The sequence below is a fragment of the Thamnophis elegans genome, chromosome Z (genome assembly GCF_009769535.1).
Source record: "Thamnophis elegans isolate rThaEle1 chromosome Z, rThaEle1.pri, whole genome shotgun sequence".
NCBI lineage: Eukaryota > Metazoa > Chordata > Lepidosauria > Squamata > Colubridae > Thamnophis > Thamnophis elegans.
Genome location: NC_045558.1, coordinates 121,868,695 through 121,990,427, shown reverse-complemented (window position 1 = coordinate 121,990,427; position 121,733 = coordinate 121,868,695). Strand labels below are relative to the sequence as shown.

Here is a 121,733-nt window from a genome sequence, read left to right as displayed (position 1 = left end):
GAGTTGGCACGGGGCGGACAGATACAGTTGAGTATCGTCCGCATATTGATGGTATCTGATCCCGTGCCTGCGGATGATCTCTCCCAGCGGTTTCATGTAGATGTTGAATAGTAGGGGGGATAAGACCAAGCCCTGAGGCACCCCATAAGTTAGGGGCCTAGGGGACGATCTCTGCCCCCCCACTAACACCGACTGCGACCTGTCCGAGAGGTAGGAGGAGAACCACCGCAACACGGTGCCTCCCACTCCCACCTCCCGCAGTCGTCGCAGAAGGATACCATGGTCGATGGTATCGAAAGCCGCTGAGAGGTCAAGGAGGACCAGGATGGAGGAATGTCCTCCATCTCTGGCCCTCCAGAGATCATCGGTCAATGCGACCAAAGCGGTTTCAGTGCTGTAACCGGCGCTTTACCTCCCGGAGCTCCTCAGTAAACCAAGGAGGCCTCCGGGGGCCGCTGACCCGGAGGGGCCGTAGCGGCGCAATCCGGTCTAGAGACTCCGAAGCTGCCGAGTGCCAGGCAGCGACGAGGGTCTCCGCCGAACTGTGGGCGAGGGTATCAGGAATAACCCCAAGCTCCGTCTGGAACCTAACAGGATCCATCAGTCGCTTGGGGCGGAACCAGCTGGTCGGTTCCTCCTCCCTACGGTGGGGGTTTAGCCTCCGGAAGTCTAGCCTCAGTAGGTAGTGGTCTGACCACGACAGGGGTATGATCTCATTACCCCTCAGACCAAGATCGTAACTCCACTGCTCCGAGAGGAATACGAGGTCAAGCGTGTGACCCGCTGAGTGAGTTGGGCCTCGAATTACTTGAGTCAAGCCCATGGCTGTCATGGAAGCCATGAACTCCTGCGCTCCATCAGAGTGTTCACCGAGCGAAGGCAAGTTAAAGTCCCCCAGAACTATAAGTCTAGGGAACTCAACCGCTAGCTCGGCTACTGACTCGAGGAGCGAGGGGAGGGCTGCTGCAACGTAGTTGGGAGGCAGGTACGTAAGCAGCAAACCCACTTGACCCTTGAGGTCCAGCTTCACTAGCAGGGACTCACACCCGACAAGCTCCGGAGCAGGGATCCTACGAGGTACTAAAGACTCCCGGACTACAATAGCCACACCGCCACCCCTTCCCTGGGCTCTCGGCTGGTGTAGCACCTGAAATCCGGCTGGGCACATCTCGACGAGGGGGACTCCTCCCTCAGGGCCCAGCCATGTTTCAGTAATACATGCCAGGTCTGCGCCCTCATCAGTTATCAAGTCCCGGATGAGGGGGGCCTTATGAACAACAGACCTGGCATTTAGCGACAGCAGCCTGAGACCAGGGTCCTGAACACCCGCGCCATCTGACCTTGGAGTGGGACTCCTAGGGCCGGAAGGAGGGATCTCTATGACACAGCGAGCCCTCCTTCCCCGATGATGGCCTGCCCTAAAGTCCCCGCCATATCTGCCTCTCCCTGTCATGACCGCAATGCTCCAACCCTCACCCGTGGTTGTGGTCCCCCCAACCACCCCGATGACCCCCGCATACCCCGGCAGGTCCTCCGAATCAGTCATACCCAAACTCTCACTCAAACAATCCTCACGAATCCTCACGATTTGTTGTTACAAATCCGCAGCTACTCCATTCTTTCCGATAAGGAACTGCATGTCCCAAGATGCCTTAAGTCCTCAAAGCGCTGAACGCGGTTTTGCAATTGACTCCAACGAGGCCCGGTAGCCGCTGGCTGGGGTGGCTGTCAGGGCTCTGCGGAGCGGACGCGCCGTTTGTTACTGCTTCCAGCAATCGAGATGGACAAGGGAAGCGACTGAAACGGACACCGGCCGCAGGAGAGCGAGGCGGCTGCCGGCCGTTTCACCTCGTGCAGAGAACTTCCACTCGGTCCCAGGGCTTCTGCCGGGCGGCAGCAGCCCCGGAAGCGAGTGGAAGTTCTCTGCGCGACTGAAACAGATGCCATGGCAGGAGAGCGAGGCGGCTGCCAACTGTTTCACCTCACGCAGAGAACTTCCACTCGTTCCCGGGGCTTCTGCCGGGCGGCACAAGCCCCGGAAGCGAGTGGAAATTCTCTGCGCGACTGAAACGGACGCTGCGGCAGGAGAGCGGGGCAGCGGTGTGCCATTTCACCTCATGCAGAGAACTTCCACTCGGTCCTGGGGCTTCTGCCGGGCAGCACAAGCCCCGGAAGCGAGTGGAAGTTCTCTGCGCGACTGAAACGGACGCCGCGGCAGGAGAGCCGCAGGGGAGGGCGGCGGGACGCGACCACGCCTCGCGGACTCGCAGTGTGGTCACTGGGAACCGCGCAGCACAGGCACCGCCACGCCGGCAGAAGCTCCGTGAGTCCGTGACCGAGTGGAAGTTCTCTGTGCGAGCGGCGGCGGCTGTTTCACTCGCACAGAGAACTTCCACTCGGTTCCGGAGCTTCTGCTGCCCGTGGTGGCGCAGCACAGGGGCTGGCTGTGACGCGAGGAGGTGCAATGAACTCCGCAAAGGGGGAGGCTGTCTCCTCCCCCCAGCACCTCCCGATTCCCACTAGTACCAATTCATAACATGATTACTCACCAGTGAGTAAGCGCAGCTGCAACCCCAAAAGACGAAATGAAATGGAGACTCGCGCAGGCGTGTTCAGCTAAGCGGTGTCCAGCCAATCAGTGAGCTGGTTGGGATGGAAAATTTTCAGCACATGGCATGCTGAAAATTTCCCATCCCAGCCAGCTCACTGATTGGCTGGAGTCCAGGCCAATCCAATCAGTGAGCGGCAGGCTGGGCTGGCTTAAATTTGTAGGATAGAACGGAACGATGAGCCAGCCCAGCGAGCTAGCAGCTGATGGGTGGGGGAGCGAGGGAGCTGCGAGCGCCAAAAAAAGCGTGTTTTTTAAAGAACCGTGTGGGACGCGGGAAAATTTATGAAAAAGCGTGGCTGTCCCGCCAAATATGGGACGTCTGGTCACCCTAGTTTAGATATAGACAAATATTTAGATAAAGAGAAAATACCTTCAGTTAGAGAAGAGCACAGGCAAAAATTGAATCAACCAATAACCTCGGGGGAAATCTTGCAGGTAATTAAGCAATTAAAGTTAGGGAAAGCACCAGGTACAGATGGTTTGACAGCGGTTTACTATAAAAACTTACAGTTAGAAATGGTAGAACCTCTTAGAGAATTATTTAATATGATTCAAATGGAAGGTAAAGTGCCTCCATCTTGGAAGACAGTGTTTATATCTTTGATACCCAAAGAAGATCAAGATACTACCCAACCCAAAATTATAAACCTATTTCATTACTGAATGTAGATTATAAAATTTTTACTAAAATATTAGCAAATAGGTTAATGTTGGTTATTCAACAATTGATACATACGGACCAAACAGGTTTTATACAGGGGAGACAGATGAAAAGTAATGTCAGATTAATTATTAATGCATTAGAATATTTGGGAAAAAACAACCAGATCCCTGCTGCGTTTATATTTTTGGATGCTGAGAAGGCCTTTGATCGAGTTAACTGGCAATTTCTGTTGAAGATATTGCAAAAAATGCAGATAGGAGATAATTTTTTACAGTCAATTAAAGCAATATACCGACAGCAAACAGCACAAATCATAGTCAATGGAAATTTAACAGACTCTTTTCAAATTGGAAAAGGTACAAGACAGGGCTGTCCTTTGTCCCTATTATTGTTTATTATAACTTTGGAAGTATTGTTGAATAAAATACGGGGCTTGGATGGTTTAAAAGGGATCAAGATTAGGCAGCAAGAATATAGAGTCCGCGCTTTTGCAGATGATTTGGTCATAATATTGGAACAACCGCAGGAATCCAGTATGGTCTTAATGAATACGATTAATCAATATGGTCAAGTGTCTGGTTTTAAAATAAATTTAGGAAAAACAAAAATATTAGCTATAAATATGAATACTAAACAAAAGGAAGAATTAGGAGTGATGCTAGGATGTGAGGTAGTTAAAAAAGTCAAATATCTTGGAGTTAACATTTTAACTTCAAATGGGAAATTATATAAGCATAATTATGAACCACTTTGGCATAGTATACAGACGGAAATGAAAAAATGGGAGAAATTGCACTTATCTTTGCTGGGTAGGATAGCGGCAGTGAAAATGAACATCTTACCAAAAATTTTATTTCTTTTCCAAATGTTACCTATACTTAAAAAAGATGTGAATCTTTTAGAATGGCAGAAGGGTATCAACAAATTTGTATGGGCAGGAAAGAAGCTGAGGGTAAAGATGAAAATAATGCAAGATGTACGTGAGAGAGGAGGATTGAAACTACCTAATTTAAAACTATATTATGATGCAGTAGCATTATCTGTAATTAGTGATTGGACTCATTTAACCAATGATAGAATATTGAATATTGAGAGACATGATCTGGTATATGGTTGGCATGCTTACCTGTTATTCAACAAAAAATTGGATAAGAATTTTAAAAGTCATATTTTAAGAAATGCTTTACTGCGGGTCTGGAAAAAATACCAATATAAATTAAATGACAAGATAAGATACCCATGTGGGCAATTCCTAGACACGCAATTGAAAATATGAATACAGCACAAAAACAGGACAGAATTACTTACAGACAGCTTCTTATCTCGCAAAGGGGGGTATTACAATTAAATCTTTAGAGGTATTAAAAGAGGAGAAGGTAGTTCAAACATGGTTCCAGTATGGGCAATTACAGGCTAGGTGGAAAATAGATCAAAAAATTGGTTTTATCCAAGTTGAGGATAATTTGTTTAAAGAAATAAGAGATCAAAGCTTAATGCATATAAAGAGGATATATAATGTATTAATACAGATGGATTCGGAAACAGAATTAGTTAAAGATTGTATGATAAATGGGCTCAAAATGAGCTTCCGGGGAGTGGCCTGTCGCCGTCGGCAGCTTAACAGAGCTGCCCCCAGAATTCAGGTTCGTTATCTACTCAATATCAAGAAGATAACTCTTCTTTCAGACAAGAAAAAAGCAGTGAGGAATCTCAGCTGGTAAGAATCTTCTTTGAAGTTCACAGTTTGTTTTTTTGTGAGCTGTGGACGGAGGGGGAGGATCAACCCAAAGCTGAGTCATTCAACTCCGACCTGAACTTCGCAGCTGTTATTCACAGCACTAGACAGGACCCCTCCCCCTCAGGACAATCTTTAGAAAAGAGACTATTAAAAATCAATACGAGCAAAGACCAAACTTGTGAATTTTGAAAACCTTTCTCTATCTGAAATACCAGCTTCAATGTTATAAAAACCTCTTTTGTTTAATTGTCTTCAAAATGGCGTTTACAGCTTCTGCATTGTTATCTCCGGCTTCCTGCTACAGAATTAAAGAAACAATCTCTTATAATTTAATTAGAGCTACTCCCTTAAAGCTTTCAAGACTCTTTGTTGTTGATACAGGGACATTCCAAACATTCCAAACGGACTTTCTCTTTTGAAATCCTCCGTAAAACCCCTTGAAAAAAAAAAAAAAAAAGAAGGAAAAAAAGGGGGGGGAGGAATTTCTTTTTCTCCACATAGCACAGTGGATTAGTAATTTAGAATAAATAATTAAAACTAAAATATAATGGCATCTAAATCAACCTCTGTCAAATTACCTCCGAAAACGTCTCCCATACCTGGTACAAAGTTGCAGCCCCCACCATCTATGCCCCCTAGTGGAGATGTACTAACAAAAGAATTTTTTCTGGAAATGTTCAAAGAATCCAGAGAACAGAACTTAGAAATGTTTAAAGAATTCAGAGAACAGAATCTAGAAATGCTTAAAGAATTCAAAGATGAAATAAGGAATGAGATGGAAGTTCTATATGACAAATTCGATACCAGGGTCACCAAAATGAACGATAATATGATGGGAATTGTAAATGTGATAACAGAATATATTTCTGGAATGGAAGATAATTTAGAAACTCTCAATGAAGCTAAAACTAACCTGATATCCAAAACTGAAGTGGTGGAACAAAAAATTGACAATGCTGAAAAACAAATTATTATGATACAGTATAAGCAGATGGAGCTTGCATTAAGAGTGAGGGGGCTGCGTGAAGAAAAGCAGGAGAACTTAAAGCAAATGTTTTCTGAAGCTTTTGACCGTCTGGTGGGAAAACCGGGATCCAATTTTGATTGGCAGATTGACAGGATTTTTCGTGTTAACTCATGGGCGGCAAACAAAGGCAACTTCCCCGAGACGTGGTAATATACTTTGTTACAAGAGAATCTAGAAATATGATACTACAAGAGTCTTACAATACTAAGCTTCAAATTGGTGGACAGGACCTGATTGTTTTGAAAGAAATACCACCTCAGATGCTAAGAGCCAGAAGAGATTATGCTTTTCTGGTGGAAGAGCTCAGAAAGCGTCAGATACAGTACAGATGGGATGCCCCATTCGGTATTATAGTTACAATGGACAAACAAAGATATCGTCTCAGCTCTGTATGGAAAGCTCGTGATTTCTATCATAAGATTCTGAAGATGGGATACCCTGAACCTTCGGGATATGGTGAAAAACCACGAGACGAACAAGATAAACAGCAAACCACACAACCATCAGATAAAATGTATCATCTCCCTCTTCCGGAAGGGCAAGGAGTCAAGGAAAAAAGATCCAACCGTAAGACCACCAGACAAACGGATAAACAAGCTACTATGCAACAATCTCAACAATCGTTGGCCACTGATCAAGGAGCTACTGCAACAAGCTCAGAAGCTGTGGGAGGAGCTAAACCAAAGGTGAGACAGGCCTTGCGGGAGGCTCTAAAAAGCTTCAGGCAACCAAAAATGACAACTAAGATTTTGACATGGAATGTTAATGGACTGAACTCTCCACAGAAAAGAAAGAAAATATTTCATTATCTCAAACAGTTTAAGAATGACATAATTTGTTTGCAAGAAACTCATATCAAATCAACCGATCAAAAATATTTGTTTAACCCCAAACTGGGCCAACACTTTGCGACCTCAGCCATGGAAAAGAAAATGGCATAGTAGTATATTTAAGAAAAGATATTAAAGCTGAGCTAATTGAAGCAGATCCCTTTGGAAGATATATTGCATTAGATTTAATCTTAGAAGGGAAAAAGACGTTACTTTTGGGAATTTATGCTCCTAATCAACAACAAGATGGATTTTATAGAAATCTCCACGCTAAATTAGTACAGTGGGACTTTGAGTCTTGTATATTATTGGGTGACTGGAATGGCGTGATCGACACCAAAAGAGATAAGACAGCTCGCCCGAACACCAAATTTCGAGCTAAGTTACCCAAAGCCTTTTTTGACATGCTGGACGACTTTGAATTGCGAGACGCTTGGCGCGAGAGGCATGCAGAAGAATATGACTTTACCTTTTTTTCCAATAGACATCAATCTTTTTCAAGGATTGATTTTATACTAATTACAAATGATTTACTTTGTAGGGTGAAGAAGACAAAGATTATGGCGAGAGTTCTTTCAGACCATAATCCAGTCTGGATGGAATTGGGAAGGGTAGCCCAGCCAAGAAGGTCCTGGAGGTTGAATGAAAACTTATTTAGATATGAAAAGTATGTTAATGATTGTAAAAAATTGTTATCGGAATCTTTTGTTCTCAATATGAACAAGGGTACATCTTTGGAATATGTATGGGATGCAAGCAAAGCGTATATGAGAGGAGTATTAATGAATATAACAAAATACATAGACACAAGCAAGGGCAAAAAACGAAAAGAATTGGAAGAGGAAATTAAAGGGAAAGAGTCAGAATTAACATTGAATCCAGGAGATACAAAGATTAGGGAAACAATTGCTATATTAAAATCTCAGTTTGATATGCTGATCTCTGACCAGGTAGCTACTAGTTTATTATATGCTAAACATAATACTTTCTGCAATGCAAATAAACCCGGTAGGTGGTTGGCTTATCAGATTAGAAAAAAAAGGAAAGCTCGAAATGTATCCAAATTGTGTTACAGAGGGAAGGAAGTGTTTCAACAGGAAGAGATTCAAAAGGTATTTCGGGAATTTTTTACAGAGTTGTATAAAGGGGATAAAATTAAGGACGGAGATATAGACAAATACCTAGATAAAGAGAAAATCCCCCTAGTTAGAGAAGAACATAGGCATAAGCTGAATCAACCTATAACCTCTGGGGAAATTTTGCAGGCAATTAAACAATTAAAGTTAGGGAAAGCACCAGGCACAGATGGTTTAACAGCTGTTTATTATAAAATCTACAGTTAGAAATGGTTAGAACCCCTCAGAGAACTATTCAATAAAATTCAATCGGGAGGGAAAGTGCCTCCTTCGTGGAAGACTGCGTTCATATCGTTGATACCCAAAGAAGACCAAGACCTTACCCAACCAAAAAATTACAGACCTATTTCATTACTCAATGTAGATTATAAAATTTTTACTAAAATATTAGCAAATAGGCTAATGGGGGTAATTCAGCAACTGATACATACCGATCAAACTGGTTTTATACAGGGCAGACAGATGAAGGACAACGTTAGATTAATTATCAACGCTTTAGAATACCTGGGAAAGAACAATCAAATCCCGGCCGCATTCATATTTTTGGATGCGGAGAAAGCCTTTGATCGAGTTAATTGGCAATTCCTGCTGAAGACATTGCAAAAAATGCAGATAGGAGATGGCTTTTTACGGTCAATTGGTGCAATATATCAGCAGCAAACAGCCCAGATCATTGTCAATGGAAGTCTGACAGACTCCTTTCAAATTGAAAAAGGTACAAGACAGGGCTGTCCTCTGTCCCCATTATTGTTTATTATAACTTTGGAAATACTGTTGAATAAGATACGGGGCCTGGGCGGTCTAAAAGGGATTAAAATTAGACAGCAAGAATATAAAGTCCGTGCATTTGCGGATGATCTGGTTATAATATTGGAACAACCGCAGGAAACTAGTAGGGTATTATTGAATACGATCAATCAATATGGTCAAGTCTCAGGATTAAATAAATCTAGGGAAAACCAAAATAATAGCTATAAATATGACTATCAAACAGAAGGAAGAACTGGGGGCGATGCTAAGATGCGAGGTAGTTAAAAAAGTTAAATATCTTGGAGTTAATATTTTAATCTCAAATGGGAAATTATACAAGTATAATTATGAATCACTTTGGCATAGTACACAGTTGGAGTTGAAAGGTGGGAAAAACTGCATTTGTCCTTGCTGGGTAGAATAGCGGCAGTAAAAATGAATATTTTACCAAAATTTTTATTTCTTTTTCAATGTTACCAATACTTAAAAGAGATGCGAATCTTTTAGAATGGCAGAAGGGTATCAACAAATTTGTTGGGGCAGGAAAGAAGCCGAGGGTAAAGATGAAAATAATGCAAGATGCACGTGAAAGAGGAGGATTGAAATTACCTAATTTAAATTATACTATGACGCAGTGGCATTATCTGCAATTAGTGATTGGATTCATCTAACTAATGACAGAATTTTGAATATCGAGGGATATGACTTGTTATATGGTTGGCATGCTTACCTGTTATTTAACAAAAAAACGGATAAGAAATTTAAAAATCACATCTTAAGAAATGCTTTATTGCGGGTTTGGAAAAAATATCAACATAAATTAAATGATAAAGTGCCCATGTGGGCAATTCCTAGACATGCAATTGAAAATATGAATGTAGAACAAAAACACGATAGAACCACCTATAGACAACTTCTTATCTCAGAAAGAGGGGTGATGGAACTAAAATCTTTAGAGGTACTTAAAGAAGAGAAGGTAGTTCAAACGTGGTTTCAGTATGGTCAACTACAGGCTAGGTGGAAAACAGATCAAAAATTGGCTTTGTAAAAGTTGAGGATAATTTGTTTAAACAAATAAGAGATCAAAGCTCAATGCATATAAAGAGGATATATAATGTATTAGTACAGATGGATTCTGAAACGGAACTGATTAAGGATTGTATGATAAAATGGGCTCAGAATATCGAGGAACCAATAATGCTTGAAACATGGGAAAGAATCTGGGTAAGAAATGTGAAATTTACACAAGCACAAAACTTGAGAGAAAATTTTTATAAGATGTTTTATAGATGGCACCTAGATCCTAAAAAGCTTGCCTCTATGTATCCAATGTTCAACCTAAATGTTGGAGATGTGGTTCTTGTGATGCTACATATTTTCATATATGGTGGACATGTCGTAACGTCAAGGCATTTTGGATAAAAATATGGTGGATCCTGCAAAACATCTTTAAAAGAAGGATAAAATTTACCCCCCAGTTGTTTTTACTGGGTATATGTATTGATTTTACAGCAGCAGAGACTAATTTGATTCTGTATTTAATAACGGCAGCAAGACTCTTGGTGGCGCAGTATTGGAAGAAGAAAGATTTACCTACAATTCAAGAATGGACTTTGAAAGTTATGAACTTAGCCGAAATGGCCAAAATCTCAGCATATCTCAAAGAACATTCAAACGAGAGATATAAACGAGACTGGAAAAAGTGGATTGATTACATAAAAAGTAAATATGGGACTAAGAAACTCCAGATAGCTTATGCTTAGTATCAGTAATAATTTAAATTGTTTAAAATTTGGGTAACAGTAAGAAGCTGAGTTCAATGTAGAGATATTTTAGACTGTGATTGTTCAAAAATTATACCACGTATGGTCTTTGGGAAGTCGGGGGGAGGGAAGGGAGGTGGGGATTCAGGGGGAGGGGGGAGGGGGGAAATACAATATGTGTTAAATTCCATGATTGTATTTGTATACTGTGGCTTTTCAATGTTAGTGCGAAAATAGAACAAACCGAATATACTGGAAGGTAATAGATACCGAAGGAAAGAGTCGAGTGAAAGAAGAAGGAGGGTGGAGAGGGTGAGAGAGAGGAGGAGGAGAAGGGAGGGAGGGAATGGAGAGGGAGTGATAGGGTTAAGGTTAGAAAGAAGGGGAGGGGAAGTAGGCGTAGAGGGGTGTGTGAGAAGGAAGAATGAAAGTTGGAGGGGGTTGAAAGAGGGTGTATGGTAGGCCAAGGTGGTATACTGGGTTTGTATTGTAGAGGGCATTTTCTATATAAGTGAGGGCCGTGTTTATTATTCAATGTTATATGCCCTGATTAAGCACAGTGAATATGTGATTGTATAGAATGAAAACATAATAAAATATATATTTAAAAAAATGGGCTCAAAATATTGAAGAACCAATAATGTTGGATACATGGGAAAGAATCTGGGTAAGAAATGTGAAATTTACACAAGCTCAAAATCTGAGAGAAATTTTTTACAAGATGTTCTATAGATGGCATTTAGATCCTAAAAAGTTGGCTTCTATGTATCCGAATGTACAGCCTAAATGTTGGAGGTGTGGTTCTCTCAATGTTACATATTATCATATATGGTGGACCTGCCAAAAGGTTAAGGCATTCTGGATAAAAATATGGTGGATTATGCAAAATATCTTTAAAAGAAGGATAAGTTTATTCCTCAGTTATTTTTACTAGGTATATGTACTGACTTTACAGTGGTAGAGACTAATTTGATTCTGCACCTAATAATGGCAGCAAGACTGTTGGTGGCGCAATACTGGAAGAAGGAAAACTTGCCTACAACTCAAGAATGGACATTGAAAGTTACAAACTTAGCCGAGATGGCTAAAATATTGGCATATCTTAAAGATCACTCAAATGAGAGATATAAACGAGACTGGAAAAAATGGATTGACTATATACAAAATAAATACGGGACCAAGAAATTCCAGTTAGCCTATGCTTAAGATCAGAAATGATTTAAATTGTTTAAAGATAGTTCAGCAAGGAGAAGCTAAGGTCAATGTAGAATGTCATTAATTTCTTTATTTCTTTTTTTTCCAATAGATTTTAGACTGTGTTTGTTAAAAATCCATACCGTGTACGGGTTATGGGAAGTCGGGGGGGGGAGGAGGGGGGGTTGGGGGGGAGGGGAGAGGGAGGGAGGGGTATACATTAGGCTAGACAAGAATTTGGTGGCAAACTAGAATTATTTGACACGTAAAAATTGTACTTCGTTATCTTACGGATTGAGGAATGATGAAATGTTTGTTTTAAAAGAAATAAAACTTTTGAACCAAAAAAAAAAAAAGCAATTTGCTCTAACTGATCTTGCAAATATGCATATTGGCTCTCTCTCACTCGGTCATTAATACACACACAAGGCAACACTCCCCTCAACCCTCCAAAATAAGAAATTTATACTCACCTAGAGGGCACTATCTTACAGCCCTCAGTGCAAGCCTCTTTGACGGCATTCAGGTTAGGCTGGGATCGGAGTCTCCCAGCAATTACCAGGCTGAGGTCACTGGATTAAATTTTCCAGGAGCGTTCTTAACATCATCACTGTTATTTGCTGGTTTTTCCCATCTGCCAAAATGAAGGCCACTGAGCTTAAAGCAGCTCAGCTTGCTGGTTTTTCCCATCCGCCAAAATGAAGGCCACTGAGCTTAAAGCAGCTCAGCTTGTGGGGAGCTGAATGTAGCTACCTTGAAGAAACAAGGCCTCCAATCCATCACGTTGGGTGCCAGAAATGTAAGGTTCCAGCAGTTTTCCCCAAGCCACTGAGATGCCAAAGAGAGTGAGACTCAAGAAGAGGCTTGCAAAAAGTATAAGTTTTTATTTATGGCCATAGCAAAAGCTGGGTGACAAAACTATATCCAAAACATGCAAACAAAAGCCTGTAAGGAATAGCCCCACCCTGGAAGAGTGGCTCAGAGTATTATATACATTTTAGGCAGATAGAAACAAAGTTTATCCAATCAGAGATAAAGATTCGTTACCAATGTGATCTTTAAAGCGTTCTTTGGTTCAAGCTCCTGTCTCTGTCTATCTTATCTGTGGAGTATTCCTATAGCTTTGTGTAGGGGGTACCTGCCCCCCCTTCGTCAAGTTGTTTTTCCTAAGGTGACCAATCGTCCTCCCTTAGGGGGGGACAGTCCTTCTTTTGTAAGTTCTGTCCTCCCTCGAAAAGTGTCCTTCTACACGTCCTCCTTTTTGATATTTGAAAACTGATCTGTTGCGCGTTATGTGACCTATTTGTATTTGACCTGACGATTCGTCAAGGCTCTGAATAGTGCAGTATAAGATGTGATTATGAGATGCATGCGCTCCGCACGGGAGACCTTGAGAGAGAGCGCCATGCGCAAGTGGCTTTGTTTACTGAAACACGACACGGCACATACGCACGCAGTAGACTTACCGCACGTCAGCAGTTGAATGACTCACAGTAATTATTTCTTTCTCAGTGAATATTCAATTATACAGAGATAAGTACAATTCATGTTTTATTAATTCATTATCTATTTAATAATTTCCAAATATGTATAATTTTATTTACAAGTTTATACAACCCTGTTGTCAACAGAAGTGTGAAATAATTTAAATTTAAATTTTTGGTGAAGTTTATTCGCTTATGTTATTAAAGTTTCAGTTGTAATAATAAATTGTATTTATTCATAATGTGCTTGCATCGTTCATGTAGCATTATATTTATTTTAAATTTTAAATTTCATTTAAGGCATGCAAAAATCAAAAAAGAGGAAATGCCATTTCAACGTTCAATTGAAAAAGGAATTTCCATTCCTCATATCAAAGAAAGATGCCAGTTTTCTGCAAATTTTGCAGAGGATAATTTTGCATTGCAGTTGGGGCAGAGAAGCTACAACGAAACACTTGTCCACCAACAAACATAAGCATCATGCATCAGCTTCCAGTCGTAAAGTAACAGGTTTTTTAAAACTTCAAATTATTCTGAAGATGAAAAACAGTTAGCTGCAATGGAGGAAACATTTGCATTTCATACAATAATTCACAAAGTTTTCGTAGTATGGATTGTACAACTAAATTATTGAAAAGTTTCACAATGCTAAATTTTCATGCACCAGGACAAATGCAAGGCTATTATTAATCAGTATTTAAAAATTACTGTGATAAAATACTTACAGCAGACTTGAAATTGCAGCATTTGTAACAGTTTTATCTGATGAATCAAATCATAATGAAACCAAATTGTATCAATACTAGTAAGATATTTTAATGTACCAAGGGGATTCAAGTAAAAAATTTAAATTTAGGATCCATTGGGGGTGAAACTGCTGAATTTTGTCAAACCATCTATACTGCACTAATAGCTGATAATACAAACACAATTTTGGTGGGCGAAGACGAATGGGGTGAATAATGTGTATGTAAAATTACAAGATTTACTCCAAAAGAAAATACTAGGAATAGGTTGTAATGCACATATTTTGTCAAATGCAATCAACATGGCGTCATGTGCCATGCTAATTGATGTAGAAGTAATAATAACTACAATTTATTTGTATATTAGTCGTTTTACGGTTCGTGTGGCTACTTTAATACGATTTTGTGAAGAAGCGAATGTTGAATACAAAAAACTTTTAGGAGATTGAAAATTTAGATGGCTTGCTGTAACTCCTGCTGTAGAGCATGTTCTACAATTATTTGAGCCTCTCCGTTCATATTTTTTAAGTTTAGACAAATGTCCTAAAATCCTGGAATCGTTTTTCAATAATGAAATATCTGAGATGTTAATGTATTTTGTACATAATCAAACATCTATTTTTCACAAAATGATTCAAAAGATTGAAGGTGAACACATTTCAGCTACAGAAGTTAGTCTTATTTTGAATGACTTTATCCTTCAATATAAATCTCGATTTGAAGATAATTTTCTTCCTTAATTATAAAAAGAAAATTGTCAGAGGAATCAAATTCGGGCATAATGGAAAAGTTTATCAAAGAAGTGCAGAATTTTTTCCAAACATGTTTTCAATATATCGAAGAATGGTCTGAAACAAACATCACGGGAAATAAGAGTTTTCAATGGTGTTTTTTTACTTCATCACAAGTATATTGGACAGATATTGAATCTTATGTTGAGTTTTTATCTAAAGAAATGCCAGACATTAAAATAGACGACAATTGTCTCTTTGAAGAAATTAGAAGACTGAATGTATATTTAAATTCTGAAAAATTAATACAATGGGAAAATCAACACGTTGAAATTGATAAAAGATGGCTGGATATTTTCAGCCATTTCAAAATGAACATATTCCATGTGAAAATTTATTTATATTGTTCAATTTACGTTGTGCTGCCCTGGAACTAATGCAGCAGTTGAAAGAGTTTTTTCAATTGACAATGATTTTTGGACCAGTGAGAAATCGCGACTGAATTTTTATTATCAAAATTTATATGCCACCCAATCCCGAAGAACTCTGTTGATGTTGATACTCTAGCTGCAGCACTTGCCGTAAAATTCAATATGAAGGATATTTCTCATTCAGATATTTCTAATATATTGTTAGAAGATGATACATTGACAAAAAATATTAATTCAATGGAAAAGTACTCATTTAAATAATAATTAACAGGCATGTAAGCATAATTACAATATAAAATGTTACAAATGTTTTTATTATGCATGTATAATATTATAGTGTATTATTGTTGCAATGAATAAAATATTTCTTTTATTTACGATTTTTTTTTTCAATTTATTTGTCCTTTCATTGTAAAAAAGTTGGTCATCTTATTTTTCGGCAGAATGCTTTAACGATTTATGACCCAGGAAAACTCCCTAGTTTGATTCCTTTATCTATACAGTTAGATATTCCTGTGTAACAATTTCTTCTACTAGCTTTCAAGAATGTCCCAAGCTTTGAAGCCAAGAATAGAAGCGAGACACAGCAGTGAGATTTGCAGTACGGTATTAAGGTTACAATTTGCTAGGCTAGAAAACAACTAATTTCTGACAGTATACAATAATATAAGCAGAAGCCAATATTGATTCATATATTCCTTCAGCATCAATGTTCTACATAAAGAAAATGATAATATTTTCAGTGGAAAAATAAGGAAAATGATTAATTTTTAAATTTTAGACAATGCTGTCTCAGATCATTTCCTTTTTTCAGTTTCCTTGGTCTTTGTCAAAAATTCTGCTTTAGTTATTTGGAATATATTACAAAGATTGTATACATTTTTCATCCTACATTAAAATTTGGGTGTAGCCAACCTACAATGATTATTTTGAATTTTAAAAAGCATTGGCCCAGTTAAACTTTGTTTTGTAGATGATAAAAAATTGTAATATGTTCCTTCATTGCTAATGGTCAAGGATAACCGTTGCTCCTGGATTCCCTAGCTTTCCAGAATCAGAGTTGCTGTGCTGCTATGGATGTTGTGTTTTGAATTCACATAAATCAGTACAAATTGTTTTCAAACAATTTGACTAATAACTTCCATGAAGCCAAATGTCTTTGGAGATTCTCAATCATCCAGGTCACGGTTGTCCCAAAGGTGTTGTTTTCAAAGGCAACTGGACTGGAAGCCAAATATATATATAACAGTAAATTTTTATTCAAATGGTGCTTCCTCTTTAAAATCTTTGCAGAGCACACAGTCATGAAAATCAAGTGAGGCTTTATTAATCTAATTTGAAAGAATCTTGGCAAAGGTATTATGGGTAATATATGAGAACAGACACTAAACAATTGCATTCTCACCTGAAATACTTAAGCCTCTTAAAATGCACATGTAGCATTTATTGACCTGATAAAGCAGGTGTGCCAAACTCACGGCCCGTGGGCTGGATGACTCACGCTGTGGCCATGCCGACTTCTGGTTTAGTGTAGGGGAAAGTTGCGATATGTCACATGATGACATGTTGCAAGTTTGGTAACCCTAGCAAAGGAATACCAAGCGGTCTCAATGGATTTCTACCAGCCACCTTTCCAAGCTCAGCAAAGCAAGGTTGGCAGGATTATAATGAAAGAGGTAGGGAAACATTTCTGAGATTTGAATTATAGTAGCTTCTGTTCCAATATGGAATTGCCCAAAGGGAAATAGAGGGGCGTGCTATTGCTCTTGATATAAAGCATACATCTGATCCAGTAAGATGCTCTAGACTTAAATTTGGTGTCTGTGTCACATAAGCTTTTGTAGCCATCAATTTGGTACTGGGCTTTTCCCAGCCATAGCTTTCCATCTGGTCATCAGTTTCTTTAAAGTGATATTTTCCAACTAGGTTCTCTGTTTCTTCCACCAATCAAGCCCATTCAAAGGGTGTTCATCTCAAATTGTATAGCTAAAAGTCTGTACAGATTTTCAATCATGGTCATTCCAAAGGTGCTTTATAGGAGACAACTGGACTTTCTTGTTTTTTTTTCTTTTGAAGACGTTGAATGGTGTGGGGGATAGGAATGGATTTCCAGAGGGGGGGGGAATGCAAACTATAGGAACCAGGAGTACCACTCAGGTGACCCTGAGGACACAAATAACCTCCAAGTGCTTCAAGGACCCTCTAAAATGCTGCAAATGACCAGCTGTCTGCAAAGAATATAAATCCTTCCATCCCCACCATCCTGTCAGAGCTGAAGAAGCTTCTTGGATGAGAAGCGAAATGTCTTCAGAGGAAAAATAAAGTCCAGTTGCCTCTTGAAAAAGTACCTTGGGATTACTAATGGAAACTTCTCAGTTGTGGTTATATGTCAAGGGCTACCTGTGCCATGCTTTACAATCACATGTCTTGGCATCTTAAAAAGAACACACAAATATAAGTAGTTCAGAGATGTAGTGGATGACAAGTCAACAGAAGTAAACATTCATCTTTTTAAGATGCGAACATATTTTTTTAAATGGAGCACAAAATAATAAAAGATTTGGAAACGGTTTCCAAGAATATTCTGGAGTTCAGGTTTTACAGTAAACTCTTGCCCTCAGCCTAATTAAGTGGCTTCACCTCTTAAATCTTTATTAACTATGAATTAATGCAACATAGTGTACTTCAAAGCTTCTATGATCTGGATCACACAAAAGCTTCTATAATATAGATCATGTGTAGGATCCCAAAATGTAATCACCTCCTCAGATTAAATCTGTGGGACTGTGTGTCATTGAATTATGGCGTGGCCCCAGCCATAATTTACCAGCAGGAGATATCAAAAATTATGTGCGCAAGTGCAATTACTCAAATGTGATTTTTAGCTTCACACAACCTATAAAATTAGTCAAGGGTCAGAGTTAAGGCTCCCTCCACTCCCTCATGTTGTCTAATGAAAGAGACAGAGGCGGCACCGCCCACATGCGCACCCACCCCACTGATCGCGCTAATACCACGTGCAGCTGAGCGCTACCGCTTGCGCACGCGCCCCCAGCAACCTCGATTGACTTAGTCTTCCATCACTCCCTTTTCTTTGACCCTTCACTGCGGACGCGATTTTACTTTCTGCGCATGCGCAGCTTTATCGCCACCCGTGGGAGGGCGAAGAAAGTCAACCCGCCTCTCTCGTTTTAAGCAGGCGGGTACCCGGATGTACAGAGTAACTGTTCCATTAAGGGGGGGGGCGACGGGCCTTTGGGAGCATGCGCACTGTCGCCCTCCCGTCCTCTCTCTGTCTTTCAGGTCGAGGCATCCTGCGGAGCTGTTGCCCGGAGTCCAGGCGGGCATGAAGGGGAGGGGCCTGGCTTGAGCCCACCCCTGCTCCCGTGGGGGAGGTGAGTGGGTCAGAGGGTGAGGGGGCGAGGTTGGTGCTGCGGCAGAAAAAGGATGCTGTAGACCTAGCGTACAAAGCATCTATGATCTGCTGGCTGCCGAATCCAGAACTACCACAAGATGGCAGCAAAGGAGCATAAAGAACCTCAATCGTTTGCTGCCATCTAGGGATGGCCCGGGAATTGCACTCAAGATTTGAGTGGAAAGGAAGCCCCTATAGGAGAGGCAATTGGCACCCATTGTGGTGGAGTCAATGCAAGGAAAGAGGTTGGTGAAAGGAAGATTCTGGCACTCCCAGAAGTTAAATATGAGTTAGACTTGGAAAATGGACTTGTCCATAATCGAAGCTGTCACTCACTTCTGTATGTATTAATATTCTGCTTTTTCTCATATGCAGGCACACCCCAAGATCCCAGTCAAGAAAATCAATAGTAGTAATAATAATAATGCAAGAGTGAATAAAGGCAGCCTGGTGGTGGGCAGATGGAAAATGAATACAGTGACATCTGGGCAGCACAAGGGCTGAGCATAAGGGCAGCAGGGTGGAGCCAGGCAGTACAAGGAAATAATCCTACTGGGCGGGATGTTTGATGGGGCAAAGACCAGTTAGCACAAAGTTGAAGGCAAAACCATTGTTTCCTGTTAGCAGTCCCAGGTGTGGAGTGCCACACGGAAGCAGAAGGTAGGTTGGGATATGCTAGTAGACCTCTGGGTGGACCCCATCTTCTAATATCTTTCTCCCCCCCTCCCTGATTGCTGCTCTGTGAACATACTGGACCAACTCCTGTAATGTCTGACAAACAATTTAGCTGAGTGGATTGCGGCCATTCAGGGCCAGCATCTCTGAAGGCAACCGCTTGGGTGGGAAGGTGGCTCAATCAGTCTTGAAACCTATAGCCAGTTCCTTTCAGTTAAGTTCAGGAGTGGGGAGGCTTAGGGAGATCAGCATGAATGCAATTTGTGTGTGAAAAGATTGATGGGGTGGATTCTGGTACAGATCACTAGTTTCTGGTTTGAGCGTATGTCTGGCTAGTGCATTTGTGCTTTGTCTTGAATTGTATAAATATGGTGACTAAACATCACTTGGTCAGTTTTACCCAACGTCAAACAAGCAAGTCACTATATGGCTAGTAGTGTGATATGTCACCACAATCATTCTGTTTGTGAACTCTTAACGAAAGAGATTACTTCATATTTAGCTTCAGTTAGTAACCTATAAAACAGATCCCATAAGCTGGAATGTTATCCATTACTGCTATCTGCATTATGGAATGAATCCAGTTTTGATTGCAGAGGATACATACAAAGGGGGCGGGGGGTGATAAATGGCAGAGCTGCAGGGGGACATTTATCCAAGTAATACTGGAAATAAATTTGCTGGGAGAATTTCCAAGCTCGCATCTTGTTTTTTTCTTAAAAAACAAACAGAAATGGGCTGCCTTTTAGAGAAAGTCAAAAAGGGATTCCGAAACGCTTCAGCTGATGCTCCATGCAGGAAATCCGCTGTTGGAAGATCTCCTCGCTCATTTTCTCTTTTCTGTAGGTGGCTATGTCAGCTGAGGCCACCACAGATTCATCCCCATCCCTGGAGAATTGTGCTCCACTGGTCCCAACCCAGCACCGACGGGATGGCAGGGGTGGGGTAACTGAGGTGACTTTGGACCTTAAGCCCCTGAACCCCAGCAGCAAGTACGTCAAGCTGAATGTGGGAGGATCTCTGCATTACACCACCGTGCAGACCCTAACCAAGCAAGATACCATGCTCAAGGCCATGTTCAGTGGCCGAATGGAAGTTCTCACAGATAGCGAAGGTATGAGTTTCAGCTTGACCCATCTCTCCCACAGCTAGAAATGGGATTTTCTGCATGAGGGAGATTGCGTTGGGGATTCATCCAAGGTGGTTCCCAAGGAGCACTCGGAAAATTTCAGGGTGACTTATTTTAGAGTGGGCTTTTCTCAGCAATTGTTAAAAGGTGTGGACTTCGACTCCCAGAATTCCCAGCCAGCCACACTTTGTACTTCCTGGCGATATCTCCTCCAAGTAATAACCAGGCCAGACAAGATCAACCAAATGCTGCCACTTGCCAAGGCATAACATCCAAAGTAGATTCATTAAAAAGATTTCGTTAGGGCTAGGGTTGTTACATTTTTTTTTTGAGATATGAAGTACATTGTAAGCCCAGAATTAATTAAAAGAAGAAGTTGTTCTTCTAGCATCAAAATAATCTTGTATTAGTGCAAATAATAATAACTGTATTCCCCTCCAAGCCATTTTGGAATGGGGAGGTTCCCTAAATAGATTCTTCACTCCACAGCAGGGTTTTTTGGCCTTGACAAGCTTGAAGAACTGTAGACTTCAATTCCTAGAGTTCCCCAGCCTGCATGACTGGCTTTTGAATGCTGGGAGTTGAAGTCCATATATCTCAAAGTTGCCAAGATTGGGAAACCCTGGTCTACAGCATTTTTAACCCATTAATTTTAGGGACTAAAATTAACTGCTTTTCCAGGTTGGATCTTGATTGACCGAAGCGGCCGCCATTTTGGAACTATTTTGAATTATTTGCGAGATGGCTCAGTATCTCTTCCAGAGTCACAGCGGGAGCTGGAGGAAGTATTGTGTGAAGCCCGGTATTATCTGATCCAAGGTTTGGTTGAGGACTGCCAGCTTGCACTACAGGTGAGAGTGGCTGGCTGAGAAGGTTCAATGATTTCCTTGAGTGTCACATCCTTGGAAGAGATGACAAGAGAAGAAACCAGGATCTGTCCTATCTACCCAGAAGGAACCAATGACTGAGAGCTCTTCTGTTTTAGCAGAATGTGCTCTCCTGGTGATTATTTCACTTGAGCCCTATCCCCAGTAGTGTCTCAGTGTCTTCTAGCATCATCCAGCCATTATCGTCTCACTTGCAACAATACAGAGGGTGATGTAATGGCCGCTATTGGAGTTGGAGACCCAACTTCTAATCCATCCTTAGACCTAGAAGCTCACTGGGTGACTTTGAGCCAATCTTCTTGCAGCCTGAGAGCTGGGCTGCTATATTGAGGAAGGTTCTAGCTGAGAGGTTCCCCCTTTAGCCATAGAAGCACCCTGATTGACTTCGAGTTAATACTACTATCTCAGCTTTACCTACTTCATAGAATTGTAGTTAAAATGAAAAAAGGGTAAAGGGAGATATTTTAAGAGTCAACGTAAAGGTATACAAATTGGTTCTTTAATCATCTTTTTCTTTCCATATTATTTTTCCATTCTGTTTTGGGTCATTTAAAATGCATTACCAAAAAAAAAAGAAGAACTCACTAGATTACATGAAAAGCATGGATACTTACATTCATATTGAATATATTCTCCCATTTTTGTATATGTTTACATTGAGTATTTATGAAGGAAAACTGACTTCATATTAGAAAAGCGTATGATTTTCAATTGTTATTTCCAGTTCCCTTTTTAAACTTCTGTTAGACTCTAGGCCAGGTGTGTCCAGCCCACAAACATACCTCTTCTATGCCTTTAATTTTAATTCTAAATCTTCCTAGAGCATACAGAGACTTGGTTTACATCAGGTTTTTTTTCAAACTAGGCAATTGTATGATATCTGGATCTCAACTCCCAGAAATCCCCAGCTTGAATGCTAACGGGAATTTTGGGAGTTGAAGCTCACTCATCTTAAAGTTGCCAGGTTTGAAAAACACTGGTTTACACATTGCTCTGCACTGTGGTTCAATTTCTTTTAATTGAACCCGCTTGTGCAGAGTGGTATGTTTTCTAAGCCATTGTTTATGGCTTAAACAGAATTTTGTGGATCCAGTCAATGATGGCTTATTCACAAATCACGTTTTAGCATGATGTATGAATTTGGTTAGCACATCTGTAAATAATGAATAGTAAGTCTAGAAAAATATTTTTCTCCTTCTTAGCAAAAAAATGAAGCCTATGACTCTCTGCCATATCCCCATGGTGACATCTCCCAAGGAAGAACAGCAGATCATCTCAAGATGTTCCAAGGTAACACACAAGAAGTCACACAAGTTTTACCTTAGGAAATCATAGAGATCAGGCACACTTAAGTGTCTTGGATGTATGTCTTCATATATCATGGTATCAAGGCAAGTGGGGGTTCTTCTAAAGGCAGTCTTCTCCCATCCCCAGTATGAGGGAAGGTCTAGTTTGCTTTGCTATACACCTCTTAGCAAGAGGAGGGGTGCGATCTTAAATTCATTCATATCTCTCACCTTCCTTTTAGCCTGTGGTGAAGTTACTGCATAACAGAAGTAATAACAAGTATTCCTATACCAGGTAAGCTATGGTCCTGTTGTCAGAATAGGATGACCTTGGGGTCGTTGCTATCTCCCAGGTCCAAGTCATCCACTTGTCCCATTTCTTTAGTAGTATCTATACCACTGTTTTCTTCTCCACTCCCCTCCTGAAAGTAACTCTGATGACAACTTACTGAAGAATATCGAACTGTTTGACAAACTAGCTCTGAGGTTCAATGGACGAGTGCTTTTCATCAAAGACGTTCTTGGGGATGAGATCTGCTGCTGGTCATTCTATGGGCAGGGCCGCAAGATTGCAGAGGTTTGCTGTACTTCCATTGTCTATGCCACCGAAAAGAAGCAGACCAAGGTAAAGTGTGGCCAGTCCTCAGGCCTCCAAATATGAAGCTTTGATTTTCTAATACAGGTAGTCCTCAACATACGACCACAGTTGAGCCCCAACATTTCTGATGCTGTGAGAAATTTGTTAAGTGAATCACTGCAGTTTTGCCACGCTAAGTGAATCACTGCCGTTGTCGGAATTAGCAGAAGGGTTGTTAAGTGAATCTGGTTTTTCTCGATTTGACTTGCTTGTCAGAAGGTTGCAAAAGGCGTCAAGACATCAGGACACTGTAACCGTCATAAATGTTAGTCAATTACCAAGTGTTTGAATTTTGATCATGTGACCATGGGGAATGCTACAACGGCCATAACTGAAAAATACTCACTTTTTTCCATTCCATTGTAACTTCGAACAGTCACTAAGTGAACTGTTGTTGTTGAGCACTATCTGTATGGGTGGTCCTTGACTTGCGGTCGTTTGGTGACCATTCAGCTATGACAACCTCCTAAAAAGGTACTTATGACCCAGATTCAAAGTTTTGACAGCTGCTTTCCAACACACACACACACCCCCGGTCACATAATTGCATTTTGGGCAGCAGCAAGACATTTATGGCTGTTTGCAGCATTCTGTGGTCACATGACCACAAGTTACAACGTCTTTTGCCAAAAACCAGTGTTTGCTTCCAATGCCCACTGCAGATAATGGGTTGCTTAACAATTGTGATGATTCATTGAACAACCCCTATGGGAGGGGGGGGACCTCATAAAACAGAGTCAGTTATAGGATCCGCCTAATCAGCATGACTTACAACTGTAATTCCAGGCTCAATTACAGTTGTAAGTTGAAGACTACTTGTATGTTTTGGTGTCTTCATATGGGAATGTAAACTCTTGAAGAAAATAGCCTTTCCTAAATCCAATTAAACATGTAAGAAGACAAAACTCGAGGTCTGTCTGGTCCAGAATCCTGTCCTTGCAATAGCTAATGAGATGCTTAAGCTCACAGGAAGGACACGAGGCCGTAGTTACCTCTAGTTTGTGTTCTTCAGCAGCTGGCATTGAGCTTATTACCTGAGGTTAATTACATTGCTTCCAGTTTGAACAGGGGATCCCATAGTGAGGCTTAAGACTTGCTTCATATCTGCTTCCCTTGGGTGTACAGGTCGAGTTTCCCGAACCGGATCTTTGAAGAAACCCTGAACATCCTGATCTATGAGACACCACGGGTGCCAGACAAGGCCCTCCTGGAGGCCACCGGGGGAGTTGCGGGTGGAGGCGGAGGCCCCCTCCGTGCTGGTGATGACGAAGATGGGCGAGAGCACCGCGTCCGGCGCATTCACGTCCGCAGGCACATTATGCATGACGAACGCCCTCATGGCCACCAGGCTGTTTTCAAAGACTGATCCAGCCTTGTTTCAAGGTCCTCATCTCTCCAATTCTTCCGTGCCAAAAGAGGACCTTTTTTCTTTTAATATTTGCCCAAAAGATCCTCTATGGTGTTTGTGCTCTTTTGAGTCTTTTCTGTTCGGGGTCGTTTTTTTAAAAAAAAAATCCTATTCTTTATAACTAATTTGAGCACATCTTCCCCTTCTCAGTTATTTTTGTTGTGACAATAAAAGGCCTTGGTCGTCGTATAATTTATTGGAACGTTCTAATTATTGGTTTGAGTCTTAATATCTGGCCTTCGCTCCCAGCCAGCCCAATCGGTCTGCCTTGTAATCCTCACAGTATACACAGATTAAGATTGTGATGCTCTCTTCACAACTTCTTTCATCTGACTGCTTTTTTTAATGTTAATTAACTTGTTAATTAAGTTAAAGTTAACATTAGTTATGTAGATGATAAGATTATCACAGAGATGCCAAACTGGTGACCTGCAAGCCAGATGCATCATAACCAGGCCACGCCCACCCCAGCTCCGTGAAGGGGGGAAATATCACAAAACGTCACCTGATGGCAACATGATGCCGTGACTTTGACACTCTTGATCTAGATGATAATAATCTAATTCTCCAGACTAAATTTTAGTGGGCTCTTTCCATGCTGTCTTTGCCTTCTAATATAACTGAATCTAAATTTCATGTGAAGTCTCCACTCACTCACAATAAGATATCTTTTAAAATGCTTTAGTTTAGTAGGCATATATTGTATATATGTTCCCACGCTTCTGGCCACAATCTAATGTAAGGTTTGTTAGAAAATTCTCCATTTATTTGGAACACCACAATACTTGATCCTGTATTACCCCTGTCCAACCTACCACAATATTTGAACTTTCTCTCTATTTTCTGTTGGAATGGTACACAGTTTCACATTAGATGTAGCAAATTGCTGCAGAGCATTCCAGCAGTCCTTTAATCCAGAATTTGATGGATTCTATTTGGATATGCCTAATAATGGCAGGAGGGAGAGAGTTGAGATTGTAATGAACTAATGTGTTATCTCAAATTTTCCTGCCCCGCCCCAAATTTTCAGTATATCCTCCACTCCCAGGAGGAGGTTATCTTGAATTAATTATTTTAATTTTGTATTTGTATAATTTATTTAAACTCTGGGGGTTTTTTTCTATTAAATTATTGTAATAAAAGTTTCCTGCTTTAAAAAAATAAATATGTTGTCTATTATTCTCTCTTTCCAGAGGATGGGGAGATTCCTCAAGCAGTTACTCTATCCTAGAATTTAGCACAGCTTTCATTCATAGCATCTATCTAAGTCGGGGGTTTATCCTTTTCTTAATTTCAGATGCTACAGTGAAGGTTTCTGGGTATAGTTAAATAAGGCATAAATCTAATCCCACATTTACCTGTTTTCTGTGTAGCGTCTCATGGAGAAGGGGAAACCAAGCATATGGATAAGTTTCTCATCCAGTTCTGGATCTTTCAGAAACTACATTTGAAAAGATGATTGGCTGTTGGTATGTTTTATAGATGAATTGAGTAAATCCATTCAACACATAAGAAAGGTAGGTTACTGTACAGGATTACATTAGTCTTACACTTAGAAAACTTTGTCACTTTAAATGTACTAATCAGCATATATTAACATGAAATTTTGTTGCATACAGATCTCAAGGTGCCACCACTTCCAATATATACCACATAAACTAAATAAAAAGTATGCATATACCCACGTACCCCACATACATGACACAGAAACAACAGTCTAGTTGGGACAAGTACATGAGTAGCTTTCTTCATTTAACAAAAAAAAAAAACCCCTACTCTGATGGCTTTATATCTGTAATTTGTATATACACAAAGACTTAATTAAGAACATAGAACATAAGCTCAATTGACAGAAGTTCAAAAGTCACGTTAGAAAATTACTTCACAAAAATAGTAGTGGAAGCTTGGAAGCAATTTCCAACACAGGTAGTGGCTCAATCATTAATAACTGAGTTTGAACAGGCTTGAGATAAACAGTCAGACCGAGCACTGATGAGAGCCTATATCAGAGCCTATCTCATGGCAATACAGGCGTCAAAAAGTGCACATTTTGCCGCTCTGATTGCATCCGCTGAATCGCGCCCAGCCGCCTTGTTTAGAATAACCCGCTCCCTCTTGAGAGGGAGGGATCCGGGTGATCCCTTGCAAGGAGGAGCTGAGTTTCTAGCGGATAAAGTCGCTCGGATTCGGACAGACCTGGACTCCAATTGCTCAGAGCCAGCCAAGGTACGGGGGAGGGCCTTGAGCGGAATTTATGGATTGATTTTCAACTTGTCACGCCTGAGGTAGTGGACAAGGCCATGGGAGCAGTGAGTGCCTCCACTTGCGTACTGGACCCGTGCCCCTCCTGGCTGGTCGCGAACAGCAGGGAGGTGACACGGGGCTGGATGCAGACGATAGTGGCCACCTCTCTTCGGGAGGGAGCCTTCCCACCCCTTTTAAAGGCGGCGGTGGTGAGACCCCTCCTGAAGAAGCCATCTTTGGATCCAGCCATATTAAGTAACTATCGTCCAGTTTCCAACCTCCCCTTGTTGGGAAGGTTGTTGGAAAGTGGTGGCCTCTCAGCTCCGGCGGTCCTTGGATGAAACCGATTATCTGGACTCCTTTCAGTCTGGATTCAGGCCTGGCTACAGCACGGAAACTGCTTTGGTTGCACTGATTGATGATCTCTGGAGAGCCAGGGATGGGGGCCATGCCTCCATCCTAGTGCTCCTTGACCTCTCAGCGGCCTTCGATACCATCGACCATGGTATCCTGCAGCGGTTACGTGAGGTGGGAGTGGGAGGCACCGTTCTTCGGTGGTTCTCCTCCTACTTCTCTGGCAGGTCGCAGTCGGTGTTGGTGGGAGGGTAGAGGTCGACCCCTAGGCCCCTTAAGTATGGGGTGCCGCAGGGTTTGGTCCTGTCCCCCCTCCTGTTTAACATCTACATGAAGCCACTGGGTGAGATCATTTGTCGGCACAGGATAAAGTACCATCAATACGTGGACGATACACAGTTTTATCTGTCCGCCCCGTGCCAACTCAGTGAAGCGGTTGAAGTGATGTGTCAGTGCCTGGAGGCTGTCAGGGTCTGGATGGGTGTGAACAAGCTTGCACTCAATCCCGACAAGACCGAGTGGCTTGTGTTTTTCCCTCCCAAAGATTGGCCCTGTATTCCATCTCTCAGGCTGGGGGGTGAAATTATATGCCCCTCAGACAGGGTTCGCAATTTGGGAGTCCTCCTGGACCCACAGCTGACTTTAGAACACCATCTGTCGGCTGTGACCAGGGGGACATTTGCCCAGATTCGCCTGGTGCACCAATTGCGTCCCTACCTGAACCGGGAGGCTCTCAGAACAGTCACTCATGCCCTTGTGACCTCAAGACTGGACTACTGTAATGCGCTCTACATGGGACAGCCCTTGAAGAGCATTTGGAGACTTCGGCTTGTCCAGAATGCAGCCGCGCGAGCAATCGTGGGTGCACCTCGGTACCCACGTTACACCTATCCTCCGCGAGCTGCACTGACTGCCTGTTGGACTCCAGACGCGCTTCAAGGTGCTAATCGTTACTTTTAAAGCCCTACATGGTATCGGACCTGGGTACTTGAGAGACCGCCTCCTGCCAATTACCTCCCTATGACCAATTAGATCCCACAGATTAGGCCTCCTCCGGATACCATCAGCTAGCCAATGTCGACTGTCAACCCCCGGGGGAGGGCCTCCTTCTCTGTGGCTGCTCTGGCCCTCTGGAACAATCTCCCCGTGGTGATTCGGACCCCTCACCACCCTTCAGGCTTTCCGCAAAGCCGTCAAGACCTGGCTGTTCTGGCAGGCCTGGGGCTGATGAGTTCCCAGCCCCACTTGAATTGTTGCAATTGTTGTGTAGCTTTTAATCTGTTTCTTGTATCTTGTTTTTGTTTGTTCGTTTTTTGTATCTCCCCCTTCCCACTTGTTGTTAACCGCCCTGAGTCTCTCGGGAATAGGGCGGCATACAAGTATAATAAACATAAACATATAACATATAACATAAACAACATGTCTCATCCAAAAAAAATTAAAAATAAATTAAAAAAATAAAAATATGCAAAGGCAGACTCAATGGACCACTGGGAGGGGGGGGTTGCCATCAGTTTCCTATGTTTCTATCTGATATATATTACTTCTTTTCCTTAACCTAATGTCCTCAACATATTTTATACTTCCATTGTCACGAAGTCTTTTTTTCATAATCAATTGTCATGAAAGACTTCGAAACTGGAAACCAAGCTCTGATTAATAGACCCTTATATTAAGATGGGATACAGCATTCCAGACATACATTTGCAGGAACATTTATGAAAGTATTTCAAGATACTGTTTTAACAATGTATAGGCCGTAGTGATAGACAACAGTGATAAAGATGCAATTACCTCTAAATTTTAAGGACTTCATATCATTTATCTGCCTTTAAGTTAACCTTGACTCTTCATAACTTCCTGGACTGTTGTGCCTGCTGTTTTCTTGGCAACATTTTCAAAAGTGATTTATCACTGACCTCTTTCTATGGCTAAGAGAGTACTGGCTGCAAAGTTATTTAGCTGGTTTTGCCTAAAATGATACTAGAACTCTTGCTCTTTAGATTTCTAACCTGAGCCCTTAGCCACCGCACCAAACTGCTTCTGAGACAGTGATACTGCATTTAAAAGTATCTTTAAAAAAAAAAGTTTTATTTGTAATTTCTTTTCACACCATACATATTTTGTGGACAGTGTATTGATTGGGTCAAATCTTTTTAAATTAACGATAATAATATAAATAGGTGTGTGTAATCCTATTCTTCCAATTTCAACAATACTATTTCTTTTTATAATCTGTACCTGTCACACGTGTGACATCTATAATATATGTATATAATAACATTCGCATATTTGAATGCAACGTTTTGTCAACATTTCAAAGCAATTGGTGAAGAATTTTCGGAGATTAGCGATTTTGAACAAACAACCATTACATTTTTATTTTATAAATTTTCTCATTATCCATCATCTCTTAACCTTTTTAAAATTCCATTATTTGGTGACTTTTATCAGCATTTTCTCTCTTTCTCTTGGAGTCTTACAGCTGTTTTTAATATTTTTGTGCCTACTGAACATTCCCTTCTGAATACCCTTTGTCTCTTTCTGCTGTATTGTCTGAACACCCATCACCAGACTTTGGTTTTTTAATAAGGAATTTTTTTTTTTTTTTTTAACCTTTCCTTTTTTTGGAGAATTTTTTCTCTTTTTCTTTCTCTCTTATAAGCTTTTGAGGAGTTATCTGATTGGCTCCTACTTTAAATTCTTTCTCTTGTTTATTTTTAGCTTCTGGTATCTCATTTTGATTTTCCCTTCCACTGCTTCTTCTAATTTCTCATCTATTTCTTGGATATCATTCTTTTTACCCAAATTATTGAGTAACTTTACTATTTCTGTCTTTAAACAATCCCCCTGTCTTATTGTTCTTTAGAGATTCATGCACATTTTTAACATCATGAGTATTTCTCATTTAAAAGTATATCTCAAACTGCAATAGAAGCCTTGGCTTGCCTTTGAACAAAACTGATATTTGAGGGATCCTTGGAGCTTGCTTGTTTTCTTGCAGACATTTACGATCCAAATTAGGTAACATTGAATTGAATTGAATTTATTTGATTTCTATGCCGCCCAATCCCGAAGGACTCCGGGCGGCTTACAGAAATAAAAAGAAATTAAAGGAACTTAAAAACAATAGGATACACAAAGTTAAAAAAGGAACGCAAGAAACACCCAATCAGAAGGCCTGCCGGAAAAGCCAGGTTTTAATGGCTTTGCGAAAGGCCATGAGAGTGGGGAGGACCCGGATCTCTGGGGGCAGCTCATTCCATATGGCCGGAGCGGCAACAGAGAAGGCCCTACACCTCGGTGCCGCCAGCTGGCATTGTCCTGCTGAAGGCACCGGAGAAGGCCCATCCTGTGTGATCTTATTGGTCTAAGGGAGGTATGTGGCAGAAGACGGTCTTGTAGGTACCCAGGTCCTAGGCCATGTAGGGCTTTAAAGGTGATAACCAGCACCTTGAATCGTGTTCGGAGACCAATGGGCAGCCAGTGCAGCTCGCGGAGGATGGGTGTGATGTGGGTGTACCTTGGCACACCCAGTATCCCTTGTGCGGCTGCATTCTGGACTAGTTGCAGTCTCCGAACACTTTTCAGGGGCAGCCCCAAGTAGAGTGCATTACAGTAATCCAGTCTTGAGATGACGAGGGCATGAGTGACTGTCTGAAGTGCCTCCCGGTACAAATAGGTCCGCAATTGGTGCACCAGGCGAACCTGGGCAAAGGCCCCCTGGTCACAGCCGACAGATGGTGGTCCAAGGTCAGCTGCGGGTCCAGGAGGACCTCCAAATTGCGAACCCTCTGAGGGGGGCAGGTTTTCTCCCCCCAGGATTAAGGATGGACTAGATAGACTGTCCTTAGGGGGCAACATCCACAGCCATTCAGTCTTGTCAGGATTGAGTGCGAGTTTGTTCACTCCCATCCAGACCCTAACATCTTCCAGGCACTGGCACATCATTCCACTGCTTCACTGAATTGGCACGGGGCGGACAAATACAGCTGAGTATCGTCCGCGTACTGGTGGTATTTAATCCCGTGCCGGCGGATGATCTCGCCCAGTGGCTTCATGTAGATGTTAAATAGAAGGGGGGACAGGACCGACCCCTGCGGCAACCCATAATTGAGGGGCCTAGGAGTCGACCTCTGTCCTCCGACCAACACCGACTGCGACCTGTCGGAGAGGTAAGAGGAGAACCACCGTAAAACGGTGCCTCCCACTCCCACCTCTTCCTGCCGTCGCAGAAGGATACCTTGGTTGATGTATCGAAGGCTGCTGAGAGGTCAAGGAGCACAAGGACAGAGGAATGGCCTCTGTCCCTGGCCCACCAGAGATCATCGGTCAGTGCGACCAAAGCGGTTTCGGTGGAGTAACCAGGCCTGAAACCAGACTGAAAAGGGTCTAGATAATCTGCTTCATCCAAGGTCCGTCGGAGTTGGAGGACCACCTTCTCAACAACCTTCCCTAAAAAAGGGAGGTTGGAGACTGGACGATAGTTTTTAAGGCTTCTTGAGGAGGGGTCTCACCACTGCCTCCTTAAGAGGACGTGGAAAGGATCCCTCCATCAAGGAGGCATTCATAATTCTCTGGAGCCAGCCTCGTGTCACCTCCCTGCTGGTTGAGACCAGCCAGGAGGGACACGGATCCAGTAAACAGGTGGAGGCACTCATCGCTCCCATGGCCTTGTCCACTTCATCAGGGGTGGCAAGCTGGAACTCATTCCAGAAAGTCTGAGCAAGACCCTCCTCATCAACTCGGCTGATTCTGTCCAAATGGAGTCCAGGTCTGTCCGAATCTGAGCGATTTTGTCCGACAGAAACTGAGCAAACTCCTCAGCTCGACCCTGCAAGGCATCACCCGTTTCCCCCCCATTCAGGAGGGAACGGGTATCCTAAACAGGGCGGCTGGGCGCGATTCTGCGGACGCAATGAGAGCGGAAAAATGCGCACATTTTGTCATCCGTATCGCCACGAAATAAGTCCTAATAAAGACTCTTAGCAGTGTTCGGTCGGATTCGGAGTTACTAGCCCTCCAGCGTCGCTCTAGGCGTCTCTTTTGGCGCTTCATCTCCCAGAGTTCCTCAGTAAACCAAGGAGCCCTCCTGGATCCACTGCCACATAGGCGCAATCCGATCCAGGGCCCCAGTCGCTGCTGTATTCCAGGCGGCAACCAGGGACTCTGCCGGATTGTGGGCAAGAGAGTCAGGTATCTCCCCAAGCTCCTTCTGAAATCCCAACGGGTCCATCAAGTGTCTGGGGCGGAACCACCTAATCAGTTCCACCTCCCTGCGGTGGGGGAGTAGCTTCCAAAAATCAAGCCTCAACAGGTAGTGATCCGACCATGACAAGGGCGAGATGTCTATTGCCCTTAACTGGAGATCACGTCTCCACTGCCCCGAGAGAAACACTAGGTCAAGCGTGTGTCCCGCTCTATGAGTCGTCACCACCAAACTGAAGAGAGCACCAAAGGTTCCTCATTTCAACTCTGAGCTACAAATGTTCTTTTTTCCTGGAATTGATAATTTTATTCCACCAGATTTTGTTGTTGCACAAGGATAAAAGTTTTTTCTCTATTTTATATTTATCTCATTTAATTTCTACTTCAAATTTAAGTAGCTGCAATTACAAGTTTTTCCTAACAAGTGATGACAAAAATAGACAAATATATACTAAGGAACTAAAATGAATGAAATAGGTTGAAAAAATCATTTCTACCCAAAGAAGTTTGGTTGGTCCTTAGTGTTGTAATTAATCTGAAGCTTTGCAGGTTGTCTGCTAAGCACTGCTGCATATGGATCTTTCATAAATTTATAATTTGCAAACCTGCCGGGCTACAAAAAATGTTTTGCAAGAATGAGAGAGAGAGAGAGAAAATAACTGATAGAAGGGATCAAAGGGATTATATCAATATTTGTTTTTCATTTAGATAAATCAGGATGGCAAGAATTGGTCCATGCAGTCAGGAGTTGAACTTAACCAAACAACCTGTTCTATTTACTCAAACGTAAATCCTCGGAATGTCTTTCCTAAATAAATACCTGCAGGTAAGTGAAAGAGCCAACCCACTGAAATCAAGCTATAGAGCGCCAGAGGTATTTGCCTAGCAGCAAATATTCAGAAACTGTTATGTAGAAAAAAAAAAAAAGGATAACAGCTTTTTTAAGTTTTGAGAACAGACATCCGTAGAATTAAGAACAGACCCAGGTCAGGCTCTCCTGACTCCCTGGAAGATAAGAGAGAGAGAGGAGAAAAATGAAGTCAGATTATTGAAGCCTAACAATAGCAATAGTTCCAGTGTTCAACAGATGTTGATTGTTAGATCTGCTCCACTGGTGCGGTTGATCAACTACGGGTGGAAACTATTAGCAGCCAAATGGCGTAGGAATTCAGGTGTTCATGTTTACTCATAGGAGAATGCATGCACCATGTGAAGACGCAAATTGTAATCCCGCCCCAGCCAGAGAAGTTCACATGGCGACTTTGGGACAGCCCATTGTACTTCACTGACCACAGAGGGGGAGCAACTACGGACAAAGATAACAAAAGGCTGGGCAGGAATCTAATCGCGGTCCGTGTGAATCTGGATCACACCTTCCTACAGGAAAGGTTGACAAGCTTGAAAGAAGACGCACCAGCAGAACCAGCACGGGAACCTCCACCTCCCGCGGCCACGTGACACCAGGGGGATCACGGGACGAGGCCGGCCCACGTGCTCGGAGAGCCCACCCCGGAAGCCGCCCTGCGCTGGCGGTCACATGATCCGAGGAGGCCAAAGGGGGAAACCGGTCACGTGGCGGGGGCTGGCTGGCTGAATGTGCCGGGCGGGCTTGGGGGGAATCGCCTGGGCCTGAGGGAAGCGGCGGGCGAGAGCGGAGAGCCTAGAGCGCAGCGGGGCCCAGTGCTGAAGGTCGGGGGGGGCAGCGGGAGCCTTGGAGCAGAGCGAGGGCGCTGCTTCGCTTTGGGGCGTCTTTCGAGGGGAGCCTTTTCGGGTTTTGGGGTCGAGGTTCCAGGGAGCCCCTCTTTTTTTCCGGGGGAGCCGGAGGTCGGGCTTTTTTTTTTTCTTTTTTGGAAGGGGAGTTCATGGGCCTCCCGCGGACGAACTGGGGCGAGAGACACCCGAAAGAGCGGGCGGACCGTAACGGAAATCCGCCAGCGCCCTCCGAAAAAGCGGGGAGGCGGCTTGGATCGGGCTTTTGGGAGCCGCTCTAGAGGGCAGCAGAGCTCCGGGCAGAGGAAGGGTGGAAGTCGCATTGGGTGTGGGGCGCGAGGAAAATCCTCCGAGGGGGAAGAGGCGTTTTTCAGGCGGCCCGCTGCTGCTTTTGTTACGGTTGCGGGGAGGTAGATTCCGGGAGGACGGGGATTGGTGCTGAGTAACGCCGGAAAGGGAGAATTGAGTTTTTTGAGCTCGAGAGCAGGGAATCCAGCTCCATAGGGGTGTTTTGTAAGCTTTGTACACGAGTTTGTATGAGGTCGTTTACTAGGGGAGGAGAAAGTTTAGGGTGTTGAAGCAAAAGGCATAGTGAAGAATAACGAGCGTGGGCACCGATACCAGATAACCCATTTGCTCTCTGGAAGCATCGCAAATTTGGAGCAGGGCAGGAAATCTGGGGATTTCACTGGAGAAGCTTCTACAGTTTTGAGTGGCTTTTTGTAGTTTCAAAAAGCCACTCAAACAAGTGGCATCGTTCCCAATCTTGTTAGTTTGAGACCGGCTTAACAGTGTAGAAAGAGTCGTCACCAGGAAGCTTATATTTTCTTTAAAAAGTAGCGTGGGTTAGAGCTGGACTTCAGTCAGGTCCCTGGTGGTCAGTATCTTTTGCCTCCTCAACCTACATCCAAGCCCAGGTAGAGACCATGCAGAAAGAAGAACTGGGCATGGATGAGAATCGCAACCCAGAGGAAGAATTGTGTCTCATGGGAGGAAAGAAGGAGAAATGCCATAATCTCAACAACCGCATCCGAACAGGTAACTTAGCCACTGACCAATATTTTATGTTCTAAATTGTTTGGGTCTGTTATGGGGCTTGCAAAAATCCAGGTGCTTAGGCATGTAGGTCTTTGCAATTAAAACTATTGAAAGGTTTCTTAGTTATGCTCCCAAAGGAGCTTCTTTTTAGCTTCACTACCCATCACCAAATTTTTGCATGAGTCCTCTTAACCTGTAAGCCCAAGGAGTTACTCTGATCAATGGCTTTCCCCAGCATAAGAGAGTACTCCTACTTCAGTTGTTGTTGCCTTAACAATAAAACTTTCAGAGTGGAATCCTTCCAAGTCAGCTACCTTGCTTTTCTTTTCTTAATATTCAATATTAGTCTTAGCCTAAATCATCAATTGCCCTAAATTTCCACAGAACCATGGGCTTCTTTTATTGCTGAGAGAACTTACTTTCTCCCAGAGTTTTTTAATACATTAGTGTTTTCTATTTGAGTCATTGCCTTAAAACCTGACTGTAAAGGTTTCTTTGATGCCAGATAAAGCAAAGTTTCCTTTCCCTCATTTAGCAGGAAGACACTCTATTCTTTTGTACTGACCAGGAGTGTTCCCCCTTTTCTTTTCTTTTTATATATCTGTGTATCTTGTGACTTTACTGCAGTGGCCATGAAAATATTTCAAAAAAATCCAGTGTGTATTAGATGCGTCCTTTTTTGTCCATTGAAAAAGGTGCAGTTGTCTGCTACTTTAGTTTATGTACTGATTTGGCATATAAACATTTAAATTAACCTTCTCTTCCAACATTGGGGGCGGGAAGAGAACTGGTTTGTTTGTATTCTAAGTTTAGAATCCTTTGGACACTTTTTATTGTGTGGTTTCTCAATTTGTTGGAGAGGGTTTCACGATTGTGATGTGAAGAGATTTTTATCTTTTGAAGGGGATTGAAAGGTTTGAGTTTATATCATGTGCTTTGACATGAAAGCCTTGTGTTCATCAACTTGATCAGTTGCCACTACTGATTAGGAAAAGCATGTGAATGAACTGATAGAAGAATCACCCCTTTTCTCCTATTTTTCCGTCTTGCTTCTGTGCCATGTGTGAAGGAAGAAAAAACAGTTCCTTCCCCTCCAACCTGTTAGATGGTTTTATCAAGCCTAAAGAATTGTATTCTAAGTCCTTGTTTGGGTTGAGATATAAGATGCTTTTCTGAAAAAAATGTGCTCATTCCAAAAAAGTTAATCCAAAAAAGTTGTCTAAGTTAGAAGCTTATCATGGAGAGCTAAACAAGGAAAATAAACAGATGCTGAGTAAAATCTGTTTTAGATTTAAATATTTGATGAAATTCACATCATAGCACAGAAATTCTTCATTCTCTTTATTTTGCAACAGCGACACTATTATTTTTCTTGAAAAATGTAATATTACTTGGGAGATTTAGCAGCTTCAAGGGTAGCTTTTTAATGAATGAGAGCTCTAGTCATTGAATATTGTCCCAGTCCATCTTGAGAAATAATTATAATGGCAATAGGAAGTTAAATCTCAGCATCCTGTTTATTCATAAAACTGAAGAGGTGTTGCAGTCTAGGAACAAAATGCCTATACAAATACATTGATGAAATGACTTAGCACCTTCTATTGAACCTTCTAATGCTAATGCAGTAATCTATATGGAAGGTGGCTACAGGGGGAAAGTAGAAAAGGTGGGGTTTTCCCCCTCAAAAGACCTTCAGTGAAATATTATAAAGGGGTGAAACGTATTTGTATTCTGCAGTTAGTGATAATAGATCTCAAATTTGCTTTCCTTCCTCAGGATCATGGAATCAAATGGATATACTGCAAGTTCTGAGATAGTTGATGAGCCCAGTGTCCCCTGAGTCCTTCCAACAGCCTCAACATCCGCAATCTCCAGCTGTCTGAGCGAGACCCACCCAGCATACCGCCGTTATCCTCCTAATTTCCATCATGGCCGACCCTTCCGTCCTGCCTACCGCAAAACTTATCGAGGCAACCCCTCAGACCGCAAGGAATGGGGACCTAGCACTAATGGCCACCACTGTGCTCCAGAGGGTCTTTCCAATGGGAGATGGCAGCATCGACGCCGTGGCTATTCTGACTCACCCTCCCCATTGTCTTCCCCTGAATTGGAACGGAGTCAGCACTATCAAAGCCAGTGAGAAGCCTGCTAATGCCTCCAGTGTAACCACTGAGGAATCCGAGAAGGAAACATGGTCACTTTCGGCCCCTTCCTGCTTTCCCAGTTGATAGCAGCAGTGCCAGGATCATTCCCAAGATCTCTATGCCAGCAAGCTGAAAGAGAACTTGGATCAACCAGGCAAAGCCTGCCATGTTCCAGCCTCGGCTGTCCGCACCACTAATAGCCTCCCCAACTGTGTCTTGGCGCCACCCCCTGCAGTCACCCACCAACCGATAGCAGTCGGCGGCGCACCTGGGAGCCATCTTCCAAATGAGTGGGGTTCTCCTTATCAATGAGCCAGGAGCCGGGCATGGAGGAGGTGGTGGAATGGCACCAGTCCAGGAGACAGAAAATGCAGATGCTGATGAAGCCTGTTGGGAAAACAGGAAGCCAATGACTGGCAGGCTGCAAGAAATATCCAATTTGAAGGTAAGATAGCCTTAACAGTACAGTATGCACAGGAAAGGGGATGTCTGCATGTTTTGAGGCTGGTACTATAGGGCAGCAGAATCATTGAGCAATTTTCAATCATAAGTAACATTTTAGGTGCATAGAAACCAGCTATTGTAATTAGTGGAAGGGGGGCCATGGATAACATTTTTTGCCACAAATAACTTGAAGGGTAATAAGTAAAAATCAACTACAGTATTCCAAACTTCACTTCTAGTTATTTGGTAAGGGTACTTGGACCCTTTGAATCAGTTTGAATTAACAAATTTCAAAAGAATCATCGTTCTCGTATCTTTCTTTAAAGGCTAAGGAAAAAAGGTGTATCCTTAAATTCAATGGGGTCAGCAAGAAGCTTTTGTGTTTAATTAAGAAACCTTCAATTTGTACTTCCAATTATTAAGTATTACTATAAGTTCTAGCATTTAATTTTAACCGAGTCAGGGTTCTGAGTTTGTTGTGTAAATAATACATGGAGATGGACCATGTGGTTGCTGCACTCTTGACCAGCTTTTTTCAATGTAATTAAAATTTAGAAACTTCCTGTTGGACACATAAAGACAATCAGAGGGATTTATAGTAGGTATCTTTAGAAATAAAATCAGTAATGCTTGATAATCTTTTTTTTCTCTCTTGATACAGAGTGGAGCCATATATGGGAGCACTAGTCAAGGTAAGCAATGGAAGAACTTTCTTTTAGATTCTTAGATGAATCTACATTCTGAGATAGTGGTGCAGCTAAGCTACCCTGTTCCCTGAAAATAAGACATCCCCGAATAATCCCAATCGGGCTTTGAGCGCATGTACTAAAATAAGCCCTTCCAAAAAATATTGCAACACAGCAGCAGCCATGAGGTGACCACGCTCATCGCCTCCTGCATCTAAAAATAATAAGACCTCCCCAAAAATAAGGCCAAGCGCTTTTTCTGGGGGTCAAAAGAAAATAAGACCCTCTCTTATTTTTGGGAAAACACGGTAGTAATGACTACTCCAATTGCATAGGTAGCTATTTTAATCTTGAATGGAGATTGTATGGGACCTGTGCTGTGTTTTCATACTCCTAAAGTTGTTTGAAATGAAGGATTGTATTTAGGGATTAGTCCCTCTAGTGGCTCAAGGTTTGTAGGAGGGTACATTACATGAAGTAAAGGTTTTCAAATGAAAAGTAAATTGAAGGAGGGTGGAGGAATCATAGGAAAAGGCTGCGCTGCTCCACGGTTTGTGGGAATATTATTTTTTATCAAAAAGAGCCTTCCGCTATTGAATGCCCTTTTATGTGCTGATGACCATAGCTATGCTGGCTGGGAATCCTGGGAGTTTAAAAAGTTTCTGAAAAGTTTCTGCCCAATGGTAGATAAATTTGTACAAGCACAAAAAGAAACAAACTGGATCTCACAATCAGATGAGAGCAACAGCAGAGTAATAATATTCTAATTTTGCATCCAAGACTATTCTTACGGGATAATTGTATAGATTGCAGCAGATATGTAGAGGGCATCTTTTAAGCATCTATTTATTTTGGAAGAGGAGTATATCTTACAAAAAGCATTGAGCTGGAAATTTGTGTGCTACTCATGTAGCATCTCTCTTTAAAGATACATTTTCATCATTCTATTTTTATATTTCTTCTAGCTCCTAGCAGAGTGATGGTCTACTCGGAAACCTTGGATGGGAAGGGTTAATTCCATGAATATCCAGGGGAAGCACCGCTAAGATATGGGGGGTGTATGGGAAGAAGCAAAGCAACCCCCCAACCCTCTTGAAGATTGGAGAATCTGGGCATCTTGAAAGGGGAAGCTATGCCACCTGCCTACCTCCCTTCCCTTGCTGTTTTAGCCTAAATTGTCCTGGGTGAGAGCCTCACCCATTCCCCACCATCTCTGTCTATCTCTGATTCAATGCTCTGGTTTTTAATTTCTTCACATGGTCTTTAATTTCTCTGGATTCCCCTGAAAATAAAGGCAAAAAAAGAATATTTTTAAATTCATTTCTCTTGCCATAGCAATGTCTTACTTTTTAACACAGAACCTTCGCGTCCTGCCACTAGGACAAGGAAATGGTAGTGAGAATAACAGTGGCTGTGCTAAAAGGGACACAAATAGGATATTTTGAAAGAGATGAAAAAATTCCATGAATTCGTACAACCTCACAGAATATCATCAGAATTTTATTTGATGTGATATAGTCAGCTAAGAAATAATACCAGTGTAATTTCTTAATTTGGTTTTGCTGCCCTTCAAACTGGTACAGTACAAATACCACTTAATTGTCATTTAATTTCTAGCCCTTTTCCCTTAGGATTCTAACATGTTTAGCAAGTTGTAGTGCCAACTGAGCACCAAAGAATCTATAGTAGTTCTAAGAGGGGAAGATATAAGGTTGCATCTCAGTGATATATGAAAGCAATAATTTGCTGCTTGCCTTCATTTACTTGAATTACCAGAATAAAGTAGGAGCGTAGTGCAGCAGGTCAGATTGGTGTCTTTTTAGACTGTCTCACTGAAAGTCAACCACTTGAAACTATTGTATAAAGTAATACAATTTAATCCAATTAACTACATGATCTGAAACATTTAAATGTAAACTGGAGCCTTGTTTTTTTAAAATTGTTACTACTATGCTTATAAGAATTCGTGGTCTTGCTCTCTGCTTAAAAATGAGAATATCTTGACTCTCCCAAGTAACCAAGAGAAGTCATTGAATAAAAAGTAATTCCTTGATTTCCCAGCTTAAGAGGGAAGGGCTAGGGCTACTGGAAAGGACTACTTGTTAGAGAACAATAACACAGCGGAGGACGGACGGGTAAAATGAACGACTTCTAACGGTTAATTTAAACTATTTCCCCCCTCCCTCGTGTGCAGCCTGAATTCCCTCAAATGCGCGCGGTAACCCTCAGTCAAAATGGCTCTCGGAAGACAGTGCTCCATTGAGGGGGGGGCGGGGAAGAGCTCCATTTCTCGGAAGATATGAGCTCCCGACAACCTGTTCCGGAGTGGGGCGTGAGCATCCACGTATCTGGGAAAGGGGACAGCGTTTCCAAGGAGAAAATCGTAAGCGCAGGATGCGCCTGCGTACCAGATAACACCCTCGCGGTTGCGTCACTTGAAGGCGACCTTCACTCGGACGATGACTACGGCGTCACACCGGAAGGTGTCATTTTTGCCCATGCTCGAAAGTATCGAATGGTGTCCCGCCGCCAAAGGAAAAAGAATCGGCGGCGCTGCTTTCCTCTTAAAGGGACAGTAGCGTCCTCCGACGCTGGCGGCCTTCGTGAAGCTGCGGTTTTGGAGAGAATGAAAAGGGGACGGGAGGTAAGACGAGGCCGTTGCTCTTTCCCCTCTTCTCCGCCAGCGTTTTCTTTCTCGAAAGCAGGATTTCGTTCAGAGTTGTCGGTTACTAAGCACTAACAACTACAAGTTTTTTATGATTTTGGTTTAGCTGCCATAGACCGAGGAGACCGCCGTGGTTGAGCTCAAGAGTTTGCGTACTTTGGCCGGCAGAGGCGTTGGAGCGGAGTAGTATCGGGATAGGCTTTGAGACAGAACGGCTCCAACGGCAGGACTTCACAGCTCGTGCCTAAATCTCGCCATATGGTTAGGCGAGAGGGCTGGGAAGGCTCAGATTCCCCATGAATTTACTGGAGAGCTTTAGGTCGGGCATTTATTTCTTATCAGGTCTTCCTCGGAGGCTTATTCGTAAATAACAGTCTCATGCCCTTCACTGGGCCCCAATGAGAAAAACTTATATATAATAAGAAAAAAAAAAGATCACTAATGTAGCCAGCTTCGCATATAAGAAATAGATAACAATACAACTTGTAACCCAAGCTTTTTCTGCATCCATAATATGGTTGCATATCCTGTAGAGTTTCATGAGTCATGAAAGAAAAACTTATTTATTTTCCCCTAATTTTTAGACATGCCCTTTTTGAGGGGTCCTTCTCTGAGCTTGCTTGTTTTCTTGCAGACGTTTACTTACCCTGACTAGGTAATATCTAGGTATTAATAAGTAATAATAAGATCTAACCTAGTGAGGGTAAAGAAACGCCTTCAAGAAAACAAGCAAGCTTGGAGAAGGACGAAGGACCTTTCATTTCAATGCCGAGCTACAAATATTGTCCTTTATTGACGCTTTTTTGTTCCTTTCTTCTATCACTACACACTGACATGTAAATAGAATGTTCTAATCTGATATAAATAGGGGGGAGTGAGGGCAAAATAATGACTTTCTTCCCTTTTCTCTCACATGCACCATTTCCCTTGTTAATAATCAGCGGAATATCTGCATTTTTTGCTCAATGTTAGCCATATCTCACTACCAATTCTAGTTTCCCATCTCAGAATAAATGTTCCTGATTATTATGAGGCAGTTTTCCTCACACCAGCTATTCTTCACACCATTCCAGGCACAGAGAATTGCATATACACACACACTTCTACACATGTATTAATTTAATTATTCAAATTCACACTCTTTGTTCCAGAGAAATACCTGACTTCAGTTTTTAATAGCCTTTTGAATGGTTCGAGCAAGTTATACAAGATTGATATAAGAAAACACTTGGTCAATAAATCTTTAGAAGACCAATAACATTTTATTTAGACTAAAAAAATTGATGGGAACAATCTTCAAATTTTCAGACTGAGATAAGAGTCTAGATGTGGTGGGGAGAAAGTACACTTCATCAAGATACAGCAATGTAGCTCAGACTGTTACTCTATTAATATGGGGGAAATAATTTAACTGTGGCTCATGAATATAAGCAAATATATTAATGAAATGTATCTTTTCCACTTAATACTTCATTTGGCTTTGGTATTAAAACATTTATCTACTGCCTCTAGAGATCATTTAAACAAAACACAGGTGACTTCATCTCTTTATTATCAAAACATATTTTAATTTCTTACATGCTTCAACTTTATATAACATCTTGTTTTAATCAAACTTGATAAGAAAGGTGGGATAAAAATAAATAATGCTCCCAAAAGCTTATACAACTGCTGTGATTGTGTCTTGGTTACAAGAAATATGGCTTGACAGTTTAAAATGTAGGAAAAAATACTATTAAAAATGCTAGAAAATACTAGGTAGTCCTTGACTTATGACCACAATTGAACCCAAAATGTGTTTTGCTAAGCAAGATAGTTAAGAGAGTTTTACGATTTTTCTTAACACAGTAGTTAGGCGAATCACTAGAATAACACGGTTGTTAATCAATCTGATTTTGCTTATCAGTAAGTCACAAAAAGTGATCACATGACCTTGAGTCACTGCAACTATCATAAATATGAACTAGTTACCAAGCATCCAAATTTTGATCATGCGTCCATGGGGGTGCTGCAATGATTGTGTAAAAAATGATTGTGTCACTTTTTTTCAGTGCCATTGTAATTTTAAACAGGCACTAAATAAATGGTTATAAATTGTATAAACGCAATATGTAATCCCAATCCATATAACAGCATTTCTGCAAACCTGATAAAATGTTTCCTTTCTTCCTTTACTAATTAGAAAGCAATAGAATAGGGGTCTCAAACTCAAATGAATGCAGCCATATTACATAAAATATCCTAAAGAGAAGGCTACATTCATACACATGCAAAAATGCAACAAGTACTGAATGTTTAAAATTATTAATCCAGTTATAATGTAATAATTTAAAAAATGGTTGCTAAAAACAAAGTATGTTGCACCAAAATATTGTATCGCCATGACTACAATCTCCAATCTGTTTACTCTTTTACATCTCAGTATAGTTGTTTCTGTGTAACCTTGGTGCTAACGAGCATAGACAAACAACAGCATCATTACAATATTCCCTCCCTAAGCCTGTATGGTCATCACATGCCAGCACAGTGAGCGCACACAAAACAAAGCAGCAGGCCAGGACAATGACAATGAAGAACAACAGCCTGCTGTGGTAGGATTTGGGCTCTGGCAGCCCATTAAATTACAGAGCTGTTATGGGTTGCATGAGGAGAGAGCAGGGCAGCATAATTCCAATAATGTCATTTACTTTTGAGTAGTAACAGGCTATTTGGGGGGGGGGGGGACGACTCAGCAGCTTTCAAACCTCTGCACCAGTTATAGGGCAATGTTGGAAAAGCACATGTAATCTGCAACAAAGTGGCACAATTGATACTACCCACAATGGAGGAATGGTTGGGGAAGATGATGGAACACCTGAGATGGCTACATTGACTTCTTTGATGAGAAAAAAAAAGACAATAACTGTGTTTATTGCTGACCGAAAACCCTTTTTAGGCTTTTGGTGTGAAATAGAAAAATGAACTTAAAATTTATGACTTTGATGGTTAGACAAAATAGATTACAAAAAGAGAATCATGTTGCAACTCTGGAATGAGAGGTAAATTTCTAATTATAACTTCTGTAAAGATCAGAAGCTACTAGTTTCTTTTTTATCTTTTATTTTTTCCCTTGCCCTTTCTCCTGATTATTTCTTCTTTTTTTACTTTATATTAGTTTGTAGTGTGTAGCCTTTTATATTTAAAAAATCTTTAATAAAAGCACTCTCTAAATAAGTGGTACAGTTGATAAAACTTTCAAGCTACATGCTAATATTCATTTCTAAACAAATAGCTAACAACCTAATTTAATAGTTTCTTTAGTTATTTTTTAAGCGTTATATAACAAGACAATGTAGGGGGTTTCTAAGAGATAAACTATAAAGCAGGTTCTTGGTTCGATTTTGCCTGCAGTTAGTCCTCAACTTATAACCACAGTTGAGCCCCAAATTATGTTGCTAAGTGAAACATTTGTTAAGTGAGTTTCCCCCCATGTTACGACCTTTCTTGCCACTGTTATTAAGTGGATCACTGCAGTTGTTAAGTAAGTAACACGGTTGTTAAGTGAATCTGGCTTCTCTATTGACTTTGCTTGTCAGGTCACAATGTGAATCTGGGACACCCCAATTGTCATTAATATGAACCAGTTGCCAAGTGTATGAATTTTGATCATGCGACCATGGGGATGCTGCAGTGATCACAAGTGTGAAAAATGGTTATAAATCACTTTTTCAGTGCCATTGTTACTTCAAAGTTGCGAAATGAGCTGTTGTAAGTCAAGGACTACCTGTGCCATTGATTTACTAAATTTTTTTTGCAAGCCACTTGTTCTCAGCCTCGGTATCTTTACTAATTAGAGCATAAGCATAAAGATTCCTATAATAATAAAGCTGTTTTTTATACGCTTGAAAGGACTATGCAAGAAGGTATGTGCTGTTCAGTTCATGCAACCTGGATGTTATAGCATTCATGATGTGCATTATATGCAGCAAAGATAGGAATGTGCTAACAAGTCACATAACTAAATTAGGCATTTTTTTAAATAAAATTTTTATTTTCACACAAACACAACACAATAACATAAAAGCCTCTTCAACTACATACCGTGTGTCAATTGGTTACAAGGTCTTTCTGCGTCCTTTCCATAGTCATCACTTGAATTTTATCAAAATTCACATATTGTCAATCAAGATATCTTTGTATACATTATATATGCTTTGTTTGATTATCACGATTGTTTCTCAATTTTAGATAAGGTATGCTTGTCTAAAATTAGGCATTTGAAGAGCTAAAAGAGGGACTTTGTATTTAGAACAAGGACTGATTGATTAAAAAATGAGCTGTCCCAGGAAAACACGATTAAAATAATAAGGTATTGAACAATGCCTAGTAAGCCCTTAGCATTTAAATCAAGATTACAGCCTTTTCTGTTCAAAGCTGCATTTGCCCCATTTGCTGCATTTCTATAAAGGCTGCCATATAGCAGCAGTGGGGCATCGCTTTTCCACCCTGCTAGATGGGCTAAGAATAGTTATGTTTTAGGAGGCCTTTGAAAATTATAGCATCTAGTCTTAGAATGATAAATTCCTTACAGGTGGTCCTCAACTTACACCATTTGTTAGTGATAGTTTAAAGTTACTGAAAAAAGTAAGAATTACAACCAGTTCTTGTACTTATGACCATTACAACTCCCCTATAGTCTCATGATCAAAATTCAGGTGCTTAAGTGTCTAGCATGTATTTATAACAGTTGTAGAGTCTGGGGTGGGGGTGGGGGTTCATGTGATCACCATTTGCAACCTTTCCAGCCAGTTTCCAGCAAGCGAAGTCAATGTGGAAAAGGTAGATTCATTTATAACCATCTGATTCATGTAACAATCAGTGATTTGCTTAACAACTTCAGCAAAAAAAAGGTCATAAATCAGACATGATTCATTTAACAGGTAGTTAAGTGTACTTAACTTGACTTACAACCACAATTGGGACTAGATTTTCCACTGTTAAGCAAAGCACTTAACAATTCTGGTCCCAATTGTGGTTGTAAGTCAAGGACTACCTGTACAGTATTCATGATTTAAACTGATCTGTCCCCTTGTTTTCTATCCTTCCATCTAGAATATAGTGTTTTATATTGCTCAGTTCAGATGGGATGCACTATCGTGCCATTACCTCGCCATAACACACAATAGAGAGAGGGAGGGGGAGAGGAGAGGGAGAGAGCTGCACCTATGTAGAGTGTTTTCCCCTTATTATTGGGTTTGGCTGGCCTAGAACTTGTAGAGGCTGTATTATTGCAGTTGTTTGTTAGATGTCATGGATTCAGCCATGCTAGTTCAGTCATGGCTTAGTGTGGAGAATATAGTATGTTCGACAGAGTTTCCATCTGAAAATATTTGTAAAAAAAAAAAAGAGAAATGTTTATGGAAAAGCCATATGTGACTCTCTGAAAGTTTGAAATATTTTTAAATGGAGAATGTGTAATGGCTGAACTTGGTGAATGGCTGAACTTTTCTACTTTGTATTTTTAAAAAAGACTTTCAGAGTTGGATTATAAATATGACTTAGTGAACTAGAGCCAATTAGTTACAATGTGTTACCCTTAAATTCAACAGTGCCTATCCAAATGAAGTGCATTGGACTGCGTATGAATGATCCTTGATTGGTGATGTCATCTCTGCCTTGACAGGAGGGAAAGGTTTTCTGTCACAGCATCATCTCCTCCTGGACCTGCTGTTACTGATAAAACCAGCTGGATAAATGGAGCAAGAGTGCTTGGCTCTTCTTGCTATTGTATTCAAACTTCTCAATTGCTAGTGCAACAATGGATGCTGAACAGGCGTACTGTGATATTCGCCATAGCAAGGATTCTTCAGCGGAGGCGCTTTCGCCAGTCGGCTACAGTGCTGAGGCGCATCCTCTCAGCTAGCGTCCGTCGTAAGAGAGCCTTGCTACGGCTTCATCGCAATGCTATAGTCTCTGTGGTCACTATGGTGTACTCATCTTCACCCGCACTGCATTATGAGCACGAGCTGATGGCCCTGTCTGAGCGATCACACTGGATGCTCCCCAGATGTAGTGAATGGTGGGAGCGAATGATTTCTTCCGAACAGGATGACAAGTGTTGGATTTCTTTATTCAGAATGTCACGCTCCACACTGATGTATATTGCTGAGGAGTTGCGTCCTGCCTTACAGCGTCGAGACACTGGCATGAGGTCACACATTCCTGTGGAGAAAAGGGTGGCCATGACCATTTGGAAACTTGCGCATCACGACAGTTACAAGACTGTCTCAGAGCTCTTTGGAGTGGGAATTTCATCAGCCTGTTCAATCTTTGAAGAGGTCTGTGAGGAAATAAATAGTAGGCTCCTGGCCCAAACAATTTTCTTGGGCGATCCACAAGGTATTATGGAAGGCTTCAAGGATATGGGCTTTCCCAACTGCCTTGGTGCAGTTGATGCAATCCATATCTCCATCCTCTGCCCTCCCTTCTCTGCTGACTCCTACATTAATTGTAAAGGCTTCTATTCAATGGTGTTGCAGGCTCTAGTAGATAGTAAATCTCGCTTCACTGATATTTATGTTGGGTTTCCAGAGAGATCCCATGATTCCCGCATCTTGCATAACTCTCCTTTTTCAACAGCATGGATGAAGGCACATTTGGCCCACAAACTCCAACAGTACTAGAAGGAGTATCAATGTCTCCTGTTGTCATTGGAGATCATGCCTACCCACTTCGCCCTTGGCTAATGAAACCATATCCAGCACCAAAAACTGAGGCCCAAGAAAAGTTCACGATAGGCTTGCCAAATGCCGAATGTGTGTGGAGAGAGCTTTTGGGGTCTTGAGAGCTCGCTGGAGATGTTGCAAATGAGACTGGATGTGAGAGAGAAGCTCATTCCTGTAGTCATATCTACATGCTGCATCTTACACAATATTTGTGAGATCAAAGGAGATGAGCTGCTAGAACCATTAGAGAGTCCTACAGCTGCTGATACCCAGAATGCTTCAGCCAGGCCAAGGGTGCCACTGTCAGAAGCTGGACTTACTAAGAGAGCTTGCCAGATCAGGGCTGCATATTGTTCCTATTTTGAAAAGAACCCGCTGTAGAACAGACACTTTTGTCCAAGTAATTTCAATGTGTGAGTGGCCTGATTATATAATAATATTGCTACACCAATGTATATTAGAGTAGCTGAATTTTGGCATCAAAATAAAAAAAAGTATGAATAATCTATTGTTATTAGATATCTGCTCCATTGTCACTCATTCCTTTGCCACTTCCCAGATGAATGTTTAAAGCATGCTCTACAAGGATCTGCCCTTGAATAATACTGGAAGCTTCAACTGGTATAGATCGTAGCATCACACACAATTTTGGTGCTGTAAAATTTCATTGTATATATCATTGCAGTGAAGCTTCTAATATTTCTAGATGCAATTCAAACTGCTGGTTATCCCCTTTAAAGTTCTGCATCGCATGAGACCAGATTACTTGTGATAGCATGATTTGTGCTTGTAGAATTTGGTGTGATCGTGGGCATAAAGCAGGGTATGGTCTTAGCACCATTATGTCATAATGAAATATACAGGTTTAAAATCAAAAAGACCTTTCATTCATGACCCTTTCTAGCCAAGCTAGTCCTATCGAAGAGGCACAATATGTTAATGAGGAATTTCCTAATGCAGAGTTCTTCGGCCCGAAACAGCAGTCTGCAGAACCAGAAAAGTTGGGGACCGCTGGCCTAATGTGATTCAAAGTAATCAGGCATTAGAGCTTAATGATTCAGTGCCAAGTCAAATAGATTGGAGTGAGATGAGCCTGTGACTTTGGAAGAATCGATAAATCAATATTTGGTCTCCAAAAGACCAGAAAGTTTTCACTGCTAGGCACAGATGTTCCTATTCAGTTTCAAAGTTATAATTTAGAGTCACAACTCAAAAAATTATTGTTCAAGCTCTAGACTGGAACATGTAAACTTGCAATCTTATCTGACTCCAGTGAAAAACTGGGCCTTAAGAAATGATGTTTGCTATTTCAGTATTCTACAGGTCTTCACCATATTTATCAGGACAAAGAGCAAGGGGTGTTAGGGCAGAATGGAGTGACTAAAATCACCCATAGCTTGAACATCTTTGTTACTGTTTGGATAGCACTGGCATCAAAGGGAATATATAGAGCCAGTTATGATGCTGCCAGGGCATCATTTGCCTTTGTTCTGTGGTCTTGAAAAGAATCATCTTTATTGGTGGTTACCTGCTTTTGCAGATAGGTTGATGAAAGAGAAATCTCCACCTTCTTACAGTCTTCTAAAATCTGTAACTGCCCCATTTGTCCTGAAATATTTTGCTATTAACTGGTAGTCAGTGATACCTTTATGTACCCTGTTGATATGAATAAGCATACATTCACTTATCGATTCTTTGACTTTTTTTAAAGATTCCTTGATCTGGTTCCACCCAGATTGTTTAGACAAACACTGTTCATTACATTATGTATTTGCACCAATATTTGCTACAACTAACTTGATATAAAAGTTTTCACAGCCAGTAATATTATCCTCAACTTTACCTGTTGATAAAGAATGTCAGTTTGATGAGATTATAATTCTTGCTTCATGTTTGACTAGCTCTTTGGCCAGATTGGCTGGTATTAGCCATTAATGCAACAATTGATCTCCTTTACTTGACATCTTGTGAGGTAGGCTCCTCTGTGGAATGGCCTGAGATAGAACCAAACTCATGGCATTGAATCCAGAGCTGCAACTCTTTTCTTGCCATCAAGGGATTGGCCTCCTGGATATTAAGGCATTCATCACCAGATGTACACGAGAGGAATAGTTTCTCTCATGTTGACAGTAATTCCCTGTAGCAGAACATATTTCAAGGGTATGAGTGTGCTCTTGGTAAAATTAAAAAACTCTATTCCTATAGGCATCAAAGTGACAATATTCACTATTCTTTCCATATAAGAAAATCTAATGAGATCATCCAGATGAATGCATGTAAACAATATGAATTCTGGTGAGTTGCACAGAATTTTCTAAAAGATTGGGGCATATTCAAATTCCAAGATTCCAGATAACTTTCTCGATTTTTTTCACTGTAAACAAGAGACATGCTGGAAAAACTCAGATCTGCAATGACATGTTCTATGGAGCAAATGTCCAGCGAGTGAGTTTTCTTCATTCTAAACTGTTTCTCTTTCTTTCTGGAGACGAAGGATGAGAGGAATCTTTCTTTTTCTAGTACATAGCCCACTGAATGCAGTAGTTTGTAAAAACCATTCTGTTCCTGTATGTGGTTTCCAGGTTTGCAACATTTTTGTAGTCGACCCCCTCCTCCCCCAATAAAACTGTTCAGGTCTGCGACTAAAAAGCTGTTTGATTATTTTCATCCAATTTCCATGTATTTTGGTGTGCTGAAAACAAATAAAATATTGAAAAAACTCCTAGACATCATGATTTGCCACAACATGCAAAATTGTCTTCAAATTTATCATTTCTTTAATTGTTGGTATTTTTTTATATTATGGGTTTTTAACCAAATTTAAAGTCCAAATTACTATTAATAATTCACATAAATATATTTAAGATATAAAATGCCAAAAAACCTTAAAGGGTTTGTCAAAGTTATGTAAAAAAAATATAGCACTGTAAATCTGATGGTCAGCAATATATGCATAAGCTAAGCAAGTTTTAAGTCTGTGCTTCTAATGGTAGAAGGGTTATCTTTCCTGAAGAATCCAGTGGGAGGGAGACACAGGGCAGATAGCATAACAATGTGTGCAAACTGTGTGTTGAGGACCTCCAAAACTGGTTCAAGGATACGAAAAAATATTTCCGTTATGGGATTCCTATGGTAGGGCAAGAGCAAAATAACCATAGTGATGACTGTTATTTATTCATGCGATGTGAAAGGGTTTAATTCCAAATGGAAGCATTCCATTTCATATCCCAATCTTCACTCAGCAATTTGTCCCATCCCCCATAGCACAGATATACCAGTACCCAAGTCCCCTGCTACCTTGGAAGAGATGCTCCCATGAAGGTGAAGTCATACTGAACCAGATGACGAATCAAGTTCTGACTTTGAAGATGATACAAGATCAAAATTTGTTTTCTCAGGAGGAAATGATTTGGTAAGAGACTTGAATCTTCCCAAAGATGCCGCTGATTTACTCAGATCAAGGCTGAAAAGCAGGAATTTATTGTTGCCAGGAGTGTCATCTTCATTAGTCAGACATCGTGAAAAGGAGTTTGTTCCTTACTTTGCCCAGGAAGACAAGTTGGTTTATTGCATCGATGTTGAAGGTCTGATGGGTCAATTTAAAATCCAATATGATTCAGAGCAATGGCGTCTTTTTATAGATTCTTCAAAAAGAAGTCTCAAAGCAGTTTTACTCCACAACGGTTTTTACGCTTCCATACTGTAGGTGATTCTGTACACTTGAAGGAAACCTACAAGAACTTGGAATTGGTTCTTTGTAAACTTAAATATGGCAAGTGTGTGGGGACTTGAAGGTCTTGTGCATGCTGCTCAGGTAACAAGCTGGGTATACCAAGTACCCTTGTTTTCTGTGTCTATGGGACAGTTGAGACCGACAAAATCACTGGACCAAGAAGAGTTGGCAGCCAAGAGTGCTAACAGTCGCTGAAAAAAATGTCCTCTGAGAAACTTTGGTACCTTCCCATAAAGTTCTTCTACCACTTCTCCACATAAAATTGGGATTGATGAAGCAATTCGTAAAATCACTTCCAAGAGATAGAGAATGCTTTAAATACTTGGTCACCAAGTTTCCATGCCTGTCGGAGGCAAAATTGAAGGAAGGTGTGTTCGTCGGACCAGACATTAGAAGGCTTAGAGTTTGTCAATACCATGACGGATCCTCAAAAAGAAGGGTGGATTGAATTTAAAGAAGTCGTACAGAAATTTTTAGCCAATACAAAGATCCTCACTACAAAAAGATTGTCGGAAGAATGCTGAAAGCATTTCAAGCTTCAGGTTGCCTGATAAGTTTGCAAGTGCATTTCCTCCAGTCCCACTTTGACTAGTTTCCTGAAATTTGGAAACTGTGAGTGAGGAACAAGGTGAACGATTCCACCAAGACATTAAAGAGATGGAAAGGAGATACCAGGGAAAATGGAGCATTACAATGATGGCAGACTACTGTTGGATGCTTCAGAGAGATATTCCAGATGCTACTCACAAGCATAAATGCACCAAGCGGAGCCTCACAAGGAAGAATTGAGTTTAGTGTGTGTAGGTGAGCTCATTTCAGTTCAAAAAAGGATTTTCATGAAAATATTGTAATAAAACTTTAATTTTATAAGTCTATTTCCATTTATTTTGAGGTATTGCCTTATTTAACAGTTACCTAAATTATCAGGAAACATGATGTCCTATGACAAAATGGAGGTCATATTCGGATTCAGTGTATCAAAAAACATAAAGATTACATGGAAAACCAAAACAGCTCTCGATTATTTATTTTTTGTAGACCTGTGTTATCAATTTGAGGGGCATTTTCCTAGGTTCTTGCCTCTCTGCTTTGCCTGCTACTTGTCTGTATTGGCAGGCCTGAGAACGCTTAATATTTATTTTCCAATTTGCTTCCTGCCTCACAAAAGATTGTACAGGTATTCCACGATTTACTTCATTTAGTGATCATTCAAAGCTACAATGGCACTACAAAATGCGACATCACAATTTTTCTGTTATGACCTCTGCAGCATCCCCATAATCATATAATCAAATTCAGATGCCTGACAGTTAGTTCATATTTATGATTGTTGTTATGTCCCAAAATCATGCAGTTCACTTAACTGTGGCAAGAAATGTCATAAAATGGGGCAAAACTCACTTAACATCAGAAAATTTGGGCTTAATTGTGGTCATGTCGAGAATTACCTATAGTATAGTCTCTAGGCAAAATGGATGAATGTTTTTTTCTATACCTTCTCACTCCTTCCCTGGAAGTAACACAAGAGTTTCATTTTATTGTTTTCTACAAAGATTGAGTCAGCATGCTTCCCCAAATCCTTTAACTGCAAGGTAGGCTTTGTGCCAGCACTCCATAAACTATGCATCAGGCTGCAAACTCCTTTTATAAGTTCTGCTGTCGTGGATAATTTGTTCATGCCTTATCCTAGAGCAGCGTTGGCAAACCTTTTCGGCACTGAGTGCTGAAATAGGAACACACGCACAGGGGAGCACCAGAAACTGGAAGAGTAATTCCCCAGCACGCATGCAAATTTAAGTGCATCTGAAATTTGTTGAGTTGAGCTTCTTGTTTTCTGGCATGTGCATACCTGCCTGTCATCTGATGTTCCGGTTTCTGGCACACGCACGCACGAAGAGTAGCTGGCCGGCACGCATGCCAGAAACTCAGCTTCCAGGTGTGTGCATGTGCACTAGGGAGCTGCTCTTCTGGTTTCTCCCGCGTGCACAAAAACCAGCTAGCTGGCGCGTATGTGTACACCAGAACCAGAAAGCAACGCGTGACAGCTGGCATGTCCAGAGAGACGGCTATGGTGCCACTTAGGGCATATGTACCATAGGTTCGCAATCACGGTCCTAGAGATTATGACTTCTCTTAGCCCACATCAGAAGAAGTCATGCACCCATATTATCAAGTGATGATAGAACAGAGAGCTGCAGACTCAATTTCCAGTACATCTACTTTCCATATTCATTGCATCTGTTCTACAATCTGTTGGATCTGCGCTATTGGCTCAATAATACAAATATAATTAGCTACCCGAAAATATCCCAACGAGGGAGGTACAACCTTCTTGCAGTGTGGAAGATGGAACAGGCCTTAGACATCTCACATACTTTCTTGCTAATAGTATTTTATTTCTCTCTTTTAAGTGCAATAAACGTAGTAAAAAAACCAAACCTAATATTGCTGAACAATGAAAAGCCCAAAGGTAAAGCACTCTTACATTTCTGTTTGTCTTTCTGTCTGATATATACCCTATGTTCGTTTTCTTTCTGCTTCTCTTTTGTTCATGACTACTAAAGTATTTCTTTCTTCATTTTTTACAGTGACACAAAAACTATTCTGAGTAAGCAAAAGTTGGAAAAGAGTAGGATTTCCTAGATGAGTTTTTTTCTTATGGAATGGCCACTTTTCCTCTGAGCTGATCCAGTATTTCCTATGTTTCAGCTCTAGGGACTTATAAAGAAAAGGAAATTAAGTTACAGCATCTAAGAAAGTAAACTTGTATAACTTGATCCTTATTTATTATTGAGTATGTTGTAGTGGAGCCTTCCTATTGCCATCATTTTTTTCTGAGACTTGGTTTAATGAAGAGGGTGCTAATTGCATATTTCATACTATAAAATGTTTGTTTTTGTTCTGCAATATTTTGAAAGTATCTATTTTGATTTCCATGCTTAAAGAATTTCACCGCAGTCTAAAGTAGTGCTTCCAGTTCTATTAACATTCTAACAATAGGGAGAAGGGGATCTCCAAGATTTTTTTAGCTTCTGTAACAGTACTGTTCATTGGAAAATTACTGTCTAGTCCTGGTGTGGCTTCTGGAGTGGCGCTACTATTGGTATCACCTGGTGTTTGTTCAGGCCCCTGGAAGGTAACTGCAGCTGACAGGAGACTAGTCTAAGAAAGGCTGACAGAGGGACACCAAAAACAACTTTGGCTGCACTATAGAAGGCTCAGAGCCAGACCCGCCACTTGCCTCCTTTTCTCTGATCCAATCTTCCACTATTCCCCATTTCCTCTTGAGGAGGTTGATGGTTTCCAATTCTGAGCTATCAAAATAGTCTCTCCAGTATAGCCTGATTTTATGCACTGATCATTTTACTTGCTTGTTGGCAGCCCATAGATGGAACCAAGAGAAATAACCCTGCTTCTTCTACTGGTAATAGGCAGAGCTAAATACTGAAAGGAAGAGTTTCGTCCTTGGGACAAGGTGGTGTGGGTGGGTGGGTGTCTGTGTGTGTACAGTATAGAATTAAAAGAAAAAAGTATAAATAAGTAGCTTCTAATATTCTTAACATTGTCCTAAAATTACGTATTACTCTTCTTCTATAATCTATCCTGTCTAATAATCAAAATTATGTGACAAGTTCATTTTTGTGCAAAACGTCCATTAAGAGCTTCTAGTCAGCAATCAATGTAATGTCCTTTTGCTAATCGTTAACTTATCCATTTGAGCAAAATGTGTCAACCTCACCAACCATTCATTCAAACAGAGACAAAAAAATCTAAAGTATTCTGCTTTCCAGTCCGTTTCCTGTTAACCATGTGACAGATTTTTGAGGAGATTATGTTTACTTTCCAAACTGGTTCTACTACCAGTTCAATAGAATATCCTTTGTGAATTTTCAGATATGTATTGTATCTTCGTGTTCTAAGACATTTTGATGAAATTATAGTATAAACTAGAATATCCAGTTCTCTACCTCATAAATCCAGCTGTCTCCCCCAATTTCATATTATTGTAATCTGCTAACTTCAAATACAAGATAATCAGATGCTGTCTTGAACATGAAAGTATCATAAAATTATGTCAGGTTAAATTACAAATTCTCTTACAAACAAATTCATCCAGTTGGCATGGTGAAGAAACTAGCTATTTTTATCTTCAGTAGACATGTCTTCAAATAGAGAGAATTAGACATTTTGAAAATAAGTGGGCAGAAATATGCTACCTTTTTCTTTGATTATGTAACTGCAGAATGCAGATTAGGAATCTTTCTTTAAATATTCCCATATCTGAATGCACAGACAAAAAAATCAGCTCCCCACTTCATGGCAATCACAATGGAAGTGTAAACTTAAACAAGTAGCCTTCCTTTGAACTTTTGAGTGTATAGTCCCATGAAAGATTTTCACCAGTTTAAATTATCTAATAATGAAATTAAATCAATAGATTTATTTACATTCACATTTTGACTTTTGAAATTAGAAAGCTGAAATACAGTACCATACAAAAATGAAAGATTCATGTTATCCATTTCTTTTCCATTTTTTTTCTGGCTGTTCTAGTAATCTCTCCCAGAAATGTTTTAGGATGATACTACATCCTTCTTACCCTCACCTCTAGGGCTTACCATGGTCAGCTGCTCCTTACTGGCCTCCCTGCGTATCTGCCTGGAACGACATCCACCTCGGCTCCTCTTCTTCTGCTCCTTTCATTGGCTGTTGCCTTTGTTGGTTTTGCTGTCTACATCCAGTCACACGATATTCATAATCCTGATGTCAAAGAGGTGAGCTAGAGATAAGAAATTTAAATAAAAACTTAGATGAGAACATGGCATGAAATTAGATTTCAATTATTAAGAGAAGACAACAGAAAAAAACTTAGGAAGATAAAGGAAAAACAGTAATGGAGACATTATTTTTCCCTTGCTGTTTTCCAGGTAGAGGTTGATTCTCTCTAATGAATAAATAGTTGAAAGTTGTACTTTCAGACTGATTGGCTACAGTTCTATTTCTCTATTATTTTCTTTCAATTTATAAATTACAAGTTAAAAAATTAAAATAATTTTTCTCCAAAAAAAAGGGACCTTTAAAATTCTGAAATTTTGTTGTACCCACTTGGAGCAAAGAAAGTTTAAAAAAATTCAAAAATGCAAAATTTTAAATTCAAATTTAGCTATTGTTATCTACAATTCAAGTCCCTCATTGTATTATGTGCCTCTATTCTGAATAACAGTTAACAAAGGATTTTAAAGGTGAGGTCATATGGAGTTGGATAGATATTTTAAGGGAAAAAGCAAAAAAATGAGAATAGAAGCAGCGCTTATTCCGTTTTCCCTTATATCTAAGGATTGGGACTCTCTGCTGAAATCTCTTGCACATTTAATGTTCTGTATCACAAATAAAACTCAGCCAAATGTCATATCACTTCCTTCAACTGCTGAACCTCCTACAACTATATCTATCATGGTTGGCTTGACCTTTGATGTTCACAATGGCACAGATCTTCCCAATGATACACATTTAGGTCTGACCATCAGTGGGACAAAATTGGGTTTCAGAGGTGAGTGACCAACAATCTATTTCAGTGTTTTCAAGAATTCTGACTCCTTGCTCACCTTCTCTTGACATTTCCTTCCATTAATTCTATCCACAGGTCCAGATGCCCAGAAATCAATTCATCTCTTAACTGTTATCACAAATTCATTATCCCATGAGAATTGCCTTAGGATCACTGCACCTTCATCCCTTCTCCCCAAGACCAGGTGAGCTAACAAGAAAGGGGCATTGTTACAAACAATGTTTCTTTACCCATTAATGTAATATTTTATTTTGTTCCCAGAAAGCCACCAAAATGTGTAATAGGGAAACAAAGCATGACTTTGGAAATGCCAGGGATTTGCTATCAATCACGTTATCAAACTAACCCTGCCCTATCCAGCATGCTAGATCAGGTAGGTAGGTAGATAAGGGCAGTGGTGTTGTGGGCAATATCTGAATGCTATAACTGGTTTGCTCCACAATATATGGATGGAAGATGATTCACTATCATTTCTTCAACTCTCAGGCGGACCGCAACCTTTGCAGCCAGCGCCTCCTCATGACCAGTGCTTTCCTTCTCTGCCTCTGTGCTATGTTGTGTTGTGCAGCTGGCCTATATTATCGCCTCCCCAAAAACAAATGGGGCCAACTCTAAGTGAATCAAGCCAGTGCTATTCATTCTACATTCCAGAATACTCAGGTGTCCTCCTTTTTCTAAACAGCTATACCATGTAAAATTGATTGTTTTTGGTTGGTGTGCTGCTATTTTGGTTCACAAAATATGATAAACAACTTATTAAATACAAAAAAATGTAATTTCTTTATATTTTAAGTGACTATTCAATCAATGCAAATTGCGTAATATATTTATGATATATTACAGAACTTGAACTATATATCATCAAATAGTATAATGGAGAAAAGATAGGACTGCAAACCTGTACTTTCATTTATTTAAATAGCATTCCTATTGCTTATTTCCAGTTTTAAAAAAACATAGGATCTGGTACCAATATTAATATGTGTAATAAATATAAAGCAGACAATGAGTATAAAAATGAAAATCAGAGAATAATAATTAGAAACTTTAAATATTTGCAGCATCTTTTTTGGAAGTAGAAATTAGTCTGGTAGATTTTCCACAAGGAGGAAACACTCGCTATGGTACTATACCAAGAAAGATCTACAGGCAGTCCTTGGATTAATTTACAAACATTCATTCAGCCACTGTTCAAAATTAAGGCACAGCTGAACAAATGACACTTACACCTGATCCCCAAAGTTACAGCCGTTGCAGTACCTATGCGATGACCAAATTTGGGAGCTTGGTAGCTGATTCACACAACAGCAAGGGCACTTCAATTCCTCCCACCATCTGTATTTTTGGCTCCCTGCATAGCAGCACTCCTTAGCAGTATAGCTGAACTGAAGTGGAAGCTGGGGCCTTCAGCTGGCTGCCATTGTCCTTGAGCGTCTACTTCAGCCCCAGTGCTATTGAGAGGGGCAGCTCAAGCCGTGCTGCAATCAGCAACTGCAGCACAAAGCCTTCACCATCCTACACGCCACAGGTCTTACCACACCCATCTGATCTTAGCGGTTTTCCTCCAGATGCTAACAAGACACACCTGGTTTTATACAAGTCACACTAAGGGCCTTCAGTTAGTATGTTCTATTCCTATGATAGCTTCAGAACGCTTCAGCAGTTTTCCAAAGAACTGGAGAACAAGGTGCACTATTTGAAAAAATGGTGGGCACAGAGTTCTTACAAGGCTTCAAAAACTTTCCTTGGGAAGATGGCCTGGCACAGCCAACAGCTGCCTCACATGCTTAAGGCCCAGGTGTGGTGACTACCAGCTCTGCTTAAGACCCCAGATATCTACTTCAACCCTAGTGCAACTAGCACAGCCATCGAGGAATGCTGCTGTGCAGGTCAATCAAAAGGGCAGAAGAGGGTGAGTGGCTAGAGTTAAGAGGCAGTTCCTTACTTTACCAAGGTTCAGGGTCGGGAGAGACAAAGCCAGGAATGGCTTTCATTGGGGAGTCTTCACCTAATGACAGGTGATATTTGATTAATGATGGCAACAGAGTGCCATTACTAAATGATGCAGTCTGATGTTTTACTTAACAACTGCATTGCTTAGCAATGGAAATTTCTGTCCAATTACTACTATAATTCAAAAACTATCTGTATCTCAACTACTGCCAACTCACATTATTCAAGAACAGTACATAAGGCAAATGCTAACTTAAATAAATATAAATATTTCTATGCCACCCTTTCTATCTATACAATTTTTCCCAAAAAGCACATAAATTTCCAGTTTTAATGCATTTTTCAAGGATAGGTAAAATCATCCAGTGTAAATATTTGATACACTTGAGTAACTTCTTGCTTTCAATGAGATCAACAGGTAAATACTTGTATACTAAATTATTACCGGTAGTCCTCAATTTATAACCATTCATTTAACAATCAGTTATGAGGTCCCAATTTGGGTCATTAAGTCAAGGACCACCTGTAAAAGGATCATCCTTTATGTCTGAGTAGCTGCTTCTACATAATCCATGATGCGTTTGGCTGAATTAAAAACTTGCAGCAAAAAAACCCCTTGACTACAGGTAGTACTTGAGTTACAATAGTTTTAGTGACCATTTAAAGTTACAACACTGAAAAAAATGACATGATAAATTTCACTTATGATCATTAAAGCATCTCCAGGGTCATATGATTTATATTTGGATGCTTGGCAACTGGTTCATATTTATGACAGTTGCAGCGTCTTGGGGTCATGTGATCATCTTTTACAACCTTCTAACAAGGAAAGACTGGGGAAGCCAGATTCACTTAACAACCATGTTAGTGAGTTAACAACTGGAGTGATTCATTAACAGATGTGGCAAGGAATTTTTTAAAATGCAGCAAAATCTCACTTAACTAATTTCTCACCAACATAAATGTTGGGCTCAATTGTAGTGGTAAGTTGAGGACTACCTGTACTCATTTAATATACTAAATCTAGCTACAACTGCACATGCTTACAGCTGCCCCATGAGCATTGCTGGAATAACAGCAAAAATTGCAAAGGTTAAAAATACACCTAACTTACAGTATTAATATTGTATCTTAATTTGTCATGCTGTTGCAGTTTGTTTCCCATCTATGGTGCCCAGCCTTACTTTTCTCAGAATTGTTTCCCAGGCCCCAGTTTTAACCGGATAACAGAGACAAAAGGGATCTTGTAGGTCATCTAATCCAATTCCCAGCCCAAGCAGGAGACCCTGCCCTACACAATTTCTGACAGATGGCAGTCCAGTCTTCTTGAAATCTCATTTGTTCCTTCTTGCCTTTCTCAATTATACTACCTAGTACTTCAAGCTGCAGTATACTTCCCTAATACTTTTAAGCAATCTGTTGTAATTATTTTAACTAAGTTCTATCATTTGCTCTCCGCGTTGCTCTTCTCCTCCCACACCCTCTCAGTTTCATGTCAGAACTTGCAGCCACTTTTGACCGACATTCCGAGCTCTCTTGTTCCTTCGCCTCTTTCCCTCCGAAAGCCACGTGTAAGATCTCGGGCGCTACCTTGACATTCCCCAAGCGCAACCTAACCAAAGAACTCCCTTTTCCTCACGGAAGGCGGGCTGGACGCGAAACACTCGCAATAGCCCAGCCAATCCGGGTCAACGACGTCATCGGGATAAACAATCCCAGGTCGGCAGCTGCAGTCCGGCCTCGGCGGTGTTAGCTAGGCCAATTCATGTGATTCGGTGGGGGGGGAGGGGGAGGGTGACGCACTTCTTTCAAAACTTGTGGCTTTCCATCATCTAACCCATGTACGGTTGTTAGCATTTTCTACCGCCTTTTCGTCAGCTGCTTAGAATTTGATATTTACGCCTCAAGAAGAGCGAGTGGCCTAACTTCAGCTCCCTCGTGTTGACAAGAAAGGAAAAGGCCGTCCGGCACGGGCCTGAATCTCGCCGGCATCAAAGGTGTTAAAACTGCACATGAGGTGAGGGGAATAAGGGCACTGAGAAGACTAGAAGAAATTGCGACTGCCCTGACAGGGAGGCTCGAGCTCCGCCCTCTGCCCGACAGCTCCCAGGGTGCGCATGCACCCAAGCCCCCTGCAGTGACGGTTTAACTGTCGCCCAGCGCGCCCTTTATTTTCCCTTTTTGAACAGCTGTCATTGCCCCACCTCGCCCGGCGTCCCCGCCAATTCTCTGCGCGCGCGCCAACCAACATCTTTCTAAATCGTGCCCCAGTAACAGCTGAGCAATGGAAGCTCCGCCCTTTAACTTACCTCGCCCTACCAATCAATCCCACGCCTTCCCATACTGCTCCAATCAAAGCATATGAGGGCACGCGGGCGTCCCAATTTGACTTCTTTCATTGAAGGGCCGTTATTTCCCCCCTCCCTCCCTCCAGCCAACCAAAATGTCGATCTTGTATGCATTTGCCCTTCCTGATGTTTCTCGTCCAATCCCATTCTTAGGGCAAGTTTCAAGATCCCTCCCCTCGCTTTACATATTGTCAGTATAAGCGTGTTCCCGCCCATTAACGCTCAGACAATCCAATGAAGCCGGTTTTTTTTTCTTTTCCTCTTTTAACTACGCGTGCGTTACGTTCCATTCAGTAATGCCGTCCTACAATTGCTGACGGCACGCTCCTCCCTCCTCAGTTCGCGCTACTCACCTTTTTCTCAAGAATGACCCGAGCGGGGCGCATGCGCACAGTTGCCCCACCAAAACGTTTTACGAACAAGGCTGGTTTAAGGTTCGGCACAATGTTCTTATAGCTTATTCCCGGTTTCGGCGCATGCGAGTTTTCACGGGCTCCCGCCCCTGACGCATCGCGCCTGTGCGCTTTCTTCGGCGACCCCACCTTCCCTGGACGCATGCGCCTGACGTTTTCTCTGCCTTGGTTCCGGTCTTGCTCCTGCCTTGGGCGCCATCTTGGATTTGGGGACAACTGGAGTGAGTGAGAGGGAGGGAGCAGACGGAGGAACCCGAAGAGGCAAGAGAGAGGGGAGGGGGGCCGGATAGAGTCAGGCCCCCCACCCCCACAGCACCCTCCCCTGTAGAGACGCCCTCCCTTTCCCCGCTTCCACCCCCAATTCCCTGGATCTGAAAGGATATCTGCCTTTTACAGGGACCACTCCACCCCCGCCCACCTGACCTCTCATTCCTTTTTGTTCCCCCTCCCCCCGGCTTCCCTTCAAGACCCCCGTCAATCCCCTTTTGCAGAGTCTTGCAATCCTCCTCGCCCGTTATCTGTAGGCTCCCCTTATACCTCCTCTGTAAACATCTGTGGGCAGCCGCCAACAGCTGGAAGAGACTGCAGCATCCTATGAAGCCCATGCCGCCTTCCCCTCGCAGCCCATCCCTTGGTCTCTGGCAAAGCGAGCTGCTGGGCGATTGTCTTCTTTTTCCTCCACCCACCCACTCCCACCCCTTCCTTCCTTCTAATTTCGGATTTTTCTCCCTACCCCTGAATTGCAGCCATTTAAGAAGGGCCCTAGACTCTTGTTGCATCCTTCTACAGGGCTACTACCTCCCTCGCGTTCCCCGGTTACCCAGCCAACTTGCATGTCTTCCCTTCTGCAGGGCAATTTTTCCCTACCCAAACAAGAGGGAGGGAAGGAGAGGCTCGGAGGGGGGCTGTTGTAGGTACCCTATGTTTCCCACCCAGAGGCCTTCCTTTTCCAGGGAAGCTACTGACAGGTCCCTCTAAACCCTCTTCCTTGATTGGAGGGAGTAGGGAAAAGAGGGAGGTAGTTGGGGGTACTCTCCCCACCCCCCAATATCTTGGAGCTGGAGCCGCAAGGGGAAGAATATCTAGGCAGCTGCGGAGACTTACAGGTGAGACCTAAGCACGCAGATAAGGGAAGAGTGGGGGGGAGGGGGAGAAGGGTGTTTTTGTTAGATGGGATGGCTGGGCAATGGGAAGAGAAGGAAATATTTAGAGAACAAAAGAGATTGTATTGCACCAGTTAAGTAAAACAATCTGATTTTCTTTCTGTTGCTCTTATCTTCTTTCTCCTATCATTATCCTTCCAAATAAGTCAGAAATTGTATTGTCTTGGTTGGGAAAATATTCTGTTTCCTCTTCATGTTTTTTCCCCCTCTTCTTCGAAGGCTTTGCCTAGGCAAGAGACGAAGAGTTCTGTTTTCCAGAGCTAGAGGTTTGGGCCTAACATCTTCCTGCGGGGGAAAAAGGATCCAGTTTTTCATCCCAGGTCCTCCATGTATAGCCAGCCCTCCCTTAAAATCCCACTAGGGTTCCTCATGCTCTCAGATTTTCTTTCCTTTAGAACCTCAGGATCAGGGAAACTAAGAAATCATCTGTCTAGTCCCTTAGACTTTTTCCACCTTGGACTAGACTCAGAGGCCTTAACTCCTGTACTGGTTTTAATGTACCAGAGCTATTATATGCCCTTAGATACTCCTATAATGACAGAATTTGGGAAGCTAGTATCAGTGAGGCATGTAAGAATGGGAAGGACCCTATTGCGTTCCTTAAACCATTAAATTTTGCTCTTTCTGAATGATGATGGACATATTCATACTGCTATTTTTTTTAAAGCTAGCTTAATTATGAAGAGAAGTTGGGCTTAATGTATAAATTTACCTTTCCCAGTCCCAAATTATTTAGCAAATAGAGGTGTATTAATAATAGTAATAATATTTACAAAAGAAAGCCGGGCCCATGGGCACAGAAATCCAACTTCACATTCATTCATATAGTCATTATTTAGGTACATAGCTTTCGTTGGTTTCCATTTTAATTTTTAAAAATTGTTTAACGTTTAATTCTGTCTTCCATATATGAAGCATTAGAGCAATAAAATGCTGTTTAGAGATAGTGTAACAGGATATGAAAAAGCAATTACTTTTTCCAAAATCATCTTCACTGTCTTAGTAAGATAACTGTTGGTATCCTTTACTAACTGAAATGGGACTTGTTCAGTTATCTAGGCTTTGTGTATAATTCTACACATATTCTGACTAGCCACTATTTTATCAAGCATCATTGGTGAAAGCATTATGTTTTAGGGCTTCCTTTTATGGATATATTCCTTGACCCTGGAGAGATCTAGAGTTTTGGGGTTTTTTTTGCTCCAGAGAGTTGCATGGTGTGGGGAATGGTGCTTACATTAAAGATTGGAAAGAAAGCCAGGTATGACAGTTTTGTCTCCTGAGATAACACCCAAAAAATTCATTTTAAATGTCTTATTTTAGGGATGATTTTGTATATCATGTTCTTGTCAAAATGAGTAACTTTTTGCAAGCTATGTAAAACTTGTGCCAGTGTTGCTTACATTTATTTTAATGACAGCGTTGATTGTCTAGAAAGAAACATACAATTTATAAGTCTGCTGACTGCTGGAATCTGTTCAGATTTCTTGTCCACTCGCCTCTAACCCATGGTTAGCTATTTGTTGTGAATTTTGTGCACCTTTGAAAATAAATTCCTCAAAGTTACTGACTTACCTTGTTTTTTAATGTAATAATTTTTGTTTTATCAGCAGCCCACAACCGTTGTTTCCCTGGAGATATTTTTTATCTTATATTCCTTTAGACAGAATTTTGTCATATTGGGATCAAATAAATATATTGGTACATTTATGCCCAAGTGCGAATGATTAGTTCACCATGCTAATAGAAATGGCTAAATAACAGGAAATGGCCATGTTTTAATTAGCGTTTTGTCTCAATTAGAATTTTTAGATTATTGAGCTCTTGAGAAGCTAGAATTTTAAGTGAAGATTTATTGTTGTCTTTAAGATTCTTGCTTGTTGAAAGTATTTCAAACCAGGGATTTTGGATTCAAGGAAAGAGTAGATTACTAATATGGTTTCCTGGTTTATTTATCTCCACCCCTGGTAGGTGGATCCAAACAAAGAGATGGACAACTTATACTATCAGATTTCTGGTTAACTAGCTCGTAATTCTAATTTCTATGAATGGGATACTATTTCATAAAAAAAATAGATTGTAAAGTCTTTTTTTTTAAAATGATACCTTGTGGCAGAGAATTTCCTCTGGATTTTCACATTAAGAAAAACAAATCTAGAAAATTATTTTTGAGCCAAATGATAGTTTGTGCCTGAGAAGAAAGCTCATCACCCTTCTGGGTAGCAGAAGTTGAAATTTCAAAGAGAAGAAATGCTTGGTGTGTTGTGACTGGGTTCACCTCAGTTTTGCACAGCTTCCATGGCGCGCTGTAAGCTGACAAATACAAAACATCTTTAATAAGATGGATTTCTTTATTTAGATATTGCAAATTTTAGAATCAGATTTGACACCTGGATAAATAAATTACATGCTTTGTAATGTCTGGAAAAAACAGCTATGGAAACTTCACCCATTGACAGAGCTATTAGATCTTTCCTCCTTTATTAAGTTCCTTTTCAGATGTAAGTGAAAAGTGGAAGTGCCTTCCAGAATATCCAACGCTTCTCTTAATTTTTTACACTTTAATTCCTGTTTTGGTGAGGTTCTATATTATCCATCTCATGACTGCAGCACATTTTCCATTTCCAATTTCTCACAGTGCTACATTTAAGAAATGGAGCAGTTTATGCAAAAAGCTAGTTTCCTTGCTAATGGAATAAAACAGTAGTTAGGGCATTTATTAGAATTGGAAGAATCTCACCTATCCTTTCTTAATATACTTTTCTTATGGCTGCAGCAAAATCTCTGAAAATGACTGCAGTGTGTTCCCAAAGCATTATTTTTATCACATGCTGTTGTAGTAGAATACAACCCCTAGGGGTTGCTCCTGAGTTACCACAGGTGCCTCAGTAAGCACTTTCTTCCAATTCAGAAAGTCTTAATAATATACAGTAAGTGAAGGAGGGTGGGGGGGAGGTGGCCGTCTTTGGCATAAAAGCTCTTTAAACCTTTAACAGAAAAAAAAAACCTAGTGCGGGGTAATTGGGGGAAGGGACACCTGGGGTACAATCTTGTGTCTGCTACTGAACCTCTTGGAAATCACATTTGAATAATTATGTAGAGAATAATGTTGTAGGTGAGCAGAAGACAGGTACAGTAGTAACATCTAACACATGCTTCATTGGATTTTTCTGTCCCAAGGCACAATCTCAAGCATTTGATGCATCCTGTTTCTAAAATAGGTCTGAACCTCAGAAGCCCCTGGTGGCCCATTGCCTAAACATGCTAGATGTCTTTACCTTGAGTTCCATGATAGCAAAAAGGTAGAGTTTATATCTGAGAGCTATGAATAAAAATGTGCTTTTAAAAAAATAAGTTTGAAAGCAAGAGCTTTTTAACTTTTGTAGTTCCAATGGAAAGCTTGCAAGAAAGCACCAAAATAGGCAGGGTACCAAAACATGAAAGCAATGAATGGGCAGCCTTTTTGAAGTTCAACTGTTATTCTTCATTACCAAGAGTATTTAGAAATCTCACAATGAATACTTAAATTTTATTTAAATTTGAAAGGGTATGAAGGGTCTGGGTAAAAATGCCAGTATTTCTTTTAATTGATTCAACAGCTTAACCCTGTGTGTCACATTATAATCAGGGATAGGTGACATCTATTATAAGAAAGATCTGTCCGGTACCATTACATTGGATGAGTCTTAAGATCATTACAACCCAGGTTTTTTAATCGGTTTTTTAAACAATCATCATATTGGTGACCAGTATACAAAGAACAATACAGGTGGTCCTCGACTTGTGATCATTCATTTAGCAGCTATTTGAAGTTTATGCTGGCACTGAAAAAAAGACTTTCAACTGGTCCTCACACTTACGACCATTGCAGTGTCCTTGCAGTCATGTAACTGCAATCTGAGCAATTGGCCACACCTCACATTTACCTCCATTGCAGCGTCCTGTAATCATTCACTGGATCACCATTTTCCACCTTCCCAGCTGGTTTCTGACAAAGTCAATGGGAGAGGAGAAATTTGCTTAAAACTGCTGCAAAAAATATCATTAAATCAGGTGTGATAGCACACTGCTTAGCAACAGAAGTCCCAGTCCCAGTTGTCATAAATTGAGGACTGCTTGTAGATAACTTTTGAAGACGGCAAGCAAAGTAAGTGTTGATGGTTTTTTAGAACTCTTATTAGTTTCCTGATTTTGTCTTTAAAGAATGCAACTGCCCTGGTGCTATTGCATAGTTATATTACAGAAACCAACATCAAGCAACAGATGTTTGTGAGTCTGCTTCTTCCTTCTTTGATTTAAGTGATTCTTCATTCATTTCTCCATCTCTGACATGGTCAGCTCTAGCTTTTACACAACAGAACATGGTCACTTATTCTCCACTCAATTTCTCCTAGGATTTCCACCTATTCTCCCATTTTATCCTGTTTTAGTGACCAAAGACTAACATTTTCAAAGTGAGCAGAATAAACCTAGAACAATTAAGAGGTCTTTATGCATATGATAGTCACTGAGAGGCTACTGGTATTTCCTGTTCACAAATTGTATTACCTAGAAACAAAGAAACTCTTCTCGTGGAGTGTGGAAAGAGATGGAGCCAATACAAATGTAGATTAGTATACAGTACACTTTCGTTTTTTTGTCTTGCACAAATGGACTTCTTTATCCTATCATCATGTATGTCACAATTTCCAGCCACAAATGTTGAGATCCTCTTTACCAGTATTTCTCAACTTTACAGTATGTGTCTATGGAGATTCTCAATCATCCCGGTTATAGTTGTCCTAAAGGTGTTTTTTTCAAGAGGCCAAAGGACTTTCTGATTTTTCTTTGAAGATGTTTTGCTTCTCATGCAAGAAGCGAAACCTCTTCAAAGGAAAATCAGAAAAGTCCAGTTGCCTCTTGAAACGGGACTTACAAAATGTGGACTTCAGATCCCAGAATTCTTTAGCCAGATTGAGAAACATGCTCTTTATTACCCAGATACTTAAGGAGTGTCAGTTCCTACAGTAGGCAATTCTTTAAATTTCTGACATTGGAAAGCTTTGAGAGTCCATTTCTTTACCTAAAAGCTAATTTCGTATATAGTCTATCTACTCTGTGAGAATCTTACCCAACCATTTATTTATTCATCAGCTTTCTATTGTGCTGCAATCCTAAAAAGACTTATCAGTGGCTTACAATAACAAACACAATAATCTAAATAAAATTGTGTAAATCTTCAAACAATACAATATCTGGCCTCAAAAGCCCTCCAAGAAAAGCTCTGTTTTCAACTTTTTCCAGAGGGCAAATAATGTTGGAGATAATACATCACCAACCAAATGCCATTCCAGAAGGCCAGCCTGATAGAAAAACTGTGTTTGGGGATTATTGTTTTTTTAAATGGGGAGGGAGATGCACACAACCAAATTCTTCTCTTGACACAAAGTGACCTGGTGCAGAGAGATGGTTGTGTAGGTAAAAGTGGTGGAAAACCATTTATGGGTTTATAGATAAAACCAGTACTTAAATTGTACCTGGAATGTGGCCATACCTTGCAGTAACCTAACCAGGTGATGATGGGTTAGTAGACACACTCTAGTCAGGTCCTCCCATCCCAAGTAAGGTTGCAATAGGCTTGGAAGCCAAAGCTGGGGAAAGTCCCACTCAGCACAATTTCTGACCACTGATCCAGCAGGAGTCACAAGTCCAGGAGGCCCCCAAGTCACAAACCTGCTCCTTCATAGGAAGGTCAAACTCATCCAGAGACAAAACAAGGGGCTAGAGGGATGCAGAGAGTGAGGTGGGCAGCATGTAAATTTAATAAATAAAAATAGACAAATCCCAATGTACAAACAGTAGCTCTGTATTCCTAGAGTTCAATTTAAACCTATTCTATCCCATCTAGAGCTTCAAAACCTCCAAGATATTGGGACAAGACTACCTGGGGTCACAATGATAGCTGTGTATCATCAAAATATTGTTGATATCAGAGCCTGAAACATCAGGTGGGCTCCTGCAGCAGCTTCATGCTGCATGGATCCAGCAGGATGGCTCAGGAATGGGTATTCTCATGGCCTGATTGGTCGAGAAACTGAGTCAATAATTCAGAAGCTACGCCTATGAGTCTCCTCTTCCTTGGCCCAGGTTAACTCAGTCCAGTCTAAGAGAAGAAGTATTTTCCTTGGCTCCACTTCTGAATTAATTTCTCAATCTTTTGGTAACAACTTTAAAATTAGATTAATTGGATAACTCAAATTCTAAATTACTGGGAGTGAATAAATAGGCAGTCTATCATTGTCTCCTGTGCTGTGAGTTGGCTAACCCCACAAGGGGAAGATCGTTGCCTGACTGGCCTCAGGGAGCAGAGGAATCCTCCAGACTCAGGGAGGTTGAGAGGCTCCCTAAAATTGGCCATTTGGCTTTTCGGAGCAGCAGGACGAGCAGCAGAGGATGGGTGCCTAGTTCACCAAAATCTTTGCCTTTACTGCTACACTATAAATAGATGAAACACGTGAGCCAACATATATGCTTTAAAAACAGCATGCGTAGCTTTGTGAGTAACTTCATCTGAAGAGAAGGTTCTTCCTCTTGTCGATGTGGCTTTTAGTTCCACCCTACAGTATATGTGAAATAAAATAAATTAGACAGTATTTTTTGTTTAGTTACAGTGTGTATTATGCTTTTAAATGTAAATTGTTTTCAAGTTAAGTATATTCAATTATTCTGTCACTGAATTCTTGGAAATGTAGTATTTCAATGCAGCTGATAAAATGATTCAGTTCAAAGTGGTGTGTTTTTTAATTTAAAAAAACCATTTTTTTTTTAGGATTTATGACTTACATGCAAGCTACCTTTTATCCTCCATTTAAAATAAATGGGTGAAATGTTCTCTGTTTGTCGCCTGCCAAAAAGCAAGTTCATGTTTAAGAGATTAATCAGTTCGTGAGTTCCTTTGGTAGGACACATACACTGTGAAGTTGCTGTTCTAAAAGTGAACTCCAGATGATTTCCTATTACATGCCTCCCTCCCCTTATATCCCTAATTTGAAACTTAAATTGTGGCCTTAAATTTTGGCCACTTTGGTACATCCAGGCAGCAACCACCGCAACAGGAATCCTTCCAGATGCTTTCTTGCCAGTAGTATCACTGCCAAGGCTAGCCTTACACTTTGCCTTTTTTCTTTAGATTGTTCCCAGGGAAGCAACTGAACAATGCAAGGATTTCCTCTGACCGACATAACCCGCCTGCAAACTGTTGATTTCCTTATTTTTCATTTCAGCCCCCTGGAGTCAGTCCAACCACTGCCCATTCCAGAGAGTGAACAGGAGGGACCCTGTGTAGTTGTTTCAAAGTTTAAAGTTGCAGCAAGGCTGTGGCTCTTATTTTTCAGCTCACCTCAGTTGCAACCCAGTCAAGGGGAAGAAGGCTGGTGTGAGAAACCTCCTATCTAGGTGGCTATGCTTTCCAGCACAGTAAACCTATTTCTACAGGCCAGATCTGTCGAACATTTTATCTGCGTTGAAACCATGGTGCTTCATGCATTTGACAGTCATAGCAGGAGTGTAGGGATAGGCAACCTATAAGACAATTTATTCTGGTAATGAAAAGAGACCTTTGTTACTTGTAAAGTTTATTGGGTATTCCTGTTCTGAGGCTGCACTGTACAGTGAAGGGTGCAACAAGCTGGTTTCTGGGGAACTTTGGATCCTGAAACTTGTGCTGCAGATTAACTTCTATGGATTTTTCTGAGGAGCAAATAAGGAAGAGAGGAGCTGATATTTTCCAGAATTTATGGATTAAATGGATTAAGATTAAAATATGGGATTCTGAATTGTGATCGGACCATCCTTAATGGAGGGGGGGAATGCAGTCAAAGATACTCATGAAGATATTTTGACTGAACTAGACAGGAGAGATACCAATTCTGTGACATTCAAGGTTGCAACTGCAATCCTTGTTACTAATGTCAGCTGCTGGCAAGCAAGTTTTCTTGCTCATGAATCTCTGCCAGGCTTCGGCTGGACATTTTGGGAATCTTAAGTTCTCCACCATTGGATTGAGAACAAAAGAGATAGTCTGTTTGTGATTAGACTAAATATTCTTGTATATTTAACATTTATTCCACTTTGTTTCACAGGCTCAAAATATTCATTTTTAAATGTATATCTTTAACCTTTAAAGGGCTCACTTTAAAAATGTTGTGTAAATAGCTTTTAGTCAGAATGTGTCTACCAAAGGGATTAATCTATAAATTTCTAAATTTCACCAAGACGTTTTGGTGATGTTGGGTGGAAATTGTAGTCCAGTGCACCTGGAATCATGGCAGGAATCATGTTGGAGAAATTTTGCTATAGACGGAAGATGGGGACTGAATACAGAGAAATTACTCTTTTCAAAAGAACATTTACACAAAATGAGATTTTTTTTTATATGGGGGATATCATCTGCTAACAGCTGTGCCCAATGTTCCGAAGCATTACACATTTGCAGGATCCAATCTGGGTCCAGTCAAGGGATCAGAGATTTAGTATTCTGAGCTTACAGACTCGTGCTGGCAGTCACCCTCAGGGAACAAAATGTTAGATGAGTAATATTATAGACATTCCATTAGAGAGAAGTTCCCTGAGGATGGTCTCCAGCACGAGTCCAAAATCTCAGAAGACTAAACCTCTGATCCAGGTGATCCGACCCCAAAAGGATCCTTGCAATATCCTGGGACATGTATATCTGCTTATTCATGAGTTACATACTTTTTTCTCTGATCATTAGATTCTTGGTATCTGCTTCATAGTATGTAATATTTTATGTGCATTCATATGATGTTCATAAAAGTTAAGACCTGGGTGACATTGTGCAATAATGAAGGGATTGATGTACTTGTATTAGGGTTATACATAAATAACAAACTTCCATACTCAGTACATTCTCTGTAAAGGACTAAATTGTCTGCTTCCCAGCTAACAAATAACAAACCCAGTACCATTTTTTCAAGGATCTAGAAATCCCTGGGTCTATGTTCCTCTAATTCAGCGGTTCTCAACCTGTGGGTCGCAGCCCCTTTTGGGGTCGAACAACTGTTCATAGGGGTCGCCAAGACCAGCGGAACTCTAAACTTTAGACTCCACCTCACGTTCCTTGAAATTCCCAGCGAATGGGCTCCGGAGTCATTGCCGGCCGTGCAGCACATTGCCACAGCTCCACGCCGTAAAAAACATAGGTGCGCGTGCACACCTCATACAATTAGCCTGAGACTTCGTAATAGCGGGAAAGTGTTCCTGCGAGGGAGGAATGGGCTTCGGTCCTACTCCAGGCTGTAACTATGTGTCCGCGTGACTATGTTTTGTATGCTGCTGCCGGATACTTTTAACTATATCTAAATCCACAACCAGACCTGTCATCAAGAGCCAAGCTCAGGAGCCTGAATTGGCCCCATTCACACAATGAAACCTGCCTTACTAAAAGTACCATTAAACCTTGCACAAGGGGAAAAAATACAATGCAAGTAAACAACTTAAAAAAATGATACAAGTGGAATTATTATTAGGAATAAAATATAACAGAGAAAATGACATGTATGAAAATATAAAGTTGGGTTTCCTCAATGCCACCTGAGAACCCATCAGAGAAAGTAAATAAGCAAGGGCAATAACGGAAAGGAGGAAAGATGAGTAGGGAAAGGAAGAAGGGTAAAGCAGAGGAAGTAAGGGAGGGGAATTAAGAGTAGGAGGGAGGGGAAGAGGGAGAAGAAGAAGAGGAGGGGAGGAAAGAGAGAAGAAGAAGGAGGGAGGAAGGAAAGAAGGAGCAGAGAAGGGAGGTAGAGAAGATAGAAGGAGCAAGGTTGTTGCAAAATAAAATGGGGTAGCAAGAAAGTGACCCCAAAACTGTATTCTATTTATTTGTAAGAAAATAATGATTAATGATAATGATATAATTAATAGTAATTATAAGAGTGTATATTTGTGAATGAACTTGAAAATAAAATAAACTTTTTTTAAAAAAATAAAAATTAAAAATAAATAATGCACAACATTTGCCCAATAAATTAAGGTTAAGCTTACCATCACCATCAAGGTTAAGAACACTCCTACAAACAACCCCACACCAGGTTGAAGATCCATCCAGGCAGGGTAAGCAAGTTTGTGAATGCAACTGCAGGCAACTTAGTTAAGGAGGCTGTGGGAATAAAGCCACTGTGTGCCTCTGTGTGTGTATGTATGATTGTATAGCAGCTGAGGTTGTCCAGCCTCCAGGATGTGGTTCTTTTCAGACCCAAAATTTAGGAGCAAACAAGATGTGGAGACTCTAGTCTAGAAAAAGTGCAAAGAAGAGCAACCAAGAGGATTAGGGGACTGGAAGCTCATACATGAAGAACAGTTGCAGGAACTGGGTATGTCTGGTTGAATAAAAAGAAGGACTTAAGGGTGATATGATAGCAGTCTTCCAATAACTGAGGGGCTGCCCCAAAGAAGAGGGGAGTAGAAGTAAGATAAACTCTTAACACTTAGGCAAGAAAACCAAAGCTACACCATGCTTCAAGACAAAATTTCATTTATTGTAATTAGAAATAAATATTTCTCAATATATAATTACATATTGTTTTTTTATTAATCAGTATGTTTTAATTATGTTCAATTATAACAATAAAAATACATCCTGCATATCAGATATTTACATTACGATTCATAACAGTAGCAAAAGTACAGTTATAGAGAGTAGCAATGAAAATAATTTTATGGTTGGGGGTCATCACAACATGAGAAACTGTATTAAAGGGTCGCGGCATTAGGAAGGTTGAGAACTACTGCTCTAATTCCTTTTAATCCCTTATAACCAACTTCTTCATTTTACACAAGGAGGGGTTGCTTAAGAGGAGCGGCAGAATACTTATAGTGGACAAAAAGACATGATAGTATTGAGCTGACTCAGTTAACATAACATTCAGTTGAAAATAAAACTGAAATATTTAGCAAGCCCTCCAAAGGCTTGTGCATTTTTAAAAATAGAGAACCATATCATTTTCTTCAACTCAATAAAGATAGTGCAGAAATTAATGCAAATAACAAATCTGGTAAACTGAGTAGGTGAGAATATTGTTACCTGCATGGAAATCTGTATGCATTGCAATATAAAGGTGGGACATACAAGACTGAAACATGAGATGCTTTTCGAGAGAGAGAAAATGTACTCCTGTCATTAAAGTAACAATGGAGATTATTTTAGTGGCCAAAAATTAAGGGCAAATCTGATTTTTGCATCTGTGGAAAGTAATATATTTTTACCAAAAATCCCTGGATTTCCGTAGAAAGGATAAAGCACAAATCTATTTTGAGCTTGAGCTAGAAAAGTGGGGAATGTAAGAGATAAGTAAAGCTTATATTGGTACTTCAGTATCCTAACAATTACTGGTTGAATGCTGTCACATAAATAGCAGAAGCCCAATTTAAACAAGCGAAATCTATTCTACCTTCTGTATCACGGCAAGATCCGTCTCCATTTGGTATTGATGGCATTCACGCTATAAACAGCTCTTATTGATTATCTTGTTTCTGTGAATAGGAGTGAGTGCTTAGAGATTCCTTTTTAAAAGGCTTTCTGAGCTTTGTCGGGATTGCATGCGATCTTGAAACCACTTCTTCAAATGGGAGTATAATTTTCGTATATTTTACCCTTCTTCTAGCAAGGATCTCAGGATTGCTTTGCTTCAACAAGATGGCAGCATCAGATGTCATTGAATTACATTATAAATAAGCCCAATAAGAATAAATTACCTTATTGATACCCAGCTGGTCCTGTTTGCTAATATTTGTTTCCCACTTTAGGAGAACAGCAACAGTGAAGTCCAGCCTCACCCACGGCCACCATGCCGTCTAATGCCCGGGCTGGCAGTTTGAAGGACCCTGAAGTGGCTGAGCTGTTCTTCAAGGATGACCCTGAGAAGCTCTTTGTTGACCTGCGGGAGATTGGTCATGGCAGTTTTGGAGCTGTCTACTTTGTGAGTGCCAAAGGAGTGTTAATGCTCATGCTCAAGCCTTGCCAAGCTCATTTAACACAACTCTTTCCGATCGGCCTTGCTTGTAGTAGAACCAGTTTTGCTTCTGGGTCCCATCCCATCAGGAGGCCCTGCCACTGAATATTAGATGTTGAAGAGCAATAGCAGGATGAACTTTTTCCACATCTTGTTGATTGCTTTCTCAGGGAGAATCTGATTGGCCATGATCAGAAGTGAACTGGTCTGATTAGTAGAGAAGTTGTAACTTTAAATGGATTGGGTACTCACCAGTCCCAAGTATTTCTGGCCTCGTGGGCATCTCTGCTGTAAGAATGTGCGATTCACCATGCGATGTGAAATTTACTCCTCCTGAACTGTATTTTTTCCAGGTATAGGAACCAAGTTCCTCTCTGAAGTTGACTGTCTGTGAATGTTGGTAATTATTTTCATCATATTCTTTGATTTACTCTTATTATTTTCTCAGGCTCGAGACATACGCAACAATGAAGTGGTGGCTATTAAGAAGATGTCCTACAGTGGGAAGCAGTCTAATGAGGGGTCTTCTTTAAACTTTAACACAGTTGTGTTGACCATTAGCTTCTAGCCTCTTCCTGGCCTAGGTAATCCACTTCTGCTTTCCAAATTTTCTAGCCTTCTTGTAATATTCTTTCCTTTACTCGAAGTCTATTGGAGCTCAGGCTCTCTCTTGTGTTTTCCAGAAATGGCAGGACATTATCAAGGAGGTGAAATTTTGCAAAAGCTACGCCACCCAAACACAATTGAATACAAAGGCTGCTACTTACGGGAACATACAGCATGGGTAAGATGAGAGCGAACAGATCATTCTTAAGACATTGTGTGATATATTACAGAAAGCCTTTTAAAGATAGGCAGTGAAAATGGAGATGAACTGGGCTTCAGATGAGGGGAAGTCTTGAAAAGGGCCCAAATGATGGCTGGGATTCTTGCTTCTCTGCCTGAAACCTTAATGCAATTTAAGGGAGGGAATTGCAGTGCAATAGAGTGGCTGCTCCTTTCTTGAAAATCATGGAGAAAATTGTTTTGGTGGTATCCTATTTATATTCATGTGGTTTTTGGAGGTGTCTGGATGGCATTGGTGCAAGTAGAATGGTGGGCATATGGTCTGATTTAGTAGGGGTTGTTGTTATATTCTTAAGTGAATTGGAAATTCCAGGTACAAAACAGAATTAACATTTCCTCTTAATTCACTAGCTGGTGATGGAATACTGCCTAGGCTCAGCCTCAGATTTGCTGGAAGGTGAGTCCAAGACCAATTGAAGAGACACGTCTTCCCACAGGCCTTTTCTGAGACCTTTAAATAATGTTCTTTCCTCCATCCCTTCTTTCCTAGTGCACAAGAAACCACTGCAGGAAGTAGAGATTGCAGCCATAACGCATGGTGCTCTGCAGGGACTTGCCTACCTGCATTCACACAATATGATCCACAGGTGAGCTTGATATTGTGTTACTCTTAGAGATGTTGCTGCTGATAATACCCATTTAGTGTTGGACAGTATGATCTAGTTGTTGCTGCATTATGAACTCTGTTACTCTGTTTTTTAATTGGCTCCATGCATCTCTATGACACAACCCTGTTTCTTGCTACATTTTACTGTTATTCTCTTCATATGATTTGCGGGTAGAATGGCAAATTACTTTTTAAATTTGTGCTTTGGTCAAATGTTGCAGTTATGCAGTCTAGCTAATTATCAGAACTGGACAGTCTTCAAATTTTTTAAATCTACTTTGTATATAATAAATCCTTGATATCCCAAACAACTTAAGGAAAGGATATATAGTTAAAAACATGTTGCTTTTTATCAGATTTTGCAGTTAATACAGGTGGTCCACATTTGATGTCTACCTGTTTTAGCAACTGTTTGAAGTTATCACATTGATGAAAAAAGAACTTTACTACCAATCCTCACATTTACAACTTGCACAAGTCAGTAAAGCAAACAAAAGCCAAATCTGATACTAAATGCAGTCACTGTTCCACTTTGCTTAATGACTGCTAAAAAACTGCTAAAAAGGGGTTAACTATATGTTTTCAACTGAAGAACAATATTATATGCACTTTTCTTCTAAAAAAAAAATCCTAATTTCAGCAGCCTAATTTTAAGTATAGTAGAAATCTTTCACTTGTTGCTATCAAACTATTGAACATTAGAGGCCATTACCAATATAGAAGTTTGCTAATGCAGCCCTATTTCTTTCTCCTTGTCCTTTCTTGTCCTGGTCCATATAAATGTTGCTCTAATCTTTATCCTCCTGTTTTCTCCTGTCACTCTCACTCCTTTCATCTTGGTTCACCATACTTGTCCCCTGTGTTCTCCGTTTCTCTGTTCAGTTTTTAATTACTGTGCCTGTCCTTTCAGGGATGTGAAAGCTGGGAATATCCTTCTGACTGAACCAGGACAATGTGAAACTGGGGGACTTTGGCTCAGCTTCTATCATTGCTCCTGCTAACTCCTTTGTTGGCACCCCATACTGGTAAGCTGGCAGAATTGAGATTTTGTGTAATTAGGAAGAGTGAAGTGTGGCTGGAGAGGTAGTGAGAGTGTAGATATCCATTTGAGACATCCCAGTTCTTTGAACAAGAAGAAATTTGATAATTAGACATTTGGGTTCCCTGGATTTTGCAAAGAGTCCCAGTGTAGTTTGAACAACAGTTGATTCTAAAAAAAATAATTAAGAAGTCTTCTCCTTTTATAGGTCAAAGATTGGAGGGTGTAATTTAAGATGTGTTCCAGTATTGGAGGGGGACTTAAGGGTAAACTTTAAGGGTCATGTTTTTAGAATCTCATTTCAAGAAGTATGGTCTAAGAAAATGGAAATACTGCATTTTTTGCACTATAAGACACTCTGGACTATAAGAAGCACCTAGTTTTTGGGGAGGAAAACAAGAAAAAAAAGGTCTGTCTCAGCAATTTGCCCTCCTTGCAGCAAACTGCAAACAACCTAGTCAGTTTCAGCACAGCTGATTTAGTATGAGCAGCTGATTGGCAGTGGATCTGCTTCTCTGAATACCCCCAATCAGCTGTTCCAGACCTGTGTGGATTGCTGCCACTGCCTATCACTACTGCCGGCTATCGCTTGCCTCGGTGCACCTCATTTTTTGGGTTCCACGAGCTACATTTTTGACCTGTTCTAGGCGGCGGCAATTAATATATGTATATAAATACATAAATAATACACATTCATGTGTTTAATAATTTCCCCCCTTTGATTAATTAGTAATATTGAAAATTACTTTGTGTCCAGGGTCTATGTTCAGGGTCAGGCATCTTTGATGCAAACAATCTTCACGGCTCTATGTAACAATGTGAACCATTGCTAAGTCAAAATGCATGATTGCTTATCGTGCGCTTCTTTCTAGGATGGCTCCGAAGTGATTCTAGCCAGTGGATGAGGGGCAGTATGATGGCAAGGTGGATGTCTGGTCTCTTGGCATCACTTGTATTGAGCTTGGTATGGAATGAGCCACTTGCCTTATAAGGTTGGAGTTAATTGGGGAATGATGTGGAAGAGGGCGACGAATACTGCTGCTAACATTATTGTCCTGTATCTTTAGCGGAGCGCAAACCACCCCTCTTTAACATGAATGCTATGAAGTGCCTTATACCACATCGCCCAGAATGATTCACCATTGCTGCATATAGTCACTGGTAAGGAAAACTCCAGAAATGGCTTTAAGCTTGCAAAAAAGAGAGGTTTATAGATTCAAATGAATCCCTGACTTTCTTCCCTGTTTTCTTCAGGTCTGAATATTTCCGAAATTTTGTGGATTCATGCCTGCAGAAGATCCCCCAGGACGTCCAACCTCTGATGTGCTGCTTAAGGTATCTCCCACCATTGTCACTCCGGAAAGATTCCTCTCCCCCCCCCCAAAAAAATCCCCAGCTACAATGCCTGTAGCCGATGGGAAGTGCATTTTATCTCATCTGGGATCAAAAGAAGAAGTTAAAGTAAAGATAAGGTATTTAATTAGAAGAATGTGTTAAGGGAAATGTTAGGATCAGGAACTGGTAATATATGAAAAATGTTGGTTCAGATGTTTCTACGAAAACACCCTAATAAATAATACTCTTCATCATTTATTCCCCACAGACCCATGCATAAATACTGAATCTTCCACTGGATTCATAGAATTTAGAATTCTGTGTTGAAAGTGTACACCTAGTGTTGATTTTAGTTGGCCTTTTTTCCTTATTAAGTGTTGATAAGCAATGAGTTATTCTGACTTCCAAAGTATTTGAGTTCTCTCACTTTCTGTTCCTAAGTGGACTTGAGTAACCATTACATGTTAAATCTAGGTTTACTCAAGTTAAGTTGAAAATGATTATTCATTGTTGTTAAAAGAATATAGTTATTAGGTCCTAAAAAATCTCAGTGGTTGTTATCCAACTCTTGAGAATAGTGGAAAAGGATTCCTCAGATCACAATTCTAAGAGCTCGGTGGATAACTTTGCAGAACTTTTGCAGACCTGCTTCCTTGGTTTCATGCTAGTTCTTCCTGTGACTCCACAGCATCGCTTTCTCTTGAGGGAGCGACCCCAGACTGTTATTATGGACCTGATTCAGAGGACCAAGGATGCAGTGAGGGAGCTTGACAATCTGCAGTACCGCAAGATGAAGAAAATCCTCTTCCAGGAAGCTCAGAATGGTCCAAATGCGGAGGCACCAGAAGAGGAAGAGGTTTGTTGTTGCTTTCCCACTTTCTCTGATTCAGTTCTCCCTGACTTTCTTGGACTTTGGCTCACATAATTCTCTCACCATCATGAGAGTAACAGTGCAGGAAGCATCCTTACTCGAAATCATTTCCTATACACACACATAGTCTTTGTCTCTGTCTCTGTCTCTCTCCGCTCCCCCTCCTCTCCCCAGCTCTCTCTGCTGTTGTTTGCAGTATCACCTTTCTCATTTAATCCTTCTTTGCTGTTTCAGGAAGTAGAGCAGTTTCTTCACCGGACAGGAACCATCAATAGCATGGAGAGCAGCCACTCCGTACCCAGTATGTCCATTAGTGCCAGCAGTCAGAGCAGCAGCGTGAACAGCCTGGCCGATGCCTCAGATGATGATGACGGGGCTGAGATTGCCATGATGCAGGAAGGCGAGCACACACCGTCACCTCCAATAGCTCCGTCATCCACCGTCTTCCGGTATAGAATTCAGTGTGGGTTCTGCAGAGCAGTCCAATGCCAATTGTCAGAATAAAGCGAAGGTTGGGAAACATTGTGGAATATTTTCTAGCATGTGATAGAAAATGTAAGTGGTAGAAAATGTAAGCCTTCCTTCAAATCGGCCATAAGGATATGAGAATCCTGAGAAAATAAGGGAGAAGCTCAATTTTGAATTTGGAGTATCCTTTACCTTGAGAGAAGCATGCTAATGATCACGAAATTGATTCCAGTCGATCAGTACATCCTACTTGCTTCCTTATATTGAGTAACTTAGACAGGGTGGGTACACTTTTCCATTCTCCTTTGCTTTATTTTTTGGTGGGGGGAGGGTATCAGTTCTTCTCTAGACTAGTCTTCCCTAGCTGTCTACATTTCTTGGGATTGCAGCTAAATTTCTACATACTTTGGAAACAACAGTTGGAGGAAAACCCAACTAGATTACAAATGTGTAGTCTGTTATGTTTAATCTGGTCCTATCCATGATCGTTTCTTTATGCTTAAGACTGGAAACATAACTGATGTTGAAGCCTCAACCCAGGTTTCCTCAACATGGTACAGATGTTTCATCTGATTACCCCCCAGTTGCTTAGAATTCTAGAATTACTGCCATAAACCATGCCTGGATTGGTGTCAAGCTTGGAAGATTGCCTTAGGGATATATTATTTCAAACTTCCAAATCTTGGAATTCTTCTCTAGTGCTCTACAACAGCTTACTCCACACGTCCACTTCTTAAAACTGGCTAATCCTAAATTACTCCTAGGAGTGCAGTTTGATCTGCCGACTCTACATTCTGTTTTGCCTTTTAAAAGAAAACTTGCAGAGCAAGTTAGAAAGCTGACATAGCTTCTATGGCATTTTAATTCTTTCAGGGCCATGACAATCTGTATGATGATCCCTACCAGCCAGAAATGGAGGCCCCAGAGTCATCGTCAGCTTCCCGACGACGTGCCTACTGCCTTAACCGAGATCACTTTGCCACCATTCGTACAGCTTCTCTGGTGAGGGGAGAAACTTGCTTATATTTTATTGCATTATTAAATTGATAATCCTGCCTTCATATTTTGTACAACTCAAAAGCAGTGCATTGTTCTGATCTAGGCTTCCCCAGCAGCAAGAAGCTGAGTCCTCGTCCCAATATACTCCTTTTATTTATTTACAGTGAATTCCTCTCCAGCAAAGTCCCAGCCCACAGTCTTTCAAGATAGTTCACAATTACTGATCTTTATCAGGCTTGGAGAGTAGCCAGACAAATATCTTTCAGAAGCCGCATATTTGGCAAGAATGCAGGAATGAACGAATTGTCTCCTGCAAACACCTTTTCCCTTTCACTCCTCTTTTATTCCCGATGGGAAGGGCCATTCACCCTCCACTTGTGGCCTTACTTCCAAGTCGAACTTTGTTCCTAAGCTGGTCCTCTCCATCTGGCAACTCTGTGCATGCACATACTGGGAACAGGCTCCAGCTGTTTCTCTGCCTCACTGATGTCTGACTCTGAAAGCAGCTGATAACTGTCAGACGGCCCTGGCTCCCTCTCTGCCTCCGACACAGAGCCCTCAGCAGAGCCTTCCCCAGACTCCAGGACTGGCCCATGTCCCTCCCTAACCTCCTCGCTCTCTGAGACTGGCCACCAGCTCCACTGGCCTCTGTCGTGCCACAACTGGGTAAAATGGTCTCGCCTTCTGTTTTCCCTCAACAACCACCCTGTTGAGATGGATAGACTGATTAAGTGCGCAGCCAAAGTCAGTAGCTGCATTTCAAACCAGTTTCCTGGTTCTAGTCCAGCACCTTCATCCCTACGCCAAGCTTGATCACAGTTGGATTCAGTCCTTTCATTTTCATTTTGCCAGCCTCCTTCCTTTGCTGGTGGCTTCATAAATTGCTGGTGATTCTGCCTACTAACCTCCTCCTTCCTTTCTCTTAGTCAATGAAGTTTCAATGTTTGTGGCATCTGGAGCCCTCTGTAGGAATTTGCTGCAGTGCAGATGTTAAGCAAGAAGCAGAGAAAATTAGGACAGAAAGAAATCTGAACTATCTGAAATGCAATAGGTTCTGCCTGTTTAAAAAAAGGGGTATATTCATTGTGAACAAGATGGCTTTGGAAAGTTATTATTTTTAACATCATTTAGAAGCTGATCAAGCAAAATAGTTTAAAGTTTCCTTGGGTGAGTCCAGAACTGTTGATAAGTGCCAGAAATCTGCACCTTTTGTATTGCGAACATTTATTTCAACTATTTTTCTAAGAGACATGAGCAATATTTATTTAAAACGTGGATGCTTCTGTTTCTTAACAGAAGCTGCTTAATTAAAATCCATGCAGTTAAAGAAATTTTGAATCATTACTAATTTGATTTTTTCAGTTATTTAATTTAGAACAAAACTTGTGCAGGGTTGGCAAACTTTCAGAAGCTATATATGATATTTAATATTTGGATTATGATAGCGGTAAAGATTGCAGAAGAAAGGGCAAGGATGTAACATGAGTAGAATCCTACCAGGTGGGCAAAGATGGGACTTCATGAGGGCACATTTGGGAGAGTCAATGTTTTCTTATTTTTTATCTGTGCTGAATCCTTTCTGAGCTGAATTCAGTTTTCACATGGTTTTTATGCCAAAAGTGCAAAACTAGCATTCTCAATTTCCATATGCCAAAATAAGAATCATGTTACGGTGTTAGAAGTGTTTTTTTTTCTGAATATATGTCATGTTTTACTCCTTCATTTGTTGATCTAAGCTGAGTCATCTTGAATTAAAATCTGTTAAGTTTCTTTACCATCAGGGAAGTCCTGTGCACTAGAGGCATACTGTAAGTGGATCTGAAGTGCATAAGGGTACATAGATAAGATCCAGTCTGAGCATTCTTTTTCTACTTTTTTGAGGCTCCTTCAACAAACTGTGCCTTTTCTTGGCCTGGCACAGTGCAAATGGTAGTGGGAAACTGCCTGCTGCTGCCCTATCTCCCATCACCCTAACCTCCTTGCCTGGAAAGTACTGTACTTTTCAGTGTATAAGATGCATCCCCCCCCCCCCCAAAAAAAAGAGGGTGGAAATGTTGGTGCGTCTTAAACACTGAATATGGCCATTTTGTCCTCCCAAAATCCAGCCCTGCACGTCCCATTTTTGCCAAAAATTGGGCGTGCAGAGGGTTTGGGAAGCTTGCAGAGTGATCCTGGGGGCTGGGGAGGGCAAAAACAGGATGCATGGGGGATTTGGGAGAGCTAAAAATGGGCCTGTTTTTTGCAAAAATGGGATGCTCAGAGAGTTTGGGGGGCAAAAGCTTTTTCTTGTTTTCCTCTTCTAAATCTTGGTGCGTCTATACTCCGGTGCAAAATATGGTAATTTTTCCTGAGCCCCTTCAGGCACCGTGCAAATCCAGGAAAAGGTATGATTCGTCAAGGATCAGTAAAAAGGGAGTGAGAAGATGCTCATACCAAATCAGAAGATCCTTGCCTGCTTCAGATCTGAATGTGCACAACACAGTGTATTATTCCTCTTACCCCATGGCAGGATTAGTTCCGTAATAAATTCATGCATGGTGTTGTTTACATATCACAATTTGGATTAATTAGATTTTCCTGTTTCTCTCTTCCTCCTCTCTTCCGTTTCTTCCTTTCAGGTGACTCGCCAAATCCAGGAGCATGAGCAAGACTCAGCACTGCGGGATCAGATGAGCGGCTACAAACGGATGCGGCGTCAACATCAGAAACAGTTGCTGGCTCTGGAGAACAACTGCGGGCTGAGCTGGATGAACACCAGCTGCGCCTCGACAAAGAGCTTGAGGCCCACCGCAACAACTTCTCAGCCGAGGCTGAAAAACTGGCCAAGAAGCATCAGGCTATTTTTGAGAAAGAGGTGAGGGCGGGAGACCTGGATAGGGAGATGGGAGATCACTTGGCCAAAGGGATAGAAACTACAAATGAATTTCTGTGAGAACGGGAAAGTGGGAAAGTTTGGCCTCCAGCACAAGTTGCAGTGGGACCCTGATATCCGGTAACACAAAAATTAAGCCCCTTTTAGTAGAGTAGGCACTAAAACAGCTTATTTCAAAAGGAAAGAAGGAAAGGAAGAAAGGAAAAATTGTCAGAATTGCTAATACTAATCCCAAAAATTGGAAATATTTCCGCATTCTTGCCTGAAATAGTGCAAAGTTTCATGAGAGAAGATTGAAATCTTGCAAATGGATGGTAATTTCATGAGACTTTGGTATTTTTGTCACCCATTCTTATTGAGTCAATCACCACCTTCAGGGGTGTCACCAAAGTACTGGCAACTGTTGTAGGTGGCATATTTTTAATCCTTGGGGAAGACTCTCCAAATTGAAGTAATTATTTCCCCTATTTCCTTTTGATTATGCCTTCTCATATACATTTGTACACCACTCTTGTGAGATTCAATGAAATGTTGCAGGTTTGCTTGGGAAGAGCCTCTCTGATTAACTCACACTGTTCTGATTGTTCCCATTCCTTCTGGCCAAATCAGCAATGATCTGGTCACTTTGGTAGATCAGTATTAACTTGCCGTTGAAAGCAAGGAAATCAATTATCCAAAACAGAAATAGCTTCAATCATAACAGGTCCATATATTCCTGGATCGGATCTATTCTTTAAAATTAAAACATCCTCCCCCAAAGAATTGAATAATTTAGACAAGGGTGTTTGCAACCAAATCTCCTTGTCAAGGAGATGTTATGCCTTGTACAAATGATACAATTATTTTATATTTTTTATTAACGATTACAATTATAGAGATTAAAACAATACAACTAAAAAAAGAATGCAAAGAAAAATAGAAAGTGCAGAAAAGGGGAAAAAATAGAAAAGATACAAAAATAAGAATATAATAAAGGGGGGAAAAGAACTATACAAAGAAGTGACTTCTGCTTCATCACAAATATAAGAAATATTAGTAACTTAATACCTTCTATTAAAATATAGTACATGATCTCTTCTTCCTGCTTCCCATCTCTTGTCATCTCAATCCTGGTCAGCAAAAGTTCACTGTGAGGTTTACAGACATAAACACCATATTTATTTTAATTTGAACAAAGAAATCAACTTGATATTCCTTCCTTTTGCTTTTTACAATCCTGATCCATTTAAATAATGTCCTAGAATTTTACTTTTTTCATATTTTCTTTGTCCCCTCTACAAAATTCTTCAAAACTTTCTTCTGTAAATTGAGTATAAAAAAATTACTCTCTTAGTATAATATCCTTTTTAATTACTAAGACATCAGCCAGTTTCTTTTATATGTCCAGAATATCTTTTTCATATTATTACTATAGCTGTCATTTTAAACCCATTCAGCTCAAGTAAAACCTGTTCCCCTTTCCTAAAATCCTTGAAGCAGTCTAATTAGAGGTAGACACTTGTAAAATTGATATTGTTCAAGGCAGTCTTTCAATGTATCCCACGTTAAAATATTTTGCTTGATCTTATATTAGTAACTGTGTTCCTCTTTAATTGTAATCTAGTTCCTTTTGGTTCCTCTAATGTTGAACCTTCAAAGTCATCATGATTTTTTTGGAGAATTCAAAACAAAATAATTTTCCCATGGGAAGGATTCTTTCAATTAATTCCCAAATTATATTTTAAATCTATCTTTAATTGACTTGCAATTTTCAAAAGTCAACAATTATTTGCTTGTTTATTCTAAAATATTTTTTAAGTACTTAAACTTGTATTTAAAACTTTTTTCACTGAGGATTGAAGGAAACTCATTCAGTGTTGTAAAACTTGCCAATCCGAAGGTTCCTAATACTGTGTTTCCCTGAAAATATGACATGTCCTGATACTAAACCCAATCAGGCTTTTCAGCACATGGGTTAAAATAAACCTCCCAAAAAAATAAGCCCTCCCCCAAAAAACTATTGAAATCCATGCGCAGCGAGAGACAGCAGGCTTTTCGGGAGTTCACCAAATCTGAAAGGTAGGGTGCAGGGTGAATGGGAGGGCGTGGGTGAGGAGAAAGGAGAGGGTTATGATTTTTTTTTTTTGCATGTGTTTAAATGTGCCATGTTTTGCACCCTGATCTCCTTCAGGCCCGTGTTGGATGGTTGCAGCAACTTGGGAGAATTTGGGTGGGCGCAGCCCCTTGGTCACCCTTCCCTACCTCCAAGTAGGAAAAATGGGGGAGGAAACTTGCCCCAAAAGGTTGGCAGGGCTCTAGAGAAGCAACACGTTCTGCCCAGCCTGTCATGTGTCACCCGGTGGTCATGCAGAAGAAGTATGGCAAAGGAAACCCAACAGCCCTGCCACCCACCCTACCCCCTCTATCTCCCTCGCCGTCTCCACGTGGCCCCCAAACTTCTCAGGACCCCACCTGCCAAAGCCCACCTCAAGCGGGTGCGATGTCTCCTTTTGACAACCAGGCTGCCTTTTTGTTAAATGTGTCCGAACAGGCATGCTCAGTGATGTCGCTCGCCCTTTCCTTTCCTCCCAGCGCCTTTTGGAAAGTGCTGTTCCCACAGAGGGAGAGAGGGAGGAAAGGGGGGAGGAGGAAGAGGATGCACGAGTGGGGCAGGTTAAAGGAGGAGGGGAGAGGCGCTGAGAAAGTCAAAGCCCTCCCTCCTCCCCTGTTTTTCTTCACCAGTCACACACACCCCCCCTCAATCCCAAGCATCCTGCCCTCCTCATCTCCACCCTGTCCAGCTGGTGCGGCTCTGCTTTATGAAAAGAAAAAGAGGAGGGGGGAAAAAGTCCCAGGGCAAGAAATGCACCTTACAGGATATCGAATATCCCATTAAGCTGCCCCTCCCCCCACTTTTCCTTCCTTTCCTGCCCTTCTCTTTCTCTCCCTTTTTTTTTAATAAGCTCCACTGAGTCAGAGCCGTCACAGCCAGCCTCACTCACTCGCTTGGCGGTGCCGTTTTTCAGAAACTGAAGTGGAGTCTTGCGGCCCAGCCCATCCCCTGCCCACTCCCTCCACCCCCGATAATAAGGCCATATTTCGGGGGTGAAAAGAAAATAAGATCCCATCTTATTTTTGGGGGAACCCAGTAGCTGAACGGCAGTCAACAAGCATTTCCAAAAGTGATTAGAAAAATTAATACCCAAACCTACTGTCCTTAAAAGCTCCAACTATGGGTTGAGCAAGATAACTCATCTCACAGACCTCTAAATCTACCAGAGATTGCAGTGTTGCGGTCTCCTCCTGACCAAACTGTCTGGTGCACTTGTGGGCAATCTCAAGTCCTTTCCTTGTCCAGAAAGGAATTACAAAGAGACAATCTACTCATCAACTCTTCATCCCACAGCAGTTTTCCATTTCTTCCCAGAGACCAAATTGTACCCTTTCTTATTTCTCTCTAAAGCAGTGGTCCCCAACCTTTTTGGTTCCACGAATTGGTGGCGGGGGCTTTGGCAGTTTCGGAGGGGATGATTTGGTAATATGCAACCTAAATCCTGCACAAATGAAACTTTTGCACTCACCCCCCACTTCAGTGGCCTGCTTTCCAATGGGCTGGGGTTTGGGGACCTCTGCTCTAAAGGATGGTTTAAAGTTATTAGTTAACATGTGCAGTAATGTCTAGTTTCCCCCCATTCTCCCGTTTCCTTGGATGATGTTCTGACTATGTACATGGCTATGTGCATGGCTAAACCATCTTTCTGTTCCACTCCACTTCTGCAGGCAAAAGCTGCCCTGGCCGAAGAGAAGAAATTTCAGCAACATATCTTGGGTCAACAGAAGAAGGAGTTGGGCAACTTACTTGAATCACAGAAGCGCCAATATAAGTTACGGAAGGAGCAGCTGAAAGAGGTACCCTGATTTGAAAGGTGGTGAAACATAGCAGTAGGAAGCCAAAAGTTAATTATCCCATGCTAGTTTGTCAGCTGACTTTCCAAAGTTCCTTTTGCCACCCTAAACTCTGCCTGTGACCATGAAGTCTCAGAGATGATGGTGATGGTGATGATGACGATGAAGACGATAAGTCAAATTTACATGTCACCCAACATCTAGCTATTCTCTTCGCAATTTGTTCTCTTATTTTGATTTTTTTTTACTTCATGTATAATGATGCAAATTCTTTCTTTGGGGGAAGGTAAAATGAGGCATTTAACTGATTTTTAGGAATATGTGGAAAACAACGTCCTAACAGACCAGAAATGACCAAATGAGATTTATGCTGTCATGCTGACAGTTCCTATAATGATATGGAGCCTGTATCTTTGAAGAGAAAGATAGAAATATTGTTGTTTTTTTGAGATGACACGATAAGGATTTTTATTTACTGAGCAAACACATAACTGTGGCAAACATGAGGGTTTTGTGTCCTCGTGTTTGTTGTTGCTCCAGGATAAAACCAAAAAGGTATATATTAAAAAGGAAATGAAAATTTGCCTGAAGGTATAATTTATATGCATTCTTTTGGAATTCTGGGCCTGTTGATCTCAGCCATGAACCGTTTGCCAAGATAGCTGTCCTCAATATATGTCTTGATATATGAGCGGGAGATAATGAGACCTGTATTCCAAAACCCTTGGGCTGATCCTATTTGAAGGAATCTACCCACAGTCTTTTCCAGTCTTGTACCCAAATGTTGGAGGGGTGATGACTGTACTTCCCCACATATAAATTCGCATGTCACATAATTCAACGGTATACTGAATTGTGTGTTAGAGTGTCAGATGAACTCGGTCATTGCAGTTTGTGAATACGCTGCCCTTCAATAGCCAAAGCTTAGCCCTATTTTTCAACAAAGGAGGGTTCACTTTTTCGTGTTACTTCTTTTGCAGGAGTTGCAAGAGAATCAGAGCACACCCAAGCGGGAAAAGCAGGAATGGTTGCTCAGACAAAAAGAGAACATGCAACATTATCAGGCCGAGGAAGAGGCCAACCTTTTGCGGCGCCAGCGGCAGTACTTTGAGCTGCAATGTCGCCAATACAAACGCAAGATGCTGCTGGCACGCCATAACTTGGACCAAGACTTACTGCGGGAGGTGGGGACCAGTAATGGGTGCCTGATGGGAGCAGGAAGGGGGTGTCTGTCTGTGCTTGAAAAGCAAAACTGCAGGAGGTGTACTCTGAGGGGTGGGTGTGTTGAGCAGGCTAAATTGTGTATCCCTTTTTCCACCCGTATCTCTTTGGAAAGATGGCATAATGAGCAGTTACTTGAATGCCTGCCTTTGCGAGCTCTTTGTGACATTTATTAACTAAATGCCATTTAATTAAATTAGTTAAGCCACCCAATTCCATAGCAACTCTGAACAGAGTGTAATATTCAACCGTTTAAAATATTACAATACAAAACCATATATAAACCGTTCTGAGGGAAAATAGCACAGCCTCTAGCAAACTAGTTAGGAGGAGTCTGCCATCAACTTTAGTCCAAGGCCCAGAGAGCAGCCAGGTTTTAAGAGGTTGTTTAAATTATGCCAGGTTGGAGGCTATATGAATCCTGAAGGGAATGATTTTAGAAGACGGGGGCTCTGCAGCATAAAAAGCCCACACTCTTTGGTTCCATTATGTAAATAAATGGGAATCAGACCATGTTGACAGTGCCAGTCATGAACAGACAATCCACCGTGCATTATAGGTAACTAGGCAACCAGTGACCCATCTGGCCATCCTTTCAGAGATGTTTCCTTACCAGATTCCTGAATGACAGAAGCTCTCGTGTAGCGTCTTCACTGGAAAAACTGCCTATGTTGAACTGCATAGCACATCAGCACAGGAAATATTTTATGGCATGTATTATGTCATAAACTGTTTTATGATCATTTTGATGTCATAAAACGTTGCATAAAATTTGCCAAATTTCAGTTCCATGGGGGTTATGGGTCCCAGATTTTGGACACATTAAGTAAATGAATCCATTTGAGGGACTGTCTGTTCAAAAATTCTTGCCTAAAGCACCATTTCACCTAGTTAAAAGGTTATGGAAACTAGAGCTTTAGAAAGAGAGAAAAGCAGCATCTTGAATTGCCCCTGGAAGTCTATGGATAAGTGCAGCTTCCTAAGAGTATTCCTGGCCACAGCTGCCACTGGCTGTTTGAGCAGGAGCTGGGAGTCCATGCAAATCCTCAAATCGTGCAGCAGTCCTGAAGGGGAAAGTATTAGCCCTTTCAAGACCAAAGTTAGAATCTCTCAGATCTGGGTAGTACACATACTCAAAACCACTCAGTCTTCTCAGAGTTGGGTGTTTCTTTCCATTCCAGATTCACATAACCTCAAGACCTTGTGACAGTCACCTGATCAGCCCAGAGTCAAGACATACAGTTGGAGATCATAATCATGATATCCAATGCAGTCTTGTTTAGATAGTACATAGTACATGTCAGGCATATTGCGTGGGGTGCATTGAGTTCTAATCCACCATGTGTGTCAAAAGTCTCAGACTTGATCTCCCTGCCAACACCAACTAAACCCAACTACAGAGAAAGGAGGAGAACCACTCCCAGTCCCTAGGTGGTCCAGAAGGATGTCATGGTTGATAGTATCAACTCTCATATTGGTTCACTTACACAGATAGGATACTGTCAAAGGGCAATGAAAAAGAGTTGCTGTTGTCGGGCCATCAGAAAAGAGGGTACTCATTGGACAAAAGGAAGAAAAGTGCTGAATATTTCATATATATTGGAACCATAGATAACTCTTTCTGGAACATAACATTCTCATTCTGCTCTCTTCCCCACCCCCGACCTGTAGGAACTGAACAAGAAACAAACACAGAAGGATCTGGAGTGCGCCATGTTGCTGCGCCAGCATGAGTCCACCCAGGAGTTGGAATTTCGTCACCTTCACACTGTCCAGCGTACCCGCACAGAGCTTACCCGTCTGCAACACCAAACTGAGCTGTCAAACCAGCTGGAATACAATAAACGCCGTGAACAGGAACTGCGCCAGAAGCATGCCATGGAGGTCCGGCAGCAGCCTAAAAGCCTCAAAGTAGGTGCTACCTACACGCCACCTTGCTGCCAATTGTGTCCAGAAGGGCAGGTTGTGGGAATTCTGGAGCCAGGGCAGGGACACCCAGGGGTGACAGAAATGGACAGATATGAGGCTGGAAGTCTAGACTCCGGAGAGGACCTTTTGGGTGGGCATGGTCCTTGTGACAGTGTGGTGGGTGATCAGGAGCATCTGGCAGATTTGGAATACCTGTACACAGAGAATCTAGATCAAAAAGGGTGTCAGTTGGATGTCCTGGAGTCAGATTGTGTTTGGGATGATCCAGGTGATGGCACACATGTTGGAGAAGTTTTGGAGTCAACTCAGGTTGGAGCTGAGGTAGTCAATTTGGGAATAAAATACCCAGACCTTTTAGACGTGTATACACATACAAAGGACATTTTAAAGTCTGAGTTAGACAGTCATGAACAGATGGTCCAGGAATGCAATCAAGAGGAGGAAGCTCCAGAGCTGGACACAGCACATATTGAGTCTCATGTCCAAGAATGGTCACCAAAGGGCGTTCTGGGCTTGAGGAATCAGGTCGTGGAGTCCTTAATCTCAAAAATGAGAGATTGTGGAGAGGTGAAGCCAGATTGGCCCTGCATGGCAGATATAATTCCAGATGGGCAGGAAGCAGAAAATTTAGAAGAAAGACAGGAGTGTCTGGGGCTTGACGAGGAGGGCCATGAGGTCTTTGGTTCAAGCAGCAAAGGCTGGATTTTAGACTATTCTGTGGCAAGCCTAAAACAGCAAGAGCTGTATGGTGAGGAAGTTACCAATGTAGATCTAAGCCAGAAGTTTTTTGGAGAGCTGGATCACTGCGGAGATGCTTCTGAGGCTCTGCTGCCAATCTGGGGGCGACCAGGCGTTCCAGAGCCTGATGGCCAAGAAGCTGATGATGAGCTAGAACCATTTCTATGCAAAGAGGATTTGTACACTCAGTCTCTCCCCACTATCCTAGAGGAAGGGTCCATGAGAGGTTCAGGCGATGGCTGCCTAGCCGGCGATGATCCCTACAGTCAAGAGGGAGCTGGCAAATCCCATCCAGGGGGCTCTCCGGTCGCAGCCGTTTTACCTCATGTTCTCTGTGTGGCTTTGGCCTTGTTGGTCTCTGCATATCCTTGTGCCCCCACTCTCCTGCTTTTGCTCGCTGCTCTCTGGGCCCAGGGGGGGAGTTTCCAAGATATCCTCCTGGCCCTTGAAGGATTCCTAGTGGGCCTGGCGGTTACATACACCCTGTTGCACTCTGTTTTTCTTCTCTCCGGGTCCTCCTTTCTTCTTCTTATCAACTTGGGGGGAACGGTAGGGGTGGTGGGGTTGAGTGCCAACAGGGGGCGCCTGTATGTTCCGGTCATTCTTTTGTCCTCCTACCTCTTAGCTTCTCCCTGGGTTTTCTTGCCCCTTTATCTCCTGGGGGCCCTGGCCAGACACAGCCTAAAGGGATTTCCCCGCCATGCCCGTCGGTTTTTGCTCTTGGCTCTCCTGCATCTCCCACATCCGGTTTTCCGCATCCTGCAGCGCCTGGGGCTGGTTAGCGAACGGGGGCTCTTCCGCCTTTTCCCCAAAACAAACAAAGGCAGCTTCCGGAGTCGTATCCCAGTATTATCCCGCCAGCGGCAGCCACCCCTTCCCTGGCACCATCGGATCCTTGCTCTCCTTGCCAAACCGATCCGTACCCTCAACAGGATCCTCACCAAGGTGATCTGCGCTCACTTGCCCCCTTCTGTGCTCCACTGTCTTAAGGGCTTGTATGTTCTGAAGGAAGAAAAGCCCAGCCGTATCCCCTGCTTAGTGGCACGTGGGGCAAGGTCCAGAAGCCATCCCAGCGGGCCAGTGAGACGGTTGAATAGAAGCAGTGGTCGTGTGCGTGTGTCCCCAACTGTCAGGAAGCCCTGGAGATAACGGCCCTTAGTATCTTGGGTTTCTAAACCCTGCCTAACTTTGTGATACAAGCCATTTCAGTTGACCTGCCTTTCTCTTACATGGCAATGTTCTGTGCAGTGGGCCAGCTTCTAGAATTCTGGGGAATCAGACCGAAGCCCTTTTTCAGTATTTACTCTCAAAAGCAATTTTTTTTTTCTCCCTCCAAGGTTTGTTAATGTTTTGCTGCCTTCTTAACAGGAGGTTCTGGGCAGGATGCGTTTGGTAAAAGAAGCTTTAATATGGGCAGAGCAGAGAACCAAATGTTTGTGCAAGCTCTGATTGTTTACATATTGGGTGTGGACAGGAGGTTTTGTCTTGTGCTCATTGTGTCAACGAGGAAAGAATCACCCGAGGCCCCTTTGAATCAGCTATTTGGGAGGACCAAATATTTCCTATTTCCATCATCTGGGATAAGGTGTTGAGCTCCATGTTTGCCAAAATAATAATAATAATAATGTTCTTAAAATTCTTTCCAATAACCCCTATTTAAAATATCCAGTAATGGCTGCTTTTTCCATCTTCAGCATCTCTTGCACAGTGAGGAGATACATAAGTGTCTTCATTTCAAGCCATTTTTATCTTCTGAAAAGCTTTGAGTTCCAATTCCTGCTAAAATACACTAGTTCTTCATCTGCCACAGAGAAAGAACCTCCTTATGAAATCTTGAGAAATTAAACATCTTTTTAAAAACCAAGACCTTCAGCTCCTGAGTGTTTGCCTAGTTTAAGTGATTCTTTCGCCGTTCGTATATACTTCCACCTTTGGTATGTGTGTGTGCATGTTTACACACACATACATATATTTATCATTTTTCACCATATTTGTAACAATCCCCCTTTTTAAAAGTTTGAACTTGAATGTACATATTTGTATTTGTTTGTGGGTAGGTTGGTAAGCTTTATATAATTTTTTGTGGAGGGAGGAAAGGAGGGCTAACAGAATTTTTAAACAATACAATTCGACTGAAAATGGGAGAAATTCATAAAATGACAGCTTATTGCTGTACATTTTTTCCACTTAAAACAGTAATTGGCCATCCAGTAGCTTTTTTTTCTTTCTTCCTTTTTTAAATGAAAAACCACACGCTGGCATTTGAAATGAATGGCTTAGCATTGTAGTGGTTTGTTTTAGTGTAGGCTGTTGCATTTTGGTCGAAGAAAAAAAACAACACCAAATATATATATATATATATATATATATATATATATATATATATATATATATATATATATATATATATATATATATATAATGTTTCTATGTGCTTTGGACTCTGCAGCCAAGGCATAGGCAACCTCTTTTAAGTTAAATATAAACCAAAGTTGTTTTGCCTTTTAATGCTTCCCCCAGTGTGGTTTGGCAGGAGAGCAGCCTTTTCATTTTTTTTTATTTTTTTTTTACAAAACTGGAAACCCTAGACAATGGGTGTCAGACTCGTGGCATCAGGCTGCGTCATGTGACATATCTGGACTTTTTCTCCCTTTACTAAACTGGGCGGGGTCGGGGCCAGCAAGTGACGCATCCAGCCCGCGGGCCACGAGTTTGACACCACTGCCCTAGACCATCTCTAAAGTGCAAGGGTGGATCTCCAAACTATAATGTTCCATTTTTGTTTTCCAGGGACCAGCTATGCTTTTATCCACCAAAGAATGGGGTAACTGCCTCATAATATCACAGCCCCCACCCCTTTCTTCACTTTTTATACTTCTTTTAAACTCTGCTACCCTATCATTTCCAGTAACCATTTCCTTAAGCTTTAGGGTGAACACAAGTCTCACTGGCTAGTGTGACATGCTTGTCCCCAGTTCCCTCTAGCTTGCTCCTGGTGACCCTGTCACCCTGGGAGGAAAATCCTATTTGTTTTCATCCAGTAAATAGCCAGGTTAGAGAGTTCTGGAAAACCCAAATGCTTCTGTTTTTTCCCTATATGAATCCAACAGTTTTTCCCTTTTTAACTTTGAGCAGGTAAGCACTAAACTCTTATCACAGCCTTCCCCACTTTTTAACTCCAGTATCCTGGTCCATTTTAATTGTGACATTCTGAAATCCTCTGCATTGGAATGACTTTGTCAAAAGAATAAGGGGAAGCTGCTGTATAAAATCCAGTTCAGTTTGCATTAATTATTTTGTTGGATAACTAGCTTTTAAAGGTTTTATTTATTTGATAGGGAACAAAACCAAAAGTCCAGTGAATTCTATATAAACATATATCATCACAGAATCCATATTTTTTTTAATCCATTCAGGATGTTTATGTGACTGACAACAAACAGAGTGATCCTGAATTCTCCGACTTTGACAATAAATCCTGTTTGTTGCAGTAGCAGTTAATTTTTAAAAATTGGCTTTGCTAAGAGTTTTATCTTTCGAGTTCTTTATCAGCTGCAGGCAATACCATGTTTTATAGAATTAAATCAGTTTGAAGCAGTCTTCATTTCTATTTAATTTGGTAGAATATTTTTAAACAGTTACTTCTGTGCATTTCCATATATGTTTTTCAGTTCCTTATATTCATTCATGTTGTAGTTAGTCCAGTTCCCTCCTCCCAATTTTCAAATCCACCCATCAATTCATTTCAGATTATCCTAAATTAGATATAATTCCATGTTCATTGATTCTGGCTTTTGGTCCCATGTTTGCATAAAGCACATACCTTGTATTTCTCCCTTTTTTGGTTCACCTATGATTTTTTAAATTTATTTCAGTTTCGCAACATCTGTGGATTTGTGTATTTTTTAGCATTCCTCTTAATCTTTTTTTTTTTTTGGCCAAGCTTGTTTTTATTAATCTAGATTCTATTTTATCCATTTTAATAATGTATTTTGTATACCCATTTTTGTGTGTTTGAACTATGTTTTTTTCCCTCTATCTTCACATTTTAAAAAAGCTATGTTAAATAATTTTTAATTTATTTCTCCCATTTCATGTGGCGGGGGACATTCTTCTATGGTTTATTTATTTCTCCCTTCCCTGTTGTGGATGCATGTGAAATTTTGAAGGAAAAAGAAATAAAAATTCTGCACCACAATTTACCACCTCTGTATTGTGAGTTTTGAGTTTGATGTGATTTGATTTTTAAGAAAATAGGGCACTTAAGCTTAAAAATAGGGCTATCTGTCTATTTTCATGCACTCTGTGCCAAAAACATCCTCAAGTGATGTACTTTTAGATTTCCAAAAGTAAATTATTTGGAGGGTGTAACTGGAGTTATGTTCTTCCACATCCCACTATTACCTTAATTCCTAGTACCTCTTTCTGTCTATGACCTCTCAAGTGTATGAGGTGTTCATGAAATGAATTAAAATAACATACAAAGGTGAAAAATGTATAATTTAGACAGGTTTTTTTCTACACCATTTGTGGTTTGGGGTCATTTTAAATGTTGTCCAAAGAGTGATGAAAGATTGTAGCCATGAAAAGAATACTCTTGAAGTTTAGCATAAATTACAGATAATTGAGTGGGTTTAGATATAAAGGATGTCATCAGATATGCAAGGAAATAAACATTTTGCTCATCAATATGAGCTTTGGGGTGAATTAGACTTAGTTTAAATTAAAAAAAGAATAGCATTTCCTTGGCAACTCAAAAGTTCACTTCTCCATAAACTCACACCATAATTGGCAACATAACTTATAAAGGGAAAAAAACATGTAATTTGGACTAACCCCACTCCTTGCATCACATTTTGTGATAGTCAGGTGGATTCCTGCCTGATGTATCAATTTTTGCTCAAAATGCCTTCCTTCCCTTTGTGTTTTCCTTGTGGCCAATTTAGCATGGATCATGGGGGATGTAGTCCACATAACTGGAATGAACCAAATTGGGAAAGCTGGTGTTGGCATTCTTCACAAATTATTTTAAACTAGTAGGTTGTTCAAATTTTGTATTGAATTGTTTGGCATGACTGGCTGACAGAACAATAAATCGCTAAAAGGCCTAGACAAGGAACTGAACTTTTCCGAGATTTAAAAATCATTTATGAAGTTTGTCCTTGGTAACTTGCAGGTCCAATTTTGTCGAATGTATGAAGTTTGTGTCCATCATAACATTTTGTATAATGAGAGTCAACAGATAATTCGCCACTGTTGCAGACTCTTGGCTCTCAAAATCAGCTGAGTTTATTCTATAGATGACTGAAAAATAATCTTTTGGGTTTTGCTAGGCAAAATGGGATGTCCATTTGACATTTTAATGCCAATTTGACATTTCCAGTTGACATCTTAATGCTGAAACCTGCTCTCCCATCCTTCCTTCCACTTCTCCGACATTTATTTTGAAAGGAACCTAAATAGTGTGTAGATTAGAAGAGAAGGACTAAAAGGACATTTTTAAAGTGAGTGCAGGTGGATTGGAAGTTACCATCAAAAGAGCTAAGTCTTCAAAAGGTATCCTGTGAAAACTTTCCGACCCTCTGAAAATGAAGAATATTTCTGTTGCAAAGCAGGATAGAGGATGAAGAGCCATCATCAGCTTATTGGAGAATTGGTGTTGAGAATATCACCTACAATCTATATTTAGGCCATGATGTGGAGCTGCAGTGATATCATTTTTTTTATCCAGATTATGGTAATTTGCACTGGGTTTTTTTCCACTTTTAGAAAAACCAACATGTAGTTGTCTCAAAGCTGCTTTTTCCAAAGGCAGCCGATTGCTTTTTCCTTGAGGAAGAAAAACAAAATGTCTGATTCTCACCCAAGAAATTCATCTGTTGTGATGGCGATGGGGTGTGTGTGTGTGTGTGTGTGTGTGTGAGAGAGAGAGAGAGAGAGAGAGAGAGAGAGAGAGAGAGAAGGTTGGAAGGACAGGTACTGACAGTTGAGACTGAATGTGGGAGGTGGAAGGATAGGTTTGGACTGTGTGTGTGGTGGTGGAGAATGGAAGGATTGTATTTCTTTGCAGTCATCTGGTCATTAGGGCTCTCAGAGCTGTTGAGACCACTTGGGGTTTTATTTTTGTCCTCAGGGTCACCTGAATCGGTACAATTGTGGAATCTTCTTGGAACTTTTGTGTTGTAGGCTGGAAGTAGGTGAGGCACAACCAATGGCACTTTGATCCAGGTGACCCTCAGGACAAGATAAATCCCCAAATGGCCTCAAGAACTCTCAGGGAGAGTATTAACAACCAGATGACTTCAAAGAAATGCAGTCCTTCCACCCCTGCCATCTGGTCAGAACCTATCCTTCCATACCCCACTGATCAGTCTCAACTGACAGTACCTATCCTTCCGTATCACCATCACACCCCTGCCATCGGAATTAATGAAGTTTTTTTTGGATGAGAAACAAAATGTTTTGTACTTCTTCCTCAAGGGGAAAAAACAGTCCAGTCATCTTTTGAAAAAGCACCTTCGAGACAGCTGTGATTCGGATGATTGAGAATCTCCACAGACATCCAATATGCAGTTGTTTAGCACACTCCAGAGCGTGCGTGTTAAGTTTCTGATATAGTTCAGAATCTGTCGTCTCATTCATTTGTGCCTTTTATATTCAGGAATATAAACTCAGGAAGAAACAAACAGGCACATTTTTATTGATTGTTTGCTCAAGATTTAAGCCTCTTGAGCAAGCACACCCCTTGTAAATTTCTCTGCTGAGGCATCTTTGGCTGTCGCCTGGTCATCAGTGAAATACAGATAACTAGGAAATAAAATCACTGGGGAGAACTAGCTAGAACCCCTTCAGCTGCTTCTCAGTTCATAATACAGTTAGTCCTTGACTTACGACCACAATTGGGGCCAGAATTTTCATTGGTAAGTAAGCCATACCCGATTTTACAACCTTTTCTTTGCCACATTTGTAAATCAAACCACTGCCATTGTTAAGTGGATTGTATGATCATTAAGTGAATCCAGCTTCCCCTATGGCGTTTCCTTGTCAGAAACCGGCAGGGAAAGTCTCAAATGGCAATCACATCACCCCAGGATGTTGCCACCGTTGTAAATAAATGCTGGCTTGCCAAGTGCTTGAATTTTGATCGTGGAAATGCGGTGACGGTCATTAAACGAAAGGTTGTAAATCGAGGACTACCTGTAGGGAACTTCTAGCAAGTCTCCCTTCCTGTTCCCATTGTCCTAGTTATCCCACAGGGAGCCATCCTCCCACAATGGAATATATGAAGCTTCTTCATCGACCCGTTCCATTGGTTTTTCCCCTGCAGCCTTGTGCCACTTATCCTTCCTGGGGTCTTAGGCAGAAAGAAGACCCTCCTTAGGCAGAAAGAAGACCCTACCTCACGAGCTGTGTCAGCCAATGCATACTGCATTGTTCTTTCAGAGGCAAATCCCATTTTGGGGTATTTCTAATTTAATTGGGTATGTCTAGCCTATTGAAAAGAAGGACTAAGGATGACATTATAGCAGCATTCCAGTATTGAGGGGCTGCCCCAAGGAAGAAGGGATCAACCGATTCTCCAGAGCACCAGAAGGCAGGACAAGAAACTAATCAAGAAGAGAAGCAACCTAGAACTAAGGAGAAATGTCCTGCCAGTCAGAACAATTAATCAGTGGAACAGCTTGCCTCCAGAAGTTGTGAATGCTCCAACACTGGAAATTTTTAAGAAGATGTTGGATAACCATTTGTCTGAGCAGGGGGAGAGGGGGGGTTGGACTAGAAGACCTCCCAAACCCCTACCTATTCTGTTATGTTGTTATTTTTCATCAAGCTACCAGGCATCTTTTCACTCCATTAAAGCTATTTGGATGAGCTGAAGCTATTTCATACTGATGTTAACTTTGATTTAAGTGGGAACATTAGAAGATAAAATTATTGAGTAATACTACATTTAGTTTATTCCCACCAAAACCCCCACTGGTGGGAATTGTTTGTCTAATACATGCTCCTGTCTCTCTTTCTCTCTCTCTCTCTCTCTGTCTGTCTCTCTCCTTCTCTTCCTTTCGCATTTGTTCTTTATTTGCCATTCTCCTTCTCCCTCCTCTGGTCACTGGCATTGTTCTGTTTTTGTTTTCTTGTTTCCCCCCTTTTTCTCCTCTTCCTCCTCTTCCTCCCCTAGTCCAAAGAACTGCAAATTAAAAAGCAGTTTCAGGACACCTGTAAGATCCAGACGCGGCAATACAAGGCCCTTCGCAACCATCTCTTGGAGACCACCCCGAAGAGCGAGCACAAGGGGATTCTCAAACGTCTGAAGGATGAACAGACCCGCAAGCTGGCCATCTTAGCCGAGCAGTATGACCACAGCATCAATGAAATGCTCTCCACCCAGGCCGTAGGTACCCTGCGCTGCCCTCCCCTTGGGTGGGAGAGAGGGAGGAATCGGCCGTTTGGAGAAAAGTGTTTCCCAACTATGCTTTCAATCCCAAGCCCCAACCAATTCCCTTTTTTTTTTTTTAGTTTTTCTTTCCATCCTTATCCCTCTTCCCCCAGCTTTGGCCAGCAAAAGTTCGACATAAAATGACCAGTCCCATTGGATTGGGCTGACTATTTGAGGTAGAATTTATCTACCTTGAATAAAGCCCAGGAGATTCAGTGGTGGGATTCAAATTTTTTTACTACCGGTTCAGTGGGCGTGATGTGGCGGTGTGGCAGAGGAAGGATATTGCAAATTCCCCTTTCCCCACCCCACACTCCAGGACAAGGATACTGCAAAATCCCCAATTCCTCCCGATCAGCTGGGACTCGGGAAGTAGAGAATAGATGGGGGCAGAGCCAGTCAGAAGTGGCATTTACCGGTTCTCGAACTACTCAAAATTTCCACTGCCAGTTCTCCAGAACTGGTCAGAACCTTCTGAATACCACCTCTGGAAAGATTGCTTTAATCATTAAAACATGGCTTTGATTGTATACCAGTTTAATTGTCGTGCTTTTCCCCCAAAAGAACAGTGGAAGAGAAGATGCTGAGAGTAACACATTTTAGAGAGCCATAATTGCTTGCTCTCAAAACTGTAGTCCCCAAGGCTTCCTTGGAAAGAGGCTGGCTGCCAAGCCACAATGTCCGTTGATCACAAGGCTCCGAAGCATGCTTTTCTCTGTAGCATCTTCTTCACTCCCAAAGAAACCCTTTCTGAGATGGGTGACTAGTTTTAAAGCTCTGGGGCTGGTAGAGTTCCCTTTGCCATAACTGCATAAGGAGTATCAGCTTTGATCTCCTGACTCTGTAAGCAACGTGAGCAAGACCAGCAATTGTTTGGTCTTAAAACGGACTCTTCCACCTGCACCGGCCCTTTTTTAGGACCAGGTATGAGGTGCTTTCTAAACAGAATCCAAGAGGTACCCATTGTCCTTCATTGAGATGGGAGATGCTCAGCTAAGTTGAATTTCTAGCCATCATCAACTGGGAAGCCCTACCACAAGCAGGAATTTTTGCTGTATAATCTTCTTTGAGGCAGCGAGACCTCCAGCAACAGCTTTGCAAAGCAGACAGACTAAATGGTAGCCATCTTACAGATTTCTGCCTTTAGCCTGAGGCCAATGCCCATTCCAGAAGCATAGGGAAACTTAGATTATGAAGACCTTGTCTGTCCCTTTAAAAGCCATGCTATCCTACAGAGGGGGTTTTGTGATGTAGGACTTATGTCTTCTTTCTCCTCCTCCTCTCTTCCTAGCTGCGTTTGGATGAAACTCAAGAGGCAGAATACCAAGTCCTAAGGATGCAGTTGCAGCAGGAGCTCGAGCTGCTGAACGCTTACCAGAGCAAAATCAAGATCCACACCGAGGCCCAGCATGAACGTGAGATCAAGGAGCTGGAGCAGCGGGTGTCTATCCGCAGGGCCCTCCTAGAGCAAAGAGTAAGTATGTCCCACTATCCCTACCTCTCCAGAACAATCTATGGAGCTTGGGGGGGGGGGGATTTCCACAAATATTGCAGCACCCAGCCAGGTTTTTGGTCCCATCGTCAATCCCAATCAGGGCCCCACAAATGTGAATTGTTCTACATGCAAATCTGAGCTATTTACTCATGTCAGTACTAAACTAAAGTTTTGGCAAACCACAGAGGATTTTCTGATATCCCCTTTTAACCTCCCACACTGACATTCCTGGTTTCTTTTTTCGGCCTTTGGACATCGTTGTGCCCACCTGGCAGCTGAAAATAGAATCTTTTTCCTTGAGTTCTGAACATCAGATTGTTTCTCCAGCAAGAAGTTAACCATTACTAATCTATAATCACTTGAGAGGCCCTGTCTGAATCAGCAAACTCTTAATGTTTACTGTAGCGTAAATAATTTCACTTTCCTGGCTATAGTTTGCGGTGAGCTGTTCTGAAGTTTGTGGGTGATGTTCTCCTTGAACTACATTCTGGAACAGAAAAATCACAGTGGTTGAATGGTGTTCATATTGATAACTCCTTTTGAAAAGTTGGGAAGTGTGGGCTGGATCAGTTTTGTTTAAATTATGTGCAAAAATCAGTCAAGAACAAAAATCCCTTTTTTTCTGGAGGTCCACAATCTCTTTATTGTTCTTTGCTTTTTAAGGTGTCCTCTATTCATGGCCATGCAGCTTCTAAATTTAATAAGTAGGAAACATCCTGTTTGTTCAGGAGAACAACCTTCTGCATGGGTTGGGAGCTCCAGGTTCCTGGCAGTGGCCAACTATCAGGGTGTTGAAGACTAATAGAGGGGGGAAAAACTATTTTATGAAGTTTGCTCCTGTTGGGTGTGAGGATGGTTTCTTCAGTAGGAATTCTCATAGGAGAAGGTTTAACAACATCCTGATGGCATTGTATCAGTAATGTTTTGTTAATTGGCTTCCTGGAGGGATCTAATTGGTCACTTGAGAAAGGCTAGTGGATTCTCCTAAATTTTTAATGTGACTTGGCAGATTCTGTTGTGTAATGCTTTGAGCCATAAGATGCCACTTCTTGCCTGTGAAGTCACTAGATGATATTAATCCTTCCTCCTCTTTGTTTTCCATAGAAAGTAGAGAGGGAATAACAATACAGGTGGTCCACAACTTATGACCACATTTGAGCCCAAACGAGACCAGAATTTCCTTTGCTAAGCAAGGCAGTTATTAACCATGTCACATGTGATTTTTATAACCTTTTTTGCCAGGGTTGTGAAACAAATCATTGCAGTTGTTAAGTATATCACACAGTTGTTAAGAGAATCCAGCTTCTCCCCGCCACCCACCCCCAATTGACTTTGCTTGTTGGAAGCCAGCTGGGAAGGTTGCAAATGGTGATCATGTGACTTTGGGATGCTGCAACCATCCCATAAATACATGCTGGTTGTTAAGCGCCCAAATTTTTATAACGTGACCATGGGGATGCTGCAGTACAGGTAGTTTTCAACTTGAGACCACAATCGAGCCCCAAATTTATGTGAGAAATTTGTTAATTGAGTTTTGACGGATTTTACGACTTTAGATGAGTCACTGCAGTTGTTAAATGAGTAACACGGTTATTAAATGAATCCAGTTTCCCCATTGACTTTTGCTTGTCAGAAGGTGGTAGAAAGAGGATCCCATGAACCCAAGACACAGCAGCCAAATGTAGATCATGTGACCATGGGGATGCTGCAATGGTCATAAGTGTGAAAAGTGGTTGTATGTCCCTTTTTTCAGTGCCATTGTAACTTTCTTTGAACAGTCATTAAATGAACTGTTGTAAGTTGAAGAGTAAATGTAGTCATGTGCAAGGACTGGTTTGAAGTGACTTTTTTCAAGACCATGTAACTTCCAAATAATTGGTTGCAAGCCGAGCACTACCTGTATTAGTGCTTTGAGTAAGAAGAAATATTTGGAATTTTAGGGTTTTCTTATTTTTTTTTTCTGTTCTGTACTTCTACAGCTGTTTAGATGAAGTTACCGTATTTTTCAGAGTATAAGATGCACCCTTTTCCCTCAAAAAAGAGGCTGAAAATCTGGATGCGTCTTATATACTGAATACAGCATTTTATGCCTCCGGAAGCCCCACTCCCTTCACCAAAATGGCTGTGCAGAGCCTGCAGGAGGCTTTCAGAGAGCTCCTGGGGGCTGGGGATGGCAGAAATGAATGGAAAACAGGCAGTTTTTTGCTCAATTTTGCCCCCCTCCAGCCCCTAGGAGTACTCTTTAAGCCTCTTAAAGGCCATGCATGCAATTCTTTTTACAAAAAATAGGCCCTTTTTTGCTCATTTGGGGGGTACACCCCCCCCCCAGGAGCACTCTGCAAGCCCCCTAAAGGCTATTCATGCCTTTTTTGGGAGGGAAACGGGCCCGTTTTTGTAAAAAACGGGCCACTTTGTGGAGGTCATTTCTTAAAATTTCTCTCTTCAAAACTTTGGTGCATCTTATACTCCGAAAAATATGGTACTCCTCTCCTTCTGCTCCCAATCATTTTCAATTTTTCTATTCTGTATTTAGAACTTCTATTCCTCCTAAATGAATTGGGGGCATTCATGGTTCAGTATTTGTGAGGGGTCCACAGTTATGAATAACAGGAGACATACACCTCCTGTTCCCTACTAGGCAAGTTGATATCAGCTGTGGCAGCAAAACAATGCTGAATTGTGCTTTCATAAAGCACCAGGTTCCTTTTTTTAACATAGAAAAATAAGCATTATTCAGGGCGCTCCAATCACACGCTCCTCCTGTCTTTTATAAATGTATTCTCATGGGATCAGACTGTGATGCACCTGAGTCTCTAGCATGACAAAAGCAATTATTTCATTTTTAATTCCTCAATTCCTGCGGAATTTGCATTCCTAAGAAACTTTCAAAATCTATTACAAATTGGGTTGCTTTGTTCTAAATTGGTTTTTTATATTAAGAGGGTTTTTTTAATTAATCTGAGCTAAAAGTTCTGTCCCCTTTATCTTTCATGGTTCTTTAGGTTCAGCTATGAAGTTGCACACATCTGATTGAAACATTGAGGATATGAGTACAGGTGTTGAAATATGCCCTATCCTATGTGCCACTTTTGGAGACACAGAATCTCTGTTATCTCTAATTTAGGGCAGATGTGTTGAGTGCTGGGTCTCAAATCATCATTTAAGTAATTCACCCAACTTCATGTATATCTTAAAGAGGGTTGTTACTGAATCCAAATCTGGGCACAGGTAGCGCTCGACTTACAACAATCAAGGCCAAATTTTTGTTGCTAAGCAAAGCAGATTTAAGTGAGTTTTGCCCCATTTTACGAATTTTTTCCCCACAGTTATTAAGTGAATTGTTGCAGTTGTTAAGTGAAATGCAGTCATATGAGCCACATTGGTGCAGTGGTTAGAGTGCAGTACTGCAAACTATTTCTGCTGACTGCCAGCTGCCTGCAATTTGGCAGATCGAATCTCACCAGACTCAACGTTTATTCAGCCTTCCATTCTTCCGAGGTGGGTAAAATGAGGACCCAAATTGTTGGGGGCAACATGCTGACTCTGTGAACCGCTTAGAGAGGCCTATAAAGCGGTATATAAGTCTAAGTGCTATTGCTACTGCTATTAAGCGAACCCTGCTTCTCCCAATAGCTTTGTTGGAAGCCGGCTAGGAAGGTTACAAATGGTGATTATATGACTCCAGGACAGTGCAACTGTCATAAATACAAGCCAGTTGCCAAGTGCCCAAATTTTGATCACATGGCTATGGGGATGCTGCAACAGTCGTTAAGTGTGAAAACCAATCATAGGTCACTTTTTTCAGATCTGTTGTAAAGTAAAGGTTCCCCTTGCATATATGTGCTAGCCGTTCCCAATTCTAGGGGGTGGTGCTCATCTCTGTTTCAAAGCCAAAGAGCCAGTGTTGTCCGAAGATGTCTCCATGGTCATATAGCCAGCATGACTAAATGCCGAAGGTGCACAGAGGGCTGTTATCTTCCCACCAAAGGTGGTTCCTATTTTTCTACTTGTATTTTTATGTCCTTTTGAACTGCTAGGTTGGCAGAAGGTGGGGCAAGTAATGGGAGCTCACTCCATTACGCGACACTAAGGATTTGAACTGCCGAACTGCCAACCTTTCTGATCAGCAAGCTCAGTGTCTTAGCCCCTGAATCTCCACATCCCTTGTCAGACGTGCTGTAATAGTCACTAAAGGAATGGTTATAAATTGAAGACTACCTGTAATGTATCCTTGTTGGCTACCAAGTGAAACAAAAAGGCTGCTTCTCACCGCTGCTCTGGTATCCAAGCCAAGTGTGTTTGTGGATTCTTGCACTTGAAGTCACAATGCATTTTTTTCATCTTTCCTTCCCCAGATCGAAGAGGAGATGTTGGCCTTGCAGAATGAACGCTCCGATCGCATCCGCAGCCTCTTGGAGCGCCAGGCCCGGGAGATCGAAGCCTTCGACTCTGAAAGTATGCGTCTGGGATTCAGCAATATGGCGCTCACAGGCATTCCAGCTGAAGCCTTCAACCAAGGCTACACGGCCCCTCCTCAGCCCTGGCCCTCCCGCCCAGTTCCCCGCAGTGGCTCCCATTGGAGCCACGGGGTTCAGAATACGGCTGGTGCTCCTCACGCATGGAGGCAGCCTCCCATGCTTGCCCCGCCCCCTTCAGCCTGGCTTCATCCCCCTTCCTCATCTCCCTCCTCCTCTTCCTCCTCCTCCTCGGCTCCTGGTGGCCGCTCCAATGTGGTCATGCTGAGAAACAGCCCCCAACCACTGCGGCGCACAGCTTCTGGTGGCCAGTCGGACCAGGGCATCAGCCGTTCAGCCAGCGTCACTTCTCACATCCTCAACGGGTCACATTTTTCCTACTCGTGAAGCGATTGGTAGAGAACAGGGAGACTTGGCTGGAGGCAAATGGGAGATTGGCTGGTGAAAAAAAGGGAGGGAGGCGGGGCATGTTATCCGGGGGTCGATAAGTTAAAACAAAAAACAAAAAATGGGAGAAGCTGTGAAACTGGACCACAGTGGAAGGCTCTCGGTCATCATCAGTAGCCTTTGAGTTGTCAATCACCAGGAGAAGGTTGGACTGTGAGATGGAAGGTTGCATTCTCGTCCTCTGGCGCATAGCTGGTGCCTCCTCAGACCGTGGTTTCCTATCTCCCGCCAAATGGATAGAGACATCGAAGCCTATTCTTGTGTCCCTGACAGCTGCCGCTTGCTCCCCCAGCGTCGCCACAATCTGTAGATGAAGACAGACCAAGAATAGTGTTCCAGCAATGGAGATAAATATTATCTCTTCAGGGTGTGGCTGAATAATCTCTTCTCTTGAGAAGAGAGTTGGGGTGGGGGGTGGGGTGGGGGAAGAAAAGAAAAAAAACTCCCACAATACAACAAATCCAGAATTTTTTTTAATTGTGCACTGTGGCTTGTTTGTGGGTGTAATTGGAGCTGCTGCAGCCAGAAACCCTGCTTCTCCCTCTCCCAAGGCCAGGGGTTCCTTGAAGTCAGCTTGGCTAGTGAGAGGAGCGGACGGGCCTTTGAACTGGAGAGAATCCTGGATTTGCATTGATGGTGGGGCTAACCTGCATGCTTAGAAATTTTCAGAGTGACAGTGAGGAACTTTGCATCCTGGGCGTAGGCACTGGCTTTTGTTCCTGCTCAAATTCACAAGACAGGAGGAGATGACAGAATTTAATCTTGCTTTCTGTGTACCTTCCTTAACTTACTCTAGCCCAAGGACGGGAAAGAGAAATGTATAGGACAGGCTACTCTGGGCTCTAAAATCTGCATTGCCTTCTCTTTCTCAATCAGGGGCCTACTCCAGCTCTGGAGACTGTCTTGGCATCATCCTGGTCCCACATGATGGGGATGATAAATGGGTTTTCAACTCTCTTCATCCCGATCATGATCCGAATGTAGATATTAATCAGTGCCCTCCATCCACAACCCCAATGTCTGTTTTGAGATGTGGCCCTAAGCCCACCGTAGTCCGGGGATCATCTTAATGATCATCCCTTAAGCTTATAAACATTGTCTTTCTTCCCTCGCTCTCCTCTCTTATGGCAGAAGCATCCAATGATTCTTGTAACAAGGGGCTTCGGACTGGAGCTCCCCCCAAACATGCACATATAGCACATTTAGTTTCCTGATCACAATCTAGATCTCTGGAAGAGATTTAGCTTAGTGCTTATGCAACTAACCTTTATATGAAATTACCTCCTCCGAGTTGCTTTAGATGCAGTTTGCCCACCTTATAATTTTCAAGCCTTTTTGCCTTTTCTATATTTTGTCACCTATCACAGCCTTGCCACCTTCCATTGCTCATGTTAGCCTCTTCCAATCTGCAGACCTGGGTTCATATTTGCACGTAAGAGATTTGGATTGCAGAGTTCAGGGAGTCCGCTGATTCAAGTACTTTCCTTGGTTGGCTCAGATTGTACAGAGTGCCATTGTCATCTCATTTCTTCCTACACATTCTCCTTCTCAAGCCATACATCCATTCTGTAAATTACAGAATAGCCCAGTGTGATCAAACCTCAAGGCTGTCTATCCAGGGTTTGAGATCAGAGACCACTTGACCTAATAAATAATGTTGAAGGCCAGCTATCTCTACTTTGGGCTTAAGAAACAGGGCCTCCCTTTCCGCTGAAGGGCAGGCAGATTAATTAACCTGAGAACAATCAGGATGAGACTGAAGTGGGCTCATCAGCTGACCTAAAGGTTTTCAAAATCGTCTTATCTTGCTTTATTTTGAGCATTTGCTTGAACTTCCTTGGTGCTCCATCCAAGAGAAAGTCTGAAATCGATATCGTGAAAGGGTGTGCATTTGATAGGAATTAAGATATCTAGAACCCAGCTTCTTTCATGAGAGCAAGTTAATCTGGCAGTGAGGGTCACTTGGGATTCATTCCCTCTTCCTGTCCCCTCCCCCACTAAAATCTAGAAACCATAACAACAGTCTTCACCAACCTGATGTTACCCAGATAAGTTGGACTGCAACTTCCATCACCCGCAGCCGGGATGGCTAAAGAGAGTTCTAGCTCAACCTCTCTAAAGGGCATCGGGATTGGCAAGACTGTTGTAGGACGGAGGCTTTTGCAGTTCCTGAAAAATGAAGCGTAACACTGAAGTGTTCGAATTTTAAACAATAGTGTACAGTAGGCAACACTGGTGTCTGCCCAAGGAGAAAGACCTTTTCTTCTAGCAGTTCCATCCATCAGAGAAGAATGCCAGGGTCCTATCCAGTGAACAGCAGTTGTTATGGGAAAGCTTGTGGCGAAGTCTCCTCTTTTAAATTGCAAGTGGGGAGAATTCTGAGGAAGTTAAAATGCCCATTGGAAGACTAGATGTCAGGTGGCCTCCGAGATAGAACTTCTGAGACACTGGTTTTGTATGCTTTACAAGTATTTTCACTGTTTTTGGGGGGGGGGGGATCTACACTAGGTTGACTCTGACCAGTTATTAAAGTGAGCAGGAGTGAGGATTTCACCAGTTCCCTGTTTGCTGTTTATGTAAATAAGGCTCAGATTAACTAGGTGCAGGAGAAGAAAAACTGCTCACTTGGCAGAAAATCACTTTTTCAAGTTTCTCAACCTTTTGAAATGGGGGTGGAAGGGAAATAACGCTGGCACCCAAGAAAGGAACACGTCCTAATAAACAGGGAGGATGTGGGCTTCTAAAAACCATTCAGAGTAGTTGTTGGAAGGTATTTGCAAGGTATCCCACGTGCAAAACGAGAAGAGCCCAAATCTGTAATAGCAGAATAGAAGATTCTTGGAAGGGCCAACAGTCTGTCTCTTCCTCTTCTTAAAGAATCACACTCATGAGGTTTTGCTGTTCTTGCACAAGAACCTGAAGTTTTGCTCACCCCACCCCACCCCGTGCAAGGCAGCCAAAGCACATCTCCCCTCTGTCCCTCTAATCAAACAACAATTCTCAAATCCGTCACCCGCTTTTTTTCCAAATCTCCACAGTGCTCCTTCCCCCCAACACAATCCTTGGGCCCAAAGTTTGTCTCCACTGTCAACTTGTCTGGTGGATTTTTCCCCAGGACCCTCTCCCAGATTTGGCAAGTCCGTTTTCTACTTGAATCAGGCCCCCTTTGTTTAAGAGGAGGAGGAGAAGGAGGGGATCCTCGATGACTTCAAGATGTTCATTTAGTGATTTCTTTCTCCTGCCTGCCTGGGACTGAGAAATGGGGCTACAGGGAGGGATATGGCTGGAGGGGCTTGATGTATTATAATAATCCTTATGTTTCTAAAAAAAATTATTAATAATATTTTTTTCTGTTTTTGGTGCCATAACTTTCCCCATGTACAGTTTTCCTCTTCCTGTTTTTTATTTTTGTTTTTGTTTGTTTGTTTGTGCTGCCCCGCCCAACCCCTTTTTCTTTTCCTGTCTCCTCTGTGTGGGTGATTAAAAACTAATGTGAGTGTGTGTATGTATGTCTTTTTTTATATATGAAGAAAAATGTTGCGGGGAAACTTAGACATATGTGTCCTATGGAATGTATTAGAAAATAAAACACTTTTTAAAAAAAAGAACGGGGAGGGATGGGGAAGCTTGAATCTTACACAGGAGAGCAAACATGGAAGGAGAACACAAAGGTAGAAGAGTTGGTTGCTCTCTAGAAGGCTACCAATGGGAGAGGCTTTGGGCAGGGTGAGAAATCTTTTAATAAAAATGTTGAATATTTAAAAAAAAGAACACTGTCTTGTCTTTTTTCTTGGGGAGGGGTGAAGAACTCCAGGGTTAAAGCAATTTTTTTATGACAAGATGCTAAAACTATCTAAAAATATCTATCTGTGGGTTTCTTGGTTCTCTCTGAGATTGGTTGTCTTCTTGCAGACCTTTCATCACCCAACTAGATAACAGCATGAGTGCTAAAAGGGAGTCGGGTTTGCTCTCAAACCCTTCTATCACTGATGATGTTACCTAGCTGGGTGACGAAACATTTGCAAGAAAAGACCCAAACTCAGAGAGCTCCAAGCAGAGGTGGTATTCAGCCGGTTCAGACCAGTGCACTCGAACTGGTTGTGGAAATTAAGGGTGGGCCCTGACTACATGCCGTCCAACTTAGGCACGTTTTCAAGCCAAAGTGCATGCATGGAAGACGCCCACTGACATTTGCAAGCCGGTAGGGAAAGTAAGTGAATACCATCCTTGGCTCCAAGGAGTCCACATTTCATCCGTGAATTACAAATATTCTCTACTACTGGTACTCAGAAATCTTAACGGCAGCACATTTCAACTGCCCTTCCTTGTACGGCTCTCAGCCCTAAAATATTTCTCTCCTAACTTGGAAGCATAAGCTTGTTCCTTTCCTTTCTGAAGTATGTTTTCTGACTCGTAGCCAGCATCATGGCACTGCTGCGCCTCTGCAGATCTATCCTGTGTGGCAGTTTGCAAAAGTTCGGTCCTCTTGCTTTATAAGGAATTCTGTAACCTAGCAACTGGATTCTGGAAGCATTCCCATAGTAACAGCATCGTTTGGTGAGCAACAGGAGACACAGCTTGGTTTCATTCCACCTCCCACACTGGGGTACCTGAGGAGGAAAGGAGTGATGGTTTGAGTGGGAAAGAGGGATTGTGTCTACATCCAAGATAGGTGACTTCACACATTTCCCAAACGCAGATATTTGCCTCTCCCTTTGCAGCCAAGCATCTGGGCATGGCCAAAATCCCGACTTTCTGTTCTGTTGGGCCCTTGAGAAAAATACCAGATGTTTGAAACTGCTGTATCTTTATGTCATAATATTGCGGAAAAATAGGTCCGATTGCTGCCTGTAATCCGTCTTGGGAATCTGAATTTCAGGTACGGGTGTTGACCTTGTGTTTGCATGGTTGTGTTCTGACTGTCACTTCAGGATAAGGGAGGATTTAGCAGCTACCTTCCCCTCCTGGACAGCAGAAAATCACAGCTCTACATTTAATCCTCAAACCGGGATCCAAGCTGCAAGATTTCCAAAAGGTAAACAAAGCATGGAGTACAGCCAGCTTGTGCTCTTCTGTGGCAGTGGTTCGAAGATCTTTGTGTGGCAGCCAGGGATGTGATCAAAGTGTGCAAGGCAGATTTAAAAAATAGATGGGAGTGTCAGTCACACCATCATGTTGACTTTTTCTTTTTTGCTATATTTTACAGAAGCCCCTAGGAAGGCTTTCACCCTCACTAATTACCCTCATTTGCCCACTTTCCTTTTATCTAAAAGCACCATAGAAGCAAGCAACCAATTTACAATGTAATAGTACTTATCCAATCTGCTAATAATTATTTTCTTCCTCCATGGAACAAACAGTCCAAAGGTGGGCGCAAGTGATCGATTTTTAATTAATTTTTAGTAAAGTACCTTGGGCTTTCTGACCTCAGTTTCTAAGTGTTCTGTAGGATTGCTTTTCCATTTATTTGTTTCAAGAATTTGTAGGGCCACCCATTTCAACAAATTTACTCTGGGTGGTTAGCGATATAGAAGTCATAAAATGAAACAAAATAGATTGAAAGCAGAAGAATTGAATACAGTATGATCAAGAGTCCCAAGATAAAATTCTCACAGTAATAACAAAGCATGTATTTATATCAGGTTTTGCAAACTTCCTGGCTCCATTGTCTGGGTATCTCAGAGTTCTCTGGTGCCATGAGGACTAGAAACTTGTTTTAGAAGTACATCTGGAAGATTCAGCAAACTAATTTTACAGTACTTCATTTCTGGTTTAGGGCAGTGCTAAGGACAATCTATTTTTCTTCTCACTTGAAAAATACCTGGCAATGTTTTAAAATATTGGGGGTGGGGCAGAGGGACAAAAAGCAAACAACAAATAAAATTATCAGTCAGCAAGAAATGGAAACATTTGCTAAAGATTAGATAGCTACTACCAGATCCTGAAGATGAAACTCAAATACTTTGGTCACCTAATGAAGAGGAAGGGCTCACAGGAGAAGAGCTGAATGCTGGGAAAGATTGAGGGCAAAAAAAGAAGGGGATGACAGAGAATGAGGTGACTGGATCAGGGGTGAAATCCAGCAGGTTCTGACAGATTCTGGAAAACCGGTAGCAGAAATTTTGAGTAGTTCAGAAAACCAGCAAATGCCATCTCTGGCAGATCCCAGAGTGAGGTGGGAATGGAGATTTTGCAGTATCCTTTCCCTGCCACGCCCACCAAGCCACACCCACAGAACCGGTGGTAAAAAGTTTTGAATTTCACCACTGGGCTGGATGGAGTCACCAAAGCAGTAGGCATGAGCTTAAATTGATTCCAGAGGCTGGTAGAGGATGGGAAGGCCTGGAGGAATGTTGTCCATGGGGTTATGATGGGTCAGACACAACTTCACAACTGACAACAACAAAGATAGCTATATTTTAAAAGTTATGAAACACCTAGTTAAAAAAAAATCAAAAATCATTTTTGAAGTGTGACAAAAACAGAATTGGGGCTAGCACCATTACACAGCTCTTAGCAGAATTCAACCTTATTTCTTCCATAGAATGAACTGGCCAGGATCTCTTAGGTCCCTTCATTATTAAAAGATGAGGGGGGAAACCTACTTTTGGAAGCATCTCATAGATCAGAGTCCCTTGGCTTATGCTCAGAGGCCCTATCATCTCCATTCAGTTCAAAGGAGCAAAGTCATTCCTGATGATGTTTTGTTGCATGACTCAATTTCTATGGCCAAACAGCTGCTCCTTAATGCAGGATATAAGTTTGATGCAGGAGAGCACAGAAATCCCGGATGTTGATTCTTTGCAGCAGTGCTAGTGGGAAGAACTGTAACTATAGTTAAACCCAGTTTCAGTCTCTTTAGACTTCAGACTAAATGGTGTTAGGGAGGAAGAGAGGCTTTTTCAAGGGGAATGCCTCAAAAGTATAACATTATAAGAGCCGTGGCAACGCAGTGGCTAGAATGCAGTATCACAGGCAAATTCTGCTGACTGCCAACAGTTTGATCCTCACCAGCTCAAGGTTGACTCAGCTTTCCATCCTTCCAAGGTCGGTAAAATGAGGAGCCAGATTGTTTTGGGCAAGAGGCTGACTCGGTAAACGGTTTAAAGAGGGGTGTGAAGCAGTATGTAAGTCTAAGTGCTATTGCTATAATGGCATGGCTGGTTCATTCATTCTGCTGAGAAGAGGCCTTGTTTTCATCTCAAAAGTTTTCCTTTGACAGCCCGGTCAAAGAAGAAAAGTTCTCCCTTTCAGCCTCCATTAAGCTTTTATCCAGCCTTCAAGATCCATCTCTTATTTCTCTTCTCTCTCCCCCCCCCCCATCCCACCCAAATCCTTTATTTAAAGATCCAAAATGGAAAAGTGCTCCGATTTGGAGACGAACAGCCCCCCTGAGCCTGATAAAAGTCTTCCGGGAGGTTTTGCCCCCAGAATCTCCGAAACCATGGCTGAGCTGCTCGTCAACACCGTGGCTGGCACTGCCCAAATGGTCCAGGTCTCTCTGGAAGCCCAGAAATCTGCCCAGGTACTTCCAGTTGATTTTTCAGCCCAGCCCTGAAGAGGGAGTCTGTGCAAGTGAGAAATTATCTCTCTTGTGCAGGTAGTCCTTGTCTTAGGACCACAACTAAGCCCAAAATTTATGTGGTGCCTAAGTGAGAAATGTATTCAGTGAGTTTTGCCCCATTTTTATGACTTTTCTCACCACATATGTTAAGCGGATCCCTGCAGTTGTTAAATTAGTAACACGGTTGTTAAGCGAATCTCACTTCCCCACTGACTTTGCTTGTCGGGTTTCAAAAACCTGATAACGTGACCCCAAGACACTGCAACCATCATTAATGTGAGTCAGTTGTCAAGCATCCAAATGTAAATCACACGACCATGGGGATGCTGCAATGGTCATAAGTGTGAAAAGTGTTGTCCTGTCACTTTTTTCACTGACGGTATAACTTTGAACAGTCACTATCCAAACCATTGTAAGTCGAGAACTACTTTTAATGAAAAACTATCCAAAGGTTGTTTTTTAAGTCATGGCCCATCATAAAACAAGTTTAAAACCATAACAGTTTGGGGATAGTATTTGACTTATGACCTCAATTGAGCCCAAAATTTCTGTTGTTGAGACATTTGTTAAGTGAGTTTTGTCCCAATTTGCAACCATTCTAGTCGCATTTGTTAAGTGAATCACTGAAGTTGATAACCCGATTGTTAAGTGAATCTGGCTTCCCCATTGACTCTGCTTGTCAGAAGGTCGCAAAGGGGATCACATTAGCCCCAGACACTGCAACCGTCATAACTATGAACCAGTTGCCAAGTATCTGAATTTTGATCACATGATCATGGGGATGCTGCAACTGTCATTAAGTGTGAAAAAGGGTCATAAGTCACATTTTTCAGTGCTGTTGTAAACTTTGAACAGTCACTAAGCAAATTGTTTCAAGTAGAATTACCTGTATTACCCTTCCAATAGTAGCAGTCCAACCTGTACAAAAGGAATAAAAATCATTTATTCATCAGCCAAAGCTTATGTCCAATTCTTTCATCCTGAAACCTATTTCATAAAAACAGTAATACTGAAATGAGAAAATAATTATGTGCAGCATAAGAGACTAGGGCACAGGCAAGTCCTTGACTTACGACCTGTTGCTTAGCAACCATTCAAAGTCACGATGAACCTACCTTGGGGCTATTTGCCAGAGGGATCTGACATTCCAACAGTCACCCCACCCCCTTCAGTCACATGACCAAACTTTGGTCGCTTGGCAACGCAGCCACATTTACAGTCCTTTGCAGAGGCCCAGGTTCACGTGGTTGGTTTTACAGTGGTCACAGCAAATTCCTGGTTCGCTTAGCAACCACAGTGTTTTGCTTTAGAACTGCTGCAGAAAAGGTCATTTAATTGGTTCAGTCACGTGACCGACTTGTTTTTTGACCATCGTGATTTACGACCTACATGGGCAGCCTCCATTACAGTTGTACGTCAAGGAATACCTGTATAAATGTCCATATGTGAAAAGCAGTATGAGTGAAAGTGAAAAGGTGAAAGGATCAACAATAAACCAATTTCAGGTGGTCCTCGACGTACGATCACAATTTGAGCCTAAATTTCTGTTGGTAGGCAAGATGGTTGTTAAGTGAGTGTCACCTCATTTTATGATATTTCTTGCCACAGTTACTAAGTGAATCGTGGCATTTAAGTTAATAACATGGTTATTAAGTGAATCTGGCTCTCCCATTGACTTGGCTTGACAGAAGGTGATCACATGACCCCAGGACTCTGCAACCGTCACAAAGATAAACTAATCGCCAAGCATCCAAATTATGATCCTGTCACAATGGAAATGCTACAATGGTCATGTGAAAAATAAGTCACTTTTTTTTGCTCTTGTAACTTGTAAGTGATTAAATAAATGTTGTAAGCCGAGAACTACCTGTATATACGTAGTCCTTGACTTACGACCACAACTGCGTCCCAAACATTTTTTGTTACGTGAGAAATTTGTTAAGCTAGTTTTATCCCATTTTACGACTTTCCTTGTGAATCATTGCAGCTGTCAAACCAGTAACACGATTGTTAGGTGAATCTGGTTTCCTTTTTGAGTTTGCTTATCAGAAGGAGATCACATGTCCTCCAGGACACTGTAACCATTATAAACATGAGTCCATTGTCAAGCATCTGAATGTAAATCACATTACCATCGGGATGCTACAAGTGTGCAAAATGGTCATAAGTTACTTTTTTTAGTGCCATTTTAACTTTGAACAGTCACTAAATGAATTATTGTAAGCCGAGGACTACCTGTATACAGGAATAGTCTTCCATCGGAAAGCATAGGGCTCCAAGCTGATCTGTCTCCCCACTTTTTTTCAGCTAGCTTGTTTCCACGCAGAGCACGCGCTGATCCAAGCCCGTCTGAGCTACATGGCAGCAAAGGGCCTGGCTGAGCGACTTTTGGGGTTCTTGAGCCCCCCTGACTTTCAGGGACTCTTCCAGATACTCTCACAGCCCCCCATGCCATATTCTGAATTTTGCACTATCATCCGGCGGACAGAAAATGGTAAGCATCTGTCCACCATTGCTACTTCCTCTTACTCTGGAGGAGTACCACTCTACCTACTACTTAATAGCCCCCACTCATTGTCAAGAAATTCTAAAGTCCTTCTAAATCAAGGTTTCTCGACTTCGGCGACTTTAAGGGGAACAGACTCCAACTCCCAGAATTCCCCAGGCAGCCTTAGTGACTGGGGAATTCTGGGATTTGAAATCCATTCATCTTAAAGTTGCCAAGATTGAGGGACATTGTTCAAAATGCATCTCTCTTCTTGCCACCCAGCCCTCTTACACCCTGTTCTCAAATGCAAGCCGGGATTCCAAGCGCGACAGGAACCTGGTCCAGCTTCTGAATGCAGTTGCCCGTAAGTAACTTTGTGGAAGGAGATGGGGTCAGGGTCGCTTATGAAGACAAATCTCTGGTCTACCATTTCCAGCCTGGTTTAATCTTCTTTTTCCAGACCAGGCATTGCAGATGATGGTCTTCAGAGAGGGTTTCCTGATCTCCAGTTCTTTAGATCCCCTTGTGTCAGCAAGGTGGTAAGTAAAACACATCCATGCAGACTTGAAAACTTCTGCAGTCCAAGTTTCATAAAGAGTAGGATTCGGTTGCAAGTGGGGTGGGGAGGATTGCTGTAGGAAGGACCAATCAGATCAGCGGTGTCCAACCTTGGCAACTTACCAACCTTGGTAAGTGAGCACCTGTCTACCCTAGACAAGTTCAAATCACCAGGACTGGATGGATTACATCCCAAGGTTCTGAGGAAACTGGCAAACGAGATCTCAGAACCACTGAACCATCGTTTCAGAGATCCTAGAGCACCGGGGAACTGCCAGAGGACTGGAAAAGAGCTGATATGGTTCCCATCTTCAAAAGGGGGGCGGGGGGAACCTGATCCAGGAAACTACAGACCTATCAGCCTGACCTCAATACCAGGGAAGATTCTGGAAAAGACTAAAATTGCTTTGCGCATGCACAGAAGCAAAAAACAAGATGGTGGCACCTATGGCACTGCCAGGAGAACCAGTTTGGGACCGTGGCAGGCCTGGATCACTGCTGGTTCCAGCGAGCCAGGCCACCAAGCTACTACCAGTTCAGCCATCACTGAGCCAAACCCTAATAACAGTTGATTCAAGAGTGGGTCGGATCCAAGGACCAAGAGGGATCATATTCTGTGGTTAATCCTCATCCCAATATTTCCTTTTTGTTCTCTTATCACAGAATGATGATTGGACAAATGAAGAGGATAATCAACTATTGGAGATTCAAGTCCGAAATCCCTCACTCCAGAAAAAAGTAAGGCCACATTTCCATCTAATTTCCTAAATTACAAAATGCAAAAACATTAGCTTGAAAGTTTCTTTTCCTAATCTCTGACTAAATGGCATTTGGGAGGCTGCCTGTGGAATAAAGATAGCATGCTAAAGATTTCTTACAATGCAAACTTGAGAAAACTAGAACATTCTTTCCCAAATATATTAAATGTATTTCTAGTAGTATGATCATACGTCTTGTGTTTCATCCATTTCTAATCCTGTTATTTATAGGTGCCTCTGTCTACCATTTCTGTGTGACCTGGGTATATCCGCCAATCTACTTTGTAATTATTTTTTTAATAAATGAATTAATTAAAAAAGAAAAGAAATAAAAAACCCCGATCACTGGGTCTTTTTCTACTATCAGTTTTCTATGTTGCTATGTCTTGGACAGGTGGCAACTCTTATCTACTCAGTCTGATCCATACTTAATCTCTGGTTTCCCCCACTGCTTATGATCAGGGTAATGAGACTGTTTGCCAATAAGGAAATAAAACCAAGGGGGAGATAAGGACATTTAGGACTCTATATTGCTTTTCACTTCCTCCCCTTCCTACACTGCAATACCCAGTCTGTTGTCTCTCACCAGGTTGAGTGCAGCAAGTTTCTCAGCAAAAGGACTCTTTGCAACGCTGCCCCCCAGCAGCAGAATTTGGACAGTGACACCACCAACAACCAAACAGAGACCACAGCTAAGGATACTGGATAAGCTGCCCAGCTCTAGGTGCTATATGTTATAGGTACAGACCGTAACAATCAGCTTGAAGTCCACTTCCATACAAGACCTGAAATCAAACAAAGGTTATTAGTGGTTCAGCACTATTGCAACAAAGGTTGAGCTGGACAGAATTGCTACAAATCATTTGCATTTCCTGCCCAAGAGCCATTTTAGGTCAATTTTGACCCAATCTAAGAAGAGATATGAAAGAATCTCTCAAAGTTGTCACCTCTTCCACTGTGAAATAAATATAAATAAAATATAAATGAGACAAACCAAATTATAGCTGCCGCTCTTTTATATATAGACAGAATATTTGTTTTTAATTATTTTGGTGATCAAGAGGCTTGTTTTAGTATGAAAAACAATGAAAATAAAGATTAGGAAAGGGTAAAAATAGGGTGCAGGATAAAAAGAAGAAAATAAAAAAGCATTGACTTTTGACTCTTTCTAGTACAGATAGTCCTTGACTTACAACTATAATTTCTGTTGCTATGTAAGAGATTAGTTAAGTGAGTTTTTCCTCATTTTACAAACTTTCCTACCACCATTATTAAGTGAATCACTGCAGTTGCTAAGTTAATAATTCAGTTAAGTGAATCTGCCTTCTCCATTGACTTAGCTTGTCAGAAATTTGCAAAAGGTGATCATGTGACCCTGGGATAGGGCAACCGTCATATATATGAGTCAGTTGCAAGCGTCATAAGTATGAACAACAATCAGGTCACTTTTTAAAATTATGTTGTAACTTCGAATAGTCACTAAGCAAACTGTTGTAAGTTGAGGACTATCTGTAAAATAAAATATTAGTTATAATTATAGCCTCAACTTTTTGCATTACATTTAGTTACAACCAGCCATTTCTATAACTACACAATTATTCAATGTTCACACTAAGGTCTATGTTTCATTTTTTTTCCTTCTATTTGAAGCATAAAGTTTGGAAGTAATTAATCTTTATTTTCGTTGTGTTTTTTACTGTAATAGACATTAATAAAAAGTAAGTCTGGGAGCATGAAGGCATATACATTTAATAATATTTGTTAGTTTGAAAAGTGCTATCAATTTCTATATGGGTTTTGGATAGTTTAGACCAGTGATGGCGAACCTTTTCAATACTGAGTGCTGAAAAGGGAGTGCGTGCATGCTCGTCGGGGCCACAATCCCGGAAGAGGAGCTGCCAAGGGGCATGCGCATGCTGGAAAATGAACTTCTGGTTTCCAACGCACACATGCGCACCAGTCAGCTATCTTCCGGTTACTGGCATACATGCACACACCCTGATCAGGTGCTCATGCCAGAAAACGGAAGACCAACTCTTCCAGTTTCCGGCACTGCCACACAGATAAAGGCCAGCTGATCATCGCACCACATGCACGCCAGAAACCTGGAAGAGGAATGGGCAATGCCGTGTGTGCCAGGTGATATGGTTCCGCATGCCACTTTGGTATGAATATCTGGTATGAAATTAGCCAATTGTGGTTTATTCAAGTAACTATAATTAAGCAAATTGCTTAGTATAATGAACATATCCAATCAATCTCTTTCCTTCCCAGCTGTTTTCTCTTTATACTGTGATTGATTGGTTCATTGTTAATTATCAGATTTTTATTCTGCCTATATTACTTTGTAACTTAAGTAATATAAGTATGTATGTTTGCCAACTTAAGTAATTTAAGATGGCAAACATACACAATCCTTTACCTCTTCTTCTACACAACAACCATGTGAGGTTGGTTGGGTTGAGAGAGAATGACTAGCCCGAAATCAATTTTTTATTGATCCTGTAGGATTATATAGGATAATTAGATATACATGTTTAAAAGACTTCTCTAGTCATCTTCTGTTCTTCTATCTGGGCACCATTTGACAAGAAAAGTCACATTTGCTAAAATTTTCCAATGTATATACATACATTGTGTTCTCTCACCATATATTTTAAATCAATATGCCTGAGGGACTTGTAAAATTACTGATCAGAATATCATACTATTTTCAATAGTATGGGTTGACTCAGCCTTCCATCCTTCTGAGATGGGTAAAATGAGGACCCGGATTGTTGTTGGGGGCAATATGCTGACTCTGTAAACCGCTTAGAGAGGGCTGAAGCGGTATATAAGTCTAACTGCTATTGCTATTGCTATTCAAATTAAAGGTTTTGTATAAAAAAAATGAAGAGATTTTTGGATTTAAAGAAATTTCCCTTATCAGTCTCTTGAAAATCTTTTACAACCATTTTGTCCATTTTCAGCAATTTTTCAATTTACATGTCCAATTTGTAAGTCAGTAATTCTGATTTTTTTTAAAAGCACTCATACTACATGTATAATCTATTTTTGAAAAGCAGTAGATAATATACCGTATATACTCGAGTATAGGCCGACCCGAATATAAGCCGAGGCACCTAATTTTACCACAAAAAAACTGGAAAAGTTATTGACTCGAGTATAAGCCTAGGGTGGGAAATGCAGCAGCTACCGGTAAATTTCAAAAATAAAAATAGATACCAATAATGTTTTTGAATATTTATTTCAAAGAAAAACAGTAAACTAGCGGTGTATTCAATGAAATACTTCACTCACCTCATGATGCTGATGTCCCGCTGTGATGATGATGTCCCGTGCAGCCGCGGGAGCGATGTCCCGCCTCCTATGACACACGGCACAGTGATTCCTATCATTGGATCACTGTACCAGAGGAGGTGGGACATCGCTATGTGGCTGCTTGCCATAACAAGGAGGAGGTGGGACATCGTTGCAGAGCGGCAGGAGGGGGAGGAAGGGGAATCGTAAGACAGCCCTGCATTACATTAGAACGTGAGGAGGGGGTATGGTGCGGTGCGCGCTGCGCGGCAAACTGACATAGAGGGAGGGGAAACTCACAGGGGCACTGGGCCATTCACGAGTGTCACCCAGCGGCATGGCCCCGCCCCTTTTTCTCCTCCATTTCGGGCAAATTTTTCACTGACTCGAGTATAAGCCGAGGCGGCTTTTTTCAGCCCAAAAAGTGGGCTGAAAAACTAGGCTTATACTCGAGTATATACAGTATTTCTCTATA

The 121,733-nt window shown here is 41.4% G+C and overlaps 3 protein-coding genes and 1 long non-coding RNA gene across 4 annotated transcripts; all 4 read left to right on the top strand.

The window, feature by feature from the left end:
- Positions 1 to 18,281: 18,281 nt before the first annotated feature.
- KCTD13 (potassium channel tetramerization domain containing 13) lies at positions 18,282 to 24,738 on the top strand. Its single transcript, XM_032237365.1, is given in 8 exon segments — positions 18,282 to 18,500; positions 20,042 to 20,309; positions 21,006 to 21,175; positions 22,414 to 22,433; positions 22,435 to 22,501; positions 22,740 to 22,792; positions 22,927 to 23,127; positions 24,266 to 24,738. Coding segments are annotated over 7 exon segments (1,008 nt in total). The 5' UTR covers positions 18,282 to 18,500; positions 20,042 to 20,047; the 3' UTR covers positions 24,501 to 24,738.
- Positions 24,739 to 33,896: 9,158 nt separating this feature from the next.
- On the top strand, positions 33,897 to 37,205 carry LOC116522860. The gene is made up of 2 exons (XR_004257007.1): positions 33,897 to 35,096; positions 36,873 to 37,205. It is a non-coding gene; the product is annotated as an uncharacterized LOC116522860 (long non-coding RNA).
- A 3,636-nt stretch (positions 37,206 to 40,841) lies between these two features.
- On the top strand, positions 40,842 to 57,817 carry TMEM219 (transmembrane protein 219). Its single transcript, XM_032237071.1, is given in 7 exon segments — positions 40,842 to 41,014; positions 56,085 to 56,162; positions 56,165 to 56,247; positions 56,810 to 57,023; positions 57,117 to 57,225; positions 57,303 to 57,414; positions 57,528 to 57,817. Coding segments are annotated over 6 exon segments (717 nt in total). The 5' UTR covers positions 40,842 to 41,014; positions 56,085 to 56,092; the 3' UTR covers positions 57,657 to 57,817.
- A 4,095-nt stretch (positions 57,818 to 61,912) lies between these two features.
- Positions 61,913 to 110,185, top strand: TAOK2 (TAO kinase 2). The gene is given in 27 exon segments (XM_032237073.1): positions 61,913 to 62,861; positions 74,721 to 74,893; positions 75,375 to 75,470; positions 75,610 to 75,640; positions 75,643 to 75,710; positions 76,124 to 76,169; positions 76,263 to 76,359; positions 77,290 to 77,332; positions 77,334 to 77,404; positions 78,291 to 78,382; positions 78,486 to 78,523; positions 78,525 to 78,567; positions 78,570 to 78,579; positions 78,673 to 78,725; positions 78,728 to 78,753; positions 79,442 to 79,609; positions 79,859 to 80,029; positions 80,032 to 80,073; positions 80,966 to 81,094; positions 83,710 to 83,818; positions 83,821 to 83,945; positions 87,723 to 87,851; positions 88,829 to 89,032; positions 90,741 to 90,980; positions 99,916 to 100,128; positions 101,465 to 101,647; positions 106,024 to 110,185. Coding segments are annotated over 26 exon segments (3,066 nt in total). The 5' UTR covers positions 61,913 to 62,861; positions 74,721 to 74,761; the 3' UTR covers positions 106,531 to 110,185.
- The last annotated feature ends 11,548 nt before the right edge of the window (positions 110,186 to 121,733 follow it).